The 144,179-nt window shown below is 41.4% G+C and overlaps 2 protein-coding genes, 1 long non-coding RNA gene and 1 pseudogene across 5 annotated transcripts; 2 read left to right on the top strand and 2 right to left on the bottom strand.

Annotated features, from left to right (window-relative positions):
• The first annotated feature begins 14,862 nt into the window (after positions 1 to 14,862).
• LOC110989167 (uncharacterized) lies at positions 14,863 to 18,152 on the top strand (annotated as a pseudogene). Its single transcript, XR_015424992.1, has 2 exons — positions 14,863 to 16,237; positions 16,744 to 18,152. The product of XR_015424992.1 is annotated as an uncharacterized LOC110989167 (transcript).
• A 4,776-nt stretch (positions 18,153 to 22,928) lies between these two features.
• On the top strand, positions 22,929 to 26,474 carry LOC147799333 (uncharacterized). Its single transcript, XR_015425066.1, has 2 exons — positions 22,929 to 24,056; positions 25,070 to 26,474. It is a non-coding gene; the product is annotated as an uncharacterized LOC147799333 (long non-coding RNA).
• Positions 26,475 to 49,626: 23,152 nt separating this feature from the next.
• On the bottom strand, positions 49,627 to 129,975 carry LOC110989168 (uncharacterized). Of its 2 annotated transcripts, none has more exons than XM_087135372.1 (64): positions 129,811 to 129,975; positions 119,389 to 119,673; positions 118,141 to 118,226; positions 113,124 to 113,180; positions 108,574 to 108,692; positions 107,008 to 107,080; positions 105,594 to 105,742; positions 104,172 to 104,216; positions 103,225 to 103,408; positions 102,583 to 102,689; positions 101,687 to 101,844; positions 100,656 to 100,738; positions 100,250 to 100,304; positions 99,739 to 99,896; positions 98,888 to 99,004; positions 97,791 to 97,903; positions 97,430 to 97,481; positions 96,850 to 97,025; positions 96,050 to 96,134; positions 95,415 to 95,531; positions 94,542 to 94,779; positions 92,833 to 92,987; positions 92,311 to 92,417; positions 91,481 to 91,592; positions 90,961 to 91,092; positions 90,116 to 90,268; positions 89,174 to 89,338; positions 86,996 to 87,104; positions 85,959 to 86,096; positions 85,428 to 85,557; positions 83,699 to 84,842; positions 82,656 to 82,831; positions 82,330 to 82,437; positions 81,196 to 81,476; positions 80,682 to 80,871; positions 78,724 to 78,847; positions 78,177 to 78,380; positions 77,324 to 77,492; positions 76,602 to 76,754; positions 75,643 to 75,747; positions 75,112 to 75,204; positions 73,830 to 74,006; positions 72,746 to 73,513; positions 71,816 to 72,112; positions 71,065 to 71,137; positions 70,664 to 70,837; positions 69,406 to 69,604; positions 68,849 to 68,928; positions 68,232 to 68,500; positions 67,310 to 67,371; positions 66,270 to 66,448; positions 64,945 to 65,125; positions 64,221 to 64,394; positions 62,712 to 63,028; positions 62,055 to 62,142; positions 61,504 to 61,582; positions 60,493 to 60,629; positions 59,709 to 59,866; positions 58,390 to 58,620; positions 58,092 to 58,155; positions 57,223 to 57,412; positions 56,258 to 56,386; positions 55,296 to 55,445; positions 49,627 to 54,114 (listed from the first exon to the last, which is right to left on the bottom strand). In XM_087135372.1, exons 2-64 carry the CDS (start codon positions 119,495 to 119,497, stop codon positions 53,822 to 53,824), a joined length of 10,698 nt encoding a protein of 3,565 aa, XP_086991498.1. In that variant the 5' UTR covers positions 119,498 to 119,673; positions 129,811 to 129,975; the 3' UTR covers positions 49,627 to 53,821. The 2 variants fall into 2 exon arrangements, with proteins under 2 accessions (XP_086991498.1, XP_086991499.1); XM_087135373.1 differs by having other exon boundaries at positions 84,743 to 84,842; positions 129,811 to 129,974.
• Positions 129,976 to 131,444: 1,469 nt separating this feature from the next.
• On the bottom strand, positions 131,445 to 142,757 carry kin (Kin17 DNA and RNA binding protein). The gene is made up of 10 exons (XM_022253369.2): positions 142,529 to 142,757; positions 141,305 to 141,399; positions 140,447 to 140,613; positions 139,491 to 139,675; positions 138,496 to 138,659; positions 138,005 to 138,116; positions 136,810 to 136,935; positions 135,822 to 135,921; positions 134,557 to 134,657; positions 131,445 to 133,039 (listed from the first exon to the last, which is right to left on the bottom strand). The coding sequence occupies exons 1-10, from the start codon at positions 142,640 to 142,642 to the stop codon at positions 132,965 to 132,967; spliced, it is 1,239 nt and encodes a 412-aa protein (XP_022109061.2). The 5' UTR covers positions 142,643 to 142,757; the 3' UTR covers positions 131,445 to 132,964.
• Between the last annotated feature and the right edge of the window lie 1,422 nt (positions 142,758 to 144,179).

Raw genomic sequence — 144,179 nt, 5'->3', positions numbered from 1 at the left:
AATCTACATGCACATGGTATACGCCTTTAAGATCCTTTCAATGTTTACGTTGTTGCATAGCAACTGAGAGGGTCCCCTCACCCTTCACGTTGACGTGGCCTCGCGCCTCTATTGGAATTAGCTCCATTTAATTTCTATCATGACAACATAAGATTTAGCCGGAATACCTTCCACCGACTTCATTATCTGTTTAAAAACGCTTGGATTCATTTTTATTGTAATTACGGGCATTGTCAACATTTTTACTATTTATACCGCGCTTGGATATGCCGGTCTGCCCAGTGTGCGTTACCGACCCTTCGACCACGTCTAGTCCTTTTTTCTTTCCGTGGCCATCTCGGTGGAGACAGCGCAACATTTCGGGACCATTTCGGACAGTTTTCAGCCTGTTCCCTTGGAGTTGCTGGGCCCTGCAGACCACTGTAGGTCTCGCAACCCGTGGTGTCTGGGGTTTTCTTTCCATTGACGAATAAATTGGAGGTGATTATTTGACGACCTGTGTTACAAGCTGATCCAATCCATCCCTTACCGGGAGACCAGTCTCCCCCCTCCGGATCGTCAGGGTCCGCCCCCAGCGGGCGCGCAAGCGCTGCCGCTACACTATTATTATTATTATTAATATGCTATGGGAGAATTCCTCGTACAGAATATGTAGCCAGCACGTGCTTTCATATTTATTCTCAAGTTATAAAGTTTGAGGAATTCAATCAGTAACACATTGTAGCTTCAACCAGGATTTATGAGGCGAATTTTTGATAATACAAAATAAAGTAGTAGTATTTGTGCATCAGAAGTACACGAGCAGTAATCCACTCGTAAGCGGGAACCACAGAGGTCAGAGGTCCTTATCTTTTGATATATTAATATGTAAAGCAAAGAATGTATGCATATGTTTACGTGCCGATTTCAGCATAAATTTACAATAAGTTATTGTCGTCCGAGAACAATTATAGGGATTGCTCTCCCTAATTTGCGGTCTCCGACAGTTACAACAGATAAACACAATTAACGAGTAACACAATTAACACGAGTATAGTGCGAATAAAAATGGCATTTATTCGTACTGAAGGGATAGCTCTTGACGATTTTGGGATATCTGAAAATTGCAGTAAAAACACCTTGAAATGATTTCGAGAAATCTCGAAGTCCATTTCAAACTGTTTCGAAATTGTTTTCAAGATATATGTCTCAAATCATTTCGAGATATCTTGAAATCAGTTTCAAGATATCTAAATTAATAGCGTTCCCCAGATATTTGAAAATCGATTTCCAGATATTTCAAAATCATTTCTACATCATTTCACGTATCACTGAATCATTTTAAGATATCTAGAATATAATTTCGAGGATTTAGAGGTATCTTCAAATAATCAAGAGCTACCGCTTCGAAAAGATCCCCTCTCCCCCATTCAATGTTGCAGTCATTTATTGGACCATGATTAAGCCCAGCTTACCCAATCGAGAAACAACATTGACAAGGGGCGAAGGGGTGGCATGTTCCAACGAGATTTTTTCAGGATTGTCTGTAAAAAGTCTGCGTAATCCTAATGGGGAGCGCATACATCCCGCTCAATGCTGCTCGCGATAACAACCGCAACGGTACACCACCTCAACTGAAAAAGGAGAGTCACTCAAATCCTTTTTCTTTTAATTTTCATGGCTCACCGTTGCAATGTTTCATCTGAAACCCAACCAGAAAGTGAAAAGAGCTCAGACAGAATTGTGTACTCCTTATGTAAGAATATAGCCCTTCAGAGCGAATAAAAAACTTCATTTGAGAGAGATTTTCGCTGAAATTGTGTGGTAGACCGTTCACTATGCGCCCAATTTATCCCATTTTCAATGGCCGATTTAACTCTTGTTGCTGATACCTGCGAGCAGCAATCCCATCCTCGCAAATTTACTATGAACCCTTCCACTGAAACAAATCCCATACCGATGGGTGATCTTAACCCATAGCTGTGGCATCACTAAATGTTCAATAACTATGTATTTACATGTTCATGTACTTTCTTATGGGGGGGTGACATGGCATACTACCACACCTTGCCTATAATAGTCATTATTTATTCCATTCCATAACCATCTAATGCTTACAGCATCACACGGCGGCGCCCAAAACAGCAACGCGGCAACCCCCCCCCCGCCCTCCCGGGTAACACAGACCCACACTCATGACACCAACTTTGCACTACGAAACTCAGATATATAGGCTTTTCAGCATGAAAAGAGGTAGGAAAAAACGGGATTTGATATCATTTGGTCGTATTATTTTGTAATTAAGAAATTAGCAAAAAGCGACTAAGGCGTAGAGGCTATTGGGTTGACCCAGTGTTTGGCGAATCGTTTGTAGTTACGTAACCCTCCATGAACAAATCGGAAAGTATTGGTGCATGATAGCTGGCTTTTGGGAGGCTCAATGTCCGAATGATCTGAACATCACTACAAAGTCCAAGAGCGTTCTTTTTAATCTGACTACATCTTTACCCTTTGGATGATTAGACCCTCTGTGACAAAATGTCAAACTTGTTTATGACACGTATATCTGCAATTAAGATGATGTAATTGCGTGCTTGCTGTCGTTCGATGCAAAGATGTACGACAGGAATGGCAGTTGTATGAAGTAACCGTATGAACTTCTTTCAAAGTACGGACGAAACAAATATCAGTTTTACCCGAGAGCGTCAATTATTTCATCTGGCCCTTCCATGGTTTTTACTGACACAAAACAAATTATGAACGATTCAAATTTGATCAATATCTTAAAAGTACAGCGTGTCAAGCGCAATTACTCTCAAACACATTTAAACACAATAATTGACTTCATATAACAGTCAAAAAGGGTATTGATTTGCCTCTGTCTGCTTTGTTTTTCATTTTCACGAGTATATCCACCTTCATTGTTATCAATGACCTGAATGTCACGCCATGGTGTGAAAAGAACTATAGTGGATTACTGCAATCTTTTGCACTAAACGTATACCACAAAGCCGGTTTTAACATTACAGTATAGTCCTTAACAACTAGTCTTTCAGTACAGCTGTTTTCCTCTTTATCTGCCTAAGATTTATCCTCTTGAGAAAGTCTGTCAAATTTTGCCGCATTTAGGCATCACTCAGTTCAAGGCTTTACTTCCATGCCTTTATTTAGTTTATCTTTAAGGTCTTCCAAATATCCTGGTGAGTATCATCATCTTCCAAATGCAGGTAACTTGACAAAAAATCCTTGTACTTGTTGAACAAAGTTTACTTGACTGCCCACAGGGTCTTCCTGTTGGCCTTTTCCTTGGCTTGATCTTCATCCATACCATTGTTGATGTACTTTTCAAATTTTTTGCACTGCAAATTTCCTTGGTGGCCTCTGCTGATTGGCTTATCCCATCTAAATAGGCGACATTGTCTTCCAACTCTGAACTAGACTTTTCTTAATCCAACAATTTGTCATCGTCTTCATTATCATCTGCTAGGAAGCCATCGTTTTCACCCTGCGTAAACTCAGTTCCACAAATAGATTCCTCTGTACCATGTGCATTTTCTACACGTCTCCGTAGGTTATATTACTGTCCAAAGCTTTTATCACACCCGTGACAAGCATTGGGGTTGACTGGAGAAATAACATTCACGTTGACCCTTCCGGTTCTTTGACTCTGCTCACTTAACTTGATGAGTTCAGTTTTTATGTGTTTTTCTCAGAAAGTGTTAACTCAAAATTGGCTCACTGAAAATAAACAAGGTTCAGTGGTTAGCTTATTGCCACGCACTTACACAACAATAATCGCCAAACAAGAGGAAATCTAGGACTGTAAAATGTTTAAAAAATCCCACGGTTGTTTATGCACAGATCGAAGCATAAATGAGGTTTTCTCCTGCTGACAACATCAAAGTTTAGCTCATAAATACAGATTTTGACATGAATTAATAAGAAATATTTAATGTCTAATTAAAATAACTGCAAATTGCAAGGCTCTTTCAATTTAATGGCGACCTTTGCACCTTTAAATTCTTACCTTTCCGGTTTTCAAAATGGTCACTGACATCTTTCACTCTGTATCTAAATAAACCATTTTAGTGTGTATATATCACTTTATGTAAACCGTATGTTTGGCTAATTCGGGCAAAGGTCCTTTTCTTAGTTTTGTGGTACTTGCTGTTACGGGATAAGCTTATTACATGACAAAGAATGATGATAGCCAGAGCCACCAAGAAGCGGTTATAGCCATTGTCGTAACTCCCGGGAGATTTTTCTCTCAGTTTCTTGACAGGAAGAGATGGACCATATGATCATTGGGCACTCAGTGTTAGTTCCGAGCCAAAACAAACAAACAAAAAAGCTACATATTGTCACCCTCTGCATGCAACCATCAAGAGACAGAGGTACAGTGGTGAAAAGACAACTCGATAACACACTGCTGTGTGATTCACCATTTTTGTGGAGATGTTATAAACGGACAGTTGCAGAATAAGATCACACCGTGCTTTTCAGATGCTTTTCAAAATTTTGGGTGTCTGTCAGTTGCTTTCAGTTCAATCTCGATTTAAGAAGCTCGCTGACTAAAACCTTCAGTTCATATACTTCTTGTTTTAGGCTCATCATGAAATACGTTTCAAAAATAGAAAAAAGTGGGGAATAGATTTGGACATACAACTGCAAATGTCAAGGTAGATACGTGACGACAATACCAGGGAATATAATAGCATTAGAAAAAAATGCACAGATCTTTCGAAACCCAATTCTTGGGCGGGGGTGTCTGTCCTGTGTGTCCCCCCTCCCACCAGCCATCCCCCATCCCCCAGCTCGCCTTCACAAATTTACGCCTGGATGTATAGCAGAGATGTTTTGTGCTCCATCACTGCCATCAAATAATCCACTCACAACCATCGAGAGAGCTTAATTAACAATTGATAGGAAAACACGCATATCCATGGGAACCAACTGCAATAATATAGTAGACTGGAGTAGGTGTCTTCTGTGTGAAGTTTGAGCTCTGCATGATGTTTGAAGAAAGGGCGAGCCCAATATAATCTGCGGCAGATCTCAGGCGTGACCGGATATTAAAGGTGTCCACAATGTGAATTTCACTTGGGAACTTTTTACTTTGCAACTATTTGACATCTCTTCTTGGTTACTCTGCTTGAACAGTGCGTATTTTTCAACTTTTAAAGTTATCGAAGCTTTACCTGTTAGGGGAGCAGCAGCGCAGCTATGCTACGGTCCTGTGCACGAAGGGGCTTTTCTACCAAACTTCTGACATAGCTTTGACACTGGGCTGACAACACACTTTAGTTCAATAATATACAAATTTGAGTTTACACGAAAACAAACTGGGCGCCTAACTGCTCTTAAAATCAACACGGATGAAAATTGATATCTTGGTTAAGCGGGACTGTAAGTATCATTTACAAGGACTGTAAAACATGCAGTGCACCAGCTCTATGGAGGTGTCAGATCTCAGATTTCCCTTTTATTTCATCACACAGCAAAATAAAACTTGGAACAAACAAAATGTATTCCAAAGCCTTGAGAGTGGTTCCAATCCATCATTCCCTACCACCGAGTCCTAACGCAAAATGAATCCAGCAATCATGACGTGCTGTGAAACATTATTTCACTCTAGCCCATCGCATTATTAGAGTGGCCGCTGTTGACCTACAGAATTGGACGTCCATTGTGTACATTTCATGTGGCTTATGAACAAGTCGACACTGTCGTGTGGAGTTACGCTCCAGTAAATGTAGAGCAAAAACACCCCCTCATCGGTGGAAAAGAACCATGCTGGTCGGGAGGGTTCGTCTTGTTGGTAGCGACGCCCACGCAACGCACGCATCTCGTAGTTGTTCGTGAACCAGTGAAGTGAAGGTCCCACTGAAGGAGCCTCCGTAGCTAGGAAAGTCGCGCCCTCTCTTGGTCCAGCTCGGAAACGCAAGCATTTGCCGCCGTGAAAAACTGACCATTATTTCCATGGTCTTCTGTTATACATATAGTATAGTAAAACAAGGGTAAACTACAGAAGTACATGCATGGAGCATGGCGACAGGCAAGCCACAACATACACGGCATCGCGATGACTGTGTTTCACCAACGTGTTGTGTTGTGTTTCGTGTATAACCGCCTGTGGTGCCCAGCTGTAAGCACATTATGCGTGTAACAATACTTGACATTGTGTACAACCCCCGTCTTGATTATATGGAGCATACACCTTTTGACGAATTAAAGTCATCCAAATCTAATTTCCCGACCTCTGTCTTTGTCAGCTTTCAACTGAAATTGCATTTCTAGGTTGCTCTTGACGACATTAGGTCGGGGTACAGAGAGATGGATGGCATGAACAGTCGTCCTCTGCGTTTGTAGACCTGGATGTTGGAATTACCTGTCCTCTCCAAAGTAGATGCTTCACAACTGAATCGAATAGGAAGGCACTGTGAGAAGTAAAAAACGGCGTTAATCATTTTCGGCTCATGAGACGTTTAATCGCTTTCCGTTTCCTTCTGTGTGAATGTATAACTCGCCCCTCGATATGCAGACGTCATGCAGTAGTGAATGATATCGCCTTTGGTAATTGTCCGTACGCGTTCATGGCTTTAACGTTCAAGAAGTTATTTGATATTTAAATTGCATCGTACGAGAAGGCTGTTCGTATTTTTTTAAATAAATATATTTGCCCACTTATAGGATGTGCTAACTATTCACCCTTAGTTGGGGGAAACGTTTGGCATTTCTTTGCCGAATAGGTCTTGGTGGGTGCCTTAATACATGCTGGAGACTTTTGGCCGATTCGGAGGCCGAGGCTTCGGGGCTTCTCTCGTTTCCTCCCTTGCATGGTCGCTCGACCCTTTTAAGGTTATGTGGATGGGCAGGGAGGAGCCGTGGTTAGCAAATTTCAGTAGTCGGTGCTTGGTCAACACGACATAACTGTTGTGTGTTTCTCTTCAGGATTCCCGTTTTTATTCATCCGACTGCAGAATTTATATACATATATGTTGTCGCAAAGACGCATTTTCCTTTGTGTGTGTGTGCGTCTTCAGAAGTTTTTCTATATAGAGAAAGGGATTTCTTCCACAAAAAACAAACTAGTATTTGTTTCTTTATTTTGTCAGTTATGATAACAGTTGTGACAATTTGTAATGGGCATTTGAAAAATTCGTATTTTCTGTTACATTTCAAAAGTGAAAACTTAATGTCTAAGACTAAGATTGTTCAATTAAACGTAAATTGTCGATATCGAGAGCATACCCTCGTGCTATGAAAACGTGTAAAATACCATCATACTTCGTTCAAACGAAAAATAACATAATATTTCTTGTTTATTTTTGCCAACCACAGTGATATAAGAGCCATGTTTTTAGCGCAAATCCCCAGTCAAACAAAAAGAGTATTTGTCAACCTGCACACAAGTGACCACTTTGCCGAGAAGAAGTATGAAACAAGAATCCCCATTTCCACTTCATGTTTAATGTGTATTGCTATCACCGAAAAGAGTAATAAGGTCGTGTCCTCGTCGGGAGCGGGTGTCAACCTCTGACCAGGATGCAACGGTGGCTAGAAGCAGTCGCTTTGTCCAAGGACGGATTTTCGTGACCTGTCACTTTTTCGAACGTGAGTTGAAGACATTTTTTTCACCGGATGATCCGTGGAGCGAGTGCATCGATTTTACGGACACGGAGGCACTGATATTTACTATAGCCATGTGTAAGATTATGAGCTTACACACACGGTCTTAGTGAGGGCCTCGTCCACCACTGAGTTTCAACGAACGGCCCTCCAGGGTAAACCTTTAGTATATTGCAGATGTTCATGTTTGATTTACACGCAACAGCAGGAAGGTAACGCTTCCTGTTGTAATCCTTGTCAAGTTTAACTTGAAAAGGGTGCCAAACTGAAAGTATCTTAGAAGTAAATTTGGTTTTATTCGAATTTTGCAGAGCTGCAATTTTCAAGCAGAGCTGCAATGCTTTTTTTCTGAGACATACCTTGTCTGTAATTTTAAACTCTTCTTGAATAATTATGTGAAAGCTATTTGACATCTCCGTTAGGTTTAAATACATTGCACTTGTTTATATTGACCATGCTTTTCTCGACAACCGAGGGCGCTGTTGCTCTGATATCGCCTTGTCAAGACATGGCTCAGTGCTTAGATTTTTCTGTTCAAATTGTGAAACCAGAATTTAATCACTGAAAACATCCAAGAAAGGGATGATTCCTTGCTTATTGCCATATACGCACACAGCAGTGAATCACTGAAGAATAGAAAAATTACCTTTTAACTTTTTTTGAGAGGTGGCCAGCTTGAATGAAAAGCAGGGTGATCGCTGTAATTATTTTTCCAAACGTAAGACGTGAAGGAATGAAGATGATGAAAATAACACTCTTGTGCTTCGACAGGCAGCTCTAAATCATATAAAGATATAAAAGTGATTTATTTTAGTAATGTAAAATAAATGACTAAATAGTGTGACACTCTCTCTTTCTAAAGATAGTGTTTTAATATATAAAAATTGATTTAGCTAATATAATCTAAAAACGACCAGCTCTTAAATAAAGTAAGTCATGACATATCCAGCTGGGGGCAGAGGGCGGAGAGACAGTGACAATTCATTATTATATTTCGCAGGAAGTAAAAGCCGTCATACATTTGAAACGACTAGGGGGAGTACTACCGTTCTGAAGGGCGGGGGCAGGGGTTCCTCAAGGTTGGAAACAAAGTTAGACAGTCATTATTCGAAAAAAAATTCCTATTTGGCCCCCAAGCCTAAATATGCTACTGAATAAAGCCCGTGATAGCAAAAAGTCCATATCAGCCGAGTAACGGCTAGGGCGCATCTCAGAACGTTCTGGTTGTGGCCCAGAGAGCTGCACAGGCCAAAAAATAAACTGCCACAGTCGAAAGTGATAAATACCAGAACTTCAAAAAATCCTGAAAAAATATTGACGAGGTTCTCAGGTGTTCGAGACACATATTAAATGAAAGCCCATTATTATGTTTATTTTTTTTTTCAAAATTTCAAGTCACTGACAGATGACTTTTGAAGACATTTTTTCCCCACGCAAGGTCACCCCTTCGTGAAGTCGTGAAGCCTTTTGGCATTTTGAAAAACCGATGTCTACACTTCTCGAAAAATAGACCGTTTTCAGGTACCGTTTTGCCCGCCTAAACGTATCTTTTCTCTTTTAAGTTTATGTGCCACAAAATGTTCCATTTCGTAGAGAATTTGAGAGCATACAAATTTTGAGTAACTTTGAGTGATCTCACATTGAAGATTTTTCTTCTTTGTTGACCATTAGCAAACACAGCAGCGGGAAGAGTTGAGAAACGTTTTATTTTCTATTATTTTAGATGTATATCTAAACCATATTTTGACCAAGTTGGCGACTGTCTGTCCTGTACTATCCGCTCCGAGTGGAACAAAAGAGGCCGTGTTTTTGGTGCTCACCGCATAGGCGCCCGGCCCCATGAGGTGCGAAAGTATAATCATGCGCGTTTGACGCGGAGTACACGTAACTGATTTATTCCGGTGTGTATAGTCTTTGCGTACACGCACAACGCATGCAAGAACCCGCTTGTAATCCCCTGTCTTTCTTTTTGCCGATTGAGGGTGCACTTCAGCTCGGGGCGGATGACGCGTAAATGACTCTTTTCCTCAAAGTAGCTGACACATGTTTTTCTAATACCTAGACATTTGCAGTGATTGCAGTTGCATTTTTTATTTCCTGTAGAGCAGAACAGGATCTTTCTTTTGATATATAATTTGATGATAAATGATAAAACTTTACTGAAGCGCACAAACGTGGCTGTTGTTATACGCTAAAATGCGTGAAAGTAACTCAACAGAAATACCAGTACCCTTTTCGATAATAAATCGAGTTACTTCACCACAGGAGGTGATATCGTGCAAAGTGGGGATCATATAGCCAAGATTTGTGAAAGTGCTCACCCCCCACCTTGTCGAATTTTCAAGATTTTGCATGGTGTTCGCGTGAACTAACACTATGAATGAAATTTTTTTTCTCTCTGACATTGCCGGCTGGTTAAGCTGGCGGTTATCTGATCGGTAGATGGTGGGTTCGAATCCCAGTGGCGTCTCTTTATTTTGCCAACGCTTACTCTTAGTCAGTAGCTATAAGAAACTACAATTCACCCTGCCAAATACCAACAGTACCTTAGCCGACTGGTTAAGTAGGCGGTTACCTGATCGTTAGGCGGTGGGTTCGAATCCCAGGGGTGGCTTTTTTTATTTTCCCAACGCTTGCTGTCAGTCAGTAGCTATAAAAGACTTTAAGTCAACCCTGTCAAATACCAACAGTACCTTAGCCTACCGGGTATTCTGCTGGGACTGTCCGCGAAGTCCAGGTGAGCGCCTTAGTACAGGTTCGAGACGTATGGCCGACTCGGCGGCCAGGGCTTAGGGGCCTGTCTCGTTCCTCCCTTGCATGGTCGCTCGAACCCTTTTGGGGGTTAAATGGATGGGCAGGGAGGAAGTGCGGTGGGCCAGGAACCCAAGACCCAGAAGAGTCCTATATGGAAGCCGGTAACTGCGATTCCTTGCGAGTTTCAGGAGTCCGTGCGCCTGAATGCTTGGTCAACACCGCATAACTTTTGGATTTTTCCCTCACCACGTCTTTTTTACTCATTTTGCTGGGTGCAGAACTCACAAGGCAATTTTTTTTAAGATTGAATACATAGAGCTAAAGGGTCATGGCTGATTTTGTTTCAATAATCTTAATGTTCAAGCTTGCGACAATAACACCGATTCCAACCGTGTTTGGTTCAATTTCTTCCGAGTGATCTCCATGTGTAAGAACTAGCAGGCATATTTAATCTATATTTCATGATAATTGATAGATGAAAAGCTACAGATCCACGGGGGGGGCACCGACGGGCGGCATTCGCCTACTTTGTTTTTGATGTAAGAACATTCTCGTTTGTAATCACATATTTCGCCCGCTTTCAACTGCAGAGTAAATGTAACTTTTTTAAAATACATTTTCGCAAAAGATATGTCCTACTTGTTTGTTGAATTAGTCTTCTGGGGGTCACCCCAGCCTTTCCAAAAAATGCTTTGCAACTGCTGCTCTTTCTTGTTAATGCTGTGATCCATCACTGGCCAGACAGGTCTGCCAAAAAAAATACAAGCTTGAAAATGATGAAAGCAAACTCAAAACAAAAGAAACATTCCACGAAATTCAAGCCTTAAGCGCATCCACATTCCATCGGCTGAACGCAAAGCACTGAGGTCTCTTAAAAACGATGATACCATCGTTATTAAGAGCGGACAACGGTGGTGCTATGGTGGTTTGGCGTAAGGACTTGCATGTCGTTGAAGCGGGGTGTCAACTGTCTGACGTTTAATACGTCCTACGCTAAGGTTGACCGCGACCTTACACAAAAGCACCAAGATATTGTTGCTAGCACTGTCAGAAGTTTTATTGACTCTGGTGACCTCCCTCATAACACAACCAGACTAGTTGTTCCCAACCCACGCACGGCAGTCTTCTACTTGCTACCCAAAATTCACAAATCCGGAAATCCAGGTCGCCCCTGTTGTGTCTGCTTTTAGTTGTCCCACTGAATTGATATCCAACTTCCTTGACACCATTCTAGCACCCATTGCCAAAACTCTCTATATCAAGGATTCAAACCACGCTCTACGCCTGTTCGATGAATTTGAGTTTCCAGGTTCATCCAACTTTCTCTTCAACATGGAAGTGAAATTTACACATCCATTCCCCGCGCGGGTGGTTTGGCTGCGCTCAAACATTATCTAGATCTTCGCCAGACTCAGGATCCTCTCACCAGCACTCTGCTCCGTCTGGCTGGATTGGTGCTCACGTTGAACAACTTTGCATTCAACGGTAAGCACTACATTCAGACCAGTGGCGTGGCTATGGGCACGCAGACGGGACCAAGTGATGCATATCTGTTTGTTGGTCACATCGAAGAGCAGACGCTGCCTTCAATGCCGTATCTTCAATCCCGCGCGAAACAGCTCTGAAACCCACCGGGGCCAAGCAAAGTGATCACGTCCCACTAGTACTCACATACCACCCTCGAAAAATCCCGGTAATGTTCCTCTCAAACATTTTCGTACACTCGGGGATGATGCAGCCACAGCTTCCATTTTCATTGAACCCCCGATCTGCGCGTTTAGGCGCGAGCGTTCTGTCGGGGACATGGTTGTGCGATCCCGGTTATAAGATTCTGTCTTGCCGTCACAAGCAGGCAGCAATTCCCCTTGTCAGCTCCCCAGATGTAACACCTGCCCTCATATAGTTAACAGCCCGTCGCTCGCCGGCCCCCGCGGTACCTACAGAGTACGCAGGGATCAAACCTGCATTACCAGTAATGTGATTTATTGTATCACCTGCCGTCGCTGAGGCAAACTGCACATCGGAGACACCAAACGTCGCTTTGGTGAGCGCTTCGAGGGAACACTTGCGCAGTGTGCGCCAACAAAAGCCTGATCTCACCGCCTCGCAGCACTTTTGCCGCATACTCTCTGTGACGTAAGCGTTATCCAATGTGCAGCTTCAGAAACTGGAGGAACACGTCATCTTCGACTTTGGAACGCTACATCAAGGTGGATGAACGTGGATTTTTCTGTGTTCATTCAGAACTGAATCTGGTTGCCCTGACGAAGGTGTCCCACTGTTTAATACCAAACTCCCGGCAATAAGATAAATTAAGAGCACCGACTGTATATATTTTAGTCAATATTTTGTATGATATTCGTGTTTGACCAGATATCAACCTCAATACCCTGAACTGCCCACGAGGACTGCACAATCATGCAATACGAGGAACCGTGTTGTTTGATTTGACCCTGAAGGTATTTGCAGAAAGAGTGTGAATTTCTGAGTGCCATGATTAACTTCCTTGTCTTTGTTGAGAGCCCAACACCGCCACAGCACTCTTCAAAAATTTCTTCGAAATCAAAATGGACAAACTATAAACGGAAGTTACGAAATATGCGAACTTAAAAACTACAAAATTGGATGCAGTGAATTCTTCATTTTCACCCAGATGTGCAACAAAAACAAACCTTTTAATCTGAATCATTTAGAATCGATGCAAAAAGAGTTTTGCTGCACATATGAACTGCACGTTGGCCAATAAGCAAACGGTGCGTTTACTTATTCACAACCACATTACCCGATGCGTAACAAAAAGACCGTCCCTGCGTACTTAACGCGCAACTTATCAAGAATGTAGTGCTTAATGTGCGCCACGCGCATTGACGCGGGTCCGTTTAAAATTATCGTCACAGAGTGAATACGTTCGCTGTGCGTTCGACACAAGTAAACATACGATTGCTGTACATTGTATTCCACTTCTTAAACGGTGTGAAATTTTCATTCCGCGAGTCTAGCGTCTGGGATGTACAAAAGCTAGGCCTACTAAAGGAGGCGGTCGTTGCTCGTTATTCTCAAACTATTTTGAATACACCTTAAAACCCACCTGGGCTTATTCCAAAGGCCGGCAAGTTACTGCAGCTTAACGAAATCGACGACGGCTGCATGTAAATCGGTGGCAGACTGGGGTGAAAGAAACGAATCTGTTGGCGCCCGTGACTGCTGCTGGAAGTATGGCTACGGTAAAAGGTAGGGAGCGACATGGAATGTTGTTTAATACAACGTAGGCCTATATCAGCCGAGCGTAGATGTTTTGCTACTTCGAAATAAGCCCTCTCTGTTTTAAGTACGATAGATCCCATTTCCATGGTTCCACTTACAAGAAAAAAGGCCCGTTTGTAACAAATTGGTACAGAGCATACAAAATGGATATCCCAGGCCACCCAGGGGATACGTGGAAACGAAAAAAATGTTTACAATACTGTGTCCACCTCATACCCGGGTTATTTGCAGAATTAGAGGCCATAATCAGGATCGATTGTAGAACTATTTCTATAAATCAAAATTTTGGACTTTGTGGCCACCAACATTCGGAATTCTGGTCAAAAAACCTAGAGCTTGTTGGGCCTATATTCCATGGAGGCGGGCGGCTATACTCGGAACTGAACCCGAGGATTGACTACTATTTGGAGGGTGTTTAGGGCAGGGGAGGGATTTGAACAAATTGAGGTGGCTGACACTTGCGAGATTGAAAAGAAAATGGTCCTATGTGTCCAAATTTGAATTTATAGTGACAAACACGAAAACAACTGAAGAGGAATGGGGATCATATGACTGAAATAGAAAATCAAGAGTCATGATGGCCGCGGAAATGCGAAAATCGGGGTGTATGTGTGCAGGGGGCATTGCTCGACACATAACGCGGGGGGGTGCTGTGCTTAATACAGATTTACATCTTATGCATTCTCATTACCCCCAAACTAACCAAGGTTGGACGTTGTCTTCATTTACACTGCGACTGACATCCAGGGTAAAAAAGTCCCTCTGCCATAGCGAATTTTTCAATTTTTTTCTCACATTTTTACACAGGCAGCTCAAATGTCGTTCTGACAAGTCAGGACATGTTTAGCGTAATGGAATCCCAACAGGCTGGTCACATTTTTATGTACTATTCCATAGGGGGCGCTGCACAAAATAATTACCATATTACCTTAGTTAAACTCCCTGAAAAAACATAATTGTATGCATCACACCTATCCCCTTTTTAAAGATGACATCAGGAATAATAGTAGTACCGTATTAAGCTGTACTTTTTGCATCATTATTGTCGATAATCACGTTGCCTCTGCCTATTTTGGATGTACAACGTGTACTGATGGTCGAGTCTTTTCTACTGCCGACTCTTTGCCAGTGATGATTTTCTCTCTTTACTGCTTTCGATTTTGTTTCAGAAGCTAACTTACGGCAAATTCATATCACGAAATGTGACTCCAATTCACAGACAAACACTCATAATGGGTACAGATCATTTCATTTCTGTCAACTGCCTCTACACAAAGCCAGCAGTTCGACCGGCCCTTAGCGACGAGTGTGTCGGGTGAAGGTATCTGTCTCAAACGGCAGCGTCAACTGATGGAAGAGCAGACGTCTTTAAACACAGAAAACTGACGACCAAACGATTGAGGACAGAGAACGAGATGAGTGTGTCCGGGAATCCACAGGAATCCTTCGTTACCCTCTCAGTCAGAGTGGCGGACGGCGGTGTGTTGTCCATCGCGGAGCAACGTCAGGAAAGTGCAACCCAAATCGGCAGGGTCAAAAGTTGTGAAGTCCAGCCGTTAGACATAAGGGGAAGCCACCAGGCTAATCAACGAGCAAGCCGCGGTTTAGGAAGTTCGTGTTGTCGTAGGCCCACCAAGGTCTCGGAGGAAATGACTCCCTCAGGAGCCGGGCACCAGGCATACCGCACCGTGCATTTCGTGCTCGGTGTTGCCAGCGTGTTAAAGGCCAGCCAGCACGCTGACGGGTCGAGTCAGGTGGAGCTCCGACCGCTTGCGTTGGCGGCTGACCCGAGGCTCCCCCCGCTTTACGGGTGTATCGACGGCAGGGGAGAGCTGCAGCTCTCCATGGGGGGACTACAACCAGAACGTGCTGGGAAGAATGGCCAGTTTGGTGTCGGCGATGGGGTTAGAGGAAAAGCCCTGCGAGATCTCTCAATCTCCAGCGAAGAAAGTCGTAGTGCTAAACGGAAAGACATGGCCGACATTTCCAGTAGCTGTAACGATTCTCAACGGCGAAGTTCGAACACACAGACCTTCTTTCCTAGAATCCCAATTGACAGCCCCAGTAGCACCTACTTCCGTGAGATTGAAAGCACAGTCCTCGGGACTAGGTCCATGTGCTCCCCACCGTTCAAAACCGCCTGTACAAATGCTACCTCTCAATCACAACCCTGTAATCATCAAGCCTATTACACCCACCATGGGTGTTCTGACCACGAGAGAACCAAAGCCAGCACATGCGGGAGTCGCTTCCACTTCCAGGTACAGATGTGTGCCCGCAACAAGCAGGACCGCTGTCCTGGTGGCAGAAAATGAAAACAACAGTGCGTCTGTAGGTCAGGTCTCAAACGCTCTGAATGAAAACTGCACTGGTATCCCAGAGTTGAAGAGAGCCGATCACTACGGGTCGATGGAGTCCGTATGCAGCATCGACACACCAAGAGGACGGCTTTACATTGCAGAGCAGGAGGACAACCCACCGCCGCTTTCACCCCAAGTTCATGGTCATAGGGGTCCAGATATAGATGGAATGGCGGGACCGATTTCCACACAGGCTCTACCTAAGTCCCTCTGTGAATGCCACTTGGAAACGGCCAAAAGGAAGTCTGGAGGTAAAACTGACCAGATGGATTTCACTATTTTGTTGATTTATTTTTCAAGATGTATTTTGAGTTTAGGAGATGTCACTTTATTTTGCCCTGCACTGATTGTACTTATACATAAGTACTCTAGTCTAATTTCTATTCGAGGGCTTGTGAGAAATACCCATAAGCCTACTCGGGTTACAGATACACGTCGATGCAGAGCAAAACATCCGTAATTTTTTTGTTTCTTTTTTAATGAGACAAAAGCCGGCGACGGCATCGAAATATATAATAACTAGTGTTCTAATTGAAGACTGTGAAATTTAAAACTTTCACAAAACGGGAAAAAAATGAATTCGATGAGTTGAAAACGTGGTACAAATGGCAGTCTTTAGAAATGGGTTGATTAAGGAGAAAATGCTGGCCGTAATAGACAGACCCCGTAGGTTGTCACACTCAACGGCATCTTGTAATTCCGCATTGTTAAACACATTATGTTTATCTCTTCAACGCACTGTTTCTCACCCAAATAGAGTTTGATGGTGCCAAGTCTGACAGTTGCCAAGAATCTCGAAAGGCTGACCTGCTGCAGGATGCCGCGTTCCTCAACGACGCACCTGTATTAGATGACACCAGCGAGACTGCTGCGGCACCTGATGGCCTGGACACCCAAGGAGATGCTACCTCGTCACTGGACACTGAACCAGACGCGCAAGCGGAAGGTGTCGCAAGCTTCTTGAGCTACCTGCAGGAGATGAATAAGCTGATGGAATCAGCGCTAGCTGGTGCTCCTGTCGAGACTTCAACTGATCAAAAGTAATCGACGGACGGCAGACATATAAACAAAAGTACAACATTGCACTGGCTTTGAAGCTGTTTGTTAATTTGATAAGTGCTTTATGTGTTGCATGTACATGTACTTGCGTGAATTCAGATTCATTTGTAAGCTTCAGCTATAAATTCCTTACCACTTACATCTATATGAATGATCAAAAATCCTTTTCTGATCTTACAAATACTAAAGGTATTTAACAACACAGGGTTTAATGATAATAACTATTTATTCATTTTTAAAGCGCAAATTTCATGCAGTAATGTTCAAATGCACTGTACAATAACGATATATTAAACGGGTGCCAGCCAATGGCACACAAGAACGCCTCAGGCAGCCGATAAAAGACCCACATTTGCCCACATCTGTGGAGAAGAGAGAGTAAGAAGCAGTTACAGTTTTAGAGGTGGGAGGAAAACTCCAGGGAAGAAATTTCTTGGTCAAACCCACGGAATCAAGTAGGGACTGAAGAAAAAAATCAGTCCACATGTGGACCCAGCCGGGAATCGAACCTGGTCTGCAGTGACAAACCTGACTCCACTTCAGCAAGAGTTTCACATAGACTAGAAGTTTTCTATTTGTTTTCCTATATCACGTAGTAATGAATGTTTTTCCGGAGGCAGGATTTTTTGGGTTGGGGAAGTACTAATCGATTGCAGACTGATAAAACCATAAACGGTGGAAGGGATCAGTTCGCAGGTATCTTCCAGCAATAGTTGATTTTTATCTCGTTTGTATTTTTACGCTTTCGTTTCGTTCTTTTTCATTTGCCGGGGAGGAAGCAGTTCATTGCCCTCCCGCGACACCCATGCCAGCACGCTGTTTGTGTCAAAATATGTAGTTCCACCTGGAGTATACTGCTAAAGTTCTTTTGGTATTAAAGTTAGTCAGTAGATGCACATTGGATGGAGTGGAAGATTGTATCAGTTGTTTTCAAAGACAGGAATGCGGTGGATTTTGTTGACTAAATAAACTTTCAGCATGTTGACATAATTTGCATTTGTACTTTTAATTAAAACATTCTTGTCAAATAAAATCCTTTAAGCAAGGGGAATCAGTTTCAATTGTAAACAATAAAAAGTAACACGATACCAATGATTTTTCAAAGCATTTTTACGGTCTGCGTTTTAGTGCATGGCGTTGGGTACTCACTTTACGTCTTTTATTGCAGGTTTCATTGATAAACTTTTTCTTTGAATTTAATCGCAAAAAATGACACCGAGTCACGTACCTTTCGAATCACTTAGAGTCATTCCTCCTTCACTCATTAACAGCACTTACCGATTTACTCGTTAAGATTTACTGTCTCGGCATGCGCGATTCGCTCTGCAGTCTGTAAAGCCACCAAGGCATGATCGATCTTGTGCGATCAAATCTGGACCCCGCTTCTTCGCAAACCCCTCTATAATTTGAGTACTTCCCCCTCTACGGTCCTCCTCGTCATTTAGGAATATCGAATTCCCCTTCTACAGAACTACAGAACAACTTGCTTAATACGATTCCTTTTTCGCGTTTTGAATTTACATTAGACTCTCAGCTCTTATAATATTCTGCAATTAAAAAAACAAAATTAAGGAGTTGACGAGATTATCTCAAACAATATACATTAAATGGCTAATCTTCTGATATCTATATCTATCAAACATCAGAAATACACAGTGGTATCATAGTGACTGCAATATCAAAGGGATGTTCGCTGAAATTAACAGCAACGAATTAGGGGGTCATCTGTAGTGATCAGGTTTTCCCCCCCCTCCAAATCTACGATCATTTTTAAACAGTTCAATATAGTAATGTTTTGTTGACTCTCTATGCAAGAACAAACGGGGTGTCATCACCTCAAATTGCTGAAAAACCACCGCCGTCCTGATATATAGCTCTGTGTTCCGTCTATGCCGCTGATTATTCGAACATATAAATCAGCCCTTTAGAAGGGGGTACAGTTCTCAAAACTCTTAATACATTTTATGGCAGGAGGTGAGGAGAAACAGTGCACCCCGTGGGGGGAGGCTTGGACTATATTTACCCCCTTCGTGAGAGCTCAGGATGCTCCAGCATGTTGCATGTTTTCAGAAACATGGCAAGTTTGGAGGGGGAACGCCGAAGCCTTCCGCCCTTGGATGCGCCTCCGATATAGGCAAGTGCATTAATTAACAGAGAACATGGGTCCTGTTAAAGATAGTAGACATTTAACCTAATCGAGCGAACCGCACAGTTTAATCAACGCTACATTGTAATATCGAAAACACTGACATAATTCACAATCACTATTAAAGCCAGTTCATATAGGCGAATGTGAATGATGAACGATTTCCGCCAAAAAATTCGCTCGTGTTGAAATTTGGTGCATTTATATTTGATAGTTTTTTGTCCAATCGATGTCTTATCTGACAAGGTCCTACTACAAACAGGACAAAATCAGCTAATCATTTTCTTACGGGTTAGCACTTGAAAATTCAAGGACGCTTGGCCTATTAACAAACTTCATCCGTGCAAAGACGGTGCAGAATTGGGGCAGCAGCAAACACAAACGCGAAATAACCGTGACCTCAGATCAAAATATTTGCGCTGCGCGACAATTTGCAAGAGTTGAACACATTTCAACTTTCGTGAATTTCGCTCTAAATGTTTCGTGACTTCAAATTCGATTGTTGGGTTTTTAGATCGGCCTCAACATTAAGGCAGGCTCGTGGTTATGGACGCGGTTCATGCCACTGACATGATGGCATCGGGAAGCAAGAACTCGAGTGCAATTGGTATTGCGCATAATAAGTAAAACCAAACAGGCGGAAGGGTCCTCAGCTGACAGTGATCCCCGTGTGGTTCATTAGCAAACAGCAAAGGCACGCTCTCAGCACAGTCTATTACCCAGGCGGTTAGCACGGCTATCTTCAACTTGGTGGTGGAGCACATGCTACGATGCTTCACCGCTCCAGCGATATGAAAACGAGGTTGTACGCGGATGTCACGTACACACACCCAAGCACAAAATCTGAAAACACAAAGCTGCAGAGAAATCGATCACACACGCTGCCCTCGCCGGACACCAAAATGCCCTGACTCCTGATAATGACACGGTGCAGGAAAATTATGACTCAAGCCACAGCGTCAATGACGGACTGGTGCAGGATGAGGCGATTGGTGAAGGAGCTGAACACTCGTCGTCTGAGCAGCATAACGGTAATCACCATGCCGTTACCAAACACAGCCAGGCAAGCGATGGTTGCTTCCAGTAAGCGGCTAACGGGATCGGTTGACCAGTTATCGCTTGTGCTATTCCCAGAGCCAACGCCTAACAAACCTTGTTGCCAGTCGCTTGTCGTCTTTATAGCATACATTGCGGATGATTTCATCTGTTACTTTGTCAACTCTTCTAGCTTGTGCTGAGTACTCAGAGGTACATGCAGTCCTCTTCAGTCTTCTAGCTACATGCTGTTATTAACATGCACCTTTGCAAAGTTTGTCCGCTGATATCAAACGGATGTTGAACTTTGGCGTATGCTTCGCTTATAATGGCCTCAAATGTCACTAAATTTCCACACTGCTCATTCACACGAATTTTCAATCAACCCTTTATGAAAGGTCTGCTTCAGTTACAGTCGCAAGCTGTATTTTGTTAGTTTGTCTGTTTGTTTTGATTTGTTCAAAATAAAGTCGGTCTCTCCATAACTTCACACTCGGGCGCTGACAGCGGTAGCGGACACTGATAGCGGCACACTTTAGTCAACCGTGCCGTCTGTCCGTTCCCAAATTTATTAGTTGTTACTCATTAACTCCCTGCCGACTCCAGCAGTTTATCAGCGACGTTATCTAAAGCGTCCTTTCGATTTCGCCGGCACTGCAAATTATTCTGCCGTCGAAATGAACGAATAAAGCTAAAGATAGCCTGACTGCTTGTCTTCATAGAACGTGCTGATTGCTCGCGCGCTGGCAGTCGCTTATACCGCTAATGAAACAGTCAATCCTATACCTGTGAAAATTTAAGGTAGCCGAACCGTCGAACGGCACGTGGCCTTTTTCAGAAGCCAACGCCTTTAAGGAACAGAGGTGGGGTGTTTATCATGTGGATATTTTGTATTTTTCAAAACATCGTCTGTCAAGTATATGCACTAAAATAAATTACTGAACAATCTGGGTGGGAAATGTTGGGACCTCCCGCGTGGTAAATGCTAATGTACGAAGGGAAACAATAATGAAGTGTTTGTCAACTATGACGCGGATAAGGCACATGGATACGGCGAGGGTAATGGAAAAGTTGCTGTCAATAATTTTCCCACGAATGTTCTTTAATTATTCCTTGTTTGTTTTGCAAAACACCCCTCTAGTCCTCTTCTCGTACGCATTACTAAAATCGATAAAGTCGGCCCACTGTTTAAGCACGTTATTAATTTAAGTTTATTTCCTTATAAATTACAAAACCCTTAGAATGTTTTGGTCTGTTTTTATTTTGGCTTTTGCCGAGAGACTACCTATAAAGCATAATTCCATAACTGTTCATCTGCGTACGAGACCACGGCATTGCGCTGTTCTTCGTACGCATTTTAGTTTTTGGGAAGTGATTGGTCAATTTTTGCATGACATTTCCCTTTTAGGTCGGGTAATATTTCAGTTTTCTATAAATTAAAAAGTTTATAGCGAGCATTTGACAAAAGCCTTTATATTTACAACTTGAGTTTTTATGTATTAACTGAAGGACACAAATTACAAATTCTAAAATTTGTGCACGTTATTTTTCCTATCCAAGGGTTCCAGACGCGCGCAATCAGGGGTAAACTTTTAGGCTCTATTCCGACTCTTATGAAGTGTGGACTCATTAGACACATTGCGCATGCCCATATAATGTTAAGTAGGCCAGGGACCGTGACCTGTGAGCGTTAGACTCTATAATTATCAAATAGGAGTCAAAATGTCATAAGAAAGGGGTAGTGTTCAAAAACAAGTTAGTTCCTTTAGCATCTTTTGAAAACCATCTTGACTCCCGACCAAAAGCAAATGTTTATTTGTCTCATAGATACAAACTAATGTAATGAAAGGAAAGATCATGTTACATTTAACGCAAGGCTGGGAGACATTAACTAATCTCGGTAGCCCGACAGTCGCCTGTGAGAGGCATATTTCACAAGTACATGCTCACATGTACAGGAGTCCCGCCCGTAGTTTCAGACAAAACAAACGAAGAGGGTTGAGAATTGTTGGACAAAATATCGAAGCCGTTCATTAATTGAAAATCCAGGGCAGTCGATACTTATTTGCAAAACATGATCCACTATGAAATCGAACGCACTTTGGAATCTTTTAAAATCAAATAGCATGCGTTTGCGAGGGATGTGGGCAATCAGCTTTTTTCGTAAAGGGAAGAGTTAAGTTATTACTAACCTTGACTAAAGGATCAAAGGACTATCCAGAAGTAATCAGTTCCGGTGAATATAATATCGTTGATTTTGCCGGCTGTTTGGAAGTAGTTCTCTGTGGACAATGTAGATGAGTTTGTATAAATGATGCCTACAGTAGATTCCCTGGTCTATGATGAAAGAAAGCTCATGGAAATCTAATTTCTTCCACCCTTAATCTAAACTGTCGTCTGTCTGAGTGACAGAGGAAGATAATTTCCGGTTGGGTCGCTAACAGCTCTTGTAATGTGAATAAGTCATCAACCACCTAGCACTGCCCAGCAAGACGAATAGAGATGTTGACGGGGTCACCACAGATCTGGAGAGCCTTGCCAAAGGCCAATCCATCCCTACTTTGTCCCTCTCCTCTTGAAGGCTCTCTGAGTAAAAACATAGAGGGGAGAATGGCCCTTCAGGAGCCTACTGTACGTAATGTTCACAGTAAGCGTTAACCCTAAGAGAGCCAGGAATTTTGGGACCATCTCACAGCGGGGGGGGGGTTGCCGGACAGTGCCGTCTGTGTCCCTATTTCGATCGTTTCGAAACTTGGTATGACGTGAAAGCACTCATTAAAAGAAAATCCAGCCCCAAAACTCATTATTTTGTGGTTCATGGCCTTACGTATGTCGGCCCGTGGGGCACGCACTGAGCAGGTCTGTGCGAAAAGTTGACAGCTTGGCTTTCTGTAAGTACTCCTGCAGGCTCGACTAGAGAATAAGTACATTTTGAAGACATCGGAAAAAACGTTCAGGTGGCGGATGCTGCATTACTTTAGCATATTGGAATCGATTTATTAATTTTACTTCCCCCGTTAGTAATTCATACACCTAGTATATACAATTCCTTGCTGTTTTCATGAAGGGATTTGCTTCTGGATTTTGAAAAAGAAGCGTTTTCGAGATAATCGCAGGCAAAAGACGTTTCTCCTATTTTAAAACCACAAACGTCACCACTTCAAAATAGCTTTGTGCGGTAAGGAAACCTTTATATGATTTTGTGGCAAGTAAACATTACGTGAACTCAGTAATTAGAATAATCACGGTTGTAAAATTAGTCCAAATTAATCTCTAAGAGGCCGTCCCTACGTGGAAAAGAAACTTTCTCTTCAGTTGACCTAGATTAATGTCATGCAAAGGCGTGTCCAGCTTTTGGTGTGGGGGGGGTGTGGATTCGGTCTCATTAAACATGATGTTGGGGGAGAAAAAAATCAAATGGTGTTGTTATATGGTTTTGTTGCTCTGATATGTGATACCGATTACTTTCTTTCCTACTCACCTACGAATTATTATTTGTAAAACGAATCTGTCGGGGGTGGCAAGTTGCCATTATTATTCATATGGGGGTGTTCTACTTATAGTGGCTTCTACGGGGTAATCTAGGGACCAGAATTAGAAGCCACTATTGCGATAGCACACACCCACAACCGACCATACGCCCACGTGCATTTAACATAGCCACATACTTTTTTCCACAAATATATACAGGATTTTAAGTCACATGATATTTGACGGCCAGCGTTCAATTTACACAGATGTGTGAAGAAACGTGTGCACCTACGAAGTATCTGAACACTCTGCCAATAGAAATACACAGATTCAAGACTGAACGCGCCTCCTAAGACATGGTACGCTTCCTTTATTATTGCCTTTTCCCGTCATGTTACATCACGTGAAAACCTTATAGGGTGGTGAGATGTGGCTAAATGCGCGCGTGCGTCAATTGAAGCATGGGCCGCTGGCGTATTCTCCCTGAGACCTATGGAATGTAGTTTGTACGTCTGAGCACGTGTAGTGATGTCACGAGATTATACCCTGAATTACGTGCAGAGCATACAGTTGACGTGGAAAATTAAAAATCTGCCAGGCTAAGCTTCAGTAACTGGAATAATGCTAGTGTGTGTCTTATGAGGGGGTGATGTGGACTGCTAGATGACCTTTCGGTCCGTTAATCATTGATCTCATAATGAAATGATCTCAATCTTGAAATCTTACCGCAGACTACCCCTTCTCACAAATATCAAGCACAGAAAAGCCCAAATATATTTTGTATGATTATGAGAATACCTGACCACTCTCAAACATTTCAATTAATATTAAATGTCGTAAATGTTCTTTCAAGTTTCTAGACATGTCTCAGCTGTGAATAATGGTCAAAATGCCTACTGTCCCAATTCGACGATAGAGAATTACTCATGAATGAAGAACAGATACACCCTAATAGTTTGTGTGCACTCAATGTGTATATTTCTCTTGACTTGCTTCGCCGTATCCCTAATGACAGTAAATGTCCATGCTTTAATTCACACCCACAATACGGGCAATTCACAACAGCGTGCCTCCAAGAATTTGCAAACGCGTTGTCCAATCAGAATGCGCAAAATCTGTCGACCCAGTGAGCATTTGGAAAGGGTCGACAGATTTCACACGTTGTGATTGGCCAACGTGTTGCAAACTCTGGAGGTGCACTATTGTGAATCGCCCGTATACTCCTCGTAACAAAGTATACAGTTATTTACTCTCCTATTTAATACCTTGTGTATAACGATAACCGATTTTAGAAGTTTCTTTAACTGAACCTTTTGGGTGTGATTTTAACGTAGATTCACCCCGATTCAATTAATACGAATTGTCTTTGAAGAAACAGTCTACTTCTACTAGCTCAACTGATATTTTGCACCAGATACTACCGAGAAACAGCGGCATCCCATACTGAGTATCGCAAACCACTTGATGAACCACTGATGAACGCAATGGTAGGCATCCAATGGTCATTTTTGTAACTGGTAATTGATTGGAAAGATAATGTGACTGGGAATCTTATCTCCTTAGCTCAATCCCAACCTTAATTTTTTTTACACAGTTTATGAAACGCTTCAGGCAATTGTTTTATCCGAAAAGAAAAACCGCAGCTGGTCTCATATTTAATAAATTGTACAACGACCGAATTTAACAAGAATAATCATAAATCTACAGTTTTCTGTAAAAAAAACAAATTCTCTAAACAGTGTTGCAAAAGCTCTGTATATAAACACACGTTGATGAAACAAATATTTTGTTGAAATAAATTAGCGTATCATACCTGGATTCTAAATTAAACATTCACAAAAATTGTACCCCCTGAATTTAATTTTCAGGAGAAAAAAACAAGATAACTGCTCAAGAGACTGATTAATCCACCAGGTCTTTTCTCAAAAGAAATATTCCTCTCATTAATTTGTGTCTCGATGTATCCAATCAGAGCGGGTCAAATGTGTCGTGAATTTCCAGATGATTCCTTGTGTCGCATACCAAAGTTATCTCAATTGAGAAAAGTTGAAAAGTTGTCTGACCAATAAAGAGAAAATTGCTAGAAGTGTACCTCCCTATTTGAGATGCGGAGACCCCTTACAATACACAACTCAGTAATTACAGGCCAATCGAAATAATGTCTTGTATCTTACTCTTCATAGTGAGACAAAAACTAGTCAGTACAACCCCAAATCAAGTATAAAGGCTTGCGGTAGCACTAAGGAAATCTCTCTCTGTATGTGTGTTACAGCAAACCTTTTTATTTAACTAACGGCTAGGCCGAAAAGACCCAAAAATCCAATTCTTAGGTATTCAGCTTGACACTAAATTGAGTCGGCACCATTGCATCGATTGCAATGCATATGAGGTATCAGAAAGGCCGATTTCCTTTGAGGTTCTGAAAATATCATCGATCGATTGATCTTCAGGTTACGCGTTTCGGCAAAATCGAGTTAAAGTAATTCATTTGCAAATAAATGTTCAGATAAGCAATAAGCGTAACCAATCTGATGACTGCTAAAGTAATTAAGTATATCGGAAAGCGTATCCCATTTCTTATACATAAGTGCCAAACTTTTAAAGTATTTTATAACCTATTTAAATTTTCATTCGTATATTTATACACCTGTATAATATGTGGAATTTTGAACAGCTCAATGGACATTCACGTTCAGTTCTGAAATGGATTAACACCCCATCCTTTTTAACATGCTGAAGTTGAATAAAATCTCGAAGCATAAACTTGAAAAGGAAAATTTTTGCTTTAATGTACGCATTATTTAACGACTGTCTTCGTAACCATATGGAGTCGCAGCGCTACGTGGTGTTATGCATAGGTGCAAAAGCACCGACTGAAATATACCCAGCAAAATAATGGGACAGAGGGGTACCCCCGTACATGTCCCATCCCATACACTATTAAACTATCAACGTTTTAGGCTTTTTTTTTTTTTTAAGCGTGCGACTAAGATGTCTTCAATACCGTCATCTAAAATGTTTGTAGCTGGGGCAATCAGGACTGGGTTGACGAGTGTTTCAGGGAACGAGCTGAGCTATACGTTATTCACTTCTTTAACCTTTGAACAATAATTCGAGGGGTGTCCAGAGTACGCCTTGTGCTTGCCCTGGTCATTGAATTTGGAGCTTTGATCACTTTCATCTTTAGAGCCTACCATGATACTGCAATGTTCGTCTTGTTACCTTCTTGGTAATAAGTAATACAAGTAATACAATTTTACACATTGACAAAAGGGAACAGACGGTTTTGTCTTCCAGCCTCAGTTTGGTTAGGTTGCTTTGAATAACAGAAAAGCAAGATGGCTGCCCAATGATAGAGGCCTATGATGGTTAGCACTTCGGATTACAACGCGCTACGTGCACAGCAGTATGCATTTGCACACAATAACGTTGGTCATGCGTGAAGCTCGTTGGTCGTTAAGGTATAGCTCCTTTGGCCGTGAAAAGCAAGACAGGGAATGTCATGTCAGAGGCTCTCAAACACTCAAGATACAGAATTTGTAAATGCGGTGTTATGAAGTCAGCTAGGCAAGCTTAATTATTTTGCTGGACGACGTACATCAGGCGGCGTGTGGCAAATTGCCATAAAACTCTCCGATACAAAGACAAGGTTATACATGAATGTCACGCTAACGCACCAAAGCACAAAATCTTAATACGCAATGCGACAGAGCAAATGGTCATGTATGCTATCCAGTGGATGGAAACTAAAATGTGCGAATTCTGGATAACGACACACTGAATGAAGAACATTATAAGAGCTAAAACGTCAATGACGAACTGGTGCAAGATGAGGCAAAAAGATGTTATCTGAGCAGCATAACCCTGATCATCATGCCAGGTAGGTGTTGGGCGTGAAACTTCTATAGTATGCGACTAACTTGTTCTCGAAACCAGCCCTCATTAGTGTTGGCTTACAGTTGAAATGTGTTGTTGCCCGCCGAAAAGAAAATACATGTACCCAGGGTTATAATCATTTTTGGCGGGTATTTGTCCCTTGTATTGCAGTTTTGTTGACGAGTCTGGATGCATGTTGCTGTATTTATTGCAACCGCTGTCAAATCGTTATTACCAACCCATCCTTCAAGCACGCTCATCGTCCTCTTATTTTTACTGTGTCTCACAAAATAACTAAACCAGTGATTGGCATTTTTGATAACACAGACAACCAATTTTCCCCTAGATTATACCGCCGGTCTTATTTGTCACTCAGGAAGTCATCCAACCTTGTGTACTGATGGCGGAACTCTAACGTCAACGGGCCGTTTTGCCTTGTTCTGCAGACAGATATTGCCAAAGTGATTAAAAAAAATAAATGACTGCATGTCCTCCATTTAAATTGCTTTAGAAGAGTAAATGTGAGTCACGGAAGTGAGGGGAAATATATATGAGTACGTGTGTCACCAACACGCCATTGATTGCAGTGTTTGGTCATGCTTGGTAATGCTAGTCTGGGTTCTGCGTTGAGGGTCGACTCGGGCATTAGAGTACAAACGCTCGTCCGCCTTTATTTTTTTTCAACACTGTCTTTCCTTTTCCGACAATTGTTGGGAGACCAAAAAGGGGGAAATGTGCAAGTCAGCCAAGCCAATCAATGGGACCTTAATTAACTGGTCTGGCATGGGGCCAATGGACATATCTTTAACAGGTTACTGACGTTCCAATTAGAGAACAAAACTACGATACAGATTTTTCATTTAATTTAACCGTATAGGGCCTACTCATATTAGCTTCAGAGTTACCTAACTCCAAGCAAGTACAAATTGAAATTCAGAATGAGTTTGTTGTTTATGGCAAAAATTCCAATTTAAAAAATATGTATTCCAACCTAAAAACAACCAATTTATCTTAGAACTGCAATTTCCAAGCCTTTAGACCAACAACATCTCGGGAATTGTTGGAGTTGTTGAATTTGAATCAAAATGCATATCTTCATCATTTTATTTTGTATGTTGACAATATAATAGAACTAAATGTATGCAAGGTACGGATTCTTTTTTTTCCATTGTCCAACATCGATATGCAAGTGAAAAGGTCCTAATAGCAGTCAGTGATGAAAGATGAAACAGAGATTTTTTCCTGAGACTTGCTGCAATTGTTAAGAATGATATCATCCCCAAAGAGAAACGCGTCGATTACAAAATTACATAAGTCAAGCGACTCAAGATCACGCTTTTGTGGGGGTCTCTGTCTACAACTTTGACGGTTGGACATCTCTTATCTGGCAAGGCTCCCAACCTCCGCTACTCGTAAAACAGAAGTATTTGTCCTTTCAGAAAAATATTACAAACAAGAAAAAGACGGCCATTATTGCTGAATATGACCACAAACACAGGGGCCTGGCCAAAGCAATCATGCGCGTTTTCATACAATACTTTGAAATCCAACACTTTCACTTAAGTTGTTATGGAAAAGAAAAGGAAGGAACTTACCAACTTACTTCGCGACTAATAAGTTTCAAAATGTCTTATCGATTCTAAATGAACACCAACCAAGACATCGATCCACTCCACGTGTCAACCGACCGACCAACCCTTTGCACCCATGGCTCAAAACCTGGCCATCAAATGGCATTCCCTTGCATTTGTAACCTCTTAACGTACATTAGTTTTGTGTGGAATATTACGACCGAAGTGAAAGCGCCGTAAATGTTTGGAACGCTGTTAAAAAGCAAAATGATGAAATGTTTGTCCGATGAAAACAGATAACGGGGGGGGTGTTTCAAGCAACGATTGAGGAAACGCAACTCGGGAAAAAGTCTGATGTAGCTACACTTGAATGAATTTACCATATCTCCAAAATGACGAACAAATTTGAGCTACAGATCACAATTGGGATAATATCTGACTGGAACCACTAAAGTCTCATTATTATTTGTTTGGACCCTAGGGGAAATGAAATGTTCAAAATGATTCAACCCGCTCTTTTGTATCTACTTTTTAATCGGAATGATGTCCCTGTTGCCAACTCGGCGTTTTTGTAGCTTATGAGAATGGGCTTTATCATCGATCCCCTCCTCTGGATAGTGCTCGCACTTGAAGCGATAAATGAGAGGATTGACAAATATGTTCCAGGACATGAAGCTTGTAACTTCAAAATATTAGCGGGCATTTCAATCGTTGGAACGGTTTTAGTAAATGCATAAAACATCAACTTGTGTCCATAATACCACAAACATAACGCCACTTTGCATGGTTGTAACGAAGACGTATTCTTTTTTTGTTTTTTTCTTTACTGATGACACTCTGAGGACCATGTGGCTAAATGTGTACACCAAAATAAAAACTAGTGACAAGTACCCAGTAATAATTACTACGTCTTCAAAAGCTTCCCTCTCTCATGTCTATGAGCTGAAAATAAAAAGAAACGAGAAAGGTAAGCTATGCGCTTGTCAAATTCCTCGGGCGGTCCCCTGACAAAGTTCAGTTTAGTCCACGACAAAAGTGTTGCGATGCTTCACTGCGTGGCACGCTGCCATAAACCACTCCAAAGAGATGCAAACGAGGTTGAAACTGGCCAAATATCATGTGTGCTACTTCCAGCTGCAATCAACATTTTCCAGCACAGCACTGAAATGCGCCATTGGCGTTCGAGTGTCGCTGTTTTCCACCTGGATGGGAGAGAATTAAGGGGTGTGTCCATCTATGGGTTACATTCTTCTTGGTCTGCGTCCGCTCACGAATTCATCTAAGAACCCAAGAATGTTACCATTGGTAGTTTTCTTTAAAGAACAAAAAAGAAAGAAAAATTGTACGTCACGACTCCACAGGAGTCGTCACGTACAACGTACAGAAAGAGGAACATCAAAAGTTCATGTGTGCTCGTCCACTGGAGCAGAAACTGGAATTGAAATGGCACCCCTTTCTCCCACCCGGTTTCTTTGACATGTCTTGCATGCAAGTTTCGACAATTCAAAGCGAAAATGTTCGTACTTGAAGCAGTAGATAAAGGGATTGACAAACATATTGCAGGCCAACAGGCCAGTCAACGGATTGTACAACCAACTATTCCAGTCGCCAGAAAGCTGTTGATAAATGAACAAGACCTCAACCGGTGTCCAGCACACTGCAAACATAGTGCCTATCAGCATGGTTGTAACGAGGACGTTCTTTTTGGCTTTGCTCATAACATTCCCAGGACCATTGGCTGGATTTCCAAGCTTCCTGTTGAGCACAAAGAGTATCTTACTGTATGTGAAGATCAAAGTGGCCATGGGCACCAAATATTCTATAGCTACTACCAATAAAATTCTTAAAGCCTTTAATGCAGGACTTATTTCCACAAATCTACAACGTCCCCGATGTGCTTCAACGACTATGAGGAAATGACAGCCGTACACAAATCCGATTCCCCAGGCAGTTCCCATGACAAATTTCAGCTTCCTCACTGACCAAGTGTTTCGATGTTTCACGGGTTGGCAGGTCGCCATAAATCGCTCCAACGATATGGTGATGAGGTTGTAAGTCGAGGTTGTATTCATCCACCACAACATGGAATCCGCATATAAGATGCGACATACAAGTTGGTCGTTAATGTTCCCATCGAGTGATACAGAAATATGCTGTCTTTTGATAACGACATGGTTTAAGAAAAACACAAATCCAGCGATGGAGTCAATGACGGACTGGTGCAGGATAAGACGATTCGTAAAAGAGCCGAACACTCGTCTCCTGAGCAGCATAACGGCGATCACCATGCCGTTACCAAGCACAGCCAGGCAGGCGATGACAGTGTAGACTGCGTCCGATAAAAGACTATAAGATATCTGCGTCCGGCCGAAATGAGAGCTATTACCGACATCCGCCATGATTTCTTGCCGACTGACTGAGGACGTTATCGCATGTGCAGAGGCTGCCAGAGCTGTAGGTAGTGCTCGCTGACAGGCTAGTAATCCGCGCCTAGAGTTGGTCCTTGAAGACTGCACTTAACAAAATGCTGCCGTATTCATCTATTCAGCTAGAAACTCGATATGAACCATTCCATTCTGATTGACAACACAATCTGCAATGCAATCTCGTGCCACTTCAACGCAAAACTTTCATTCTTAAAGAAACAATGGGACTCTGGAATATTTTGAACATTTAGAGTGCTCAGTGTCGCCGCCACTTAAGCTTTATATATAATCAAATTTACCGTTCACTCATTTTCACATGCCTCAATAGGAAGTGAAGGCTTTCAGTGTGTGAAATTGAGGTGTTGAAATCCTAAAGGCTTTGATATTATTGTAGTAAAAGTTTGGAAATCATGTTTGCCCTCAACCAAACCTAATATTTTGCAAAGAAGCAATTTGGGTATTAACTCGGCATAAAGGCCGATGTAACTACAATGGCAGTTTCTGCCAAGGACGAAGATTTGAGTGTACACAAGGTGGTGAAAATGAAAGAATCACTAGTGGAAACATGTACATGAATAAATGGACTGAACGAGGACTGAAAAATTTTACTCTGAGGTGAAAAAAAAAGGTTTTCACACCTGCTAACCGTTTTGTGTTGAGGCCGTTAATAGGAAAGTTGACGTGTTTGGCTGAGCTGTCTCGGAAAATGGGCGTTCTGCGAGAATAGTAAGTCTTCTCACAAGATTGATGTCATAATGATTACAAAACGTAACCGGAAAAAGCCTATACTGGCTCAGCGGGGAGATCTGTATTGTGACGATATCTCACAAAATTACAGTACCTGTACAGAACAGTTAAAGAACATGCTTGAAACGCAAGTAGAGCATGATGGGTCTAAGACCTTTAAATGCTTGAAAGACTAAATATGTGCAAAGAAGTGAGTAAAAACCATTTCGATTAACGGCATATCTCCATAGGCTAATTTTACTGCTTTAACTAGAAGGGTCACGGGGAATGCCCCGCCCTGGCATGGAATCCGAGGGGGGTCAACCCTTCCACTGACACAAAACATAAAAACAAAATCAAACAACGTTACTGCAATAATGAAAAAATCATATCCTGATACGTGTAGAAAGGTAAGCACATCAACAGCAATGAATTGCGTCAATTGGCTTTCAGCGGCAGTCCTCTAGAAAAAAAGGCTACCTGGGTACCTCCTCAATTAATCCACCCTGCATTTTACCCCCACTGGATTGTTTGGACGGTTTTTTTTTAATTAGCGCTGCTATAAAAATCGAACATGCTGGTAAGAAAACGGTAATCCCTGTGATAGAATCGACGAACAACTCAGCTTTAAAATTTTAGCCTGTCAGCAAACAGAAATTCGGTCGCCATAAACTGCTCCATCGAAATACTGCAATCATTTCTTTAAGAAAGCGAACAATGTATTCCAAGTTGTATCCAAAACACGATCAAGAGACCCATTCAAGGAGGTGATATTGATGTTGGTATATTCTTAAATACTTTTATCTTCAATCATGACATGACAATCTACAGTAATTGACGCAATGTATGTTTAATACTACCTCCCTTTTGATGATTCGTTATTACACAATTCGTCTCGAGCAGAAGCACCCCCTTTGTCGGTTGAAAAGAAGCATGTTTGTCAGGAGTTTTCATTTTGTTTGTAGCAATGCGACCATGCATTTCCTAGTCGTTTGTGAACCAGCAAAGTTCGTTTCCGACCAAAGGGGGCCTCCGTTGCTAAGAAATTAGCGCCCTCTCTTGGTCCATCTTGAGGCCCATAGGCTTTAAGATTTATAGATCATTGGCGTTGTGAACACTAATAGTCATCTGGGTGCATTTCTGTGGCGTGCTCTGGTGTGGAAACGGCCTCCCCGTTAACAACGTGCTTTCTCCGGAATCGAGTCTGGATGATATTTGCCAATTGGGATCGAAAACTTTCGTACTTGAAGCAGTAAATCACGGGGTTAACGGACATGTTGCAGGCTATCAGGATAAAGACGGTTGCATACAGCCAGCCTCCCCAGTCGCCCGAAGCGTGTGCATACACAAGCCAGACCTCCGATGGTGTCCAGCACACCACAAACATGACACTTATTAGCATGGTTGTAACGAGGACGTTCTTCTTGGCTTTACTCATGGCACCATTCCGAAGACCTTGCCCTTGATTAGCAATCTTCCTAGTTAACATGATGAGTATTTGGCTGTATGTATACATAAGAATGGTGATGGGTACCAAATATTCGATCACAACCACTACCAAAATCTCCAGCATTTTCAAGCCGGTTTCCATTTCCGTAGGTCGACAACCCCCTTGGTGTGATTCAAACACAAACATTATATGTGAACTGTACATGACGCCGATACCCCAGGCACTTGCCATAGCCAGCTTGAGTTTGGCTGCAGACCAAGTATTCCGATGTTTCACGGGGTGACATGTCGCCATGAAGCGCTCTAAGGATATGATGACCAAGTTGTACGTAGACGTCACGCTTACGCACCATAGGAAAACTTCTGAGTTGATGACACGACAGATAAACTGGTCGTAAACATTACCTTCGAAGGATACTGATTTGTAACTGCTCTGTAGAACCACGCGGCTGAAGAGAAACACAACTCCAGCTATTGAGTCAATGACGGACTGGTGCAAGATGAGGCGATTTGTGAAGGAGCTGAACACTCGTCGTCGGAGCAGCATGACGGTAATCACCATGCCGTTACCAAGCACAGCCAGGCAGGCGATCACGGTGTTCACTGCGTCTAACAGACGGCTTTTGGGGATTTTGACCCATTCGTTGGTCGTGGCGTTTCCCATATCAATGGCGATCCGCACCCTCGATGTTATTCCTCAAAAACAATAAACATGATGTTCTTCCAGCAGCCCACCACAGGCAAATGATGCTGTAGAGGTACAAGCATGTCGCGACCAACTTCAAATGACTAATAGCGAGCACAGACTGCGACAGCTTCTGGGATAAACATTAAACCTATACCTCATTAATAAAGACACATGCCATGGCCAACAAATTCACTCAGATTCACGACGAAAAACAAATGCAATGCATGCGACAAGTGAGAAGTTTATGAGCAGGTTTAAGCTATTTGAAGAATTACAACAATTTGGGCTTTTTTTTTTCTTGTCGGTGGCAGTTGTTCCAAATTCATGCCCAATCTGTTTTTACTGGGCATTGAAACATGAAGTCCTGTGATTCGAGTTTTGCCTCAGTTTTTTTTTCTATTATTGTCCTAAGTGGAGAACCAGTGGCGGAAATATGTCGGGAAGGGACTGGTGGTGATGACTTAATACCTGGGCACCACTACACCAGTGGCGTATCCAGCAGAGGAGGGGGCAGGGGGCGACTTTCCCCCATGCCCCGACGGATTTTCTTTAACAAAAACATACTTCATAGGTGAGTAAGAAATAAAGTACAACATGTAATCGATATATTTGTCCATCAAATATTAGCACCAAATCCCTAAGAAAACAACACTAGCAAAAGCAAGGATGTCGGGACGGTGAGTAAGGCTTTTGCATTTTTCCCTCCCTAACGTCATGTTGACTAACCTAAAGCCGCATTCGCTTTTGATTTTGCCCCCCCCCCTCACCAAAATCTGGATACACCGCTGCACTACACCAGGGGACGCTGTTCATAATGCAGATGCAGAGCTTTTTGTAGGTCTATGCAACTCTATGCCAATGAGCATACTCCCTTTAAAGTTCAGTCACATTGCTGTCATGTGAAAAGGTTATTATATAAATAATGACTGACATGGCAGCTTCTCTTCGCGTTTATATAAAAAAAATAGTCTTTGGGGAGTTTAGTTCCACCGCAAGAATGCTCAGAGTAAAAAAAGAAAAATACGGCGGGGGGGCGGCAAACAAATCTAACGATTTGATGATGTCATAACACGGCTCTTGTTCCGCCAGAGGTTGTAACACAAGAACCGAGAAAAACGGGTAAAGTAAGTTGAATATCATTCTCGGCAAATGACCGCAGCCATCTGCCTGAAAATACTCTGGTTCAAATTAGGACGGTTCAACTTTATCATGCGATCCAGTGTTAATCAAGATTGTCGATGTACGAGCAAATCGAAGTCGCTCTCACTGTCCACCTCTTTTAATTCACAGTTAAGTGCGAGCAAGCCAGACCTCACGCATGCAGGTGCCCTCGCCCCGAAACAACGAAACAGTCATTTAATTGCAGAGGACTTCAACTCGTTCTTTTGACGCCAGTAGCAATCTTTATTTAGTTTTTACACGGAAGATTGTATAAAGCATTAAAGATTCTCCAAGCTTGTCTAGACGAATGCGGGCGCTGTTGTGTGTTGTAAACCAGGGAAAATAAAATGTAGTTTGCAGGTTCAGGTTTCCATAATCACATTTTGAACAACATTGCATTTGCCGTTGGAAAACATTTCTGAGAAAAGGCTGTTCACTTGCTATTGCCATAGGCTTATACCTACAAATTGCAAAGGAAATGAAAATACACGACAGCAAAATGTACAGAAAACTCCAACTTTTCGGGGGGGGGGGCAAACATCAATGCCACATCGACGTTCAGTGCCTCGGATGATATCACGGTTTTGCTGATGAATATGCAAATTTGCATTAATTAACGGGATCATTCTGTTGATTCTTTGGGCGACAACCGCGACAACTGGTGACAACCGGGGCATCACCACCTGCACCGTCACCCAATCGGCTTCGTCGACATTTTTTTTAAGATGAGGCTTCTCAGATCGAAAATGTTCATACTTGAAGCAGTAAATGATCGGATTGACAAAAATATTACAGGCCGATAGGCTAGTAAACAGGCAGTACAACCAGACCTTCCGATCTCCTGAGATTCGTTCATAAATGAATAACACTTCTGTCGGTGTCCTGCTCGCCGCAAAAATCAAACCTATGAGCAAGGTAGTAACGAACACGCTCTTTTTGGCTCTGCTCTTGACATTCCGAGCCCCGTTCAGTGCATTGTCAAGTTTCTGTGTTAGCTTGATGAGAATCTTACCGTATGCGAAGATCAACATTGTAGCAGGCACGAGGCGTTCAACACCAAATACCAGTAGAGTTCCAAGAGCTTTAACAACGCGCCCCTTTTCTATTTCCCGACACTGTCCCTGCTATGGTTCAACGACAAATGGAATAGAGCGATTTCGCATTAACGCCGTCTGCGCATATCTGCATCGAAACCGAGGCTCTCTTTGTTGAACTTTGTCACGCGTGCCCGTGGAGTTCACACAGTACATGGAGTATCCGGCTCGTAAGTGTGACGCCACTTCAGTTTAAACCAAGCCCACAGCATAAGATACACGGCCATCTCAGGTACATTAGTTCGCGATCAATTGTCGTTATTTTTTCTTTTGATTTTACGTGTCGAGTCATCCTGAAAGACTCGTCCACAAAAATTTGCAGCCTGAAAAGTCTGAATTTAACATACCTTTATGTATTTTGAGTCTTAACTCCTTACTTTCAATCGTCTGATCGTATTAGGAATTGAAGCTGACACATACAGCCTCGTTTTCAAACGCGGAAGTGCGCAGATCAACACTAAAAGCGTCGTACTGGGATCCCTCTATATGACAGCTGTACAAGAACCCAATCCCCCCAGGCAGCTTCCATGCCAAACTTAAGCTTGGTTGTTGACAAAGAGTTGCGATGTTTCACAGGATGGCAGGTCGCCATGAATCGCTCCAACGATATGAAAACGAGGTTGTCTGTGGACGCTTCGCTTATCCACCAAAATAGCAAATCCCCGTATACAATGCGACAAAGCAGTTGATATTGGATATTTCCTTCGACTGATACTGAAATGTTTCGGTTGTTAACAACGACGCGAAAGACGAAAGTCACCACTCCAGGGAAAAAGCCAACGAAGGACTGGTGCAGGACGAGGTGATTGGTCTACACTGAGTGGAACACTCGTCGTCTGAGCAGAATAACGGTAACCACCATGCCATTACCAAACACAGCTAAGCAGGAAATTATTGTAAGCAATGCGTCCATTACAGGGAAGCGCTGCCCGTGTAGCTCGTTGTCAAAGCCCATGGTTTACAAAACCTACTGCTGCTCACCCAAAGACATTACGTGAAACACTTTGGATGATGTGGCTGGACACGTTTCATATCTTGCTGCTACTTGTCGCTGGTGGTGGTCAGTTTGAAATGGAGATCGCCACAGAATTGTTGCAATTTGTGCAATGGCAGTGTGTGTCTGGTGTTTCACGTTCGATATACGTCTGAGTTGCACAACGTGATCCCCATGCTGTTAGCAAAAAGACCAAGATATACGATCGTTCAAATGAGGTTGAGTTGATCTATATAGCTAGCAACCAACTGGAAAGGTTATTGAGACTAGTAGCTGCACCCTGCTAGATCTCTTGGCTCTAGATCAATTGCATAAATAGCCAGACATCCGATTTTGCAATCTCAATGTTTACGCATGCAAACAATTTTTCGTCCGAAGACAAGTTCCTCGTTTGGTCTGCCATGCAAACCTAATTCATACCCACGGCCAGCTGGCTTTCTTCTTCCAGCCCCAAGGGAACAGTTAACATCCACAAAGGATTGTTAAAGACTGTACTCGTGGGTAGGCTCCCAGCATTAGTTTGCTACCTACGAGTTCGCGATAACTATGGCAGGTATAAGCAAGTTTCATCCTTCTTTATACTCTCATGACTCTGGCCATTGGGATCACCAGGCACAGGACTTCGTTTCTGTTGTGCTTCTTACCGTCCACATGACTTGATGAATATTGCCCACGGCACCTTGTAAAACGTCCATCCAACATCAGATCATTAAAACTGGTGCCCATTTCACTATCAAAGCTCATCGTAATATATGACATTTGAAGAAATAATGCATTTCAACATCTTGTAAACAATGTGAACATAACCTTTCCTTCAATCAACGACTTATGAGATGAACAGCTTAATAGAGATAGATGAAACATAAAGTTAAATAGTTAAATTAACAAGTATCGTAGGTTCAAACTAATAAGTACTTTTTTGGTATATGGTACTTTCTGAAGTCACTATACAGACCGTTTGGTGCAGATCTGTCAAAGTATGCGATAAAGTCCTCGGATTTTTTCTTCCCAAAATACGAATGTGAACATTCCGGTCAACCGAATCGAAACAAGTCCGTGAAGTGACGATTCATGATGAATTCTTAACGGAAAAGTAGTGCTTCACAGAATACATTGTTCAGAAGTGGAATTCTGGGGTTTATGGGACAAATAAAGCCACTACTTAAGAGAACGACCATTGTAATCAACAAAAAATGGAAACCCACCTAATACTACCGTACTAACACTACATCATTCAGAGTGCGTCTTTTGACATCTGAAATAATTTTAACCAGTTTAGCTGAACAGTTTCAGTAGAACTAAAATCTCCTTTATGTTTTATTTCATAAGATATTTGTTCCACTTAATATCCCAAAATTTTCACAACAGTTTTTGGAGCTAAATCACAGCCATAACCAATGCTTTTACAACATGCTCAATTAGTAAGATTTTGTAGCGGATTTAAGTGAAAAAAGTCTGCCAAACAAACCGATATATGACTGTGTGTCAACAAATATTTATACGTTCATCATTAATATTAAATGATAATACGTCTACCCTGATTTTTTCCGAAACGAATCACCACTAATTTTTTATCATTGTTTTTCTCAACATTGTCAGTTAATATCCTTTTATTGCAGTAGACTTCGGGTATTTTTTGAAGTTACTGAATACAGCCATAATGTATCAGATAGAATAATCATGTCATATGCACCAAGATCTCACATCACGAGAACCTACTTAAACACCATGAAAAGGAGCCCTACTCAGTTCGCTTTCGATCAGATTTTAAAACATGGAAAATAGAAGTGGACAGTTAAACGTAACACTGTTGAACACCAGGATTACAATGAAGAGTAGGAGTCATTCCATACCACGTTTGAGTTTTACACGAATCTAAATGGACCTGTACATACTACGCAAATCACGAATGGCATTTGAACTAATACCAAATTTCGCTAACTCAAACCAAAGAAAACATTGATCAACACAATCAAAATCTTTCTTAGAGAACGCAGAACGCAGCTGTTCATTGCGGTCACTTTCGATAATTTTGACAGTTTGGGGAAAAACACTGACCAGAAGGAAGGAGGGGGGGTATCATATCTCCCATCTGTTTTCAAGCAGGGATCAAAACTCCGCGTTTATGGTACAGCAACAAATGTTGCTCGGTGGAGTAAATAATTACGATCGAACGTTTTGAATGTTGATCAAAATATCAAATACCTCCACTCGAGGAATTTTGTTTCTGATACATTGTCCAAGTTTTGCTATTATCAGATAAAAAATTAAGCAACAGAACCCGGTTAGGTAATTCCTCTTTAACTGAAAGGCGTCCTCTTGTGTGGAATGATTATCGATCGACCCGCAGGATGTTACATTTTGCAACAAGTTCTAGGGGGAAATGTAAAACTGTTAAAAATGCAAACTTTAATTCATACCAATTCTTCAATTTCATATGAAAATTGGAATTAACATCGGTCTCTTGGTCAGCGGGTCTTCTTTGTATTTTTCACAAAATAGATCAAAGAGCGACCCTTACAAATACGACTGAACTGGAAATAGAGTTTTATGCAGGAAACAGAAAAATGTAGCAAGCTATTCATGCTGGTCTCTTTTGACAGTTTTGACAGTTTGGAAAAATTTTAACCAGTAGAAGGATGGGGGCTATTACATCTCCCATCTCTTTTCCAGCGGCGCTCGACACTCCTTGGTATTGGAGTAAAAAATAACGATCGATCGTTTTGTTCTGAACGGTGGTCAAAATATAAAATACCTCCAACCGAGGGAATTTTTTCCCGAAACATGAGCCACGTTTTGCCATTATTAGATGATAAATGTCACACCAATGTGAGCCTAAAATGTCATTTCTATACATTTTAACACTCTTTCTTTACACTCATGTGGAAAACACGACACAAAGAGACGATGTTGTAACTATCACTGTTCGACTTGCTGTTAAATCAACATATGACCAGTACCAAACGCAGTATTTGTGTGATGTACAAACGCAAATGGCCAACATTTTGTGCCAGAAATTAGGGGATGGGGGATAGGGATTTGTGGGGAGGATGGATAGCTTGCCCGGCCAAGGAAATTTAACGGGGGGTGGACCCCACTATGACTTATATGGGGGCGATATAGATGTACATCTGTAATATAAGATTCTTCTTTAATGTAATACATATCACTGAATGGCATATTTATGTATTTTACTTTCCTGATTTGAGTGATATTGAATACATTTTAGTCGTTGGGATGTGCGAAAAATTCTCCAAAATTCGCTTTAATTTGTTGCTCTCCGCAAGAACGTGTGGGTGGGGATGATGCAAACCCCACATCCCCCTCACAAAGGGAGGGGGTGTGTACACCTCCATCCCCCGAGACTTATGGTCATGGCAAATGCTCCAATAAAGATGATCCATTCCAAATACCCAAGCTCGATGCCATTTAATGGTAAATATCTTAATATTGAAAATCTAACTCAGGAAACGGACTTCTGATACAAATACACTTGACGTTCGACAATTGACGTTAACTTAAAAATAAAATGGCATACAGTCCTTAGCAATGTCAACAGCAGATTCAAATGTGACCAATGATTACTCGAGTATTAAAACTACTATTTTTCTCGTCTAATTACTCAGGGCATAATGGACGTGACGGAACCTGTTCAATTGTGTGTGCTTCCGAAGTAACAGCTGGAATGGAAGTGACTACACCGTCACCAACTCGGTGTCTTCTGCATCTCATGAGAAGAAACTTCTTTAGCTCCCTTCGAAAATGCTCATACTTGAAGCAGTAAATAATAGGATTAACGAACAGGTTGCAGGTCGACAAGCTGGTAAATCCCAGGTATAACCAGTCATTACAGTCGCTGGAGAGTTTCTGATAAATATATAAGACCTCTATCGGTGCCCAGCACACCGCAAACATAATGCCTATTATCATGCTTGTAACGAGGACGTTCTTTTTAGCTTTACTAATGGCTCTCCGAGGACCACTGACTGGATGGGCTATTTTCTTGGCAAGTACAGAGAATATATGGCTATATGTGTACAACAAAATGGAAACTGGTACCAAGTATTCGATAACGATGACCAGTGCACAGTCTAGAGCTATCAAAACGGGTCCCATTTCTACATGCTGACAATATCCGTGACGTACTTCAAAGACAAACGAGAAATGTATGCTGTACGCTAGTCCGATTCCCCAGGCGGTCCCCACTGCAAACTTCAGTTTCGTCCACGATAAAGCGTTGCGATGCTTCACTGGGTGGCACGTTGCCATAAACCGCTCCAACGAGATGCAAACGAGGTTGTAGGTCGATGCAACATTCATCCACCAAAGAATAATGTCTGTGTAAAGAAAGCGGCAAAGAAGTTGATCGATTGTGTTGTCCTCCAGGGACGGTGAAATGTTTTGAGTCCTGATAACAACATGGTGCAAGAAAAGCATTACTCCGGCAATGCAGTCAATGACGGACTGGTGCAAGATGAGGCGATTAGTGAAGGAGCTGAATACTCGTCGTCTGAGCAGCATAACGGTAATCACCATGCCGTTACCAAGCACAGCCAGGCAGGCGATGATAGTGTTGACTGCGTCAAGTAAGGGAACATAGTTATAGGGAATCGGTATCCATTCGTAGTCCGTGCCGTCTCCGTCATCCGTCCAGTATTCTTGAAGACTGACTGAAGACAAGTTTCCCTCCATTTCACTATCCATTTTCCGACACATACAGGTTTCCAGCAGTACAGGCTCGTAGTCCGAATCTGCAGTTGTTTTCCTCAGTGCCACAGCAAGATGCCTTGAATAATAATATATAGGTACCGTGATATAGGTACAAACTCAGAGGTTGATTCGATAACCGTCCAATCAGCATTCAAGTCTGAATGCACGTGAATTCATTACCAAGTAACCTCGAATCGTTCCACCCCGAGCTGTAATTCTGTGAGCAAAAGGCTGGCACTGTTTGATTTCGTCAAAGGTTTTCACAAAAAATACCAACTGTCCATCTTGATTTCATATTTTTCTATGGAACTGCGTTGTCCCGATGAACAATGTAAAAATTTGAGGTTGATTGATAATAGCATGTATTGCTCCTCGAGCCATTATCTTCAATAGAGGTTCAGGCATACTGTGAGTGTTTAATTTGATTTGTAAGCAAATGAAAATTTGCAATTCCCCCGGTAAGGTATATTCCGTTTTCTCATCTGTTTCTCCCGGTAAGGTATATTCCGTTTTCTCATCTGTTTCTCATCTGTTTCTCCGTTTTGATTAAAAAAAATGTTTCAAACAGTCGTTCCGAATTAGACTGCAGGAAAGACTCATACATCCCAACTTCCCAAGACGTACCAAGAGATTGGCTAAGTGGAAATTTGGACGCCTTCAACTTGAGCTAGATCCTAATGCCTTGCAACTCAATCTCACAAATAAGTTGATACGGCGCCATTATGGTGACGCCATTTCGATTTGTGCGGCACACTGTACTGAGGCGGTTATTGAATTTTTGTCTAAGGACTCGAATACCTTAGTTCAATGGGAGTTTTAAAATGTCACTTATACGAATTCCTTATTGTAAAGATCGGAAATTCTCGTATGAAGCAGGTCTTATGTGATCGGATCAACGGACAACTTGCACTTCTTTCCTGAATTTGTATTTGCAGCAGACAGAAACTCATTTGTCGTAAACCTTTCCAGCCAAAATGACAACAATTTCGAAAGTCAGCAAAACATGTACTGAAAGATATGGGTAAATACGATCCTAACACCCATTTTGTAGTGTTGAATGTGATGTTGGCATTTTTAGCATTTTTATCGTTAATTATGACACACTCGTTTATACATAGTTAATGTTAAAATGAACAAACAGAGCAAAATAAAGCGACACGTATATGCTGCTACCTGAACTTAATTTATTCACAATTTAAGCGGTCCAACTGATCTAAAGAACGATACGTACATGGGTGATTTTATCTGATGATAGAACACGGCTTGGAAAACGTTTAAAAACGATCATATTAATACCTCCCCCGAATCACAGCAACATAATATCTGTGTTTGTACTCGGGTAGTTACTTTTAATCAAATAAATTTAGCTGAACCAATTTCCCATGCAACTAATTAAAAGCGTTTTCAGGAAGTTGCAAATCTATTTTCAGGACCGAAATAAGAACAGTGGTCCGCTCGATTCAGCACGCGCAGTGTACATTCGTCTCAGTCCACCATCTTCCTAAACCTCTGAATGGTTTTAAATGTTGTTTTCGTGTTTCAAATGGCAATGACCTCGACGTCACCAATACGGATTCTTCTCAACCGTGTCCGGATAAGGTTGGCTAACTGGGATCGAAAACTCTCGTACTTGAAGCAGTAAATCACGGGGTTAACAGACATGTTGCAGGCTATCAGGATCCAGACGGTTGCGTACAACCAGCCTCCCCAGTCGCCTGAGACGTGCGCATAAACGATCCATACCTCCGCCGGTGTCCAGCATACCACAAACATGACGCTTATCAGCATGATTGTGACGAGGACGTTCCTTTTCGCTTTATTCATGGCATCATTCCGAAGAGGCTGATTTGAAACCTTCCTGGTTAGCATAATGAGTACTCGGCTGTAAGTGTATATCAAAATGGTGATGGGTACCAAATATTCAATCGCAAACACAACCAAAACTTCAAAAACCTTTAAGCCGGTCTTTATTTCTACCGGTCGACAACCCCCCTGGTGTGCCTCTAACAAAAAGATGGCATGCGAACTGTACATTACGCCGATACCCCAGGCACTTGCCATAGCCAGCTTGAGTTTGGCTGCAGACCAAGTATTCCGATGTTTCACCGGGTGACATGTCGCCATGAAGCGCTCCAAGGATATGATGACCAAGTTGTACGTAGACGTCACGCTTACGCACCATAGGAAAAAATTCGAGTAAATGACGCGACAGATAAATTGATCATAAACATTTCCTTCGAAGGATACCGATTTGTAACTGCTCTGTAGAACCACGCGGCTGAAGAGAAACATAACTCCAGCGATTGAGTCAATAACGGATTGATGTAAGATGAGGCGATTTGTGAAAGAGCTAAACACTCGCCTTCTGAGCAGCATAACGGTAATCACCATGCCGTTACCGAGTATAGCCAGGCAGGCGATGATAGCGTTGATTGCGTCCAGCACACGGCTTTGAGGGATGACCCATTTGTCGCTCGTGGCGTTTCCGATATCCATGACTGCCGGGCTTATTTACCCTGGAGGTTGTTTTTATCAAGACAAATAATTACTTACAAATGCGGAGAACTTGCCAGTTTTTGCAATCTTTGTCAGTTTGAAATCGTCCGTTTTATGGTATTCCTGCAGCCAGTCACCGGCAAAAATTCACAATGCCTTTAGGCCTACTTTCAAGCATATCCCAACTAACATTAAAGTCGTGCACGGTCTATTCCATGCATCAGCTTTAATATCAAACTATAATTTGATAAATCCAAAACTATAATTCAATAAAACAAGGACAGCAACGACGGTAGACCATAATACTTTAATAAATTCACATAGAAAGGCGCAACATCGATTTACAAGCGGGTGGCGGTACTTTCGAGACCTACTTTAAATAATTCTCTCGTGAATACCCTACATTTACTCGTCGGTCATCACGCGTAGGCTTATTTTCGTTATTGTTAAGCGGTCATTGTTACGTGTCTGGTGACTGATTGAAACTGATTGCTGAAGTTGTATATGGGGCCTGTGAATATAGTTTCGCCCCGTTAGGGTTACCCAAAGGGTATTGTGTATATGTACTCGGTGAGTTAGCTTAAAGTTTTGCATCAAATTGTAGCTGTTATAATATTTCTTGAGACCCATTTTTCCTGCACCTTTGTACGCTTCTCTTAAACAGTCCTATTTGGTTAAGTGCACGCTTAAATTTGGCCATGCTTTCTTGGACAACTGAGGGCGTTGTTGCAATGATGTCATCCACGGAAGATATAATTTAGAGCATATGTTTTTCTGTCAAAATTGTGAACCCAGAATTTACTTTCTGAGAAAGGGATTGAGGTTTGCGTACTGCTATGTACGTACGTGAGCAATAATAAATCAGCATTAGAGAAAATAATGAGCTTAGCAAAATCCACAAAAAGTGCAGGATTTTATGTGTACAAACCAATGCAACATTTAAGCTTTCTTCCTGGGATGACATCATAGTTTTGCTCATGAAAACAAAAATTTTCATTAGCATAAAAACCAAAGAGGCAGTAAAATACCCTTTAAAATAGTGAAACAAAAGTTACAAACAAGGTTAACTGAGACACACAGGTGCATTTTGAAGGTTTGTTTTAAAACCAATTGTTGGCAGCTACCCTTTAAGGACCGATCTCCCAGGCAATTACAGCAAAATTGCAAAATAAAAAGAGCATCTAAGGATGATGACACAATGTATCGACTTTAAAATAGTCTGGATTGATCTGTTTTCCTACTTGGAGAAATGTCACGAAATAATGAATCTGTGACAGGCCAGTAGAAAAAATACAGTTATGGTAGTGGCACCGTGTAAATGGATTTTGGCAATCTATGGCAAGTTAGCATAAGCTGCACTCGTAAAAAAGAAAATAAAATTAGAGTACCGAAGCGTGGTTACCTAACACCCCACACTGTACTGCAACATCGAGCAAAGTCCCTCCAAAACATAGCCCTCCACCATAGTCAAACTGCGAAAACATAGGTTGTTTAACATTACAAACATGGAAAAGCCGTCGGGAACGAACAACCCACAATTTTGATTGATTCATTAATTAATCGATTAACTGTTTGCCTAACTGACCATTACATTTTTTTTCCGAAGTTCGTTTGCTCGAGACATAGATTCTCGAGATCTTTCTTCATGAGATATTCGTTCTTATATGACAGAGGGGTATATTTAAAACCACTTAAATTTGAATTTTAAATATATTTTCAGGTTTGAATTTATTTCCCAAAACGAAACCCTTCAAAATAATATAACTTATATAAACAAATTTTAAAAATCTCCTAAAAACAAACTTGGAAAATATGTCTCGTAAAAACGATTTCTTTCTAAATTACAAACACTGTTTCCCAATATAGATATTATAAAAACGAACTGGATGGTAGATACCTCCAACCAACGTACTTTAGAAAAAAAATCTCGTAAAACAAACTTGCAGAAAAAAACATTTCATAAAAATGAACTTCCATCAAACATATTTCATAAAAAAAAACGAACATGGAAAGAAACGTACTCCACTTTTTGAAAAATACATAGTTGATGGCACTAAAGGGCTTTTGCAGTTTTGTTACAACAGTTGATATGTTTCAAAAGAATACACCACTTGATTAAGTTCAGTCATCATAGAAATTCAGACATTCCTCACTATGCTTCGTTTGTTAACATGAGTGAATTCCAATGCTCGACTTCGAATTTGATTGCGCCATGATTGCATCAATTATAGGAAGACAAAGGTTAATTCATGAATTGCAAATATATTCTCCAATGCCCATAAATGAAATAGAATGGCCAAAACAAACCTGAGAGGCAAAGCCAATGTTTTGCGTGCGATGTGCACAAAAATTAATTGACTGTGATAAAGGAAAACAAGAAACCCCATTACGAGCAAGTAGAATTGAACAACCCGTGCGAGTGCGTGTTGACAACAATGAACGTTATTTTGCTGGAAATAGGCCTTGAAAACTTACAAGAAAGAAGAAATGAAAGTTGCGGTCGATTTTCCAAGGTGTGATGAGAAGGGCCAAAGGGGACCAATTCAACTTATCAAATGAGTCCCCATCCACGTGGTGCAATGTATGTAGTTGCCAGTAATTACTGCTTAGGATTTGTAGCTTCCAATCGTGGGGACTTGGGTTCGAATCCTATAGCAGGTGGTTACGTGTTGTGACCTCGGGCAAGTCCCTTTATCTTAACCGGCGCCCACAGATAGGAAACCTCTCATCAAGTAGAAGGAAACGAAAGGGGATTAAAGGTCTCATCGAGTATCGAACTGGATAAGTTCCAAGTTATTTACGCGGTTCCTTCGTCGAATTCGTCGCATGAAGAGAAGCTTCAATTGTGCTCGAAAAAAAGTCATACTTAATGCAGTAAATCAGCGGGTTGAGAAATGCGCTGCTGTATACAGCGACCCTGTCCACACACTCTCGCCGAATATCAAGTCATTAAAGTGGGCTATTACGTTTGGTATCCAGCACACCGCCAACGCAATACATATCAAGAACGTTGTAATGAGAACGTTCTTCTTGGCTTTAGGCCCTAGTGATATTATTTCGTGAACCCCTTTCCAGAATTGCAGTTCTCTAGTGTAATTTGATCAGTATCCTTGTAGGTATAGACGATGACGATGATTCGATTGCAATCGGACATAGGCCTTTAGTGATGGCAAGATATAGACTAAACTCGATCCTTATCATCCTGCAATGTCCTTGGTACGCCTCTACCATAAACATCATAGGCAAGTTATCAACCACGCCCACCGTCCAGACAAATAGAGCGGAAAACTTGAATTTGGTTGTGGACCATTTGCTGCGGTGCGTCAGTGGATAGCAGGTCGCCATAAACCTCTCGATCGCTATGGGCACGGTGTAGGAAGTTGACGCCACAAGAGCGCTCCACAACAAAATATCCGTGGCAATCAGGTGACGCCTAAATTGGTCGTATAAGTTAACCTCCCTAGAAACGGCCATGCTTGGACTGCAAACAACCTTCTGAAAGAACAGCAACGCTCCAGCGAGACAATCATTGACGGACTAATGCCGGATGAGTCAATGCATGAAGGAGCCAAACTACTTTCGTCTGAGGAGTATGACGCTGAATGCCAGGCAGAAAAGGGCTGGGCAAGCAATGATAAAAAGTGTTGAATGCATCCTGCACAGGGATGCGCTGATCACCCGCCCAGCCACCATTCGTGCCGCTTGTGACACCAATATCCTTAAAAACCCTCTAGTGGTCGTCTGCAGCCATACTGCTCAAGGACTGATTCACAGGTATCTTAATTTCGGGAAAAGCACATTTTTGAGGCCGCCTCCCATTCATTGTTTTCGAATGACCCAATTAGGCTGTGCAGAGCTGGCTCACACTATTAATTAACTTGCGGTTACCATTGAAGCTGTCCACAAACAAACGGAGCACCAACTTCCTCGCTAACGTCAACCAAATCTGTGCTTGTCTTTATGCCCTTGAGGAAACTGTTTTCCTGCATCTCAAAATTAATGACTAAATAAACTGTCCCGTGACAAAGGAGTCTAGAAATACCCCAACCCACGTTCAGGGAAATAAAATTTGCTATATCCTGTATTGCTAGTTACTTTCAGTTTTCTTAAGAAAAAAATCGTTCGCTGTCGCCGGACAGATGGAGGATGCTGTACAAGGACCCTTTCCCCGCAATACAAATTGCGACGACTGTTTCAGGAGCACACTCACCATTAATCGAATACAATGTAGAAATAACAATCAGTATGTCTTTCACAGTTATCTTTCATATCAAGACCAACCGTTCTAATGCTGGCATTATGATTTTCGTGACTGCGCTTAGATCAGGTGGTGATTAATTACCCTTATTTCGAGTGCCTTTGAAACGAAGGGATGAGTGTACAGGGCTGCACTGTTAAATGGATGTCAATTTTTAGATGGATTCGAACTTCGCAGAGATCAACTCGGGAACAATTTCATGGTATAGTTTTAGTCATACAGAAGGGTATTTTAACACGGAGGGGTGTTGCCTATTTACGTTTTTTTACATGCTAGAATGAGGGATCTTTTACGTTTTACTTTGCCCTAAGTTTAAAACAAACTTAAATTAATTACTCGTTCTGTGTCCTCGTTTGCATTCGACTTCGAAACATGAACTGAATGAATTAAGCCTCATGCGTCCATGTGTGATCGCGTTTAGGCAACAATGTGACTCTTGAGTAATCTTTTTATCACTATGCATTTCTGCTTCGACAAGTCTCAACTTTCCATCCAGATTTATTTTTCACTCACCTCAGAAAATCTGTCGGAATGTGCCTACCAGTCAACGGGTAACTTTTTTTCAACTTCAAATAAAGCAAGTACAACTCAAATCGATCAATTCCTAAAAACTGAATTAGTAACTCAGCTGGCAATTAATCTAATTTCAAACGAAACTTCATAAATATTCCTTCAAGAATCTAAGCACTAAAACATTTCCTGGCTCAAAAACTTATCAAATACAGAAAAAATGAAATAATCATTACTTCCAAAATTATTTACATTTTTTATCAACAGAATAACATACATTACGCATTCACGAACGAAACCTATAGTTCAATTGACAGTCCCGATAAAAACGTATGGCAGTACCATCATTAGAATCAGAGCCGGCAAAAGGCATTGATTGTCGTGTGGCACACTGAAAATCACAAAACATAAAATATGTTTCTCTGGATTTGTGCCTGTTGCAAACTTTAATAAGCCATTTGCGAGTTAAATTTGAATAGTTTGGCATGTTGAGTTATCTGATTGCACGTAAACATACCGATTTGAATTCCCAAGTATACCCAGCAAGAAATGAGACCGAGGGGTACCCCCCAACATGTCCAATCCCTATACACATTCAAGACTATTGTTACTTAACACATCCCCCCAAGATGTCTGAAAGGAATTCCCCAGATTCCTGCGAGACAATGACCAACACAAAGCAGGGGGGGCTCTCTCCGTCTCATACCTTGCTGCATATGTTCCCAAGACTAAAGACACTGTTGCTATACCTCGTGATTTGGGGCAAGCTTTTGCACAGCGACCACCATCTCTGGAATGGACTGGTTCCTTTGTGCCCTTATTATCCATTGAGAATAGTGTATTGTTGCAATACCCCTTGTGTATTAAATTAAGCAAAACCTTGCCCCGGATCACGATGTATAGCATGTGGTTTTAGTATGGAGAATTCAAAATATGTTCACCTGAATTTAAAGAACTCAGTGTACCAGATTTTATTCAAATTTAACTCGTAAAACGCTTATTACTTCGTATGCTCAATCGTGCATTTGTGGAAGTGTGAGAAAAAGTCAGATCTGCTTGTGAAAGACGCTCGTGTGTTAGTCCACATTCTAAAACGGTGAAGAGACAAGTGATGCGGGGACAGCGGAGACAAGATAACGCCAGAAAAAAAACTATTTTTACACTAGATTAAAAAAAAAAAGTTCAATAGCCCCTAGGTACACGTGTCAACATTAAAATATACGTGCTCCCCGCACCTTCCATTCAAGATGGAAAAAGAGCAAAGACGTGAGTTCATTGACTAAATCAATCTGAAAAGGAGAAACAAAGTAAAGCATGCAATATTATGAAGCTGGCGAGAGACAAAACTAATTCACACCCAAAGAGAAGGTGAAAAATAAAACAGCATCCTTTTCTTAAATACTATGAACATATCTATATAAACGACTGGTTTTACAGGATCGACTTTAAAAGTACTATATTACGCTATTTTTGATGCCACAAGTAATGCTTCACTTCTCTTATTACAGCCAAATATTGGCAAATTAGGCGGCAAAATGCTTGCACGATGTGCCTCATGAAAACGAGAGCAAACAACATAATCAAACCTTGTACGCCCACAAAACCAACGTCATAAAACGTACACAGATGCTGTCATTTCTGTGTGTGCACGGGCTTAAAAACCTTAACAACAAAAATCTTAAAGCTATGTACAAATGGCCCATTTCTTTAAAACTATATTCATAAATGAAATCTGTCACTGAAATCACTTTTGTGGAACGCTTAGTATCAGCAGCGAACATATATTGGTCCATTTGCTTTCATTTGATCAACTGGCAAGAAATGTCGAACTTCATAAGACGGTCCAATGCTGTAATTTGGCAACCAACGGCTTAGTTTATATTTCAAGGATTCAGTAATTAATCTCCAAATCATCACCGATGTAATTAAATTTAACCCAACACCACAGAAAAATTATATTTGTTTTAAAATGAAAGAGTCATGAAAATGGCTTTTCCGTTAAAGGATTTTTTTTTTCAATTGAATGATGTCTGAGCCGAGGAAGTCAGATATCACTTAAATTTTTTTTGCACTGAAAAAAAATGAGTCAAATAAAAGAACGTCCTTTGTCACATATCATCTGGGCAAGTATAAGCAAACAATTATCCGACAGCCGGAATTAGGAGCCATTTAATACTGTGGCAGCACCACGCTCGTGAAAAGGTGGTGCACGCGCGTTACAAGCCTCTTCGACGAACAGAATGCTGTGATGTTCTACAATGCACATGTGCCTCGAGTCTAAGAGCGCGTGCGCGACAGTGATGTCACAGCAGTAATGCCGACGACTCGGGTCAGTCGGGACCTCTCCAAAACTACATTGCTGTCACGCACTGTCGGTATCAGACAGCAAACAACGTAAGGCCTTTACGGGCAACACATGTACCGCGGCTTGTGCCCCGTACACTGCTTCAGCTAATTACCATTTAATGCATTCTGAACACATTCACGCTCAGAAACTCAGTTTTCTATGAAAACCCCGGGCAGCATCTGCCTTCTGAACACCACAGAACCCGCGGAAAGTGTTACAGCTTCATTTTTTTCCCATGGGTTAAGGGTGCAAGGAAGTTTGGGAAATCAAGACGACTAAATCTTCAATAGATTAGAATGTACTGAAAGTATCCTGGAAGTAGGAGCGGGAAGGGAAATTAAAGTCCCTCCTATCTGTCCTATTATGCCCCTCCCCCCATTTTAATCTATCTCTTGCATTATTCAATTACTTTGGATACAAAGTAAGTACACATTCTCCAAGCAAACTGCACAATCGGTTATACCTCGTTACGCAAACACACACAAGTGAGACACTGATGGGTTCTGCAAGGGCAAGGACTCTTGCAACCACTGAAGTCACTACTCACTTTACACCCCAACAGTTTGTAACAACTAACGACAGTCATGACCACAAAGTCCACAATGTCATGGGCTATAAATGCTGTGACAGTAGAAATGGAGGTAGCACACATCTGCTAATACTGAACGAAACTGTGTCTAAAATTCATCTCAAACATAAACCTATATTTTCAAGAATACATCAGTTTACTATTTACAAAGGAAACACTTTTAAACCACACTTCATTATAAAGTACTTGCATTTACATTTTTGTTCAAAATCTGCTAGCTTTGCACGGACGATTTTTGATACATGTATGCATTTCAATCAGCTTTGTAAATGTATGCATTTCAATCAATTCTATAAATGTAAAAGATCTTAGTAAATCATATGATTACAATACTTTCTAAATCGCAGGAACGATACTATCAGAAATCATACCAAGATAATAAAACTCATTTCTTTTTACATCAAGGTGATCTTTTTCTATGTTCAGAAACCGGCAATGGCAAGATAAAGTGCTCACATTTGTATTTACAGTGACAATTCTGGAAGGTTAGCCCTGTAAATGTACTTGTTCCCATCTACAGCACCCTGCAACTTATTGATAGCAACCTCGACAGCAACACCAAAGACATAGGCAAGACGGCCATTGTCTTGAGGGTGCATGGTTTTCATACCATTAGGCTGCATCTGACGGGAAGCCACTGGGTAGGAACTAGGCTGCAGGGAGTTGATCGGGCATGGCCTCATAATCTCACAAGCGAGGAGAAAATGAATGGGTCATTAGGCTCAAGGCTCGGGAACACGGCAGCATAGGCTAATAAGGCAAATCATGCATCTCACCTTCAAGAATTTACCGGAAATTGGGCAGTTTTTATGAGCGGTGTAAGGTTTTACTCTCGGAGGTTTCTCTGGGGCTAAGTCTTCCTGTGGGAATGACCATATGCCCAAAAATTCTTGCCGCAAACATTTCTAAATCCTACGCATCCGATCAACAGCACCTCCTTGATACGAAATCTACCACCATGCAACACCATGTGATTTACTTGAACGATGCTGGACCCTGCATTCTTTGTAAAACCTGGCATTGCATTTTCAAGGACTTGGGTAAAAGAGCCTGAGATTTAGCATGGAAAAGATTTTTAAAAATTCCTTACTTCTTGGAATGAGGAGTACAGATTGCTATTTTGTTCTGATGAGGTATTTCTGGCATTTCTCAAGGTATGTGTAAAATTTGGGTACAGTTGCATCATCTGGTATAATACATTAAGAAATCACAGGATTTCAAATTTGTTGCTAAATCGTGATTGACGATTTTGGTCTCCCGCTTGCGGTCACTGACCCGTTTTCCTTGGTGGCTGAGAAAGGCCGCTGGTCCACGCTGATCATCTTCTGTCTGGGAGTGGTGCGTCGACGGCGGGCTGATTTGGCCCTGGGGGCAGAGCCATTCAGCTGCGAGGGGAGGAAGGCAGATGAGGAGTTGGTGGAGATGGAGGCATTGCGAGACAATGATGCGGTGGGGTTAGAGTCGGCCCGCCTGAGGGGGGTCGCCTGGTGAGGGGGTAAGCTGCTGACTGTGCAGGAAGAGACTGGGAGGGGAAGCATTCAAAAGTGATTTACATCACTGCAATGTACATAGGAAAGTCACTCGATAGGCTATGAATATGCCCATGCCGATCAAATCACAATTGGCATGTCCTCGATTTCCATCCTACAAATATCTAGAACTGATGGAGCCCTGCTACGATGCCCTACTCTGAGCAGGTTGGCCAGCCAGCTTATGTTTCTGATTCATTTGAATTGGGCTTTCACATTCCTATGTACTTGCATTGCTTTTTGACATTGCAGGTTCTTTTTTCCACGTTACTATGGCTTCTCAACTACCTGTGGGTACGGTCGTAACTTGCATGAACATTTACTTCAACAGTCATGGCATTACCCTTCCCACCATAAAAATGAATGCGAGACATGATGAAGCTTTAATTTGAATGTTGCTCACAGAGAGATATTGCAGAGTTTGGAATGCTTTAGAATTTGAAGACAGAGTGGTTTTTGTTATCGTCCACGTCTGTTGGCATACACGTATTGGTCTGCAGACTGAAGTCCAGTTTTTACTCACAGAAGTTGTTCATTTTACCTGTACGAAAAATCCTCCTGCTGGGATTAATATAGCAGGCTCTCCCAATTTCCAGGATTTATGTATTTGAAGTCCCTCCAGTTGTTGGGCAGTTAAACAGTACACCTGCCTTTAATATCACGTTTTATTCCTTTTTTTCGTTGGATGGGTTCGCTTTCAAGGTCATCGTGAAAAGAAGTGCTCCAACTTATAGTCTTGTGTAGTAAAGCACTGTCAATAAGACTGACTATTGGGACAAAAGAGACTTCACTCATAAATACAGGCGATTCATTGGCCAATCACAACGCGTGTAATGTGTCAACCCAATGCGCCTTTGGAAAGGTTCGACAGATTTAGCATGCTGTGATTGGCCAATGCGTTGCAAACTCTTGGAGGTGCACTATTGTAAAATGTCCGTATTGTTTGTGAGATCACCAACCAAATGAGTTACTTTCACACATCACTTGAATGTACTTTAGGCGTTAAAGCTGTTGTTAAGCATTATGGTAAACGTCAACTACTAAGTAAATACACTGTTTATGTCCTGGCAAACCTATTGTGAACGGAAGAAAGGCCTATTGCCCCAGGTGACCAAATTATGATGGGTTTAATGCTTCTCCTAGATAATGAGGCCTTGCGAATGCTGGTCAGTACCTGATGTTGACCGGGAAAGAAGCTTTGGTGAGTTTGATCGAGGCGAGGACACTCGGGATGGTTTGACGACTGTGTCCAGTGTTTCGTCCATCATTGTGGCAAAGGCGTTCTTGTTGCAGGCTGCAAAGCAGCCCTGCCAGGCCAAGTACCCTGCAGAAGGTAAACACAAACTCAAGTCTTTTAGTCTACGTGAACACTGAAAGAGCTGCGAGGTGGAAAACTTTGTGAAACTGGTCCCATCAGTGAAGGTCTTAAGTTGAGGAAGACTTGACGGTTAGCCCAGTGGAGAGCCATTCATTCAGAAAGACTGTGCTAGCTCATTAAAGGTACACCTCTTTTCCCAAATTGTGTAACCTCAAGAAGAACCAATGAGCTGCACATGTTGCTCTGCTCTCTGCACTAAATGTCCAGTCTACATAAGGCTTATACAGGGTCTTGGACGGTCACTGAAAGGTGGAGACTGGAATGACAGCAGGATGCTATCTGCTGATATTGTCCTGCATCTACACTTCTCAAAACAGTGAGCTGAACAATTATTCTAAAAACTGTACAAACAGTTTTGTCATAAAAACCACAATCTCTGCAGATTGCCAAGAAAATTAATACACAACTCCAAACTCTGAACCACTTGACTCTCAAAGACAATCTGTCTTCACAAGAAGCTCAAAAATTAATCTCCACTTGTTCAGGAATTCCTGCCTGGGAGTTTTTAAATGGGCATTCACTCTCCTGGGTGGGAAAGTTACACGAATACCAGACAATGATGGTTCAATCAAATTACACATAATCAGGCTTAGCTGAGCTTCACAATTGGACAACTCAGGAAGACAGATTGTTCTTAATAGATGCGCTCAATTCAAACAGGCACAAGACAAGCTTGAATTCCAGTCCAAATCTTAATTGACAGGCTGGGAGGGGGAACGAAATGAGAATCACTTTTGGGAAGGTATTTTTGCCGGTACCTTCAGGGTGGAGAATGACTAACATTGGCGTTGCTAGGATACCAAACAGCTCTGCAACACTGACAACAGAAGACGATGACACGCCAAGTGTTCCCTTCTCATTACCGGACAAGGCCTCTCCAACATGTCCTGGATATCACAAAACAAAAATGTGAAGTCATTCCATTTCTGTTTACCTTACGACTTCTTGAAATTTGAGGGCAATTCTTTCTAATCTCAAGTGACAAGGGAAAATTGTAAGCACATCACCTCCAGCTTGAATTTCTTTTCCCCTGCTAAATACTTCATTCCTCTTTTTTTGATACCAGCCGTTTTGGTAGGAAATAATGCTTGCCTTTTCACGGATGTTATGTCGAGGCAAATTAAACAATTACTGTTTTCACGGCATGCAGGGGTTTCCGAAACATGGCTTCAAAAATCATCAGATGAGGATTTCACAATGGTGCTCCAGGCAAACCAGTCGTAGCACAACAACATTTTGATTCCCTGGAGTCTGAAATCAAGGTGGCCACACTCTGGGTCTCTGAATGGCCTCCTTACACGAATGGAGTGCACATGACTTTTCAAGGGATTGCGCACAAATCTACAGCATCTTTTCACGAGAAGAATGCATGTAGCGGTGGGTGCATGACATGAAAGGCACTCCGGTATTCTCTGTTAACGTTGACCCCAACTCCCTAGGGTGTGTCCAAAATCATAATGGAATTGGAGAATTTATTCCTGTTAGGGTTAATGGCTTAATTCTATTTATTGCAAAGGATATAGTTAGCTCTAAAATAATTAACTCACAAATGTTTCTTAAATTGATGAGAAAATTCGGAATGACTGCATATTTCAAGTGCTTGATCCGCGACGCATGATAATACAGTGTCTTGCCAAGTGAGCTGATGTCCCAGTTTCTGCATTAACACATTCCGAAATGCTACATGAGATTTCTAGACTCAATGACTCCTAACGAGCCCTACCTCTGTCGGTGCTGGCTGAGCTGGCCCGACTGCCAGGCATCAGGCCTATGTCGCCGGTGCCACAGCTACAGCTGTGACGGATCAAAGCGTCGTCCTTCCAGCCTCGCCTGATGATCAGCTGCGCGAGCGTCTCCAAATGGGCGGAACTTGAGGACTCCGTGCTGCTACAGCAGCATGTCAGACATATGACCTGATGATGGGTGAACAAAACTATGTGACCAACCCATCTATTTTGATCAGTCTTTTCATCATTTTAGTTTTGGCCATGCTGTGCTGGTCATGTCTTGATATCGCTCTTCCCCTTTTAGCCACCCAAGAAATCAGTACTGACTCTCATTTACTCTCTTTTTTTTTACTTATTGGAGAATCAACAATCAACTCATTGGGAAATCAACAATCAACTCATTGGGAAATCAACAATCAACTCATTGGGAAATCAGCAATCAACTCATTGGGAAATCAACAATCAACTCTTCATGGTGACAGACAACTAAGGTGGAAAGCTTGCAGTAGCACCATGCAAGGATACGATCTCTTTTGTGAGTCTGTATGGTTCTGAAACCATATGGTTCTTTTCAGAACCATACAGACTCACAAGAGATCGTATCCTCGCATGGTGCTACCACAAGCTTTCCACCTTAACAATAAACTCATTGGGAAATCAACTCATTGGGAAATCAGCAATCAACTCATTGGGAAATCAGCAATCAACTCATCGGGAAATCAGCAATCAACTCATCGGGAAATCAACAATCAACTCATTGGGAAATCAACAATCATCTCATTGGGAAATCAGCAATCAACTCATTGGGAAATCAAGAAAGTCCTTCAAACATCAAATAAGTAAACTGAAACAAACAACAGCACACCTTTCCAACTCTGCTCCTTGCATAGTCCACAAAGTAATCCATCACTTTCTGAGAAGCGAGACACCTAGAGAAAAGTAGTATCAGCACACCTTTTAGTCAAATACTGCTTGCCTTTGTGGTAATCAACATGATAGGGACTAAAAGATTGAATAGGAAACACAGGGGGAAATAGTGCACCGATTTTTTGCAAACTAAAATCAAGGTGATATTGACCTGTTCTACTGGAGCACCTTTCAGATTTTGACACAATATATTTACGGTGCTTCTCTTGATGTGTATTCAAGCTCTGTGTACTGACCAGTGTGTCCAGAATAGGAGCATAGTCGGGCAGCGGTTGGTCAGCTTAGTGGGCACCAGCAGGTGCGGGGCCTGGTCAGAGACATCTAGCACGGTGACCGAGGCCGGCGGGATACGCCGGCTGGCAGGGTCCAGCTGCTGGTGGAGAGCAGCCAGGATGGAGGAAGGGGAGCCGGGCGAGGCCTCCAGGGCCAGGGTTTGCTGGTAGCTGCAGCAGCCTTCCTGGGGGTGCCTGCCGAGGAAGGGAAAGGCAGGACCTCAGTCCAAGGGAGGATAATGACAGGGTTCCCGACAGAAAATCTGATCTGAAAGCCAAATTCCATGACTTTTCCAGGGCTGAAATATGGCAATTACCCGAGTTTTATTGCCACTTCACACAGAAACGTTGTTTGGCATCATGCACAGGCAGACTGCCATGGCCACTATGACAGACTAGCAACGATAGCCTGTAAATTTATCATTATTCTGTTATCACATTCAAAGGAGCCCGTCCAAAATCATCCTTGCATGATCTTGACTTCCAAGACTCTTCTATGATCTTTGTCCTCTAACATCAGGATTTTGAGTCACTCTATTTTCCCCAAGTTTCTGTGACTTTCCAGTACATTTTTCTTGAAAGGATTTTCCACGACCCTTGGAAGGCTGCCCATGTAGGCTTAGCCCCAACACTTCCCTAGGATCTGCTAGTACATGTACATGCAGCAGCCTTCCTTGGAATGTATACAGGATAGAGGATGAAGGAGCTCCAACCAAGAATGCATTGCGGTGCTGACATCCGAGTGGCTTTGGTCCACAAACTCCACTGTATCTTTGTTTTTCTGGTTTATCATCTTCATGCACTTATAGAGAATACCACATATGTGAGACTGTGAAGCGATTTCTTGCACGAATTTCAACACCAATTTTGTTGCATTCAAAGTTCATTAACCCCTTGACACCGAGACTTTTTCTGAAAGCCGACTCCGAGAATTCCAGCCTTGTTTGGCCACAAAGGCCACCTGCCAAACTGCAAATTCTTACGGCGGCTCTTACCGCTTCCCGGCGTGAAGGGGTTAAATTTGGTTGTTAGACAGTAAAAACCCCACGTTAAGAGTAAAAACAAAATGCGCAAGCACACTGTGCAACTATGTTCAACCCAATCGGAGAACCAGTTAGAATGTCTGTGGAAAAGACCCTCAATTAGAACCTTCATTCTTGTAGGCAATGGTTTCTTCACCGATCTTTACTATTAAGCCGTATAACACTGTGACAATAAAACTCTTTCATCTTCGGCAACAGCTGCTGTTGGAAACACTTCCAAATCCCATTCATCTCCCTTACCTGCTGTCGTTACGATGTACTGAGTGTAAGCAGTAACACGTGAATGGAAGGAAAGGACTAGTGTCTATGACGGTAACATCCGACGGCTCGCTGTTCCCAACTGGGTGGTCCGTGGCAGCAACCATACTGATTTTATGCAGACCATCGTACGCGCTCAACTGCAAACAACAGACACAGTACAATTCTCTAGTTGAATGGGCAGACGATGAACTCATGAGTCTCATTACATACAGACATAATTCTTGAATCCCATTCCAAATTTCTCTTTCAATCGCCGCACATCTGTGAGAAGAGACCCTTGTTGCACAGCACTTCACTGTTCAAAGAATCAAATCTAATTTTAACGTGTGAGCTAAATTCCATGATCACTGACTAGTTCACAAGCAGGATTCCTGAGACACTCAGTGACTGTGGTTGGGTTATTGAAACATACTGTGACAGTGGGGAACAGTACAACGAAACAAAAGGTAAGTGCTGGACTGTTATCCACAATGAGTTGCTCATAGGGGTGAGATTGGGGAGAGATGAACAATGCCTGAAACATCTAGCACAGGCATTGTAACGATGATTAAAGGTTTAGGGCTTGAGCTAACACGGCACGAGCTCTGGCTATGATTATGCCAGTCTCACACTTTTCTCGTACAAAAATGCAGAAAAGTAGCAAAATGCTGGTGATTCAACATTTCAAAATCCATCTATTTTGGGTCAAATCCTGGAATCTAGGAAAATCTTTAGAAGTGCCACCCCTGCTGGCCGGAGTCCAGAGCCCGGACTCCCTGCTCACCTGCAGACAGATACGATCCATGTGGGAGTGCAGGAGGTGTCCGCTCTGTTTGTCGTTGACGAGAACCTTGAAGCCGGACAGATTCACGTCTTTGCTCTCTCGGACTGGGTCCCACTCCACATCCACAGCCACGGTGCCTGCAGGATTAGGCACACATCATTTTCCTTCTTAAAGGAGAAGTTTGAAAACTTGAAATACTCAGAACTCTCTGTCAAGAACACAGTAACAACATACAAACAGGAAGAACAGGCTCCTGACAGGTGTAAGCCTTGAGGTTAGCCTTTGTCATCAGACATCATCACAGCATTTCCTTACACCTACAAGGACCCTGTGAGTAAGATTCTTTTTCACATGAGATGGACTCTCACTACTTGTTGCCCACAGTACTACATGTATAGCTGACCCATCTTCCAAACGAACTTCCATAGCAACCAAGTTCTGAAAGTAAGCTACTATACGAATACTTTTCACCACTGAAACAGGGAAGTGTGCTTTTGGATGAATAGTTGGATAACTCTTAACATTTGGTAATTCTATGCATGAAGTGTTTATAAAAATGGAATGCTCATGAGTTTATCCTAGGTGACTTGTTTTATTACACTGACCTTTTAACTGTGTATGTGTACATGTATGTATGGATTTTGGACTCAAAAATGTTTGACCTACTATATGTCTCCTGTATGCATTAATTCAGCAGGTAAATACTTTTAAGAAACCAACAGTGTGTTTTCATTCGGTGTCCAAGCCTTTCACAGATCATCACTGTTCAGAGTTCAGGTTGTGCTACATTTTTGGAAGTAACTGAGAATATTCTACATTTGGAAATGCACTCTAATCCACAACTGCGTGTTAATTCTAAAAACTCACATTTTTCATGAACAGCTTCCTTTCAAATTGCTAATACTAGGTTTGTGCGCAATACGGTTTGTTCATTTTCAAAGAAGCTTCAGGAATGCAAGCGCGACAACTGTGACAACGACTGGAATGACTTCAGTGAGAGGGTTTCAATACCTGTGTAGGGGATAAGCGTTTCCAAGACTTGGAACAGCTGGTCTTCCATCTCAGCCAGAGCTGACAAAGCATCGGAAATCTGAAGAAAGAGGAGATGGAAAGACCCAGAATGCAACCTTACTTTCGCTTTTAACACGTGAAGCAAGAAAAATCCAGTTAATAATCTCGCATTACTTAGGTCAATACATTCCATGTGTCAAACAAAATAACTGACAATACATGAGCATCATGTGAGATAATGAGCCAAAAAATTCTCTCGAACCTTTGGATAACTTCAGCTCAGCTACACTAAACACGAGCAACCATTAGCAAGTAAATAAACTATATTTCCTTGGCCACGTGGACATGTAGTCACATCTTTTCAGTCTCATGTGCATCCTTTACAGAAAATTACGGAGTAAGAACTATCAGCCGATGGCCTGCACAGTTGAGTAATAAAAGGACACAGACACTTTCATTATGGGAGAAATTTGCATTGAAAGGTCGACCACTATATACCCCCATCAATGGGAAGCACTTTATGAAGCGCAGAAACTTAGCAAAGGTCTTACTTCTGCCGAGAAATCTTCATTTTCCACTGCTCCTGGTGGCTGGCCGGGGTTACTTCCCTGTTGGTAGCTGATCAATTCTTGGAGAAGCCTGGGTGTCAACAAGGACGTAGTCTTAGTTCAAACTTATCAAAAGTCATTTAAAGGCACAATTCAGAGTATTGTTTTTCAACTAGCTATGTGTACAGCAAATGGTTGATATCAAGGCACCGAATTTTATCACCATGTATCACCGTACAACTGTTTGTTTTTGTGTGTTTTCTTAGCAGTGTTGTTGGTGAACTTCTCAGGACAATCATAAGACAACACGAGACCTCCAGTCTGAATTTAAGTCACAGCCTATTTCAAAAAGGCTGCAACATACGCATTACTTTGTCACTGTTTGCACCATTACTTGAGGGTGGTTTTGTGACAGGTCACGTGAATGATCTTGCATCTGGTCTGATGACATCTTGACTACAACACCGGCAACTGGATGCGATCGATTTTAAATTGGAAATTTTTTACTGAGAAGAAAGATGAGTTAATTTACAGGTTATTAAGATGCATACTGGTACTCAGTGCATTTACTCCGTACATGTGGTACTGAGTGAACATGTAAACCAAAAAATGAGTGCAACATGTAGAAAGGAGACCTTTTAAAAACTTCCCGCAACACACCTGTGTCTCATATTGACCAGCTGACAGGCTTCCATTTCCAGGGCTCGTCGCTCTTCCAAACCTCTCACCGTTACCCTGACCTTAGGCGGTGCTGGCCGGCGGGCCACGTACTGCTTGTTAAGGGGCCGCGACCGGACCGCCTTTCCCACCCCGCTCACCTGGGTGTCCAGCAGGAAGGTGTAGGCGGCATGGGGGGAGAGGTGGGGGAATTCAGCCCAGCGCTGGTCCAGTGGGAGGGGGCCGAGGGTCTTGAGGGGCTGGCGTTGTTTGGGGGGCAGGGCCTTGTGGCCCGTGCCTGATTCCTCCATGCACATTACCTGGACAAGAGAGTGAGAGCAGAGTATTTTTTTTTTATCAGTGGTGACTGTAGTTGAACGCTCATGACGAAAAAATGTGTCGATGAATTTGATTCCAGTTCACACATGGGTCTTTCTGTGAGGTTAATAGCTGGGCTACATTTTGTGACCTATGGACACATTGAGGAGATGAGGAACAAGAAGTATTTCGGAGTAATTGAATTGCTATTATTTGCAAGCATGATGTCACCTTATCAAATTTAAATGTGTAAAAAAGGGCTCCCTTCAATCAACAGTTGCACCACAAAGTGATGAAGACAGTTTTGCTCTACAAGGAAGTGGTAGCTATGTAGTGTATAGACTAATTTGGCAACCAGAATGAGAAGCCGTTACTGCCGCGGTAGCTCTACCCTCCTGGACAGGTGGTCCATGTACATGTACATCACATGCCTCTTTGACTATTACAATGTTGAGGCCTGCCAACTGCACGCACACATCGAGTTGAAGCATGCGCGCTTGAGTTGCATGTCACTGCAGTTAGGGTGTTTACTTCCATTTTGTTTATAGACTTGCTTGACCAACATGCCGACCGGAACAAAGAAATCATTACTGCGGTGGTATGCATGGCCACATCATGATGCTTCTCTGACCATTAGACCAATCCGACTAGATGCCCTAACTGTGGTGGCACTACATTCACATGCACAGTCTTCAGCTTGACGCGTGCAGCCAATAAAACAAACATGCAAAATACCTCTGAAAGGATTCAAATAAAAATACATTCATCTAAATACCTTTATCTTAACCCTAACCCCCCCCAAGGGTTGCTGGCCCTAACTTTCCCTATTCACACAAAGTTAAACACTCATATGGGACTTTGTGCACAGAGGCTGTTGGACTTTTCTGAGGAATGCCAAACCCAATGCAAAAGCAAGCTGTTATGGGCCTACCAGACCTATCCCCACAGATTCAAACACTTTACCACTGTTTAATTCTGTGGTTGGGGAAGGTTGGGTTAAAAAGGATTAAGATAAAGGGCCTTTGGCAACAACCTCCTGGCCACTGAGACACTGTATTATAAAAAATATGGCATTATGGAAACATGTACATGTACGTTTGTTGACTGATTATAATTAATTGTACTTTATCCAACTGAAAACATATTGAGTGATAAGATAGGGAATTCTCCGTCAGCCATTTTGGAATGACTGACCTTGTAGTGTTCGACTTTGGCCCCGCCGGTGACTTTAGGCTCTGGCCATGAAACTCTGATGGCATTGAGCTTGGTCGTGGCTGCTCGGTGTAAGGCAGGAGGTAGGATCCCAGGCCAGGTCACCAAGGCTGGCTCTGAGGCTTGGCTATGGAGGTGTGGAATGGTACACAAGGCCTGGAAAGGGAATGTAAGAAAACAGAGTTATAACTACTTGAGAGTTTTCCCATAATTCCTAGACTCTTTCAGGAAATCAGTAAACAAACCAGGACGCTTGAGAGAAAGACTTTTTGGTGGTAATACATACAGGTTTGCAGGGTACACATTCTGTTCAACCCATTCTCTAAACTTGCTTTTATCTCTGCCTTGGCTTATGTGATCCAGCTGGGTCTATGTGTGTGACCTAAGTATTCAAGGTCAATGTCTCAAGGGAACATCAGCGAGTGAAATGTAAAGCAAAGATGGAAGTCTTTTCTTTTGGTCCATCAAACTTTTACAGGCCTGTGAATATGCTTCTAAGACCCAAAGTAAGGCCACAGCTGCAAACAAAGCCAGGCTTTGCAGAAGAGCTAAATACCTGGCTACCAGCATAAAGTGCTGCATGCTGTGTGACACTGTGTGATAAAGCTAGTTCTTAGATGTAAATTACTAGGCAATATTTTTTCTGCTCAGCCTCTTGTTCAAAGTTGGCCTCGGTGAGCCACACCCTGTCCAAGGCAACACGCACCTGCATGGTGAACCTGTACTCCTTGCACATCTTGCCAGCCGTGAACAGGTACGTGGATGCCCCAGCCGGTAGCCTGTCATGATCTTTGCCATTCAGTCGCAGCTGGTAACCGGCCAAGTGGGCGTTGCCAAACTGTGTGGGCTTGTCCCACTCCAAGATGCAGCCGCTGTAGGTGCAGGACCTGAACGTGTATGCAGGATGACAAAATAAAATGCCAATGTCTACCAACGAGTTAGTAGGCTTGGATGGTATTTCGGTATCACCAAATAGTGGCAGTTTTTCAATACCGAAAAATACTAACTGATGATACTAAATACCAAAATACCGGCAAGTACGTACAGAATTTCGATACCATGGTATTTTTGCTAATTTGCTTGGAAACGTGAGGAAAACCACATTGTCTTATTTCACTCTATCTTTTGTGGCACAAGTCATCCAGTGTCATGTCTGCATTGTCACGTAGACCGGGTTACATGAAACTTAAACAACCGCCAACCCACCAGCCAAAAGCCTTTGAAGTTTTCTCATCCCCTCTCTCATTGTGTTTGTGGTTTTGGTGTACATGAAGCTTTAAAGGTCTGACAGGAAGTCAGACGTAGTTGCTGGCATTCCCAGTGAATGTCGCCGCTTATCGCCCTTGCTTTTTGATGACGCACACTTTAATAATACCCTACTTCAGAGAGTTAACGCAGTATTTCCTATCAAGTCTGTGTGTGCACACAGCAACTGTGTGCCACAGCCAGGCATTGTAGCAAATTATCAATCACTGTTTGGGAGTTTCAGAACAGCATTGATTTGGACAAATCTTGAACAAATGGCCACTAGAGTCAGCATTAAATCTGACTTTGTGAAGGACTGCGATTGTGGCATCTTCACATTCTCAAAAGTCAGCATTTTAAGCTGAAAATCACACCGCATGTGGGATGAGTTGATTTTGGTTGAATGACACATCAGAATTCCCACAAAAATCTGAAAACCAAATTCCATGCCTTTTCCAGCACTTTCACGGACTAAGATATGAATTTCCATGACGTAATGCCTGCAGAGAAAATTGGTTCAATAGTATAAACGGGACAAATGCCACTGATAGGATATAGCCTGTTCATTTCTCATTATTCCAAAAATATCAACCTTGCTTGATATTGATTTCCATGGATAGCTTTTCTACGACTTACTTCCACCGACGGCAGGTTTCCTATTTTTCCCCGCTAGTCTATGACTTTTCCATAACTTTCCAGGACAACTGTTTTTATCAGGATTTTGAACGACTGTAGAAACTCTGGATAATAGCCATCTGCAACCGGTTCACAGTGACCAGCACTGACCTTATCCTGAGATGCGGAGCAGACAGAGGGGCAGTCGTCTGGATGGTGACCAGTCGCGACCTGTGCAGCACCCTGTCAGCCTTGTCCATCGCCGCCACGGCCACAAAGTGATTGGTGCCCGGCATGCATCCCCTGATGGTGTACTGGGTGGCGGTAGGTTTCAGCACAACCTCCAGCTCCTGCAGTTGCCAAAAGGACAAGACGCATTAGCCCTAAGAAGAACTTCATTCTTTATCTGCAAATTTTTATCTTTTGCAGGAAACTGAGGTTGTGCTTACGCACAAAAAGTGCATTTTTCAATACAAAAAGTTACTGAGGAAACTAAATTACATGGTTGATTTTGTGGTGAATGAAACCTACATGTATATAGTAAATTATTGCCATCTCTTATTTGGCATAAATTAGTGAGAAAGGCATATGCCACACAAAATACATAAGACCAGCAGTTGATTTCACAAAACTTGACATAACGTTGAACCACACGTAAGCCCCGCACCATCTATTTGTGCAGTAGCTGCACAATATAAAGTTTGATTTCACTTAGCTGTGCAATGTTTTAATTAGATAAATTTCTTGGACAAGGACGATCATAGCTTTTATGACGGCTGTTTTTTGCAATATTCATGCAGTCATCAAACAGTCGTCGAATTACCTCTGCCCGCCATTTTGGATTTTTTTTGTCTTTTCTTCGTTGGAACTGGACAGAAACTCTTGAAGTTCTTTCACAGCCAAGCAACTTTTTCATAATCTTTGTTTGGAATGCCAGTGGGTTCTCAGTCCCGGGCAAGAAACTTTTGAAAGTGAATAAAGCAGGCATAAAAGTACTGGAAAATACAGGTAAAATGCATGCGCATGGGATCTTTTGTAAGTTTCAGGCGTGGCATTACAGTTCCCGCATTAAAAATATTATTGTTCCAGCCCACAAATGCAGAAGGCCAAAGGTTTTTCCCAATGGCCGGAAGTTTGGTATCCCTGATTTCATTTTTAACAGCACACTCTCAATGTACTGGTTGCTGAGGAAAAAATACCACAATTCTAACCTTGGGTTTTGCCACACTGCTCCACATAACTTTGATCCGATCCACCAGCTCCTGGCTCTCCACTAGAGACAGAAGGCCAAAAAAGGAAGCAATTAGACGTCAGTCACAACAAATGACTGAACTTTAGAAATCAAAAACAAAAGCAACAAAACACAAATAAAGGTAATTGCACATGTAAGCCCCACAGAGGCTGTTTTTTAGCATTCTCCCATCATCTTGGCGGTTCTTTAGGATCTTTAGGAATCGTTAATATATTCATTATGAGTACATCTGTGAGATTTCAAGTTAATACCAGAGGGTTTTGTTCTTATGGTCAATTATCGTGCACTCCCTCATGCATCTCACCCCATTTGGCCAAGGGCTAACATAAGGTCAAAGGAGACTGATTCCACAATGTACAACAGCCCTTTCACTTTCTGTAACTTGAAAGTCAACAGAGCTATGGTAGTTTAAATCACAGTTCAAAAAATTTTGTCCCATTCAAATAACAACTGAAAGGATCACTGTTTTTTCCCACTCCATGTAAGGGGTTTGGCATGGACAAGGACAACGCCAAGTCCAGACCCTAATTTGTTGGGGGCAAACAAGGAAGCAGCGTCCCCAGTGCACTTTTGCATTTAACTGATCAGAATTAAACAGCTACTCAGAAACAATTTCATGAACAAATTCGCTCTGTCCATACAAAACAACCTCCATTTACGACACTTAATATCGTTACGCTGATTGATTAAAAGAAAAATCCTCATCAGTTTTCTTTTTGGGAGACCATGGCCTCTGTTTGCCCCCCTGGATAAGGATGTTAAATTGATTGAAATATAAAACATCCGCATGTGATCAGAGCAAGTTAAGGAAATCACAGAGGAATTACAGACAAATAATGAAATGGACAGAAAGATGGGTGAATAGACAAAAAGAGCCTTACATCCAATCAATGGCAGTCTCCACTCCAGCACGATGCTGGTCTCCGTCAGATCCAGCACACCAATGGAGATATCCTCCGGGCAGAGCAGTCCCTTGCCGCGGCCGTCCCCTTGCCCAGAATACCTGTCCCTCTGTACGGTGCCTGCTGCTGCTGGGGGCTGCGTGGGGCGGGTCTCAGGAGACCAGCAGGTGATGCGGACCTCCTCCGACAGGTCGGAATCCCGGTAGCTGGGGTGGGCACTGAGGGCTACGATGCTCATGTGGTAGGTCCTGATAAAAAACAAAACACCAACAGATCAAATTCAGTCACTGAAGTGAGAAGGACGTTCTGTGCAATGTTGAAATGTGTGCAGACAACGTACAGAGGTTGTTTCCAGCTCACGTGGATGTGAATGTCGAGTGAGTATGATGTCATGAGACATTCCAATCACTGTATGAGTATGGGCCACGATGCCACATATTCGCATCTGCAGTCACTTCCATGTCAACATGTGAATCTGCCTCGTTGGGTTAATTGGGGTAACTGAAAGCACAACTTTCTGAACTATGGTGAAATGACCATTACTAGAAACACTTTAAATTCCCAAAAAAATTGGGGGGAAAAGGGGCACAACCGACCTGTTTGGGCGGCAAGGGATGGCAGCTTTGTAGTGGGATGAACTTAACTCCTGGCCAACTTTCTTGTCATTCATGTAAACCTGACAGAAGGAGAAATAGTATTGAATTTCACACTTCATTTGATTTCATAAAAGACAATAGCAGCTTAACAAGTGAAAGGTTATAAAAAATTGATCTGTGTTACAAGAAACTTTGGTGTTTTTCATGTTAATACTGCATTATTAAAGCATTTTGTAGATTGACTGAAAAAAGTATGTATTTCTGATGGTAAACTAGTCTTGATAGCTACATGTAACTTAGCAATTTCCTAAAATGGCATTCACAATTTGCTGTGAAATTTCAATCATCTTCTGACGAGGAACATGCAGAAGTTAAAAAGACATGTTCATTGTGATGACTTTTTTGGAGTGATTTTCCACAATTTGCCACAAACAATCCTTCAAAATCCTCTATGTAATATGCATCTGTCACTTTCAGGACCACTTGAGGCATCTGTCCAATATCCGTATCAGTACTGACTTCTGTACCAACTAGTTATCCTTCAACTGCTGCCCTACCTGATACCCCCTGATGCCAACCCCTCCGTACATCCTTGGCTCGCCCCACTCCAGGATAAACTCCTCCTGCAGGACCGAGGTGCAGCATAGCCTGGGTGGGTCGGGGGGTCCCGGTATGATGCACTGTATGCTGGGCGTGGGCAGGCCTTGCCACATGTCGTCGTACTGGGTGGCGTGAATGCTCATTGTGTACACGCACCTAGGACCAACAGGAAGAGGAAGGAATGCTTGATGGAGGACGAAACTCCAACTTGAGATTCTTTGAAACAGTGCTTTATCAAGGTCCTCTATGCTGTTTCTGAGAGAATCTTTGAGAGGCAATTACTTCATGCAGGCTACAAAATTCTTAATACAAAAGTGTTTTGGTTGACTGAGATGGGTATCAACTATCCAGCATGGAAAGTAGCATAGATTTGCACTATATGACGCTTGTTAAGGCTTGGTTAGAGCAAATTTGTGACACTCTCCTGTACGTGAACCCAAACCCTTACAAATAACAGCCACTCTGCCAAAAAAGCAATCCAGTAATCTACATAGGTTTAAAGAAATACTGGCTAAATCTATGTATGCCACTTAGATGCCTGGGGGAGTGTCAGGTACTCTGCCAAAAAAAGCAATCCAGCAATCTACACAAGTTTATTAAAGAAATACTGGCTAAATCTAGGTGTGCCACTTACATGCCTGTCAGTTATATTTCCATGAACTGATAGGCATGAATTCAAGTCAAATTCAATTACTTATGCAAGTCAAGTCACAAGTCAAAGTCAGAATCAACTCACACGTCCAAATGCACATCACATCTCAAGTCAAATAACAAGTCATATCACCTGTCAAATTATGAGTCAAATCAAAAGTCAAAACAGAAGTCAGGTATAAAGACAAATCACAATTCACAAAAATGACAGATCACAAGTCAAAGTAGATATCAAATAGCTAGTCAAAATACATGTCAAATAGTCAAAAGTACAAGTGAGATTTTAAGCCTTGTCACAAGCCAAAACACAGTTCAAAGTACAAGTAAAATCACACTATTAAAGGTCAAATCACAAGTCAAATCACGAATCAGTTTACAAGTAGAAGGGAATGCAAGTGACACAGGGATGCCTTTATCACAGAACAACTGTACAGCTTGTGACTTGAATCTGACCAACTTCCATCTGCCAAATGAGTTGCAGTGATTTGACTCCAACTCCAACTAAGACAAGCAGACAAACAAGACTTTTTTCAGCAAAAGTGCAGCTAAGCTTCCTGGCATTACTTGCTGTGGTAGACAGGAATGTCGTAGTTGGTGGCAGTATGCGGGAGGGTGGCGACTCGCTCCTCTACATCAGCATCATTCAGCCAGGTGATGTCATATCCCACGATGCCTTGCTCCTCCGCCGTACCACAATCCTGCAACACCCACTCCAAATGAATATCACCCCGAAGATCACTGGAAAAGAAAGACACTGTGTTTCTGAAAGTGGACAAAGCACCAGATGTGGTCGCTTATAAACAGTTTCCTTTAACCATTGCAAAGTGTCGTCATAGGAAAATACCACTTCATCCTAGCTTTTTGGATGCTGCTGTAACTAAATAATCTGGAATTTTTTTCAGTGCTACTTGAATCACCATGAGTGAGTTAAAATTTCTTTGTAAAAATATTTTGATTTCACTTACTTGTTTTCATCAGAGTCATCATTCTGTCTTTCAGACGAAGGATGAAATTCGGCGCTGAGTTTCACAACATTCCCTATAAAATAGAGAGATTTCATAGCAAGTTTGATGACATTTTGAAAAATCTGAAAAATGCTCAGTATAATTTATCTTGTTTCTCAACATTTGCTCAATGTACGTAATTGTTAAAGGTTAACAGAAATGTAAAACGTTTAGTTCACGTGAAGTATTTCAAAATAACAATAAATACGTAACCATATCAAAAACATCATCAATTCAATGTTTACCCCTTTAATCGTGACCCCAAATGAATAAAAAGATCCTGTGTTTCCCTGCCCACAAAAAATCCCCTTTTGGCCATTCGCACTCCAAAGCTGATTTGATGACATAATCAGCAGATCACCTACACTGTACATGTACATTGCATGATTGCACACAGTACATGCAGTATCGTACGCTTGCAATAGATCATGTCACACTGTCTCGGTTCAAGGTAGAAATTAAAAGACAGAGTCCTACCGTGTATTTCTTGAAGTGAGACAGTGTTTGCCTGTGGGCCAAGCTACATTGAACACAATCAGGGGTAAATATTGAATTATGATGTGTTGGAAAAGGTTACATGTACGTATTTATTGTTATTTTTAAATACTTCACGTGAATTAAATGTTTTCAATTTCTGTTATTAACCTTTAATGTTTCCACATTCTTACGTTTCCTTTGTCAAGATTCCTTAAAAAAACCTATTACAGCATACCTGACTGTTGTTTTGGCAGAGTGACGGTCAGCGGCTCAGAGGTGGCCCGGTCGCACAGACCCTCCAACTCAGCCGAGTCTAGCCAGCTATGGCCCCTTCCCCCGATGCTCAGCTTCTTGCTGACATTCTTATCCGTGGTTGTGATGGCTGTCAGGCCAATCTCGTATGTCTTGCCCGGGGAGCAGTCGATGGTATACTGCTGGGTGGTGGGCTTCAGGCGGGCATAGGTAGTGCCGTTGATGCTGAGCAAGTAGCCTAGGAGGGTGCGATGGATACAGCCGGAGCAAGAATCGTTCTCTACGAATCCATGAAAGATTACAGGTTTACTGACAAATACAAAGCTGCGAAGCCACATTTTGTGAAGTGTGGTTATACAAGAAATTGCGCCAAAAGTCTTGGGGTGCCTCTGTCAGTCTATCCGCACAGAGGCACAGAAATACACACCAGCACATCACACCGCATTCAACATTCTTGCAGAGGCCACAAAACATGTTTTTTTCCACAAAGTATGTATGTTTTAATACAGTTGCATACAAATAAATGAATGCCTGAATCGTTAAATAAAAGTGCAAGCACATGTAACATAGAGACTGGCAAGGTAGACCCATCGATGCACTGATTTGCCAGAGTGCACTTTCATCACACAACACTTGGGAAAAAGTGTAAGCTCAACTCCATTAATGTTTGTGAGTGGCATATGCTGGCCTATAGAGTGCAGCATATTCTAAGTTTTGCCCTACAAGGAAACCTGTGACAGCACTGCTGTTTGAATAAACTCAGAGATTCCTTTCCTTAATGTGTTGACTATGCGGACATCGATAAGCTCTAAAAGTAAGGGTTTCCAAATTTTTTTTCCTCCAACAAATTCTTGACGAAGCCTCCCTAACAATGTTTTAGTCTTAATTAGTGTTGGATGGCTGACTTCTATACCTTGGTTTGTAAGTACGGTCACCAACGGTGGCTTCTCCCAATACACATCAACCCATGACAGGCCAAATCCTGTGACCAGCACATACGGAGCAATGCAGGGGGCTGGTATTCTGATGACATATGGTTCTGAGGCAAGTCTGATGAGGTTCTCTTTTGCCTGCAGGCTTTGCTTTCTCCCTTTCTTCTTTGAGCCCTTGAGGTTCTGCTTTCCAGAGTCCAGCTCTGTGATGACTGCTACGACTGTGAAGCAGTACCTCACTCCTTTGTTTAAGCCTGGTATCTCGCACGATGTTGTGCCCTCACCATTTGGAATCTCAATGACTTGGTGAGGGTCGCTGCTTGAGGTCAAAGCCGTGGTGCTCTTCACTTCCGCCCACTGCACCTCGTACTTCTTCAACGTTCTCTGTTCATGCGCTGATGCCCTCCAGTTGAGGGTGACCGTATCCGAGCAATCAAAGGTGCAGCTTAAGTCGCTTGGTGGCGACACCCCGGTCGTGGTGGTGTCCACGCTGACACAAGGTAGCCATATTGAATCCTTGGGCACGAGACTCCAGTCTTCTGGAAGACCCCGCAGTTTTGTTCGTGGACTTTCACTTGGCGAGTTGTCCTTATCAAAAAATTCGTCCGTGATGGTGACGAGGTGCAGCGAGTAGGTTGAGGATTCCTGCAGGTTTTTGATGATTGCCGAGGTAGCATCTGGTAGCAGATCAGCGTGTTGTACAGTTTGTACAGAGTTGTTGCTCTGCATAGTGACGTAAACTCGTAATCCTGTGCAACACGATAATAATACACATTTGATGTTCACATGTATTTAACCTCTCAAGATGACGAGTTAACTTGAGTCCAAATCTTTTCAAATTTTAAGAGACTAGGTGAGGACATTCAAGAATGCTGTTGTTCCACCAAGGAGGTAGAGGCCAGCCCTTATTGCATTTACATGGGGCTGGATGTCCCTTGGAAGTTTGAGAACAGAGAATAGGCTATTTGGTGCAGCGGCTGATCTTGGAGGATTCAAGCAATGTCCCAGCAAGGGAAACACAGTTAATATAACCAGCGGAGGGCATGGAATGACTGGGAAACTCACCAATGACTTCGGCCCCCTTCTCTGTGGGTGGCTCCCATTTCAGCTGCACGGTGTTGGAGCCTACAGAGGCTACAGTCAGCTGGCTGGGCGGCTCAGGGGGACTGGCTGTGGTGACTGTGATGGACTCTGTCTGGCTCAATACGGGGACCTCATAGCTGGCCGAGTCGGGTCTGCCTTCTGGGATTAAAATAATTCACCAAATGTACTGATGCCATATATATGTACTTGCTGTAATGTGGTATACCATTTTCAATCACCAACCAAACAAGGAAGAAATCATATGATCAACTAAAGCTTACTTAGGGACCAAAGTTAAAGGCTGTTATTGAAGTGACACCATGCGTCTGTCTAATTTACATACACATGTACATGTACGGATGTACATTGTAAAACTACTCCTTTCATGGACTGAGCAATGAAATCCATGCAGGCCTTAAACTGTCATATTTCCCCAAACATGTGCAACAGACACAAGACGTTACCTCCACAATATGTAACCCGCTCTGCAAAAAAAGGGTAATAAGTCGCACAATGAGAAATCACGCAATTGCCTGTTCTATTTGGAGAGGGTGTGATTTTGTGATTTTTCCTTTAATAACTTCCATAATATTCATATCTTCATAATTTGTGACTACAAACATGGATACTGACAAAAAGAGATGACAACTTCATCATTCAGTAGGAAATCCCATATAGCCTTGTGTTTCCAAGTGCTACACTTTATGAGCTTTTTCTTGAAAAGTGCTTTTATTGAATCCGAAAATGTGGATATACAAATGTCTATATCTCCAGAACGCAGTGCACTACAGGGATCATTTATATATTAAATTGTAACCTTTGATGTACAGATTCCAGCCATATTAAAAACTCAATACCTAAATCTGGCGACTTATTACCCATTTTTCTAGAGCCAGTCACGTATTCTGAATATGGTTGCAGCTTAGTCCATAGGATAAGCGGTCATTTCCCTTTTGGAAATCTGACCAAGTGTCATAATGAAAGTAAGGTGTAATTGACAAAAAATTGACAGATGAAATGGGTTAAAAATATCAGTGAAATTAGACAAATTTTTGGTTGCAGGTTTTTTTTTTTACAAGGCATGAGTGTGTCTACTGATGAAATATTTTAATGCATGTGCAAGAAATACCATTAATGTGCACGACATAAATACCACATCACCGTTAGTCTTAAATTGCGATGAAACTGACAAGCCTCTCAACGCCGCAGAGTTTGCTGGTGCAAATATCTCAGTGTAATTGTTTGTACGTGACTGTGTACTCACTGCCTCTGTGCGGCTGTGTGCGCTTTCCTCGAGCCTGAACGGTTATGCAGTACTTGGTGCCCAGGTCCAGACCATCGATCAGCAAGTGATCATCTATATGCAGAAGACAACATTCAGCTCCACTTGTTACTGATACCCCTTTCGAGGTTTAAAATACCCCTTTGGCCGCTGATGGTGGTAGTGATCCCGATTTTTTCACACCCCTTGTCATTTTTGACACCAAATGCCCCACTTGAAGTCCAATTTGACAATGGGAACTGCTCACCTTTACACGCTATCATTCTCACCTTGTAACATTTTTTGCCATTTGTAATTTGTACAAAAAGAAAGATTTTCTGGAATACTAGACTTTAGGCTATTGAAAAATATGTTCAATCTACATTGCGAATGTGCATTTTTCTAATTTTTTCTTTCTTTTTTTTACTTGCCAAGTGATGAAAAAGATCTGTGCTTGAAATGCAAAGCTCTGCAACTCTGCATGGGTTTAGTGATTTGTGTTCAGGTTAAGAGATTAGAGCGTAAGGTGCTCACCAGAGGTCACTTTGCTCTGAGGAGGCTCTCCTGATTTCTTGGACAGCTCCCACCATGTGACAGTGTAGCTTTCAGGTGCTGCACAATGCCTCCGCTGCTTCTTCCCTGGATGTGAAGACAGTGAAAGCTCCATAAAAGCAATCTGAAAAGCTAAGGCTACATAATCTTCGGTTTAGCGGTACGTCTGGGTTTTCACCAGTTGCAAACGGAGGTTATTCACTTGACGGGCAACGGCAGCTCAGGAAGCATTCCATCTACACGGATGTGCATGTATTTTCAAAGCTGTGTATTTCCATTGCTAATTTGAATACGCAAGAATGCCAGAAAGACTTTAGAGGCGTATGCATTTCTATGTACACTGATGTAACTCGGACACTGACCGTTATGTGACCGAAAAACCTCAACAAGCTGCAGCTCCTGAAACCTGTTTGGAGAATGGCCTTCACTCAGTACAATGCTTAGAGCTGTATGGGGCCGGAAAGTGGTTTCAGATGGAGGTATGAGTGATGCATTCACTTTAACACAGCACCATGTCATCCCATGACATACCAAGTGAGGACAACCGCGCAAAGGCTGGTTCACACTTCAGGCGAATGCAGAAGTGAAGCGAAGTTGATGCTATGAAACACAATAATGGACTTCTTGAAATGCATTCCACTTTTGTAAATTTGCTACGAGAGATATATGGAATGACGACATACAATTGTTCATGTTCGCACAAAGTCCAAACCATCCTTAAAGGCTGTCGTCTGGTTCTATATCTGTGAAACACTCGGACTCTGAGTTCAAACCAGTCACGTGAGGGAAAGACTGCATGCATATGACTTGACTAGGGCTAACAATTATGCATGTGCCTATGGGAAAAAAACTTAGACTCTAACTTTCCGCTTTCACAGACAAGTGCATTGTTGTAAGCCTGGGCTAAGTTATTCCAACAAAGTGGTAGATACCCTACTGACCTTTATCCCAAACCACCATGAACGAGTGGCTGGTGACCAGCTCGCACCAGATCCTGGACGGGGCCGGCACCAGACCATCGTAATCCACTTGCAATACGTGGCTTTGTAGTATCAAGTTGGGGGGACACCTCTTCAGGGCTTCTTCAATTTCATCTGCAAGAACAGACAAACTGGGTTACGAGCCCTGAGCTGGACCAAGAGAGGGCGCAACTGTCCCAGTAACGGAGGCTCCTTTGGTGGGAACTGCACTTCACTAGTTCACAAATGACTATGAAATGCATACGTTACAGTCGCACTGTTACCAACAAAATGAACACTCCTCGTCAACATGGCTCATTTCAACCACCCAGTGGGCGCTTCAGCTCAAGGTAGCTAGGCTAGTGCACATAACATTCCCAATAAGCATGCATCTGTCATTTGGGACAATTTTGCAAGAGTTTTGGAAGACAATAGCCATCATACTTGGGGTATGATGACTCAAGGCAGTTAAATTACCATGTGCCACTGAAATTGTGAAGCGGTAGATTTTTCAAGATTCAGGAATTTTCCAAAATAAACAATGCTTCAGGAGCTAGGCTTAACCCTAAAAAAACTTTCTCTGGGAGAAGGGGGAAATTGTGCCAAAGATCTCAGCTGTTGAAAGACCAATCATTGTGAAACTTAGCATGCAGTTAAAAACATCCTTAATGACGTGCATGTTAGTGTTACGATCCAAAACATACCATCTGTTATTGGCTCCTCTCCACTATCATTAGACAGAGACTGGGAGATTGCTAGGACCTGGACTGTGAGGGCGCTACCTGGCTTGAGGTTGGACAGGGTAGCGTGGGTGATGCTGGGAGGAAGGATACTGCCGCTGTGTGGGTGATCGTCCTTTAGGATAATGAATCCCTGCAACCAAATATAGAATCCTGTTCAGTAACAATTCTACGCGTAGTTTTGTAAAGAGTTGTTCTCACAGATCAAGAATCAATTCAAGCCGAGTTCCTACAATCAAATCGCCAGTGGTTTTCCTGCATGAGGCTCTTGAGATACTGTTATTGTTACTTTCTGAAATGCAAGAAGCCTCAAATGAAAACGAATTTAGTTTCAGCATTTGTACAGACACAGTATGGTTGCCGTGTTTCTGGATAGTGAAGTTCATTCCACGCAAGGAAATGTTGCCAAATGTGCCACTTTAATGGTAAACCATTCCACGACGTTGGCAACAATTGCACAAATGCAACACACACTCCAATCTTACTACTTCATCTTTTACAATCACAGACATGACAGCCAGTGATCGACAGTGTACAGTACATGCACCACTGCACGGAAAAAATCAATGTGCCCGATAGTGTTTTGGTTGTTTTAAAGTAGGGGTTTACCCCTGTGATGAACAGTACTCATTTAAGGGCCAAAAACAGTTATTAAAAATCTGCATCTCCCTGGTGCAAAGTTCACCTTTGTAAGTGCTCATTTTTACTACCTCTAGAGTGATAAAGTATCCCATACGGTTAGCGCCTGTACGTATGATGCATGTACTTATTCAATGTGATGCAACTCTATGTACGAGTCCGAACTAAACAACTTCACCTGGACTTCAGATGCCTCGTCCTCGTCGAGTACGGCCCACATTATGTCAACGCTGTCTGAGTGAATGCACTCCAACCTCAGGTCCAGAGACACGGGCAGTGCCCTGGAGCAGGCTACCGTGAGCAGGTTGGACTCTGGGCTCAGGACACCACAGGTCACCTCGGTTGGTTGGTCCCCCTTGAGAGAACTCCAGCCGGCATGGGCCTGACGGGGAAGCACAGATATACTCATAGAAAGGCTACTATGACAAGAATTGGTCAAAATTTCCTCAGTGCAACTGTGCCCCTATGTAAGCAGGTGTTTACCTTTTGATTTAAAAGAAAGCCAAGGTTTAGAAAATGGCCCTTTATTCCACACTATCAGGAAATGTTGGACATATTAGATTGGGAGTTTCAACTGTGTTGATGAAAACAGCAGTAACAACGTACAAATTGACAATTTGACGCATTAAACACACAGTTCATCCATACGTATGATCATTTAATGCTCCTGCAAAGTACAATCAATCCTGGTTGACGTTGAATGTCAGTTGGACTTTGTGACTTACTCTGACTGCCACCTTATACTGACGGCCATTTGCTTTCAGGTTGAGAAGCGTGTACTTCAGATATGCATCCTTCTTGTTTGTCTTGGGCTGGACCTCTCCGTGGAGCCTGCCATCCACATACACCCTGTGTAGAAATAGGGAACATGACCGAGTGGCAGAGAGAGAGACACACATACAAACACATGAACAAATATTCACGCAGCTATAGTGCAAAATAGTTATTTGGTCATTCTATAGATTAGGGGTCCAATTTTTTGGTGTCAATGTCGCATCTGACGTATGATTTTGTAAGTTCAGAACACATTTTCTAATTTCCAAGAGTGATGAATTAAATGCAAGTTACCTGTCAAACAAATTGTAACAGCTTGAAATCAATTTCAGTGATACTTCAATGTCAAATTACACAGGTCAGGTGTAACAGGGACACAAAAATGTCACACTGGTGGACACTGAATTTATAAAATGACCCTATTGCGGACCGCGTGAAAATCGTCACGTCATAATGAACTGTTACAAGCTTAAAAGCACAACTGAATAGGTCTCCAATGTAATTCTTTCATCCCTTGCCTTTGTTGTGGAAAGCGTTGTGTGATCTTCTGTGAAATTCACTTGCACAGTTTTTTTTTGAGATTGGCATTACTAAGATATACTACAGTCTTAGAGTATCACCACATATGGGCAAATAGTATTTCCTTTCCCTACTGATACAGCAATTTTTGTCCAAATTCAACTTTTAATAAATATCTCAAGTTAGCAACGACAAAGTTTAAATCACAAACGTGAACAAATGTGTTTTAGACCTTCTAGTTTATGTCTATAGTCAGGTTTTTTAGCCAATCAAACTTTTGTAACTGAAATTTTTTGTTAGTGTTTTTGTTCCATATGCTGCAAACATTTAAGAAAAACACCTCGTAACATGGAAACACCCATACAATCCGTTGCAGGCTGCTAGAACAAGCCTTGTGATTGGTCAGATTGCGGGAGATTTGTAATGGGCTATCCAAATATGGTAACACTCCTGGCAGTAGTAAAAGCAGTTTAGATATGATTTCTGGATATTATCATTGTGCAGACACCACATGCAGACTTACTACATGTACTTTAAGATGTTACTAAATGCTTAAGTTCATCTCAAGCTTCCTCTCTACACCAGTGCTACCTTCCACTTCCATTTCTTAACCAGATTTAAAGTTAGACAGAGTCAGTGCGGGTCTGCGAGGCAAGCCTTGCCTTTGACTATGTCCTCCTTTCAACCTTTTACAGTAAAAAAAACTTGTTTCAGTGGACATTTAACCACATGCTGCCGGGGGACCCGGTTTCCGGCACATAGGCTAACTACACGAAGCCCGGGAGCCCGAAACCGGACAAAACAGCTGGGCCTTGTAACAAAAGACTGTACTCCGCACAAAAGACTGAGCTGCTTTTTCAGTTGTCAATAGCGGAGGAAATTCGTCATTGTTTTGAAAGATTATACCACTACTTGAGGCATTCAGTGCAAGCGGATTACCACCAAAGGCGCTCCAGCACTCCAGCGATGAGCGATACAATACCGCTGCATGCTAATCTGGCCCCTATTGAAAAGACGCCAGCAGTGCGCTGTGCCGGTTTCGGGAACAAAAGAAACTTACATAACACAGCACAATCTGGGCTCTTTTTACAAGGCTGCAGACCTGGCTGAAATATTTGTCAGATTAGAGTAACCACTAGACAGTCCTTCATGTGGGTGTAAACGTCCAGTAAATGAAGTTATGATTTTTTGAAGAATTTTGAAAAAAGAAAATCTTGAAAATCCCCGGAGTATATGTCATCTAACTTCAAATTCCACCTGGCGGCAAGTGGTTAATTTCTCAGGCAACAATAATGCATTTCAAGATGCACCTTACGTCGGGGAGATGTTAGTTTCAAGTATGGGGTTTTGCTCTTACACCGACGTATATTGCAACAATGAATAAACTCGCTGGTAATGGGTTAGCTGTTTGCTCTTTTGCCGATGCCAGACGATGACAGCGGACTTGTCTTCAGTGGATGGTTCTTGCCTGATGGCCGGGGCATCGGGCACCTCTGGACAGGTCACTGTCACAAAGTTTGAGGCTTTGGTCTGGCCAGCGTTGGTGGTCACCATTGACAGGCTGAAACAGTGCTTGAAATCTGTGGCCACAAAAAAAAAATGAATAGCATTCTTTGAATGATTCCCAATTGGTTGTCAAAAACTGTCGACTGCACAAGTCAGTACAGGTAGTTTCACAAGGGAACACAAAGAAACGAAATAATGGGCCAAACCTGCAGCTTAAAACTGACAAATGCTTTGAACATGAACGGGACCAAAAACCACACTACTATTCAATGGGAGGATTTAAATACAGTAATGAAATGTAATGATTATAGCTTACCCCTTTGTTTCTTAAAAAAATTTTAAAGTCAAAGTGAATGACACAAAGTAACTACTTCATAAATCTGAAAATGTCAACTCACCAGGTTTCAAGTTCTTGATTGTCTTCTCCGTCTTGCCGTATGGTATGATCTCTGATGTGACTTTCCCGTTGCGCGTCAGCTGGTAACCCATGACATCAATGTCCTCATGGCAGTGGCCAGGAAGCCAGGACAGTGTGACCTCCTGGAGGCCCACAGCCTTGGCCCAGAGGCGTGGGGGCAGGGGCGGACCGCCCGTGGTACAGACAATCGGGTGGGAGCTCCTCTTGACATGGCTCTGGTGGGCAGAGTCCTTGTGGTGGTAGGTCGCATTTACAGTTACGCTGGTTAATCAAGACAACGAAATAAAAAAAATGAAATGCAAACACCTGAATAACTGTATCTTATCAACAATGGCACGGGTTTGCAGGATTGATATCAAGTCAATCACAAGTCAACACAAACATTGCAAGTCAAGTATACGTCATTGAGTCCTTAGTCAACTCGCAAGCTATTTAAGTGGCAGAGGTATTCCATTGTCACTGTTCACCTCTTTCGTTCTGATCTGATTTCTGAACTGACTTTACAAATTGACTTGTGAACTGACTTGTGACTGACTTGATTCCAACTCTTGTTTCTTTCAAGGAGTACGTGGATGATGATAAAAGCAAACCTGAACTTCGCCAGACAATGGAATTTTTAAAAGGAAAGGGAGGGGTTGGATCCTGTCTGAAGCCCAATGCATTTAATTCATTATTAAAATTTCAACATGTAATTGTATACATATAAATATACATCTACGCACACATTCTTGGCATGTCCATTCCTTGTGAGGTGCTCAGTATAAACTGGAAATGAAATGTTATTGAAGACACTCCAGGGTATCTTGCTTTCCCTATTTCACACCTAATTTGACTTGTCTGCATGGTCATGATGACAGACATAAGGATGGGCTTTTCAACCTCTTTTTCGGTGGAGGAGGAGAGAGGGCAGATGTTATGCCCCATCACACCTTGGACAAAAAGCAGGAGATACCCTGCACTGATGCCCCAGTAGCACATTTTGAACACAATAAAACACGTGCACTTGCAAAGAAACTGGAGTGATCTTAAGAACTGCATCCTGGGAATTACCAACCCAATGTGCCACAGGGTCGGTCAGGACTCAGAAGAGTGGGACTAGGCTGTAGGTTTTTACCTGTAGGCTGTGTTTTGCGACAGTCCCGTGACTACAAAGACTTGTCCCCTGCCTGCATTCCAGCAGTGCTGTACCTCGGCCTCCCCACTGTCTGTGGACATTTCTTGCCTGCAGGGAAGGGAAGCAGGAAATGAGAATGATGTGAGTCTAACTAATCACAAGTAGACAAAGTATCATTTTGCTCGAGTCAAAATTTGTTCAACTTCTGTACTGACACGGGGTAAATATCCGATCAGACATCATAAAATTACATTCGCGTTCATGCCAAGTACAAATAGGCCTGTGTGTGGCAAGTCCGTCCTCCTGGCTATGGCTCTTGCATTTACCTGGAGTGGCTGGTGATGCTGCCATCGAACTGTCTCCCAGCGACGCACACACTGTAGTGGTGCAGAACGTAGGGAGTGGGGTGACAGGATGCAGTCTGCCAGCGGACGTGCAGGTCTGTGTTAGTTGGCTGACTGTGGACGCTCACGACAGGCTTAGGCAGGGAAACTCTCTCGTGCTACAAAAAGAACGGGCGATCAATAGTGTTGGTGGGTCTCACATTCTAATACTACACGTAAGGAGCACGGCCTAGCAGGAAATGCTGTTCAAGTGGAAAAGGAATGATAGACTAATCCAGTTGACCCTGCCCACTGCACGTGTGGGAATTTCTCTCCATTGCCGCACAGCAGGTTGCACCCGTGCCTGTAGAACAATCTACCCCATCACATTAGAAACTTGGTGTACCATCATTTAATTCTGCGATCAGCAAACATCTCTTCCCCAGAGCACAGCTGATTATCTCTCTCTAGGTTCCTTTCTGTTGAATTAGAGAGTGCCTTGTATTCTCTTGTAATTTGGCACTACATATAATTATTACCATTTATTATCACAGCTGTTGATTGGTTGAAAGACAGGGGGATGGGGTTAAATGGATCGGTCCATTCTGGAAAGGGAGGGTAAGGGAAAAGCCGAAAGGGGTATGGTCACAATGGGATACTTGACGACACCATTAAGAGCCAGAAAATATTCCCTACACGTGTACTTGTCCGAATCTGTGGGTCCGTTTTAAATACTGAATTGACATCAAAATAACAGAAGAGGTGAAGTCCACATACATGTAAATACAATGAGGCAGCATTAACTTTTCATGCATCAGTTCAGAAAGAATATGGTATATGGAAAAAGACATAACTTCTGAGAGAGAAAAGTTAAACGAAACCATGTGGGTACAATAATGCAACATGCAAATAATGTCCACAAATGTCATTCAATGTATTGAAAGCGGAGAAAATTACATGCAGGAACTAAAAAAAATCCAAAGTGAGCAAAATACAGTGCTACAAACTCAAAACATGATTGGGTTGATGGATTTCATTGCAGTTACCTGCGCCTTGACTGGTTCCTTGCTTGGGTCACCCTCACCAAGACTACAAGCATCAACACATTCATCATGCAAAGGTTCTTTGTCTACATCGCTGGTGCCGTCACCATGCAAGGCTACAGACCCACTACCATCATGCAGGTTGTCACTGGTACTCCATGTCTGATCTTTGAAGTCTGGCTTCTTGCCTCGCTCTTGATGCTCCGATTCGGGCGCTGCCTGCTCGGCTGCAGGCTGGTGCGCACAGACGCTAGCCTGCAACACCGGTGCTTCTTCCTGATCGTGCAGTCTGGCTCGAGCTTTGTCTCTTGTCGTGCTGCCAACGGCACCATTCTCATGCACTTGTAACACATCGTGACTTGGACCACAACACGACACATTATTGGCATGCAACATGGACTGACCAGTTTCTGCTGCCCTAGTGGCATGCATGTCATCATCATCATCATTATCTCTGTCACTTTGGTAATCGTTTTGGGGTTGGGCTGGTAGGGTCTTTTTGAGGGACTGTGGTTCTACTGAGTGGAGTTCTGAATCACTACCAATATGATCTGCCATGTCCGAAACTGTATCAGCGTTAGGCAGTGGTGCTGACCCCCCGTTTTCAACTGAGGGTTCAAAAACTGCACCGGTTTCATCATCAAGTACCGCTTCATCTTGAATTCTAGCTTTGCTCTTCACGCTAACTTGCTCGTTTTCACCATGGGTTGGAAACTGGATGTCTGAAACCTGATCTGAATTTTCAACAATTTCAGGGGCCTCGGGAATGGGGACTTGATGTTTAGCCTGCTGGGGTAAAGATTGTGTTTCTAAGTTATCCTGATCTTTGCTGGTATATGTATCTGTGTGTGTGTGATTCTCATCGGTGGAAACTGGAACCCTGGATGTAGTTACTATGCCAGCAGCATCATTAGCTGCTGAATTCTTGTCCCAGGCTCCCCTCTCTGAGGTGTCAGGTTTGCCGTGATCTGTCCCACTGTTCTGTGGAGGGTGCTGGGTCCCACAGGGATTGACTTCCATGCTAGGGCCTATGCATGCATTGCTTACGCTGTCTGACTCTGGTTGGTGCGGGGGATCGCTGTCCGCCTGGGTGTCTGGCTGGGCGTTTGTCTGCACCTCTGTCCCAGTACAGTTGAATGTCTCCTCACTGCAAAAACAAATCAGTCACAGTACTTTTTAGTCCACGAGTCAAATTGGTGGCTACTCTAATCTGACAGACAACATCTATTGATGCCCGAGTATTTCAGACAGGCCTGCCACCTTGTAAAAAGAGCCAAGATTGTGTGGTGTTACTTTTGTTCCCGAAACTGGCAGTGCGCTGCTGGCGTCTTTTCAATACGGGCCAGATTAGCATGCAGCGGTATTGTATCGCTCATCATTGGAGTGCTTGGAGCACTTTCGTCTGCAGTGGTAATCCGCTCACACTGAATGCCACAAACAGTGGTATAATCTTTCAAAACAATGACGGAGTCCCTTCCCTATTGACAACTGATAATTGTTCGAATTCCCAGCAGCTCGATCTTTTGTTCCAAGTACAGTCTTTTGTTACAGAGCCCAGCTCTTTTGTACGATTTTGGGCACTTGGTTATGCATACAAACATAAGGAACCCGAAACCGGGCTTCCCGGCAGAAAGTGGTTAAAACTGATTATGCAATTTGGTACATGTAACACGTTTGCTTTTCTAAGATGTGAGAATGAAACAGATGGTGATGAAATGTCGTTGTGCCCTACCACTCCATAGATCTGTTGGGAGCAGCGTCTTTGATATCCTCGTGAGGCGTGTTCCCCCGGGTCAACGTAGACACTGACCCGTCAAAACTCTCCCGCCGCTCAATGGAAGGCAAGAGGTCAGCCTTTGCGTCTGAGCAAAGAAACAGGAATGAACGCTGGGCATTGATATCTCATCTTTGTATTATCGGAATGCATACAGACTTTCCTCCACGGCCAACTCTCATGGATCTGCTTTACTGTGAGCAAAGAATCTTTGCTAAGCAGAACAGTTGAGTCTGCGCTGTTGGTGTATTTCATAGGTTGAGCTATGAAATTAGGGTCGCTTGCATTTGTGCAAATCCAAAACGTATTGGTTTAGGTGCTTACTTGGTTAGCACAGAATTTTTAATTTAAGCAGCCTTCGTTCTTATGAGCTTAATTGCAAGATTACTGTCACAAGTTTATAACATGCTTCATCGGCACAGTTATTATGCAAGTTGGGTGACGGGTACAGAGCACTGACAACCACTGCTGGGTGGGGGTGTACATTACCTGGTGGCTTCCCTCGTCCTTCCTTGATGATGAGGAAGGGCTTCCCAGCCAGGCTGCCACCGTTGGGAAGGTGGATATTGTCTAGGCAGAGCGGCAGTGGGAGCTGCAACTCATTGGACAGGAAACCATCTGATTCGTCTGAGGGTTGGGGGGGAAAAAAAAGATGATGTAGGTAGAACACAAACTCTTTCCAAGGGCTTAAGGAGAATTGCGTAAAGTTCCATCAGTCCTTCGGCATCTCTTTTGTTCACCTCTCGAAAAAAAAATGATTTGAAGTCGAAATTTCTGCCACTGTTCGTAATTTCTGATTAAAACTTCATGCCATAGTTCAGACTGGCAGTTGAGATGTCTCAGTCAAGAGCATCTAATGCTCTCAGGAGCTGCATATGCGGATAAGGAATTGACTTCATGGCAAGTACATGTAGCTATGCTGCAAATTACTGAAGCTGGAAACACATCAATTCTAGCAAACTGCAAACCTTATGTACATTCCAAATGTTTAGCGCCAAGTTCACTGGCATTCATATCCGTTTGGGCCATGAACTGTCCAGACCTACTGATACATCTCATGATTTGTGATTCTGTGTACATGATATGCTGGCCAGTAAGGGTATGTTATGTTGGAAAAAACACAAATTGACCAAACAGAACATTTGGTATTTGTATGGATAGAGGATAATGTTTCCAGTTTATAGACTGGCACAACGTAGAGGCCACTGAAGTGTACTGATTATTACAACTGTGACTTGTGGGAACTGTTGATTATCTCGACAGCATTGCTATTTGTGTCTATAGACACAACCATTCCAAGACCATCCCAAGACAATCACAGGTACACACGACGAAAAAAAAACAAGAAAAGCCTTCATCACAATTCATTCGAATCGCTTCAATATGACTTGTGCTCGTGATTGAATTATTCGTAAAATTTTGAGGAAGTGACTGTGATCTGTCGACACATTATTTTGTTACTGAAGAAAAGATCAGCAACTCTCAGGTCTTTCAGATGTTCCTCTTTAGTTTTCCCAAACACTGACTTTGTTTCTCTCCGGGCAGCGTCACGATGAACAAAGTGAGGGGTGCCTGGTGCACTTCTCTCTGGGGAAGGGTCAGCTGGCACTTCTTGCAGTCGCCAATCGTCTTGATCTGTTGGAAACAGAAAGCCATCATGCATGCAGGACGTATTGAGCAGTCGTGAATCCTTTTAACACTTTGCGCTAGAGAAAGAGTAAGTGATCCACTGATAATATTCAGATAACTCAATCTTATGCAGACTCCATAAAGACTAATGAAAGCCATTCTTTGTTTACTGTTGATCCACTGATAATATTCAGATAACTCAATCTTATGCAGACTCCATAAAGACTAATGAAAGCCATTCTTTGTTTACTGTTGATCCACTGATAATATTCAGATAACTCAATCTTATGCAGACTCCATAAAGACTAATGAAAGCCATTCTTTGTTTACTGTTGATCCACTGATAATATTCAGATAACTCAATCTTATGCAGACTCCATAAAGACTAATGAAAGCCATTCTTTGTTTACTGTTGATCCACTGATAATATTCAGATAACTCAATCTTATGCAGACTCCATAAAGACTAATGAAAGCCATTCTTTGTTTACTGTTGATCCACTGATAATATTCAGATAACTCAATCTTATGCAGACTCCATAAAGACTAATGAAAGCCATTCTTTGTTTACTGTTGATCCACTGATAATATTCAGATAACTCAATCTTATGCAGACTCCATAAAGACTAATGAAAGCCATTCTTTGTTTACTGTTGATCCACTGATAATATTCAGATAACTCAATCTTATGCAGACTCCATAAAGACTAATGAAAGCCATTCTTTGTTTACTGTTTAGACTCTCTGATTGGCCAATTACTCCCCCTCTGACTCATGTTATAAGGCTACAACTGCATGGTTTATCTCATTCCTGAAGATGTTCTGAATAAAGAACGAAATATTAATCAAACATGGCTTTCATTAGTCTTTATGGAGTCTGTATAATATTGAGAAAGAGTAAGGTTGTAAGAAATTTCAAGGACAGTCAAAACTGAGGACTTGCCAGAACCTTTCCTGCCATTTCTATCCATACCCTAATGCCTTGTCCGATCCCACTGGTTTTGGACACAGACTTCAAGTTGGACTCGTCTGTGGAGGTTGACGAGGTTGAGTACCCCGACGCAACAGCATTAAGGGTGGGACGTTTACACGATTAAATGAAACAAGTCCCAAATCCGTTTACAGCGTTTCCCAAACGTTTAAGCAGAACTGCCCCTTTCAGAGATCTGACATGACTGACGCAGTCTGGCGAGCATTTTTATTGCAAACGATGTCTGTAAAATGTAATCTGATTTTCAGAACATTTTTCCCTTTTGGCATCCACGTTCCAGACAAAAGTGGATTCTAAAACAATAAACACAGCTTGTTTTAAATGCCCCAACATCAATCTACATTTTGACATTGGTTGGACCACGTGTATTGAACTATATAATTACACATACATGTACATGAAAACACCAAGGTAGGCGGCAGAGGTCTCTGTAAAGTGTTGGCTAAGCGTTATGCTCAAACCGTATGGGAAAGTTTTCTAAACCATTTTGAAATTAAACCAGAATTCCCACCCTTAAACCATATGCCACAATCAGTCGCTGTAACAGCTACTGCTTTGTGGCACTGCCTCAGAGCACAGAAAAGACAATGGTGCAATGAGAAATGTGCAAATCTCAAACAAGTAATTCCCTCGAGTCAGCATTATAGCAGCATATTGAAGAGTGGCTGTGGTTTCATGTGGCTTTTAAAACATTTTCGACTGAAACTAATACCACACGTGGGACCAGTTCATCGTGCATTAACCCTAACCTTCCCTAACCGCACAGAATTGAACACCAGTAAAGTGTGTGAATTTGTGGCACTGGGTACTGTACCCCTAAACTGGTTGTGCTTTAACATGGGTTCAGGCATACCCAAAATAAACAGAGTCCAACAGTTTTTGTGCACAGTTTACCACATGGTGTTGGAATTTGTGTGAATGGGTATGGTTCCTAGTAAATCACTCTGGCGAGTTAAGGTTAACAGCATCTGTAAGCGCTTAAGGGTGCTCAGGAAAGGTACTTAAATCCATACTGGTCATGGCCATGTCCTAACCAGGAAAACTAGCCAAGATGCCTGTCACTTTAATTCTTTATACCGTACCCACCTCACCAGGTGTCTCCCTGCCATCAACGTATATCAAATACTTGGCGGGTTCAGTGTACAGGTAATCCAGCGAGGTCCAGACGAGGTTGATGGTGTCCTCCTGATCCGTCACCTCGCAGGACAGGATGGGACCTCCCAGCTCATAGATGGACGGGCAGGTCACCTTCTATGGAAACAAGCAAAAAACACTTGGGTGCCAGCAATCATCATGTACATGAGCATACACTGCATTCATGTCCCATTACAAGTTACATAAATTGGAGCAAAACTGTTCAACTCAACATCACTGCCTGGCCTCCAGCTTAATAGACATGTGCAATGTGTTTCATTGGAATTGCATGATGTGCCTCTTGCCGCAAAGTCATCAACGTCAGAGCTGGAGCTGCGAATTCACGCAAGGATATGTTTCAGCTCCATCGTCAAATTGTGAATATTGAAAACAAAATGCTTGTGTTTGCAGAGATGTCCCACAACTGGAAAGGCGGTCTCCTCCCTCTTGAAAGAGACTCTCTTCAACTTTTGAAAACTTTTAAACAACTTTCAAAACTTGTATATTTCTTGCCAAAAATTGGGTACTCCTATCAAAACCTTTACTGATATTCCACTTTCTTCACCTCCTCCAAATTACAATCAAATCATTTCAATGATACAGAAGAAACAGGATCTACAGTATAAATTGCAATTACAAAAAAAACATCTACACAATACTATTAAGTACTTCTCTTAACCTCATACCATACTTCAATCAAACTTTTCTGATCTTAACTACTTCTTTGAAAAAACAAAGGCTAAACTTTGCCAACTTTACACACAAAACACACGTGCAAGTGTCATTCCTAAAACTGAGACTTCATTGTAGAGTTGAAGTCCTTGTCCAAATGAAAGAACTTTTCAATTTGTGTAGAGAGCAAGAGGACAGATCTATCAATTAGTGCTTGGGTACCAGTCTGTTTGATTCCTGTTGCAGCAGTGTGGAGTCCCTTGGCTGTGCGAGGATTGATATGATGTAGGTCTGGTTCCCCGTCAGCCCATCCACTGTGATGCTGTGGCAGGTCGGTGGCAGGTCATTGTGGTAGCAGATTCCATTCACGTACAGCTGTGTGGAGGAGAAATGCCATCTTTAGTTGGGAATTCATTCAGAGTTTTCCTAGAACTGGAAGCATTTGCTTGCTGTTTGGGAGTATCAATCACAGTAATAACACAAATGGACAACAATCCAATGTCTTGGTTGACTTCTTGCAAAAGTATTGTACAAATAATCACCCTTCATATGTGCCATACTTAATACACATTGAGACAAGTTATCAAGTACCATCACTGTTCACTGAAAAATAGAAGCCAGCTCCATTGTATTCAAATCTTAAAATGATTCCTTCATCTGATCAGAAAGCAAAATAAAGTCTACAAATTGAGGTCAACTTCACCCTATGATGCAATGCTGGTAATAAAGCTTGTCTATATTCTGAATTGCTCAAATCTGATAATCTGATTATACATTGATTGCCGATCCAGCTCACTACAAAAGAAAATGAGCTTTCCAATAAAACATATCATACAGACCATCTAGAATTTCAAATCGTGACACTGTCAACTTCACAAACTCAAGAATTAAATCTCAGAAGTTTTAAAAGAGAAACAACAAAAGATACAAACTGAGGTTATGAAAATCTACAAAATATAGCTTAGGGGGCTCTATGTACATGTACCTGAGTGTGACATCACATTCGGCGATATCTGATGGGTCTTCCCACTGCTCCCCACATAAAGTACGTGTACAGGAAAATTTACCTGGTATGACTTGAGTTGCCCTCTGTAGGGAATGCTGGGTAGGTCCCAGTAGATTTCAAGGGAGTTATCGGAGCCGCTGTGCAGCCATCCGCTGATGGACGGCACACAGTTCCACCACTGCCACTTGTTGGTCTGAATGGTGAATGAAAGGAAAAATGGGTCAGGGTGCTAGTTTTAATACATGTTAAATGCCAACAGCACCCTAACAATGGATATCTGGACCACAATCTAGGCCACTGTCACATTACTGTTATCAGTGCTGAATCCATTTATCAGTAGAGAATGAACAATTCACATATAACTGTTGGTGATATCATTGGTAACGATTATCACACGCATTGTAACAAAAGACTACATGTGACAATGAGATTCTACTGAACGGTTTGGGCCATTTGAGTGTGACTGCATTACACACCGTCCGGTGGTTGAACAATACTTTGTAAATTGAATTATTAAACATTTCAAATTACTCAATCTGATTCAAATAAAGTTTGCTAAGAACAATAAGGGACATTCTTACAGGGCCTGGGCCGCTGTTTTGCATTTCGGCTTCTAAGTCATCCGTTGCCATGGAGACAGCATCATCGTCTTCAGAACTGTGGCCGACATTGCCCTCCAGCACCCAGAAGCGTCTGCGTGACAAGAGAAAGCAACTGTCAGTTAAACCAGTCAACCAACTGCACATAGTAAATCCCACATGTTGAACAGCAAAGGGTGAATTTGGACATCACTTCCTTTAATCTACATGCACCTGGCTTGGAGCAAAATGTTTCTTTTTCAGTTTCTGTCATTTTCCTACCCTTCAACTTCACAACACAAAGTTGTGTGGGCCAATTTCTTCCCTATGGTTGTGATTTTATCCCACAGCTCCGTGTACCAAACTGTCCTACTATGAAATAAAGTTGTTGCTCTGTGTGTCTGTGTTTCATGACCCCCCCAGCTGGACCAAGAGAGGGCACAATTTTTCAAGCAATGCAGGCTCCTTTGGTAGGAGCTGCACTTCGCTGGTTCGCAGACTATGAAATGCATGCGTTATGGTCACATCACTACCAACAAAATGACCCCTCCCGACCAACATGGCTCTTTTCCACCAATGAGGGAGGGCTTCTGCTCAAGGCAGTTTGAGTTCAATCAAGTTTGAGTACAATGTACTTGCAAAAAAGCTGTCCAAATATTTGGTTAATATTCAAAAATCCTGTTTATTCAAGATATATATCTTTGGTTCTTGGAAATGAAATCTCTACTTTGGCAGTGCACCATTATTTTTTCTGGTCCTGCTGATGTGAAGACCAGACTGCCTGTCATTAATCCACTGTTTACTCTTTTTGTCAAACTTTCTTAGGTTCTTACTTGGAGGTAAAGACTTTACTAGGTAGAGCACCGTTATCAATTGCAAGGGCTCTGATGATGTGAAGACCTGGCTGTCTGAGACTGATCCCCTTCTCTGATTTGTAAACCTGCAGATGACAATGTCAAGTGCAATGAAATAAGGAATATTTCAAGAAAACTGTCACTGAACGACAGATTCTCAAAAAGTGACATTTAGTGTCAATTAACAGTTTTTTTCTTGGAATAGAGCCTAGAGTTTCTATTAATCTTCTGTGATACTAGTTAGGAATGTTGTGTTGTGTTCTCAGCTGTTTACATGCATCCAGCTGAAATAAAATGGAAAAAAAGGGTTTTTTTTAAATACAACGTAACAAAAGTGGTGTGATGTCTTCATTTCATCTGCGATGAGCTTTTCTAAAAGATATCATGTTGGCTAACCCCGAAATCCACTGCAATATTCTAGAACAAAAACAGTAACAATTTATCCTCATCGTAAATAACAACTCAGTTACTCTGAGGGAGCCTGATGCATCATGCACATACCCTGGTAGCTTGTCCATGAAGCTCAGGGATGGAGCCGTCCAGCGTGTAGAGAATGGTAGCTGTCTGCGAGGCGGACTGAAGCTCGACGTTGTGGAGGCGTTCGACAACACCGCCGTTTGAGCTCGACGTGATGATGGGCATCGCAGACAGTGATTCTGGAAAATTCAGTCATGTGGTTGCAACAAAAGTGAGGCCCGTTTACACTTCACTCAAGTGCAGTTTATGAATTTGACAACACAGATCATTCCAACAAAATCTGGAAGCATTGAAATAAGTTTAACTTTTCTGAATCCCAATGCCAGTATTTAGTCATGGCATCACCACTTCAGATTTTTGATACCTGCTTTAGCACTTAGCATGCACTGGCTTTGTCACAGATTAAAAATTATCTAGGAATCTGTCTGCTTCGCACACAGATCCAAATTTTGATCAGCAATCCGTCACCAGTTCACTGGCACGAGATCCTGCCTAATGAAAGGGGTGAACTAGTGCTGGGATCACAGATCGAGACCTAGATCCGTGTAAAACAAACAGGCCCTAGCATTGCCTGATCCCTTGTTGTGCATGTACATGTATGTCACTTCTGACCATGACTACTGACTTAAGATACTGCATATTGTAACAGAAACCTGCACTTTACTGCAAAATCACCGCAAGCTATTCTTTGTATTCAACTACAGCATAAATGGCAGAAAGGCAAAATATTACTAACATTAAGGGGTCACTGAGGACCCATTCTAACTCACAATGTAAGGCTGTTAATGTGCAGTAGACGACCAGAGAATAGTGGCAGGAGGAAAAACAATGTCCATGACAGGCCTCGACATTCGCGGTTACCAATCCTGGGACAAATTCCTCGTTCAGTTCGGGCAAGTAATAATTAAGGACAAAATGCCTGATTTTTTCTAAAAATAAAAGTGTCCATTTTTTGTGTCCAAGAATAGCGGTCAGAAAATGTACCTTTGATTTGATTTGCTTTCCTCTTCACAAAAGCTTATAAAAAGTGGTAAAAAGTATACAGTTACAATGAGGCTTTGCATTGTTATGTACATTTACATGTATTAATGCTCACTGTACACTTAGCAGGGCACCTTTCCACACAAGAGAAAATGCATACATAAATAAACTGTAAAATACACTTGTGTCTGGGTACCAAACCTCATAGCACACGCGGTGTAGTGGAGTTTTGCGGGGTGCTCAAAGACTGTTTCACATGTGGCTGTGAGTTCAACGTTAGTGAATTTTGCCTGGTACTTATGTATGTACTTTTTATATATGACCCCAGGCAGAATCGTCACGTGGTTAAGAAATAGCCATTGCCCGAACTTGTATAAATGATGCATCAGAGTCCTGCGCACTCTCTGCCCCACATGCAATAGTTGGGGGTGATAGTTGGCCGGTCTGTGATAATTGTCATTTTTAACATGTTTCTAAAAGTGTACGCAACCAATTCATTCCCTCCCCCAGCATACCCTCTGTACTCTTGTGGAAATGATGACAAAAATAGATGACCCCTAAGTAAAGCAGCACATCAGTTCCATCTCTCTTGAGTACCAATTCTCTTGAGTACCAACAATTTTTGTTACTGTGCATTTGTATGCATATACTCTATTTTGATAGTGCCCAAGGTCAAACCACAACATCTTCAAAGAGGTATCTTTCTACAAAGCTGCTGCAAAGCGCATGGGATTTCTTCTCAGTGAACTCACCGTCATCGAGAACGTGCACCACCCCTACGCAGCCCGGCGCCCCTTCCGACGTCTCAAAGAACATCCCCGGCTCCTCGAAGGTGAACAAGAAGCTGTTGTTGGGCTCGGGGTTGCCGCTGCTGAAGGCCAGGGGGCCAGCAACGGGGCTGTAGGGGCGCTCGTGGCTGGGGGGATTGACGTGAACGATGTTGTGGGTTTCAGAATGGCTGCCCTTCCAAGACCACTGTACACCCTGGCCCTATAGTAAATGCAAAATACATGTACTGAACATTTTACGAATAAATAATGCTAGTTTAGTCACCGTTGTATACATCATTGAAGGCCAGAAAGTTTGCTGCAAATATCAATCTGACATCACAAATTTGCATTTATGATCCCTTTGACACCAAGAACGGGCTGGCCTTAGACATGTTAGAGATGGAATATGGAGCAATAGAGTGGTGAGGTGGGAAAGGGGGGCAGCTTAATTACGTACACATGTTTAGGGATGGACAAGTTGGATATCTCTTGCATGTTCATCAGCAGACTTTGTGCATCTGTCTTATGAACTTGTTTTTTCACTATAAAGCCTATGTTCCTTATTTGCTTAATTCTTTACTTAGTTTTTACAGGTTTTTTTTTCTTTGATGTGGCCTGTTTGCAAAAATTTTTGTGTTTGGTCAGAGCAATTTGTCACTACACACAGAATGGGTGAGACAGTTGCCAATTGCCACCTGCGAAATTATAACGCAGTCTCCTTGAGGTGAAATCCTCACTGCACACTTCATTATGCCTCAATCCCATTCACGGACTTTACCCAGCGACTTATCGAACACTGTGAACAGCGAAGACTTCTGGAGAGATGTGGACATGATTCCTAGCTTAGCTCCTTACCCTGTTTATACTGATGGCTGCAGGCTTGAAGCCTTTACTGGACACCAGGACGGTGACTGGACCGCTGGGGTTGCTGACCACCACACTGCTCAGGACAGTCTTACTGCTGTGCTCATACTGTGGTCATGAAAAACAGAGAGTCTGCACGGTACCTGGTGTAAACCACCCTCCGCACCATTATCCAATGCATGTGTATCTCCAAATTCTAAGCCACCTAGCCTGTACAGTGAGTATTGACTTCAATGATACTGTTGATAAATGCACTAGAACATAAGGAGTCACCTATGCAGTCCTTGGCAAAAAAACAAAATCAACGATCATGCTAACCTCTTAAAGATTACTTAATAGAGGTAGTGACAGTAACCTGTTGCCTTTAACACTGGGGAGGAGGACAGATTTTATTTTAACCAATATAACTTAATATTTATCTAATATTACATGTGAGAGTTGGTAAAGCTTGAAATTACAGAAAATATACATTAAAATGGTCTTGTTATGTGATAGGTGAAGTGTTCTGAAGGCAAGTTCTCAAAATTGACTTTTAAAAGTAAAAATGATCCTTTCTCAAACTCAAGCACTTCCCAACCTGTTCAATCTGCAAAGTGGTCACTCAATTTTTCTTCACACTCACTCACCATGAACTTATCTGTTTTATTGGAGAACGCCTTGCTATAGTAATGGTAGACACCAGGGTTGGAGAACCTCAGTGCACAACAACGCCTAGAAGATGGAACCATTCACAAACATGGTAAAGTGATGACTGACTTTCAAGGTAAAAAAAAATAATGCACCAAAGATCAAATTCTCCTGTGGTTCAATCCGCTCCGAGCGGAACAAGAGAGGGTGTATTTTTTGGTACTCACCGCATAGGTGCGCCATGAGGCACGCATGTATAAGTGCGTTTGAGGCGGAGCACGCCGAGTACGCGTAACTAATGTATTTCGGCATGCATGGTCTTTGCGTACACACAGAATGCATGCAAGAACCCACTTATAACCTTTTTTCGCTGATTGGAATTGCACTTCAGCTCGGGCAGATGAAATCCATAATACAATGTTGTACAGAGCTTCACAGGTGCATGCTAAAATCAAATGAAACATGTATCAATTGAGCGTGTACTTGTCATTTCAACCAGGTGTACCGGTATGTAGCTGTATGCAAAAAAACATGGTTTCAGAGTTTTATTATTTAGTCAACTGTAAAGTCCCATGGTATTGGAAGATGACAAACTAGTTGCCTGAGGCAAAGCTTCCATATTTGATTCGTGCATGGATCCTCCCATGTGTGCCAAGTAAACAGCACAATAGCAACTGACATGTGATCATGAACGGACCAATGAGAGTTCAGCTCTTGATCATGAATATGCACCAAGCATGGTTATCAACAATATTTACTGATCACAACCCACATGGTTGAAAATATGAATTTTATGGACCTTGGTGTAACAACGTCCTGCGTGTAGGTCTGAAGTTCAAAGACCTGCTGTGTGTTGGTGAGCTGCGTCAAGCCGTGCTTGCGGAGGACCGGCCAGACCCAGGCCACACAGTCGTGCGTCTGCGCCAGCACAGGGTCCGGCTGTAGGTGGTTCTTGGAGACCAGGACTTGGTGGATCTAGATAAGCCAACACAGAGGTGGTGATGTTGAGTGTCGTAACCTGTTAGTCAATGCACCATTTGGAACTGTTTGACCTGTCATTCCTAATACTACCCAAAACCAGCTGAGCACATGGACACCGATAACGGAGACAGCTTAACACTTTTGCTTTGATTCCAGTTAACACAGTTGACCAGCCACCCCAAGCCAAATTTATGTACAACTACAAACTTTGGGTTTAGAATTTCACAGATTTTGTGCACAGAAAGCTTTACCATTTATGGACCATTTAGACCTAATGCATTCACAATGTGCTACAATCTCACCAGTAGCAGCATTTCTGCTTGCCTCATTTTGGGGACGGTGCGACCGTGAGTCCTACTATTCCACTTACATACGCTATTTCTCATTACTGGCCTTACCTGGGGTTGTGGGACAGCCACTACAGCACCATATAACTTTGGCAAGGCAACGCTGAAAGCAGAACAGACATGCCATTTATCAGTGGTCATGTTTTCTCTAGCCTTGATACTGGAAAAAAGCATCAGCAATTGAAATTATAGCAAAACAAAATTCCATCAGCAACTACTGGCATTGTTACCTCAGAAGTGTTTAGGACCGTCAAAACTTCAAGCTTGCTTGAGAAGACAGCTTACAAAGTTTACCGTAGTAAAAAAATTTGAATATAGAATTCAACTTTCAAGCAGCCAAATAAATACAAGAAAAGCATGGGTCTCTGTGTGTCCAATGTATGAAACTTTTTTCTTCATAATTGATATTCACCTCTGATAGTAAACCACAGCACCAGCATTGAACTGCCTGACAAAAGCAGCTGGGCTGTCCTGGGGCTGGCCACTGCAGAAGCCCTCTTTTGTGGGGTGGCCATGCCGGGATACCTACAGATGAAGACGTACACATAGAGAAAAGATTGCATCATAAACTGCAAAACTATGCTCCATGGGGCTTAATTCCATTGGTTAACACACAGCTTCAACATTTAAATAGTTTTAGAACAGCACAACAGTTAAAATATAGCCAACAGTCAGGACCATATCTTACTTCACAGCATGACTTAGGATTTTCAAACTAAAGAAATTCAGCAGTGACATTTTCAATAATTTTTTTTCTGACTTTTCTACACTCTACTTAGCCAAATCCCTAGCACAGAAAAAGACTTGAACGACCTTCTGTTGCTACTTGGTGAAATTTTCATTCCGTTTGTTAATAATACACTTTTAATTCTGCTTTTTCTTTTAATTGGACAAAACATTTTGTTAGGATGGGTGGTAACTAGTTCTACTATCTGACCTGGTTCAAGGTGTGAGAGTTAATATTCATTATGTGTTCTGTGTTGAGAGAAGGTTTGCGGGCACAACATATGTAATCAATCTCTTCTATAATTCTCTTCTCTAAGCCGATTATAGATGCCATAACTGCGGTGGCTCAGCACTCACACGCACATTCTTTTGCTTGACATGCGCATGCATTTGGCAAATTACGACACCCTGTTGGTCGAAGAGCCATGTAACACGCATGTACCACCTGTCCAAAAGCGGTCTGCCACCGCAGTAATGGCCTCTAATTCTGGTTGTTGAACTACTCTGTAACAGTGGTAGTTCTGATAACCATTGAGTCAGAAGAGATCAATTCCACATGGTGTACTCGCACTCCACTACGCAGTGTGTTCTATGTCACATTCCATAAAACAGCATTCTACAAACATTTGGTATAAATGTATGCTTAAAACTGTACTGAGAAGAGCACATTGGCAACAAATCATTTGGCAGTAAAGTGATTTCACAGGCTCTCTGTAAAATTGTGTTGACATTAAAGGGATCTTCCAGGAGCAACTGCTGACTGGCCGCGCCCCAGCCACCCACCTGGAAGATGTTATGCTGCTGTTTAGTGTTCTCCCATGCCCACCACACCCTGTCGCCTGGGTGCACCCTCAGCACTTTGGGTTCAAAGCCCGTGTCCTTGACTGAGATGCAATGATCCTACAAGAGTACGAAGAAATTACACCATGAATGCATAAGAACAGTTTGGTGTTGATATTTTGGGGTGTATGTCCCACATCAAGGCAATGGTGTATCTAGGTCTAGTAAAATAAAGGAACACAATTCAAAAAAACATAGGGGCCATGGCCTCGCCCCCTGCCAGCCAACACAAGCATTTGCAAAGCAACATTTTCTGTTGGGTGCAGAAGCCAAGTGCCGAAGAGTTGAGAGAGTTATTAAACAGTACCTCTAAGGAAAACATGTTTTCTCTGATTTTATCTGTTCAAATAAATATGGAAACATCCAAATCGAACGCAGTCTCATTTGTCTTCAGAGCTCAACTATAACAAGCTAAAAAAGGGCTTTTTTCTGTTCATGCCAAGATGTGAATTCTGAATGTAGATTACGTCATTCGGAAAAAACAGAGAAAACTAGGGCAACCCTCGCCCTGTGTCCGTAGTAGATAATCCCTTACGCATGCCAAACAATGGCTACATGCATTGTTTGGCATGCACAAGGGATTATCAAGGGTTCCTCTCTTTTTCTCTGAATGACGCAATCTACATTCAGAATTTGCATCTTGGCATGAACAGAAAAAAAGCTCATTTTAGCTTGTTCTGGTTGAGCCCTGAAGACAAATGACACTGTGTTGAATTTGGATGCTTCCATATTTATTTGAACAGATAAAATTAGAGAAAACATGTTTTCCTTAGAGATGCTCTTTAAGCCCTAACCTTCTGGCCTGGGTTGACTATCACCGAGCAGCAGCCTACAGTGATGGGCGTGTCTGACACCCTGTAGTGGTACACACCCGGCGTGTTCAGCTGAACAGTTGCCAGCCCTATGCGGGTGATCATCGTAGCCGCCTTTGGGGTGAGGTGTGTGCAGAGATCTAAGGAGTAGCGTAGGAATGGGCAGAATCAAAGTTGTAGGTATGTAAATCAGGGACTTTGGACTGTTGACTTGAGTTATATGCAAATAACCACATTATGGAAGGAACATGTGTACAGCAATGAAATATGAACTTCATATTATATATAATACAGGATTATGCTCATCAAACTGCAGAGAAGTTGTTTCCTTCACGCTTGCAAGTCAACCTTGCAACGAAAATCTTGAAATGCCACACTTCACCAACTGGCAAAGTTTCACAACTCAAATCAGAAGTACCGGTAATTACTGAATATTATTTTTGACCAGTATGCTTTTTTTTTACCGGTATACGATGCTCGTAAGTACACTTACTGTTGCAATCCACTTCAGCAACAGTTTTGTTGTCACTTGCCACACAGCTATCCACCTGTAAAGACAGAAATATTACCGATGGGTTAAAGTAATGAAAAGATCTGGGATCCAACCTGAATTTCTTGCTCTTGAATCCAAATGGGAATTGTTTCTGTTAGTGCGACATTTCAGTGAAGTCTGTGATGTGGTCTAATACCTGCCGGTAACAGTAAATCTATAAAATTGGTGGTGAATTATCAAAAACTGGAACCATTTCTACACAACACAAACTCCCTCTCATTTCTTGTACCCATTTTTTGATCAAATTATATGTTCAGAAAGATTTCCGCCGACTATCAAATGTTGAAAACAATTGAACGGAAACACAAGGTGAGGAGAAAAACCATAACTTAGGTCAATGCTTTACCTGCATGACAGAGAAGTTGTCTTGTACGTTGTCCACTTCCCAGTTCCACCAGATTCTGTCACCACCATCGGCCACAGTCAGATCTGAAATCAATGGCTTCCACATGTAAGCAAATACATGTAGCGGATACCACTACCAGATACTCCACAAGACAATTCGGTATTGATCATAAATGAAAACAGTGACCTATGGTTACGGCGTGTACATGCAACCTACACCAGGGATGGACTTCCTAGTATGCCAAGATATTGTACACAAAGCACGTACACTTGTCCCCTTCTTCCATGAAACGCATCCTTTAATTCACTCTATCGTGGACCCTTTGCCTATCAGTTCTCGAAAAAACAAAACTGGTCACTTTCTGAATTAGGACCAACATTTGATAACTATCTGAAGTCCCAGGGGAAGCAAGAAGGATGTCGCTGTAGGTGGAACATTCCGAATGCACAAGATGCCATAAATATTCTTTCATTCTCACTGGCATATCAATGAAATAGTTCAGAAAATCAAACAGTCAGTGAAAGACAAAATAAATTAATAATAATAATATCAAAGCATTTACGAGGCGCACAGAACCCTACAGTATCTGTAATTCATAGGCACCAACATAATCTCATTATACCTGCAACATTGGGCTCACATCTGAACACTCCTGAAACCATCTCAGCTCCCTAGGGAATATGCCAGCCCAATGCTGCCATATCAAGCACAAATGTCTAAACATAAAGATCATATCTGCCCTCACAGGTACCTAGCACTCCTCAGTGGAGAGCTACACTGTACATGTAATGTAGACTCTTTAGGCACTCCCAGCTGAACAGTTACAGCCATTGGTCATATTTAATACCCTCCTAGACTCTTCAAGATCAACGTGCAATATTTGGTAGCATAGGGAGTGACAACTATTTTGCTTTTCTCTACAGGATGACAAATGTGCGATTGGATTCCTGCAGAAGGGAGCTTTTTGGAAGATTTGGGAGGGCTTCTTGCAAGACATGTCCAGAGAGTTAGCATTAAGGATGTACATGTACCTGGGTAAAACCCTTCGGCTGTGACCTCAACGTTGTGCTCCTTCGCCCTGGGCTTGACAATCACCACCCCTAGGTACTCGCGATTGTCATCATAGTTATTGTCACAATAGTAGAACACACCAGGCTCTTGGAAGATGTGAGACAGCATGCCAGCTCGGCTGTGTTTGAATATGAAGAAAGAGAAATACAATGATGGAAAACGACCTGAGGTGTTCCAAGAGTCTGGCAACGTTTTGTAAAACCTTGCATTAAATAGCGTCTCTCTCTCAGTGAAATCCTGAGTTTCACTTCACCATTTGTAAGCACTCCGATGCTGAACTGTCTCCTTAAATTTGTGCATGGGAGAACAATTGGGGATCCTGGCGAAATCAAAATCACCACTGATTGGTTAAAAGCACCATGCACCTTCAGTTGAGTGCACACCTCTCAAGCAAACAAGTCATAATTTGTGCACGCTCAGCTGAAAAGTAGTGGCAAGCGTAAAACATCACTGCATTACTGCATGCACATGTACAGGTGAGCAATTCCTTGTATTTTGTATGATGCAGTGTCTTTGAAATTTGCTCTCCGTGTGAAATGAAAATATTGACCTTCTTGCTCAGATGCATCTCAGCATATACATGTAAATGTATCTCAAAGACAACTGCTATGTATGCATTACACCTGATGCGTCATCATCTGATCCAAGAAGTTAACATGTCACAGCGGGTTGGGTTTAGTTTACTCCTGCAGCTGTTGCAAGTAGGTAATTATTTCTTTCAAGTCAGGGCTGCATCAGAATGTGTTGTCTAAGGCTAGTTCTAGCTCTTCTCTCCAATGGAAATAGGCAGGTATGAGCCGACTGTAGACGTAACTGCAACTCTGAAAGCCTATTTGGGACGAGGCCTGGGACTCACCTGGGAGCGTCACTGCTGAATCCTCCCTTGACAGGTCTTGGGAATGGATCACTGACGGAGGGACCAGTTGGTACCTCCATCTGTTGAATTCGATGCTTCTTTTTGCACTTGGGTAAAAAAATTAAACAAAAAATACATGCTAGACTTATCACTGCAGAGGAAATTCACACTGTAAGTATGGGTTACAGTCTAATCAGCAAGAGATTCTGATCTTGGTAAGGCCTTGAACGGCGAAATAAAGTCTGTTTTCACTCAAGCATAAAGTGAGTTGCAGCAAAAAGTCTTCAGTATCCCATTGTCTTGACCGAAAACGTATTCCAAGTTCATGCCAAGCTTGGAAATTATGTATGCAAAAAGACAAGTGCTTTAAAACTGTGACTGACTGAAATCAGTTGCAAAAAGTCATTGCATGGAAGCAAGTGATTAGCCTGAGACTTATTTCCATAAAACAGTACTATAGCACTTATTTTTCAGGTGTGAAGAAACAACAGACCCTTAGCAGACTGTCTGTTCTCAGACACTGTACAAAGCCAACTGACCAGAGTGCCAAGTTAAGTTCACAAAAGAATCTAAAAAGGACAATGAGAATTCTGTTAAGTTCATAAACAAACAAATGTTCACGGTCTGAGGATGCACGCTGACCTTGAATCTGTCCCACAGCCACCATACCCGATCTCCCTGGGTTATGGTGAGCAGCCGTGGTTGGAATCTCCTGTCCGTCACCTCCACACAGTGGTGACGCTGAGTGGCCTTGACATGGACCACACAGAGCTGCATCTCCCCATCCTCGTGACCCTCTGTCTGGAAGTAGAAGAGCCCCGGATTCCTGGAATGAAATAAAAAGATTCTTTTATTTATTCATTTATATCTGTTCATCCAACAGCACATTTAGCACCAACACAACCAATCACAGGATGAAGTGACAATTAAGAGGACAATGAAGAAATGTTCAGTATTAGAGGTGGGAGGGAAAACCCGGACAGAATATTCCAGGGAAAACCTGGGGAGTCAGGCTGGAACTGAAAACCCAATCCACATGCTGACCTGGGTGGGATTCGAACCCGGGTCACAGAGGTGGAAGATGAGGAAAGAGTCATTACACCAACCTGACTCCACATTCTGGACATGCAGAGTGCACATGTACCAAGGTTTGACATGTGGTCCACGATGTACAGATGTAGATTACGACTCAGAATGATTTCGATGACCGAGTATATCCCTAAAAGAAGAGTTATTGTAGAGGGGGTGTTCCCAGCCTAAGATCTCTAGTTATCAAAAGTAACATACAGTATTTGGATCCCTTTGACAGTTCGGCTTTAACCACTTCACACTTTGGTGGTATTCAGCACAGCCCAAAACGTGAAAAAAAATTTACATGAAAAAGAAATCAGGACTTCAGACATACAAAATGTCTGCATACCTAACATGCCTCAGAAAGGGGGCAAAGTTGAAACAAAAGGGCTCAGAACTTGGTAATGCCTAAAACACCGCCCACACCAAAATACCTTGGGAGTAGTCAAAGTGCATTGCATGAAACACTGCCTGAAATGTTAAAATTGGTCTTCATGATGGAAAGTACATGTACTCACTGAAATTCATGCTTGTAGGATCCTGACTGCATGGGCACCGAGGTTCTGTTTATGAAAAAACAAAGATGTGCACAATAATTGTCCGAAGCTACAGCCATCATTTAACAGATGTTGGAACGAGTCTCCACATTTAATACAGACATACCGATATGCCAGGACAAATTATTCTAAGTTGCTATGCATTACCACATTCTACTGTTTGTGTTTTAATAAGAAATATCAAATGCGAGGACATGCTTTCCTCGCATTTGCTTTCTATCAATGGACATATCAAACATAAGGAAAGACAACACTCTCCAAGTTGCTATATGTCCACGTACGTGTACATGTCCTAACATCTGCTTTCTATGGGTATATTAAATGTAAGGACAGACAACGCCTTTCAAGTTACTGTACGTGCACATACATGTACTAACATTTGCTTCCTATAGGCAAATTAAACATACACTGTACATGTACATGTTAGGACAGACAACACTCTTCAAGTTGCTATACGTACACGTTTATGACCTAACATTTGCTTTCTATAGGAGTATTAAACATACATGTACATGTAAGGACAGACAACGCTCTTCTAGTTATACAATGTACGTACGCTTACATGTCCTAATATTTGCTTCCAACAGGCAAATTAAACATACACTGTACATGTAAGGAAAGACAACACTCTTCAAGTTACTATACGATGTATGTACACGTACACATGTCCTAACATTTGCTTTCTATAGGCATATCAAACAGACAACACTCTTCAAGTTACTCCATGTACAGTATATGTATAGGTACAATGTACATGTACGGCATGTATGGACTGTAACATTTATTATGGGAATAAATATGTGCTTGGCCAGTCTTAAACGTTAGTTTAAGCGCCAAGCACATATTTATTCCCATTCATAAATACCTTCTTAGTTAGACAGTCAAAAGAAATCAATGATGGATATATCCACTGATTTTGTTCTAGAATTTTACTTTCATTTTCACAAACACCTCTGTCCGTTTTATGGAATACTCCTTGTGCAAATTGTCCAATTGGCACCCAAATGGGGAACCGTGTGCACACAAACTCTTGACCAATCAGGATCAACTAAACTGTCTTGTATCCAGGTGCCAGCATGTGATTTATGCAGCGGGCATTATCACTTCTCAGCTGGCATTATCAAATGTTAATACATGGTCCAGTTGCACGTTGTTGAATAGGCAGACTGTCTGAGGTATTTATGATTACTACACCTCATAAATATTCATGAGCAAATCCAGTGTAAGAAAAGTTAATACTTGCTTGTACCATTGAAATTCTTCTAGAGGGTCACACTGCCCAAGTGAGTCTAAGGCTATTTCTGCAATATACAATATGTGGGTCTGAGTATGGGTCAGGTGGAAGGAACCACCGACGCCCCCTTGTGTTTAACAAGTACCCACCCTCCATTTGTCTGGAGAATCCCATAGTGTTTGGGGCAGAGCCTGACTTCCTGCATGGAGTGGGCTTGGTGGGTTGAGTTCCAGACCCATTTCACACAGTTGCCCTGCTCAACGTGCAGCACGCTCGGCACAAATCGCTCCTCTGTCAGCTGGAAAACAACACCACAAAACATCAAGAGTCTTCTACATGTACTGACTGTGAGTTTGACACCCAGATGTCTGAATAGAAACTTTGGTGAAATAAAGGTACTAGACCGGTAGTTGCTTCCTGGTTTGCATATTTGTGATAACCAATTTGAATCTTAATAGTCACCTGACACTTGTCTTGACTACATAATCTTGGCGAGTTCAATTAAGCACACCACTTTAATAAGCATTACACTCCTTGAGTGCGACAAGAATTTTACAGTCACTTGCAAAAGTGTAAGACCACCAGGACCTTTGTCGGTATTTCTGTCACTGGGCCTGCACTACACTGTTTCATTGAATGATTACATAAGATATTTTTTTTACAGTGGTGATAACATCAGAGTCATGCTACCGTATGAGTCCATTTGCATAAATTTTCTTGCAAAGGCAGCCTGTCTTGTATGACATTTTGTCTGTAAGGTAGCATGGGCAAATGTATGTAATCCGAAATAAAGGGCACACTAAATATTAAACATTTCAAATCATGGACATGTAGTCAAATACATGTACGGTAGCTGTTTAGCCAAGATACTAAGGTTACACATTGAAAATAAACATAATTTACTTGCCATGATTGATTGGTTTAAGTTTGATTTTTCAAATGCATTTTGTATGGGTGGTCCTAAACTTTTGCACATGACTGCAGGAACACCCTGTACAGAAACAGGATGTAATTGTAGCCAGTTCTGCAGAATGCACTGTTCTATCATGTCTATCTGCGGCTGCCCTGCCTGCTACCCGATGGTTAAAGCTTCATACAGGTAGTTAAAGCAGAGGAGCCTGTAAGACACATTGGTAGTACTTGTTCAGTAGTTACGAATTTTGACCACATGCATGAATAAGCTAGCAGACTATGAAGTGCCAAAGTGAATACGTCACGCCCATGTGTGTAAAATGCATTAGCTCAAGAACGAGCACGTCAACCAAGAAGCCCACTTACTCCATTTGTTTGCACTACATTTCCTGGTTCAAAGTGATGACACGCTTACGGTACAATAATCTATAACAGTAGTGATACTTTGGAATATTTCTTTTAAATGTCAGTTGGTGCATTCCTTGGAGTAAATAAGAAATGGCTCTAAAAGCTACATTTTCGAAAATAGAATGGAAATACATGTACATACATGTACATGTCCGTGAAAATACTGGATACCTGCACCAGAACCTGTTTTGAAAACTAATAAGCCTACACGCTGATCTGTTGGAACAACGCAAGGACTCTTACCTCGGCTAGTACATAGTGTCTTGATTTGACTGTCACATGAAGGACTTTGCTGCTGTTTGCCTCATAGCCGTCACTACACAATAAGACATAATGAACCACAATTATTGATGCCATGGTACATGCACGGTATGTACATAAACCTGCATGGACCTTATTTGATGAGACCGGACCCAACACAATGAGTCTTAAGGCTATTTTTTTTTTGTTCTTGTTTGGTTTGAAAACTGAGCATTGTTTTGATCAGTCAACGCCAGTTTGCCCCCAGTATATGTACATGTACAAGCACATTTAACCGAGGAAAATTGGCATTACATTACATTGTACCCCTAGCGCCCTTGGTGAAAAAATGAGGGATCCTAATGATTTATGTGCAGGGTTTGTGTTTAAGCCTTTGAACTCCAAAGCATTTCATTTTGTTGTAACTTACATGTACATGTAAGTGACCCAGCACCACCACCTGTGCCAACAATTATCAAGAACCAGTAAAGGCTATTGAAAAGAGCCGAAGTTTAAAGAGACCTTGAAGTAAACTTAACCGCTTCCAAAACAAATTATATTCCTCCTCCCTCTTCCATTGTGAACATGTAGATGAATATAACATGAATATCTAACCAGAATAGCCATCCACAAATCTAAACAAACAGCAAGTGCAACAACACATTACTCAATAATTTCAACTACTGGTAAATATTTACATGAACATGTATATATTGTACGATGTGGAAGTTCTGCACCAAAGACAAATGTGACCCACTGTGCAAAAAGGAGTCTTAAGTCGCCAGAGCCACTTTGGAGTTAAAAGTCCTTTAGAATAATTTGGCACAATGTAAATCAATAGGAACCCCACAGCATTTTTCACCATGGAGTATCCACTTCCATCAGGATGCCAAACTTGTGATACATCAAAACAAAAAGGTCAATTTGACTTTCGAATACAAATGAAAGCTCAAAAAGTGGCTCTGGCAACTTAAGACTCATTTTCACAGAGTGGGTCACAAATGTGTAACTGTTGTTACCTTTCACAATGGTGAATGTGCACAAGTGCATTGCATTGCATACATGTACATGCGCTGAATAAACATGCTGCTGGTTACCAATGCGGTAGATGTATATACCGGTACATGCGTGCGCATAAACAGCATACATGTACATGTACATGTTCCCGGTGCATGTGCATGCAGTGTTTTCCCTGCCTGTTCAAGTGTAAGGCGGCCCACCTCACTGATAATAGTGACCACCTACATGTTCACCTCTCACAAAATTTATATGGAAGGAAAATGCAAAATTAAGTTCTAGATATTTTGAAATACCAGTAATTCAGTTTAAAATCATTCAGAATGATAAGGAAGGACACAGATACAAGATTGATTTAGTTAGGCACAAAAAATTTGGCAACATTTGTTGAACACCTAACACGTATCAGTACCCCAGAGGAAACCCTGTGTGCATGTACAGTACTTTTCCATCTATACAAAGTACCGGTGACTGCTGTACATGTAAGACCTGACTATACACATACATGTACATGTATGGTCCGATCAGTACAAAAGCCTTTCTATCACTCACCTCTTAAAAGAGAATTCCCCTTGCAGATTGAACTGAATGTCAAAATTTCCATCCTGGGTTAGAGGACCACTGTTGTAACCTCCTTGTACAGAGTGCACAGCCTGGCCATCAAACACCACCTGATGAAATGGTAAGAAATGTACCGGTACGTGTCTACTTCAAAAACATTACTGCAAAACTTATATCAGCATACCATCACATTGTGCACTAGGAGACACCTCAGCTATCCATGTGCAGTAGGTATCCGAGTCACTGCTGCTCAGATTACATGTAATATCAATTTTACTAAGGAGAGTTTGTTACGGCTGATAATGTAACAATCGGCCAATAATGTTATACCAGCCGATAATGTAATAACAATCAACCGATAATGTAATAACCCAAGCAACCCATAATGTAATAGAAATCGGCCGATGATGTAATAACCCAAGCCACAAATAATGTAATAAAAATCGGCCGATGATGTAATAACCCAAGCAACCCATAATGTAATAAAAATCGGCTGATAATGTAATAACCCACCTGCCGATAATGTAATAACATGTAATAACCCAAGCAACCCATAATGTAATAAAAATTGGCCAATGATGTATTAACCCAAGCCACAAATAATGTAATAAAAATCGGCCGATGATGTGATAACCCAAGCAACCCACAATGTAATAAAAATTGGCTGATAATGTAATAACCCAAAACCGGCCGATAATGTAATAACATGGAGGCCGATAAAGTAATAACCGTAGCGGTAGATTTGCTTGTTTCCCAGTAAGGCTTTGGGGGACTTAGGTTTTCTTTGAATTTTGCCTGCAGATCCTTCTTATTTTACCTTATTGCTTTTGAAGTGACAAGTTTTCAATTTTTTTGTCATCAAATTATAACTGAACATAGACATCATCTTTTCCAAGGTGTATACACTCAGATGAATTATGGTGATCTCATTTCATACATAAATCTTGTTTTTTTAATTTAGTGTTGAGGTGATTTCAGTTAACATGCACAGTCACCCATTGGGCTTGATTGGCATTTAATGTAACAAACTTCAAAGCTCCGTGCATGTACATGTATCTCCTTAAGTACATGTCCCATGGGTTGAAATTTTGCAAATACATATAGCTAAAAAGGGAAGTGTTGAGGATGACATCATCAGTTGACAAATCATGTGATGTGAAAGGTACTTCTTTTAAAGCCCCATATACCTGTATTTTCTGAAAAGTGTCAAGTTGGGTGAAGACTTTGCAGACATCGCACAAGGGATATGTTATAGACGAAAACTGACCTCGTGTCACGATGACGTTATCAGTTAACATGTCAGGTGACATTAGAGATGTATCCTTTAAAGCCCTGTATTTTCTGAAGTACAAGTCCGACTGGCTTCAAACTTTGCAGGTAGTGAAAAACTGTTGTGTTATATACATGTATGAACACTAGCTCAATTTAATGAGCTCATCACGTCAGAATGAATATAATACTGCCTAAGAAGCAAGCCTGAGTGTCCCCCAGCAGGTCAGCATCCAAACTCTCAGTTCAGCAGTATATAATATGATTCCTAGCCTCTAACCTCGAAAAACAGATGAAAGTGAAAAATATCCTCACACATACCTGTCAAAATCTCGTTCTGGCTCAAGCTACATGTACTCCTTTTCCACCTAATTACTGGTACATTCTTAATTGTGTACACATAGCTTACCAGGGTATTTTTTAGCTGTCTGTCGTTTCTTTAATATAAGAGGGATCTGCAGAGAAAACTTGAAGAAAACCCAAGTCCCCAAAAGCCTTCTAAGAAACAACAAATCTACGGTTATTACATTATCGGCCTCCATGTTATTACATTATCGGCCGGTTTTGGGTTATTACATTATCAGCCGAATTTCATTACATTATGGGTCACTTGGGTTATTACATTATCGGTCAATTTTTATTACGTTATCAGCTGGTATTACATTATCGGCCGATTTTTATCACGTTATCGGCCGGTATTACATTATTGACCGATTGTTAAATTATTATCGGCCATAACAGGGTTCACACTTGTGAATTACATGTGTGCAGCATACATGTACATGTACGAGTAAGCTGACACGGACAAAAACTGATTGATAGCATCTTATACAGGTACATGTACTTAACATAACAAGTATTAACACTACTTTGCACATGCTATGACTTTGACAAATTTCACAGTGAGTAATGCTTGATATTACATAAATTTATGTATCCAGGGTACGGGTAGGTCCAGACCACTTCAAAGAGAACAAACTGTGTGCTGGTGTGAGTTCAACAAGTGAATGTGTTACACAGTTTATATCATTTAATCAAACCTTTAAATCAAATCAGAGGTTCATTCACGATTTCAACTGAATTCACGCTTATTGTTGAATATCCCTTGCAGCATTAAATCACAACCTCTGTACCAGTACTTGTTGGCACAAAACAAAATAATACATGTACAATGTAGTTGACTACTGTCACGTGGGGCATAAATTTTGACCACCTCACCAGCAACAGCACTGTAAGTAAATTGTACATGTACGTGTGCGGTAATTTATAAATTTATTAACATTTGCTGAATTAAATCCAAACAAAATGTGTACGTGCATGTTTGTTCACGGGCCCAACTACTTGTACCAGAAAACTTTGCATGAAGTGTCAGGGGAATCTTTTTGCCTGGACCCTCTTTTTTTTTTTTTACTTGTACAGTACTGTACATGTATCAGAAATTATCAAACTAATCACCAGCCTTTTCTCATTTCGTGTCAATGTTCCCTTTTTGCCTTGGCTATATGTATTCCCTCATTAGCCAGTGCTAGTACAGTTACTGATTGGTCCAGATTCAGTTTTGATAGCCATCAGCAGTTTAATGACACACACTGCTGGCAGTGCTTCCGGTGCATTCACATGGTGTCCGGAAAAAAAAACCACAATATTGACCACTCTCATTTTGCCTAAGACTTGTAGGGGCGGCCAAAGTTTACAAAAAGATCACCTTCTGGTGCGTTTTTTATTTTGCCTCCAGTTTGTTTCAAAATGGACACTTGTCTCATTGATTTTAGGTAGGATTATAGTTTCATTCAGTATTTACGGTTGCAGTACCAGTAACATGGGTCTATGCATACTAGAATCTCTAGAGTTTGGACACTTTTACTTTTGTACCGATGGCCAACCATAGTTTTAACAACCACTTGTAGGAGAAACGTGACTGTGACGTCAAAAGGGCAGGCCCTACAGATCTCTCTTACTGGACACCATCTTCATAGAAAATTGAAACTGCGTACATGTATAAAAGCCCAACAGGTGAGTGTGCACGCAGTGTGCAGAAAGTAAGAAAGTTTGAAACTTGGCAATGCACGTGGCAATCTGCAGGAAGTGACGTCATTTGAGAGAGACCTACATGTACATGTACATGTACATGTATGCCATTGCATGCAAGTAACATACATTAGCTGATTTGATACAACACTTTGATGAAACGGTATCAACAGTGTAGCAAATTCATTTTTAAACTCACACCAGCATTCAGTTTTTTTTTTCTTTGAAATGGTCTGGACATATCCAGGATACATTTATGTAATATCATCAGATATCAGTATAAGCAAGAAACTGAAAACTGTATACTTCATTTTGCAAAAGATACAACCATATGGGTAATTCCAGAAATTAGGGGTCCAAAAGTGTGACATTTTTGTGTTCCTGTTACCTTTGCTATTTGACATGGAAATATCACCAGAATTAATTTTGAACTATTACTATTTGTTGGTAGGTAATTTGCATTAATCCATCACTCTTGGATATTAAAATGTGTTCTGAACTTATAAATCATATGTCAGATGTGACAGGGACACAAAAAACTGGACCCCTAATTTCTGGAATTACCCATACCATAAACCAAAGATTACTTGACTACTCATGAATATATGGTAATCCTTATGAATTGCAAATGAGGATTTTTCTTGCCCTCGGTATATTTTAATATTTAAAAAGAGTATCCAATTATGTTTTCTATTTCACAGTACTCCTAAGCTGCACAGATTACAAATGATGTGCACTGGCCGGTCTCATCGAGCATTCAACATTTATGAATTGAACCTCTAGCAATGAATTAAAAGTGCTAAAAGAAATTACAAAGGAGGGAGAACCTTAAAGTGTGTGGCTGTGCTGTATGAGGTTCACGGACACACCGTGCTTGGCAGAAATGTGGTTCTGATAAGAACCGGTGAGTAGGAACTCACTGTTTTGACCAGGATCGTCCTCAGGAGAGTGAGGACTCTCCGAGGACTTCACTCCCTCACAAAAAGCACAGAATTAGAAAAGAACACAAAAAACCAAAATGTCATTAAAATTCGGACACATGCCTGCACCAGCATATCGAAATGATGACCAACACGAATGGTAAGCATTCGTGATCCAACGTTAATTGACGGCCACGTCCAGAAGGAATTTCCAAACCCCACAATAAACCACAGTAACTCTCTGCAGGCACTCTCCTGCGACACGACATCTGGGGGGGGAAATAAATTGCAAGATTGAAGAGAGGAATCCATAAGAAAGCTTACCTGGCGTACATTATGACCGTTGCTGCCCAGGGCTGCATTCCAATTGATTGAGATACTCTGAACAACCCAAAAAAAAAGGACAGATACAATTCCTATGGTCAACCATGTTTTTCATTAAAATCTTCTTTCCAACAGTATATCGTTTAACATTTGAGAGATTTTTTTACAAGCATAATGTACCATACATGTACATGTCCATGTATAACTTCATCAAATAACATGTAACTCTGCAGTTACCGAGTAGTTTTTTTCTTCTCTCTTTCTCTTTCTCTTTCTTGCTCCTTTTCGCACGACTAGAAACATGAATGTACCTCTACTGGCTTAAATTAGGATTTTCAAAGACGGTTTAAAACGTATAGATGAATCAGTAAATATACAGTACATTAAACTGTGTAAGTTATAAGAGAAAGGTTAAAAAAGAGGCAGACAGGTTAATTAGGATTTCTAACGGTTCAGTACCTGTGAGAATGGTGGTGGTAATACGTACAGTAGGTACATACATGTACACATATTGGACAACTCCAGTGGCAAATAATCAATCCCACGAGCCATGTTGCTTTGTAGGCCCATGAACAAGTAAGTACAGGAGATTGGATTTACTACATGTATGTACACGTACAATACCAACAATTGATTTTCAGTAAAACGGGTGGCACCAATCAAAAAGAAAGTCACTTTTTAGACAATTCAAAGTATTGCAAAACTGAAACAAACTGTCTACTGATTGTTTGTACTCATCTGCATGGCCAGTGCTCTCCAGTCTACATACATGTATAATTATACCAGTACATGTACCGGGGGAGAGTAGTGTTTGAGTTGCTCATATCCAGGAATGTAGTGCACATCCTCAACACTTAAATGTAATGCTTGAATTTGATTAAACTGGACCACATACATGTACATGTACGTACATGTACTATGTAGAAGAAGAATGAAACACACTTTCAGGCTTCACTACAAGTACTTTATGTGCAGGGCATGTGCATGTACTGTACATGACTACTTGTTCCATAGTTGTGGGGGTACACACACATTTCACCTGTTTTGGGGGGTCTGAAAATGTTGTGTGGACAGAGAACTGTCCGGAACCTGGTCCTACAGTATATCGGTAATGTCCCTACCAAAAGAATTGAGGGATTTCACATTAGCTCCGTCTGCGAATATACATGTATGCATTGAAACCGAGGCTCTCTGTGTTGAACTTCGTCGCGCACACCTGCGGAGTCCACACAGTACATGCAGTATCCAGTTCGTACATGTAAGTGTGACGGCTTCAAGAGCAAAGTCTTCTGAATTCTGAACAACAGGGGCATCAGCACTTTTACTCATGACAGCTTGACTTACTAGGGATTTAAACACGACCGCCAATGCCATCTACAACCCCTTTGCTACGAGAAGTGGCAAAGTGTTGCCACTCAAATGTTTGACCGTTACCAAACACAGAATCTTTGCCTTTGTCCCTTGAGTTGGAGACAATCCTGTGAGATTCACAGCTGCCATTTTGCATGCTTTGTTCACATGATTGACATGTGGTGGATACACACAGCTGTACTTCCACACACAGTGCATGAAATGTGGAGAGAAGCACAGTTACAGAAATGCATGTCACACACGTAACCATCAATGTCACACACGTAACTGATGACCAGTTACGTGTGTGACACATTAATTAAGGTCATATAGTAAGGCCTGACAAAATTAGCTTTTGACACAAAGTTTGAACATTATTGATATAGCGCTTAGTCGTAGTACAAAACTTTATCATTATTTCAGTTACGTGTGTGACACGGAAAGTCGTTAATTTCTTCATTAAATACTGACTTATTCTGACAAAAAAAATGTTTTATGTTTGATTTCAAATTAATGCATGTAAGTTAGAGGCACTCATCAAAACAGGTAAATATTTATAACAAAAGTGCATGCTAAAAAAATCTGACAGTAAATTTAGGGATAAAAATCACATTTTAAACAGAAAAATCTCTCTACATGTAAATGTGAAACTCTCGACAAATCTTATGAGTGCATGTACATTTATTACAAACCAAATTAACTAAAACAATTAACAACATGTACCGGTATCCTTTGGGCAAAAGTCTGTTCAATTTATTGAAAAGAAAGTAAGAAGACTTTCTGTCCCCAGGTTATGATACCCGGTATGTGACAAATGTTACATCTGTCCACGTAACAAACGTTACTCATTGAGAAAACGTATGCTGAAGTTTAGGCCTTTTTAACAAAAATTATTTTGAAAACTGAAAACAAACAAGTTTGGCTTGTGACCAATTCTATTTCATTCAAATTCAAACCAAAAAAATGTCAGTCCAAGTGACATACGTGATGTCTGTCCAGTGACAAACGTGAAGTCTGTCCAGTGACAAACGTGATGTCTGTCCAGTGACACACGTGATGTCTGTCCAGTGACAAACGTGATGTCTGTCAGTGACAAATGTTACATGTACTGTACCAGTACCTTGTATTCATGAAATTTATTTCAGTGTTACACCTACAGTACATGTACCGTGCATGTATACATGTTGTTTTTCTGAGATTATGAAGGTTTTTAAAAATAAACTAGATTGCATACACTGTACATGATAATCAAGCATATTTTGAATCTCATTTTCATATTTAAGAAACAAAGTACAGTACATGTACATACCGGTATGTACAGTATCTTTACCTTTCTCTGGTAACAATCAGAAACAGTGAAGACATACATACTAGTACAATAAGCAAATTTTGGCAAAATTCTACAGTTGGAAATTTGTATCGAGTGTCACACAGATGCATGTTTTACTGTGGATAGACCCATGTACCATACATGTACGTGTTGTACTGAAGGGCTGAAAACTGTTACACAAGTCGTTACACAAGTCATGTACATGTTATAATGACATCAAACAATACTAATTGATCCTTTTATTTTGCATACAATATACAGTGTACATGTACATGTACACGTGCACACTGGTAGACAAAGTCCACTCCCTTTACCCATCTCAACCACACAAAATTGGATCCTCTTTTCATAGGTCGTTAGCTTAATTTAATCACACAGTCATTTATGCTGAACACACGATGCAAAAGTGTCATCTGTCACTGTATTTCCATGGCAACCTCATCCAGCACCAGCAAAAGGCCGCCTTAGTATTAATCAAAGAAGCCAGTCATTTCCAGCGCACTGCAGCCCCCACGCCAATGAAACAGCCTCAAAGAATTATGCTGAAGTCCACCAGCCAGCATAAATTCCCATACATGTACCGGTAGATGTACATTCGTTGAAAAGGAAGTGTGATCCAAATCAGTGTTCATACATGTACATGTTTTAATGTGCAACATCCTTATTTTGAGCTTTCCTACATTAATGCGCATGTACATGTACAGGTTATTTTTATATTTTCAGTCAGAGTTTTCTGCATTTTTTAAAAATCAAACTGGGAGAAAGGAAACTCCAGAATTTTCTACCACAGTTTCATACTATGCTAAGAATGCTGAGATTGAGGTCATTAAAGAAATACATACACGTACATTGAGACAATCTCTCAATCAAGGGTTGTAGGCAGTTTTAAGCAGAAACAGTCTTTGGAAAACATGTATGGTGCCAATACACTGCATTTTCACTTGGTGAAGTGAGGGATATTCGGAGCAATTTTTAGTTACATTAATTGTACATTGCATGCATAACTTTTGAACTGCAAAGCAATCCTTGAATGGGCTAAATTACCTTAAGAATTGCTGAATAATGGCTATTATCAAAAACAACAAACTACAGTTTACAATGAAGGACTGAAAAAACTATATGCTTGGCCAGTCTTCAATGTGCATTAATTAAAGACCAGCACTGCGGCTTGGATATTATCAGCATTCACTCTCCTGAGCACATAGCCTTTTTATTCCTATTCATGAATACCTTTTTAGGCAGAGAGTCAAAAGAAGTCAACATACAATGAATTTCTAACAATTTTGTCCAAGAATTTTTCTTTCCTTTTCCCCAACACCCCTGTCCATCTTATGGTATATTCCTACAGCAAGTTGTCCAACAGATTCTCCTTATACGTGTGGCGAGCCGCGTGCACACAGACTCTTGACCAATCAGAATCGATTAAACCGTCTCACATCAGGGTGCCAGCACGTGATTAACGTAGCAGGCATTGTCACTTCTCAGCGGGCATTATCAAATAATGTACAGTTAATATACAGTCAAGTTGCAAGTTGTTGAATGGGGACACTACTTGAGGAATTTATGAATGTCGTTTACTGTATGGTGTTACACGTACACAGTATGCATTTAAGTGGTACATGTACATGTACTTGCAAAAATTCTACTGCAGTTGTTCAATATTACTCGTGGACATTTTGGCCTTCACTTTGACCATTCCAACTTTTGCATCTTGTCAGCTTTTATTAATTTCATGGATATCTGATATACATGTACACACATGAATGCATAAGCAGCTCCTGCTCTTTTCTTTTTCTTTTAGTACTTTTATTTGTTTCACCAAACAGGATTGTTTCCAGAGAGAAATCACTGTAACGATACTGTGTCTATCTACATGTGCCGCAATCAATTTCTTTTTTCTTTTTTTTGGGGGGGTCATTATGAATATACGTACCGGTAGGTACACGTGGAGGGGAAATGCAGTTAGCATGAATGACGTACATGCACACTACAAATGTGTATGTTCATGCACAATACCTGGATTTGGCATGTACATGTACATTCAAATTACTAGTAACTTACCGTACATGTAAATGTACTTGTATAAAGGAAAATGTTTTTTTTGTTATTGTTGTTTTCTGGGACAAGCATTACCCCTTCCTGGCAAAATATGCGTACATGGAAATTGATACATTTTTGTAAGTACATGTACAGTTTTCAATTATTTGTTTTGCTTTTTTCTTTTGAAGTCAATCGCTCTCTGACGAGGAAGAAAAGTGTAAGAAACATCAACTTGTTTTGTACATACACGTACGTGTATACTTTCAAGAAAAACACATACACATGTACATAGCCTACCTGTCCTTCACTGACGGTGACTTCAGCGGGAGAGAAGCCCAGTTTGGTAAGGCCTATCCGAACCGTGTCAGTTGTGCCCGTGTTTCCTAAAAGGAAGGTGACAAGTGGAAGCCTACTGTTACTGTTACATGTATGAACAAGAGTCAGAGGTACAACTCCGTACATGCGTTAGCATTCATACACTACGTCGGTGTGACGGAGTACCGGTAGTGATCCGGCCCACGGTAACAGCATTGTGGAGAGGTAAATGTACACAAACAAAATCTTTTCCACTAAACATGATACAGGTAAATGCGAATAAAATTTTAAGATCAGAGCTGAGCTCTATTTTCATCTTCCTTCCATCTGACCAAGGGTAATCTCAGAGATGAATACTATACAAAATAGTGTACACGTATCAGGGTGTTATGATATTTACAACAGTTGGGCAAACTTTGTAACACATCTTGTAAATCTTTCCATCCAAAAATAGTAGGCCTACTGTAGCCAAACTCAGAAAGTCAACACTCATTTGTTGAAACCTCAAAAGTAACATACATGTACATGTACCCGTACATGGACATGACAATCAAACATTTGGAAAGGAAAAATTCGTAAATTTCAATGAATTTTCTTTTGATTGCCACCAAAGCAATAAACACTGATAAATGGTAACCAAAAACTCAAGATTAAAATATATGCCAAACAAAAAGGAAACCAAACGTTTAAAAAAGAAAAAAAAAAGCACCTCTCTGAAAATCATTTGAATGAGGAATACGCTGTGCATCTCCCCCAAACCGATCAGCCAACCCCGGCAAGTTTGCTGGTTGAGTGGTTAAAACATCTGAATTGGTAAACAGGCAGTGATGGGTTCGAGTTCAACCCGAGTGCTGTGAATATTTTTGCAAGCTCTTGAAACCACCAAGTACACAGTGTTATAGATATACATGTACAACAGTGTAATCTGAGCAGAACCCATGATTAAAAAGTAACATCTCCCAAATGCAAAGGGCACCCTGTTACATCTGGCTTGAACCAGCCGACCCTGGCATGCTTGGTGGTCCAGTGGTTAAGACATCTGCACTAATAAGTACGAGGTCATGGGTTTGATTCCCTCCAAGTACATGTACATGTACGGTACATAAGTTTGAATGCTGAACTTTTTGGCTAGCTCTCAGAAAACACCCCTTGTACATAAGTGTAACCTTGAGCAAAACCTACATGTACATTTTGCGCCAAAAAAACACCACCTGAACTTCATATCTGTACCTTTCTTGGGAGGGTGCAACTTTGAGGCCCGGTTGCTGTCACTATTCTTCTTGGATTTGTGGGTTGGCGTGAGAGTTGCCGCAGTATCTTTGGAGGCTCCCGTCCCCATCGTGTGTTTGGATGTGTGTGAGTGCGGTAGTGTGGGCTTTCCCCTCAGCTCACACACCAGGGATGCTTGGAATCAGTGCATCTGGATGCACACTGACTGCAGGCCTAGTCAGTCTGTGGCAGGTCATCCTGACCAATCAGTTGCCCGGTAACCGGTGTGTGTGTGTGTGGATATATCTGTAATGAGGAAGATGAAACAGAGGCAATTGATGGGAAACTAACACAAGAAAAAAAACTGTGCCAGTACATAAAAATATATCAACCAAACATGAAAATCATAGAAAAAGACAATAATAACGTACTTTTGAAACAAGGAAATGGATAAAACAGGCATTTATGAAATACATGTAGAAAACAAAAGAATTTCTAACTATTTTCAGAAAAACAGAAAAAAATTATGAAAAATGCCTTTATACATGTATGGTACACTTATACCAAGTATACAAGAAATAGTAGTATGTACATATAACTCTATACCTTTAATACACTGGATAATGACCCTACCATGTATGGTATAAATGTACAAACCTATATGGATGTACATGCAGCAGATGTTTATATCTGAATCTACATGTAGTAATCATATTAAGTACTGCTCTGCCACATGTATACAGCCACAGCACAAGGTGTTTAGTTGGTATTAGAAGTTTATCATCACCAGGGTATAAGAAAAATTATTTTCCACTGACATCAATTCTTTCATTTTATTATGGTGATGTCTATTTTTACTTATTGGCTTTCTTCAGTTGGAAATGGAAAATACTTGTACATGTATGTACATGTAAAATGCACATGTAGGTACATGCACATGTAAATTAAAACATGGCTAAATTTACAACGAAATAAAGGCAAACTGTTGTCTGCTTAAATTTATCCCCTATAATGTAAACATCAGAACCGGCTTCAACTGTTACCAAAGAAAAATGGATAAAAATCAATCATGTTTTCTATTTTTTTGCAATTACTCAAAGTGATTAATCTTAAACCCAAATTACATTCATTTTTTACACAAACATTGTTTCTTTTTCCCCTAACTGGTACATTAAATGTTCAACTACCGGTAAGACCAGAGTTGTACTGTACACATGTTGTTTGTACAACCGGTGCTATTACATCTTAAAACATAGATCTCCAAGTCGAAACATTTTTCTCTTTCCATGAACATGTACATGTACGCCCCTACGGTATATCAATGCCTAGAAGCAGCTGTGTACATTACACCTGTCAAGGGGGTACAAATTGGACAGGCTGTGTCAATCACATCTGGAGCACTCAAAGAAACCCTCAGCTCATTAGTGCACACGTACATGTACATCTACTGTATGTGTAGCAATACAGGCATGAGAGTAGCTGTATTGTACGCAAACAACAATTTGCCTGGCAACCTGGTTCATATACATTGTACATACGCACTAGGAACAGCGTCAGTGTTTGATTACGTTGTTTGCGACGGGGCTGCAATTAGCAAGCTGTCAAGCACAGTCGCAAGAGCTCTGATCACTGTAATTGTCATAATTACGCTCAGTACATGCCACGGAGGAATTCCTTCCCATTGATGTGTATGTAGATAATGTACAATGTGCTAATGTGTACACTTGCAGTAAGTGTACACGGTGTATAGCAATACATTCAGTAAGTCTGCATAATGGCTGTAACCACATTTGTTGCATTTTTACGATGTACTTGTGCCATCGGGGAAACCGGCGTTAATTGGAAAGAGCTTGCTCTTGAGCACTTCCCCTTTGTCAAAATTAGATGGGCATCCATGGTTTACTTAAAAAGAGAAATTTCGGCGGGATCCAATTTGGAAATTTCAATTTGAATGGTTTCAATTTAAGTACACATCCTTTATCCCTGTGTAGAAGTGCTGGTAATTTTATTATTGGAGAACACTTGAATGAAATATTTATCAGTGGAAATACATGTAACAGGGCCACTTCATTAGGGTTTCTTTCCACTTGATGACAGCTCAGCAAAACTCAGGCCAAATTTTTCTGTCAGGAACATGACCAAATGGCAAGCCTTGTGCCCATTTTCACCCACTGGGTTTTTTAAAAACCAGTCTGACTGTGGAAGCAGACACTTCCAAACAGCTGCCCTCGACAGTCTGTGTGTTTCTGGTGGGGTGAAATTTTTCTTGTTGGCCTTACAAATGAATGTGGAGTTCAAGGAGTTTACTCTTTGTACAATGTACAGGCATGCAATTTGGACTGACAAAAAAAAATGAGGAAATCCCAATCTTTACAAGACTTTGTAGTGTTTTCCAATTTCTAATGACATGAAGTGTGAAGTGAATAACAAGGAAATCAGCTGATCCAAGGAAAACTTGCACGTCTGAATGTATCCTGCAAGTGTAACTGGTACATGTAGCTTTAACATCCATCACCCAGACCTTAGCTACTGAACTACAACTACTGTACATGTACCATGCTGAATGAACCTGCAAAAGCACAGTATTGGTTTTGTTTTTCATACTGATGACTTACACTGTATTGCAGATTGAGAATGCCCACTTTGTGAGAGGACTGAATCGGGGCCACACCTACCTGTACACGTACATTTCACTCAATATATGTACATGTGCAACAGTGGCATATCCAGATCTAGGGTGCATTAGTAGGAAGGGCAGTAGAATGAATTATTTTCTAAAAATGACTATCCAAATTTTTTGTCTGTCGAGCAATAGACCCTTCCACCAATAAATACTAATTTGCGTGCCCATGCACATACATGTAAATGGCATGAGGAGGCAAAAAGCTTGAGCGGCCCACTGAAAATGTACAGGGGCACAAATTTCAAGATCATTTTCTCTCAGCTTCTGCCCTTTTTTCTACTGTAGTCTTCAGAAAACCCTCTGAAACTAATATACTGTAGCTATCAATTTCTGGTGTGAGAGGAAATGTTGGAGAGCAAAAAAGAAAACTTGAAAAATTTTGTTCATTTGAAGAGCACGAGGGCTAAATTAAGAAATCAGTAGGGTTTTGCTCTATGTGAGCCGTAGAACAAATTGTGTGATATGTTAGGATACCATCCAGCACTCTCAGTCGATGACGTACGTAGCGAAACAAACCTAACCCTGCCTAAAGCTAGCCCACATTACACCCTGTGTTGAGCCCATAATTCTGCTACTGTACATGTAGTATGAGTGGTGCATAGTACCCTGGAAGTGTATTGAATAAGCTTTTGCGAGTTAAATTTGAATAAAATCTGGTAAACTGAGTTATCTGATTACATATAATCATAACAGTTTGAATTTCTGCGAGACTAAAGACACCATTGCTATACAGACGTGATTCGGGGCAAGCTTTTGCATCCTTGGAGTGGTCTGGTTCCTTTGTGTCCTTCTTATCCACTGCAAACAGTGTATTGAGGAAAGGTGGCTCTTATAAACAAGGAAAAGCCTGCCCCAAATTACGACATATGGCAACAGTGTCTCTAGTATATACAGAGAATTCAAATTGTTCTGTCCACGTGAATTTAAAGAATTCAGTGTACCAGATTTTATTCAAATTTAACTTGCAAAAGTCTTATTGGACATGGTCGTAGAGGAGCCCTGTCAATTTCTTTTGCCCTCATGCGCTCGGGGAGAAAGAAGCTACTGTGACAAAAAGTGCAGAAGCTGAGAGGAAAAGATAATGCAATTTGTGCCCCGGTACATTCCCAATGGGCCGCTCCAGCTTTTTGCCTCTGCATGCCGTTTGTGCGCATGTGCGCATAAATTAGAATTTATCAGGAGAAGAGTCTATCCTTATTCCTGCCTACCCTGAAGGCAATTCAAGTATGTACATGTACCATGTGTACACACATATATGATGTGCATGTGTACATGTACCGTATAGTTTGCTGGCAGTTTCATTTAAATAAAGGATTAAAAAAACCTTTTTCTCGTACATTTTTCTACCTTTTTCTGGTACATATTGCTATTCATGTACACTGTAGGTGCACCATGCTCAAACAGCGACATGTACATGTACATGTAAATGCGTCAGCTCAAACTGCCTAAGCTATAAACATACACGTACATGTACAATATGTGTATCAAAATAGTTGTTGCTAAATGCATGTGTGATACATACGTGTACGTATGTGTCGGCAAACAACACGCAACGTTTTGCCAGGCATCCCATCTTTTCCACTTGCTAAATGGTTGAAGGTACATGTGCCGTACGTACCTTCAATTGTGGAGGAAGGAATTCAAAATAGACCTCCACGTTCCAATCAACTTGGCAACAAGAACACCTGAGGCTGTGGCATCCACTTGTACATGCTAAACCTTGATGTACACGTACTGCCTTCTTCCATTCATTCCTGCTTTGGCAGTGTCCTCTGAACCCTGTTCATTATAATGTTTTTATGGTTGTAATTGTATCAGTAGGCCTGTACTGAGTACCCGAGTGCCAAACAACTAATGTCAATACCTGGTTCCTTTCTTTCCCCCGGTACCGGTGAAAAAAATGCACAAAGAGAAGTAAAACGAAAGAAAAAATTGCCGAGTTGTTTGTTCATTAAGGCACAACCCAGCAGTTCCAGATATGTCCGTTGTCATAGCCAAAAGGCACACTGTTGGTGATGCAAGGTGGCGTGATCGTGCACAGTATAATCCATAACCAATTCACAAAGATCGGTGAGTGTACTCATCTCCAAGCTTTATTAGCGATCGTGTTCCCAGGGTTCCATCCTTCGGCCACTCCTTTAATCAGCACTGTTCATCTTCCCTGCTACCTTTTTTTGTTTGCTGGAGACAGGACAATTACTGTACATATACCAGTATCTAATCCAATCCTGCTTGTGACCATCTTTTTGTCTCCTCTCTAAACAATGAGCTTATCAATCAAAGCGTCATCCCTGGTTCAAATCTAATAAACTATCTATGAAGTCCATTTAAACAAAATATATCTCATTCAGTAAATCTGGCTGCATGTTTACCTCCCTCCAACTCTGCCATCAGCATCGACAATACCCCCATTTCTACTGTCAGTTCAGTGAAATTCTCAGGTGTTATTCAACTCAGCTTGAGTGACCATATTTCATCTGTCTCCAAGATTGTTTACTGTAACACTGGTGTTTTATCCATTCGGTTGCTCTGTTCTACAAGATCACACATTATTTTTGCTTCATGGCACGCTTACATTTGTACATGTATGTACACTGTATATATTGCAGCCTTACCGTGTCTTGACTACTGTAACATTGTTTAGGCACACTCCGGTATCAACAAACTTCATTCACTGATTCACTCACTGTAATTCAAAAACGAACCATTAAGAGTACAGTATCCTTTCCTGCCCTTGGGATCATACAGCACCTCTTTTCACTTCTACATTGTATACACATTCAACTCTGTCAGATAGTAACAAACTTCACATGGGGATTTTCAAAACTTGTCCAAGCACGTCAACAATCTTCTTTCTCCATTCTCTTCTTACTTCACTGCAGTTCACTGTAATTACAGGCACGGCAATAGAGCTCGTCTCAATCTGATTTTCTCCTTTGCATGCACATCCTATTCGCTGAACACAAGATTCGATGGACCCCCGTCTTCAGAATATCGAAGGGGTTATCAAATCATGAACCATTTGAGAGACACCTTGTATGCAATTACATGAGGTTACTCCTTTTCTTTTCTCAATCTATTTTAATGTTATCTTTTTTGTTCTTTTAAACGCCTTAAGTGTTTTCATTTCAAGTCTACATCAGTACATCTCAGTCTATTCATTCATGTTTTCTGTTTGCTTGCTTTGTCTTCACCGCTCCATTCTTGTCTTTCCTGAATGGTTTATTGTTCATATTGTTTGTTTAGCTTTTCTTCTGATAATGCATTTCTGTATAAAATGCTGTATCTTCTGAATATGATGCCGTATTGCCCCCTTTCTCAATGGTGTTGTATTACTCTTGTATACAGTAAAAAGTCAAGATTGTTTATCAACCGTCTGCATAATTAGACAAATATTTACATTAAAATACAATTGTACTTGTATGGAAATAAATGTTTGAGTTAAACCAGATGAATCATGTTGTAATTTGCATTATAATTCAACTGACAGTTTTCGCTGCTTCTTAAAATCTGTGTAGGTGGGTCTGTCATACTGAAAAAATATGTGTATATGTAAAAATATATGGAGAGACAGTTTCCTTTGCCTGACAGTACATGTAGTTTTAAGTGAGAACAATTCAGATATTTGTTCCTGTATATGGACACAAAAACAACAATGTTAATTGAACTTTCAAAGAAACTTTCTTCTTTCTTAAGAAATTCTAGGAAGAACAACAAAAGTAATGTTTGTCACCTGGACAGACAAGACAGGTATGTGTATAAATAAATTTTTTCCCCTGATATCAAAAAGTAAAAACAGCAAGGGGTCTGTAGACCTCATTTAAAATTTCTAAATACATGTATACATGTGATGTACCAGGTATTCTGTGATCTAAATAACTCGGCATTGACAAATTATACATGTACAAGTACATGTACTTATGATTTCTTCTATTGTTTGTCTCATGGGCAGACATTGATTGTAATGCTTGTCACATGGACAGACATTTGTGTTTAAATCTGAAAATTAAATCAAAATATGATTGATCATTACCTGCACTGTAATAAATATTCTTTTTAGTTTACTTTATAGAAACTTATATGACCACAAAAAGACAATTCAAGTTTAGATAAAACACTGTTTGAAAAACTATTTCTCGAATACAATGTTTGTCACATGGGACAGGCATTTTTTGTGTGTTTATGCCAAACTTGTTCATTTTCAAAATCTTATTCATTAAAAAGACTATTAAACTAAAGTTTAATAATCCGTAGGTTTTTTCAGTGAGTAACGTTTGTATGGACAGGTCTTAACGTTTGTCACATGGACAGATACAGTACATGTTGGTCACATACATCATAACCTGATGAGGACAGTCTTCTCACTCCCTTTTCAACAAAATGCAACGACTCTTACTGAAGGACTTTTTATTTTATTGAATTCAATTTTGTACCCAATGCATGTACTGTACTCATAAGATTAGTCTTTTATGAGTTTTACGTAAAGCGAAAAATACTTGAGACAAACATTACAAAATAGTGGACAGATGATTTGCATATTTCCTAAAATTTATTTATTTCCTATTTATTTACTTCATTACCACTGTGACATAATGGAAAATGAACTCCAACTCCGACACGCAGCAGTCACCGACATGTGGGTACACATTCCAATGATACCCCTAAATGCACAGGCCAACTTACTCATGCACCGGTAAAGTCATCCATTTCACTCATCATTTTCAAGAGTACACAGAGTGTGCTCTTCCCCCACCCCTTCCCCCTTCTTAAAGCAAGCAAAAAGGAAAAAGCTATTGATCACCATCACTTGAAATACAATACACGAATATGTAGACATACAGGTACATATAGTATTTTCTAAAAGCGTGACTGACCTACATGTACATGTACTAGTAGGTACCGGTATCTGCCTCCCCCGCAGTGTGCAGTCTGAGACAGAAATGGATGACCCATTTTGCTGGCTGCAAAATGATGTTTTTAGGGATGAGTCACCTCTGCAAGAACATATCAAAATTGGGCTGAAAACAGAAAGGCTACTTCAATGTACTCTACATGTACCATACCAGTAGGCAGTCAAACACTGATTGTGAATGCCTATGAAGCTAAAAACTAAAACTGAAAATTGAAAAATATATCACTACAATGTATGTACCAATAGTACATATAGCTAATCATAGAATGTACATTATTGTGGGTGCATACATTGTACATGTATGCATGTGAACATGCATAGGTATCATTTAAACATGTTCCATGTGTGCCACCAATCCAAGAGATTTTGTTCATGCTCTTAAAATAATCCGATTAAGAAATTATTTTGGGGACAAAAATGGTTCAACCAAAACAAACTAACTAAAGAATTGGTCTTACAGGTAAACAAATCCTTAATCTGAATTGAATCCATATAAAATACTGACATTAAATTCTTAAAAATGATGAATTACATGTACATGAATATGCACAAACTGTACTGTTCTCATTTACCAGCATTGAACATGAGTGCCATGAAAACCTACCTTACATGTACATTGTACATGTACACAGTTACATGTACACACTGTAATCTGATTTCTAAGTTTAATTTCTGGACTATTATTATTATTATTTTATTCAGAAATCAATCAACTTAATAACAACTGTATTAATGTACATGTACGTAGAGAAAACAAGACACGCTTGATTCATTCTGGGATAACACAAGAAAGCCAATTACACCTTTTTACTTCCATTTGGATCCCTTAAGTTTGGACAAATTTACACGTAACAAACAAAACATGAAAAACCAATAAATAAGCAATCCATTTAACCATTACTAATTACAATCACATTCAAATCTCCATGCATTAAAAAAACCAGAGCAATCAAATTCATAAAAAACATTTATTGATATAACTCGACCCCTTCACATTAATTAAGAATCAGTCTTACATACATGTACATGTATTAATTAATAAAAGAAGAAGTTGAAGATGTTTGTACACATGGTTCAACTTGATGTAAGTACATTTATGTACTTTCATCAAAATTTTCATTGAATTCTTAGCACTTCTTCACCGTGTTTCACAATAGTGGAAAAAATTGGCCCTAAAATCAAATTTGCTGGCAAACGCTACCCTGTACCCAGTGAGCCATTGGGGGAATTTCAACTCTAATGACCAATCTCCCCATACAAATAAACCTTAGAATTGGGTTTCTGAAGCTACAAATGTATATAAATGTATGCACAGTATTAACAATAAGGACTGATACAGTCAGTCAGAGAGTGAGAAAAACACCATGCGCTGAAATGCTTGCTGCAAATGGTGATATTTCACGTATGTACGTGCATGTGCCACCAGTCAATTCTGAATGAAATCTTGTGATTCCAATTTTTTTATAAAATGACAGACCCTATTGCTATGACAATGCCCTGAACTGGAAAAGTCCCAGACTCCAACTACTAGCGCTACTGAGTGAATGTATGAGGAAACCATAAGCATGGCAACATACTGGCATTAGTACCGTACATTCTTAAGGTTCTACTATCACCAGTTACACTAGTGAACAGACACAGAACTCTTTCCATACACCATTGTACACCCAGTACAGTAAGTGTGGCAATTCCAGATCCCTTTTCATACAAACCATAGTATGTACATGTACAATGTCCAACCCCACTCATACCAAGAATTTCTGTGACCAAGTGGCATCATTTCCCCTTTCTACTGTAAATGCTGCAGAATAAACCTTGAAGCTACATACGAACAGTTAACGTCTATGGAAGACCAAAGATCACTGTGAGCCACGTGCGAGATGGCACTTGCTCCACAGACATCATTCACACTGCAACGGCATCCCTCATGTGTACCAAGACCCACGAGCTGTTGCTTGTCGTTCTTGCCATTTGGGAAAGGCAGCCAAGTGCCATTTCAACCAGTCAGTCCAGTCACAGGTAAGAATTAGACACACACACTGTACATGTAGGGAAAGTGGCCGCAGCCAATTTCCATATCTTGTGTAGGCCAATATATATTTCGCAGCTGTAGTCAACCATTTGGTCCCAAATCAGCATGGTTTTGGCCCATTTTTTTTCTTGGTGCATAGAACTCTTGGCGGAATAGATTTATATAAGTACACAACACAAGATCATGCCCTGTTAAACATGTTAAATGTCATGTACTGATGTAACCTCGAGCCTACGGCAAAAAAGGCTCATTTTCTGTGGAGTTTGTGGGAGCGGCCAGGGCGGATGTCAGACCCCACAGTTCTGGGGGTAAATGACCGTAGGCCTACAGTCGCCAGGTCCCTAATTTTACATGTATGTACTGTCATTTATCATGTTTATAAGGCCTGTTGTTAAAGTGTTAAATATGTCTGATATAAAAATCATGCAAGAAGGGTGCAATTATTTATGTACCGTAGGTAGGCCTAGCCCTCATGTATATGTCTGCATGTAGGGGCCTAACACCAGAATTAGTAACACTGTTACTTGTGTTACTAGTAACACTGAGAAAGAGTGAGTGAGTGACTAACACTCACTATCACTAGTGTTAGTGAGTTAATCACTAACACTAACACAGCCTTATCTGCTTGTTAAAAGTAAAGCATTAGGCCTAGGCCTTAAAATTAAATTAATTGGCATTCATGGCATAATGGGGGCTGCTACTGCTGCTAGTGCTACTTGTACTGCTGGGCTAAACAGGCATGTTAGGCCTAATCATGCATAGTGTACGTCATCTAGTATCTACGTGTATTAATAGTTATGATAATTAACTACTTACCAGCTGATGTATATCAGCTAAAATGTATCAATCTTTTCTTAGAACATGTCTTCGGGAAAGACATTTGTGCCACAATGTTTTTCGACAGATTGGGATTGAGTTTCCTGACTTCTCTCATCTTCAAAACGACGTTGTTGAGCGGTTGTTAGGGTACCCGTCGAATATAGCTGCCCTGCAGTGTGTGGTTTACGTTCGCAACCCTGTTCGCAACGTTCGCATTAGCAGCTACTGTTTTGTCTTGAATTATTGTACGGTGTCCGTCGTCTGCCAACCTTTCAGGGAGAGGGTAAAGGATGCAATACCCACAACAAAAACCTGAAACAGCTGGTTTGCTTACCTAACAGGAAATATATTTCCAGATGTAATTTCAAAATTATTAACAAGGCACATAATATTTATAGACCTTGCTGAGTCAAATTAGCAGAAGTAGAAGTGTATGCCTTGGAATAAAAATAAACTTGTTTTGGGTTAAAAAGAGGACATTGATGCAGTGGCGTATCAAGTAGGAGGAACGTTTCTTTTTTTGGGGGGGGGGGGCAGGGTTGTAGTCGAGACCACCTAAGACCTTCACAAGACCTCCCATCTGAATTCAAGCCACAAGCTATTCAAATGAAATACAAGGCCATTGTTTACCTAATACATCTTGTGCATGGTCTTTTTTTTAAGCATTCCCGGCATACGGGTGAGTAGAAAGAAAGTAATCGGTATACTTACTTTATCAAATATTACCATCAAAGCCCAAAGAAAACAACACCAGTAAATAAAAGCAAGGATGTCAGGACAGTAAGTATAAGGCTTTTGATTTGTTTCTCCCCAACATCATGTTGAATGAGCCCAAAGCCGCATTCACGTTTGAATTTACCTCCCCCCACACCTAAAGCTGGCCCGCGATTACATGTACATCGCTGATTAAAATATCCAACATTTCTGCGTAATATATACAAATATTTGAAAAAAAATGTGTGAATTCAGATGATATTCATTTTCTGGTTACATTAAATTGCCCACTGCAATATCCAAGAGCACCGTGTCTTTCACATACTGTTGGAAGAGGCACATAAGTCACAACAAAGCACTGACATGAGAGAATTTGAGGGTGCAGCAAAGTTCAGCAGGTGTAAGTGTAGAGTATCATCATCGAACAACTACCTAATTAAGGGTTTATAAGGTTATGAAATTCTAAATATCACATTGTTCAAAGTTTTAGACTGTATGCTTTGTCCATCGCCAGTCTCCTGAACTTTTCCAAAATACTTAATGAGTTCCCTTCGAGGTTAACAAACTCTCAAACGTGAATTCTTAATGGTACTGCAAACTCATGACTTAGGCATGAGTTTATTGTGTTAATCATTGCACATGTATTCCACACATGCACTTGTCCAGTGACATGACGTCCAACTTTATTGGTCAGATAAGTTCTACCCTACATGGGCTTAAAGAAAATAATATTCTATGCTCAAGGCAGCAACCGTCACCAGCATTCTCAGTTAGGAGAGTGGTTATTAAAAAATTTCAAATGCAGAAACATGAGAAGCCGGACAAAACAGAAAAGCAAAGCCACTCAACGTTTGTGGAGGGTAAAACTGCAACACAAAAAACTAGGCAGCAGTGAATAAAACTCCTCAATGCAACACTGTTTGTACAGCTGGAAGTTTAATGTACAGACCTCTTACAATCCTATCTTACATTACAATCGCAATAATTACATATTTTCATATTATGAAGCTGGGTGAAACATTGAATCCTTCCTTTGCCTGTCACCTGTCTTTTCCCAAGACAAAATATGGCTGTGACAATAAGGGTCACTGGGACAGTTCCAACTTCTCAAAATGTGCCTGTAAGTATATATACATACACATGTACACACTAAATGAATATTCAATCACGTACATATTCAGTATGTCAACCTATTTTTGGTTGTCTTTCATTTTCTGTCCACTTTTTTTTTAAACCACTTGGCCTGTCCACTGACTGGTTGCCAAACACAAAATATACATTCAAAAAGTTTTCAGGGTCAAATGTCATGTCAAACAAAAACACAAGTACTCAACTTTGAACTCCCTTTTACAAAAACATGACCACCAAGACCTTGAGTTATTTCAAAGAGTAAAAGAGTAAATGTAAAAAGTAAAAAAAAAAATCCAGGTAGAAATGACCAGGTTATGTTTCCCTTCAAAGATCTCATTTAATAAAAACATTTCAAAACTTTACCCCAAAAGCAATCTTAAATTCCATGGCTTCCAGCAGCTGATGATGCTGGGATGTGGATTGCCAAAGAACTAATTTGTAACTCTGACATTTAGAATTCATTGTTTTGAAATTTATAATCAACCACAGAAATCAGACATTTCATTGAATTAAAATGAATGACTTCATACTTAACAGAGCAATCCCTTGATGCAGAAATGTTTAGACAGTAAGATTTCAAAACACTCCTAATGAAGTTTTCCAATCTGTTCCCAATTCGTAGCGTACACAGCAAAGATTGAGAGAGAAAGTTGCAGTTTCTAAGCTGAGTTATTTCTTTTCGTTCTGGCTTCCTCAAATGGGTAGTTCCAGAAATTAAGGGTCCAAAAGTGTGAAATTTGTGTGCCCCTGTTACATCTGACCTTTGTTCTTTGACATGGGAATATCACCAGAAATCTATTTCAAACTACTGCTATTTGTTTGGCAGGTAATTTGCATTAATTCATCACTCTTAGAAATTAGAAAATGTGTTCTGAACTTAAAAAATTATGTGCTAGATGTGACGGGGCCGGGAAAAAATGGACCTCTTATTTCTGGAATTACCCTTATAGATACCACAAGTACATTTGAGTGCAATGGTAAGAATAATTTCACAAAATGAGAATGGAACACCTGACACTCTTATGAAATTATTCTTTCCATTCCAAATACTTATGCCTAGTTTCATAAAAAAATCCCCTCCTGATTTAAATATTCCGCCACCAACGGATTCGGAAGCTTCTTGTGACCTAGTCATGGAACTGACGTTTGCCAGTTGAATGGAGCTTCGGTTACTGCAGTGTGGCTGGGCCCAATGTTGGCATGAATTATTCAGTAACATGTGACCCACCACTCAGATGACTGGAACTTATTCAGGCATTGTGTAATACTAAATGTTATTTGTTTCCATGTAGGAATCACATGTCTGTCATGTGTCTTGTGGGGCAAGCTTGGACACATCCTCGTATGGAATGCCACTCACGGTCTTCCCTGCCAAAGGACCCTGTATGTACAAACAGACAGAAATAAATCCCACTCAACTATTGGTTTCTCCATGTTGTTCAAAAGCCAATTATGCAGCTGAGATACTGCTATACACATAAATTAGCAAAACCAGGGCCTGTTTTTGCAGGGTTGCTTAACCCTAACCCTGCCAAACGAAGCACGGTCCATCAGGTGAAAAAGTCTGACGCACTTTGAGGCACTTGGTAATAAACAGCAACTGCACAAACTGACCATGTTGAGACAATGGGAGCTAGTTCCATTGAACTATTCCACTGTTGGATCTTGTGGTGACCGGCAACCACAAACTCCCAGGCTGTTTGGCCTTGGAAAGAGTTGACGTGTTGGTTCTTGTTACACTGGGCAGGCAAGCCACTTTGACAAATGAATGCAGTTTGATGAGTCTGGCAGGGTTTCTAGCCAAAGTAGGCTGGGGGTTAAGACTAAGCCAAAAAGTTGTGGGCTTAACCATAGCAGAAAAACTTTACAAGCTTCCAGGCTATTTTCTTAGTAACATCGTGCTGATGCTTCCTCGTGCATGGAGATTTCTATCATATCACAAAGGTAAGCAAATTCTGCCACTGAAGTTAGCGACCTCTTTTGTGTGCTTACTTTTACTTCTTAGGGTGCCTGTGAAATGGAAAGCAGTCCCATTAGCCAAAAAATCCTCCACTTATCAACCCTATGAAACTGGACCCCGGTTACCAGCCAAACTGAAAGTGGCTTATACATGTAACTTGCTCTGTGAAAATGAGACAGAACTTGCTTGGGCACTTAATGGTCAGTAAGAGAACTTTGCACAGTGTAAATCAGTAGTAGGAACCCTGATTATTTTTCACTCAAATAGGGTCCATGGATGCCAAACTGAGTAATAAGCCACAACAAAGAGTTCAGTTTGCTCTTGCCAATACAAACTATAACTCAAAAGCACCTCAGGTGACATTTGACTCATCATAGAGTGGACCACATGCCACTAATGACTGGTTCCAAGCTTACATCTCCTCAGTAAAAATACATGATTGATCTCTTACACCTCATACCTGTTTTATGAAATTGGATGCTGGTCCATCTTCTCAATGCATAAATTGGAATACCAACAACCAAAATGTAGCCACAAAATTTGCACTTTTATTTCTTCTTTGCTGACAAGAAACAGGTACATGAGGGAAATGTTACGGGATGTGATGCCCTCGGGATGTTTGCCATAACATCATCATTCACATTTATTCCATGCCACGGTGTTGGAATACCAAGATCTTTCAAGGGGAATACAGGAACAAATGAACTCAAATATCAACTCAAAAAGGGGATCTTTTCCCTGAACATTTTTAGCAGATATGACTTCAAAGAACCAGGTCACAGGAACGTAAAATATGAGACCTTAACTTGAAGTAGTAGACATTACTAACAATGCATCTGTCTCAACTGCATATACTGTATGACCTTAATGTACATGTACTGCACATGCCACATTCCTGAATGTATTTTTCTCCTGTGTCAGATCGTTTTAGAGCTTACCGTATGAAGTTTGATCGAAACAGAGCAAGTCTCTTCTTGGAGGGCAACCAGAGAGGCCTGCTGTCCCCTGTGAGGGCCATTCACCACCAACACCATTCTCCCTGTGGGTCAAAGGTCAAAGGTACACGTAAGCAACTACTGCAGTGTCCATATTGTACTTTTTAGTGCTCTCTGCTGCAATGCGGGCCTGGAGCAGGCCTCACTTTTGAGCTCTAACCTCCCCAAAGCTATCAGAGTGCTAATGCGCCAGTTCAATATTCCAACCACGCCTGCCCAAAATGAAGGTTTGCCCGATCAGCGTGGCTCTACACAGACGTACGCGAGTGGTTTGTTCCTGAATGACCTTGGGTTTTTGTATACCCAACTGGCTCAATGAGACAAATGCCTTACGTCTTTAAAACTTAATTCTAAAATTTCCTCCGAGCAAGAAATGTTTCTTTCACAGGCATGCAACTGGGAACTCAGGAGCAAAACGGAAATACACGTAAAAGTACACAAGATTTGGAAAAGTGGCTTTTCATTCTGCAGCACCCTACAAGAGTCAAACAACTCAGCAGCTATGACACAGCTACTATGCTGAATGTACATGTAATAATAATAATAAGACAGTTTTATATAGCGCATCACACCAAGGTCTCAATGCGCTTTACAAGAAACAACAATTAAGAACAATCAATGGAACAAGTATGTTTTGAGAACGGCTTTAAATTCATTTTCGCTGTTGATAATTCTGATATGAGGAGGAAGAGAGTTCCAAAGTGATGGTGATACATGCAGGAAGGAATTATGTCCATAAGTCTTAGAGCGAGTGATCGGTGTATCGAGCAGCAATGTTGAGCTGGAACGGAGGGTGCGTTGTGGCTGGTATACTTGAATAAGTTCACGGAGGTATGCTCATGCTGAGCCATGGATGCATTTGTGAATGAGGAGTAGAATTTTGAAAGCGATTCGTTCACTGACAGGTAGCCGGTGAAGAGTGCGAAGAATAGCAGTTATATGTTGCCTAGATGATGAACGTGTAACAAGTCTGGCGGCAGAATTCTGAATGCGCTGAAGTTTCGAAGTTTGAGAATCAGGAATACGGTGTAATAGATTATTGCAGAAATCCAGGCGGTAAGAGATGAAAGCATGGACAAGCTTTTCCGTCATTTATTGGTCAAGGAATTTTTGAATTTGTCCTATCATGTGAAGAGCTAAATAAGAAGAGCGACATATGTCATTGACCTGGTTTTGCATGTAAAGTGATTAACCTGTTCCAATATTACCTGGTGAGGGGATGACCGTCTCCACGTGAAGCTGGTCCACTTTGACTTTTGCCCCACTGTCCATCATTTTCACAACGGCCGTGAACAGATCCTCAACCTTCTGCAAAGGAAAAGGCAACAGATTATTTGATTGAACCTACACTGGCACCGCCGCATGTGGCCCAGTAGGTGCACCGACTGCAGTAACTGATCCTCAGGAATTCATAACATTCACTTAGGAAGACACTACTAATATACATGTGCAAATAAAAAGTGGTGTCAACAAGCAAATAAGTCGCTGAATTATAAATTCAGTACAAAAGTACAGATGTCGGCAGATCTCACAAGTAAAATAGTTCTGAGACAGTGAAAAGATACTGAATCGCTTCATCGTTTTTACATTCTGCAGTTGTATAAAGTGAATTGGTTTTCTGATGTTTTGAAACAATGTTCACATATCAGGTCACTGGTGAAACATCCAGAACTTGATTGAGTAGCCCTTAATACGGCACACAATAGCAATTGGCAGAGATGAACCTTGAGAGAAATACCCTCCTATATGAAAAAGCTACCCTTTAACTACCCACACATCTGAAGATGGACCCAACCCAATCTAGCGTGACCTGTGCTGATGAATCCACATTGCAATTTGGGAGGGGCAAGTCATTAAAAAAAGGCAATCAAGGGCCAGTTATTCTGTTCTTTTTTTCTATAATTACTTTTGCTAAACAACTGGGTAATTGTAGACATAGAGAAACTTGTGAATGAGATTTCAGCTACCTCCGTCAGGTAGAAGTAATAATTTTGGCTTTGGCAGGATTACTTGATATCCTCAACGTCAGTTGTAATTTTAATGAAGACTTCCCTCCAACCTTAAAATGAACAATCATTCCCGTAGTCTCAACAGTGACATTTTGTGCTATCACCACCCACAGTCCACATTCCTCCATTCCCAAGTCATGCAGCCTTGGTTTATATGAAGCTGCATGGAGCTGTTTGAAGCTCTTACCCGGACCACACCTTTCTTCTTATAGAACCTCTCTCCCAGTCTTTTTGTCGTGATCTTGACTACAATGCCCTCTGTCAGCCAGTTCTCGGTGTGAGTTACTTTGGCTTTCTTCTTCTTTTCCTCCTCCTGACAGTCAACAAAGACAAACAGTGAGACAGTATGCAAATATAACATGGCTTGAGGTTTGACAGCCGAGGGGTTCTAACATCGACTGTCCAACCAAAGTAAACCATTTTATATTTGTTTTACTGTCCCTCGCACGTCTTTCATTTATTAACCTTTGAAAATAAAAACATCATCATTAATTTGTTTCCACAAAGTTTTATTTTGTTCCTAAGGTCGAAACACAAACACTTCATTTGACTGTCTTTTACATGTGCCGCCGTGCCGCCATCTTTTCATATGAGCTTTTACCCTTGCTAGGGTGGCGTCACCATGAGTGCACAGTACACCTGGGCGACAGTTCCTGGATTTTCTGCTACTGCGCATGCATTTTTAACTGTCGCCTGGCTTACCCGGGTGACAGTTAAACGCATTCATATTTACTCCTTGCATGAACGATCGTGTGTGCACTTGGCAATTAGCAAAAATAGCGGCTGGCGCTTGACCATGAATGCACCAATGAGAGTTTGGTGATCTGTCATGAATATGCATGAGGTATAGTGATCAGCAGCATGGTATGAATGTAGCTCAGATTGGAAGACTATAAAAAGCATAGTACATGTAAATACACAGATCGGGTAAAGGAATGAACGAACACAGTTGTTCTATTGTCTCTTGGCTGCTGTAATTTGATTGGTCTGGGAAAAGTCAAAGGTCTCATTTATTAAAAAAAATGGCTTAGCCCTACTTGGCCTGCGTTTAATTTGACCCTGGTGATTGGCCTTTGTGTGTAGCCCAGAAATAAAAGTCGAATTTGCATCATAATCACCAGCTTCACAACAATCCTCACTTTGAAAAGAGGCAACGGGAATGTGGAAGCTTGAGTAGAGCCGCATGCCACCGACCAATCAGCCTTTTCACTGTGTAATTCAAAGCATGCAGAGCACGCAGGGCCACAAATTGTGAATTTGCGGTTTGGCAGGTGGCCTTCGTGGCCAAGCAAGGCTGGAATTCTTGGAGTCGGCTTTCGGAAAAAAAATTCCCGTCGTCAAAGGGTTAAGAGTCTTACAGCAATCCATCCTAGGTTGCTTACCTCCATGATTTCATCCAGAGCAGATTTCCTCTTCTCCCCCTTGCCATGGCTGTTGCCGTCTTTCTTTTTGCCTGGGGCCGAGTCTTTCAAGGGGTTAGACCAACTGGGCGGCCTGCAAAAATCACAAGTGTGTAAAACTTCTGTCATAACACCAACTGCATTTATTTACTGTCCATTTCAGCACTGTAATCTCCAAATACTCTGTGACAATTCCAAGTGATTTTGAAAAGGCTTGTGTTACATTAATTAAGTTGATGAAGCAACCACAGCTAGTCAATTTTGGCAATTTACATGTCATTTAAGAGACCAAGATGAAATAAACAAAAGCGTAAATTATGGAGAAGGTTTTTTGAGTTGCAGGTTTCTCTGAAGCTTTTAAAAGAAAAGTCCAGCGAAAGGAAAAGGGGCCTCAAACATTATATCTGACCTTGTCTGTCTGTTAATTCCCTATACCGAAAAATGGAAACACAGGCGAAGAATTTTTATCTCACGTTTTGCCATCTTTCGAAATGTTTGCTTTCAGCTGACTGGAAGCTGTCATCGTGCTATTGCTCGGTTCTGTTTTGGAAGCTGCTGTGGCCATTTTGCCCAGGTTGAAACTGACCAGACTCTCGCCTTCGTCACGCTGCAGCTCTGTATATTCCTGGCCAGTGTCCTGCAACAGGAGGTCAGCAACGATTGAAGGAATGCTATGTGACAGTGGACCCTCATAGGTCTCTGTACATGTTTTTTATGGTGTAAATCCATGAAAACAACAGCATGATATTGTGTAATAGATGCCATGACAGGTTGAGAACAATAAGCAAATAAGGCCTAGTTTCCATTTCAAGGAGACGCAGACAGCATCACTGGGCAGTCCCTGATAATACACAATCATATGGGGACGTCTGATGGCAACTGACTCAAGTACAGATACAAAGTCAGCAACACTGGATCATATTGAACTTAATAGCTGACTGGTTGCACTGAGTTTGTCAGCCAATGGAAACAAGTACATGAGTTTAATGAGTGCACAACGATGTCTCACTCAAGTACCACAGACTTGTCCCATTTCCTCCCTTTAACTGAGAAATGAAATCCTAATTATCAACAAAATAGAAGACTATTACATGACATATATTGAATTGAAGTGAGCTTTAAGAAACAGTATAACCACTTAAAAAGACATTTCATGCAAACATTTTCAGAGTTACAGTCTCCCTTTTGCTCTAACTTTTTGGTTGGATGACATCAAACACCGTCTCTTTCGCTAACGCCCGTACCTTGACATCTTGCATGTTGCCGGCGATTATTACCACCAATTGTCAACTAGGCTTGCATGTGCATGCTGGTAAAACATTGTTACAGATGGACAACGGACACCGATGTCACTCACGAGCAAAACACATGGAACATGTGGAATGACATTTTGGCTCGCAAACTGAGTTTCATAAAGCCAGTGGTTTCTTTGCTTGTAAGCATCTGCATGAGGGGTCTTATCACTCACCTGCACTGTTTTGCCCTCGGCGGCTTTCTCCACCTGCCGCTGGATGTACTTCTGGGTTCGCTCCTCATCGTCCAGTTCCAGCTTCTCCTTCTTGGCCAGCCTCTCCTGCCGGGCAATGGTCTCCGGGTCGCGGTCAATGTACGCGATGAACCAGCCCTTCTCAGTCTGGTCCACTTTGCAGTAGCCTGCACGACGGACGGATGAACAAAAAAAGTAGAATGAACTTCTTGCAAAACACTAGTCAAGTCTTCGGTACGATGCCAGTGCCCCTGTACTGGCACTAAATCTGTGGGGACTTCGTGTGCTGAGTGATAGCTGTTGTGGAGACAACCTCATTACCAGATTACGGGGACAAATTTCCACAACTCGGTCCCAAATTTTCGGACAAAAGGAATCTTCCCCTTGACGTGGGGCCGGCCAGGGCACTTGTGTTCTGAGAAAGTTGAAAAAAACATTGGCCCTGATTTGTTGACGCACAGCATACAGCACTGCAACGTGTACATCCTATCTGTGTCTGTGTGCATATTACATACGTTTTCAATATTTCTGTCTATCTCTTTTCCCCCTTTTGATGCGTTTTTGTTTACTTCTAGTTGCTTGAGGTTTTTAGGACACCTTTATCTTTCCTCCCATTCTCCTCTACACTCCAGTGCACTTATGAAGCCCCAGCCACAGTGAGTTTGAAGTTTTGTACATATCTGGAAAAATTGGAATGTAGTACTTGATGAACTTTGGCAGAGGAAAATGTCCATTTTCCATACACCCGTATGTACGCGTACATGTTATATGCACACTGTGCACCATTATTATTTTTGTTTGTTGCAAGAAATTTTGGAGGATTTCACAGGACTGAGGGAGAATCCAATTTTTTCACCCCCCAAATTGGAGGATTCTGGAGGATTGAGGAGGGTCCCTAGCAAAAAGGACCTAGGGGATTAGGGGTAATTACAGCTGACCTTCTCTGCCAAGCCACTTGACAAACTCGGTCAGCGTTTCCCACTTGGTGGCGTTCATGTGGCAGTGCTGCTTGTCCTGAATGTACTCGTTGTAGACGACATTGCAGTGGACGCGTCGAGTGTTGTAGCGCCGCCGCAGCAATTCCATGAAGGTGTCAAAAAACTCCCTGTCGTCAGCGCAGGAGGAAAAAAAACATTAGTGAGGGAAAGTGTCATGTTAGAAATGTAACAAAATTATGCACAGGAAAAAGTACTGCATCCACACTACTGTTGTTTGTTGCTAAGCTGATCTTGCACGAACAAGAATGATTTCCATTACAGGTTAATGAGGTTAATGCATCATTCTCCACATTTACGGGCAAGCTGTAACCTGAGGTCACGTTGTGATGTACATGTATTACCAGGGTTTACTTGGATCAAACCCACGATCTCCTACTTATACTAGGGCAGACGTCTTAACCACTAGACCACCGAGCTTGCCAAGGTTGGCTAGTCGTTCTGAGTCAGATGTAGCAGCGGCTACAACAAACTATTTCAAGATGTAGATGTATTTTGCATCATGGAGGTGCTAATTTTTAGTAACAGGTGTTTTGCCCTTACGTACGTTAGTGTAAGGGCAAAACCCCTTCCAAAAATTAACATGACACAAAAACTACCTCTTGAAACGTGTATTCAGGTTTACAACTGAGAAAACGAAGTGTAGATTGATTATTATACAATGTAAACTTAGCTTCATATTAAGCAGATGACGATGTGGGGTTTCAAGCACTACAATACGAATAAGTGCATCTTACACTCATTAACTCTCATCGGACACATGAAATATTTAAGCCACTCTGTGCTGACAAAAGAACTCACTCTGAAAAATGGTCCAAGAATTTTTCCTCATTTTCAGCAAAGAGGAGCAGCTGTCTCTGGTGGGATTCAGACATGGTGTGACACTTGAAGCCATTCTATAAAGAGAAACAATACCAAAACCAAATTGTATGGTGTCAGTGTACCATATGCTAACATGTACATGTACATGTTGGTCAGCCTATCTAAACATTAATGTACACGTGTATACACTTCAGTATTACATGATACATTATTTTTTCTTTGAAAGGCACAGCTGAAGGGTAGGAAATATTTTACAATAAAATATAATAAATGCATTTGGAAAGAGTTCCATATATTTTTCCCTGCAGTGGTGCTAAATCAGCCATCAAAATGCAATAACAATTGGCCTGACATGTCTTCATTTAAAAATGTAAATTTAGCAGGGAAAATATACAAGCCTTTACTTAGAAAAAACTTTAAAAGTTTTCAGACCAGCCTCATAGGTTTTGTGCACAGGGTGTCAAGTAGACTTGAAATCAAGTCGTTAGTCAGTCGTGTTTGTCGTCCCGAACAACCGATATGAGCCAGCATGCTGAGTGCTGAGCCTGTTCACCGTTGTCCGTGATCCAGTGCACCGCGCTGATTTGGCCTGGATAGGACACGTGGTCGAGGGCTGTTCAGTACCAGGCTTCAAGGCATGTCAGCCAGCCCACGACCCACTGTGCCCGCCTAACAACTTGATCAACCTGATTCTGGAAGGACATTCATGTATGTAACAACTGTACTGCATATTCATATGTTTTGATAGAGAGCACCAATAGTAGCTCACACAACATAACAGACTTATCCATTTTAGATACATGTATACGGATGTCAACATTTAATTACATGAAGTGCCGGTTTCTTTCATAATCATACAGTGTATGTTCCATTAATATCCCTTTCACGTGTAATACAACACTTAAAGACAAAGTATACATAAAGTTCTATTCAAGAACAAATATAACTTTTTTGGTAAAAGAACCAATGTTTTTATGGTAAATCATGTTTTTAGATTAGTGTAAACACCCTCTTCAATGAACAAGACTGTGGTTGTTGCTACTAAACATTCAACTGACTTTTTATAACAAATCAAACTGCCCCTATCAGTAAATATTCATATAATCGGGATTCTTCCCCAATGTAGTGCTCCAGGTCGGAAATCCACCATGTCCACCTGGGCTAGCCTAGGCCCTATCATTAGCCATGTTGGTTAGAACTTACTTCGTCTCGGCATTGTTTCTGACACATCTGACAAAACCATCGCAACTTTTGCAGACCCTTGGATTTTATCCTGTTGCCAATAGCCTTTGGAGATAGGAAGTCGTGTTTGGGCATTGTTTCCACTGGTTTCTGCAAGTCTCACGTTGGTTCAACCATCTAAGCTCCCTGTACGTACCTACATGAAGGTAGCTGATGTACATGCATCATTACATGTATGTGATGTACGTAAAGCTACGTGTAGCCGAGTACAAACGCATAGCGCCACCAAGCGACCATGTTGTTTGTGTCTACAAGAATCAAATCAGTGCTCTGAAATAAACTTGTGATTGCCGAGCTTTCGGCGGTACCTTCTTCAGGGCAAGCAGATTCTGTTGTGTATCTTGGTTTGGTTTGATTGATTTATTTCCATTCATCCATTTGTCTTTAAGTTCTTGTGACATAAAATTGTATTGGTTGATGCACATGATGAACAGTGGAGGCTGGCAGAAAGCTACTCAGTGCTTGTACAAGGCGAGGCCCCGCCCTTTATATACAATTGAATACGATGAGAACGGATAAGTGAAACAAGAAAAACTTAATAGAGATTATTATTTCAAAGACGAAAAAACACATACGTATATGACAGAAAATACTCGGAAACTAAAAGAGTTAATCTTGAACATTTTATCAATCAATTGAATGAAGCATATAAACAATAATTAAGCTGGCATGGACACAACTCAATTAAGTATTAAATCATTACAAGTTTAATTTTTAGGAGGAATTCCTTAAGCTATTGTTTAAAGCAGATGAGTGACCTGATGGGGGAAGTAGGGAGATAGTAATGCACAAGATTGGTCCTTGGTGCCTTACAGTAGAGAGATATTTTGATGTCCTTATCCTATAAAAGTGCAATTTATTTGAATTTCTTGTGTAGTACCGATGGATACCTAAGTTCTTAGCAAAAAGATTACAAAGTGAAGTAGGTAATAGATTCCTCTCCTATGTAAACATAAAAACTCCAAGATGATATTTATTGCTCAGCGACGGGAAGTACATTAAATTGGCAAAAAAGGGGTGCAGCATGTGCACATTGGTTATTTAAGTTATTAATTACCCTGAGAGATTTGTTTAGGTCAGTCATACTGCATTTAACCCATGCCAGAATACCATATTGCAAGTGCGGTAAAGTTAGCGTCCTGTATAGAGCAAACAGTGAATGTTTTGGTACATCATCTGAGCTTCCAGAGTATACCAAGTACACGCCGGGGAGATCGACATATTAGAAACCTTTTGGCATTTGCTTTTCCAAGTAAGTTTGTTATCAATGATTACGCCAAATGTACTTTGTCTAACCAAGTTTACCCTGTTATTGTTGTTGTTTTTGTAAGAGATCGTATTTTCGTCTAGGTTCTTGTTGGAAAAAAAACATAAGTTTTGTTTAGGTCAGCTAATAATCTGTTACAATTGATCCATCGAGAAATAGACTGCAGCTCCTTATTTACTTCTTTCTGATCGTTACTGCTATAAAACATATTACATGTATTATCATCTGCAAATAAGATAAACTTCAAAACATTTGAACATCTGGGTAAGTCATTAACATATAAGAGAAATAAAATTGGCCCCACTTAGACCCTTGGGGAACACCGCAAGATATTGATTGTAGTGA

Source organism: Acanthaster planci, linkage group LG04, assembly GCF_054643075.1.
Source record: "Acanthaster planci isolate LZ-2023a linkage group LG04, COTS_SCS, whole genome shotgun sequence".
Taxonomy (NCBI): domain Eukaryota; kingdom Metazoa; phylum Echinodermata; class Asteroidea; order Valvatida; family Acanthasteridae; genus Acanthaster; species Acanthaster planci.
This window is presented reverse-complemented; position numbering and strand designations above follow the sequence as displayed.

What these genes read in the sequence shown, in the direction of transcription:
- LOC110989168 (XM_087135372.1), bottom strand. Translation starts at nt 119,497, where the DNA reads ATGGGGACGGGAGCCTCCAAAGATACTGCGGCAACTCTCACGCCAACC. An exon ending in AACAGGAATCAAACAGACTG is followed by an intron (nt 89,339 to 90,115) that starts GTACCCAAGCAC and finishes TTGTTTCCATAG; the next exon opens with AAGGTGACCTGCCCGTCCAT. An exon ending in GATGACTCTGATGAAAACAA is followed by an intron (nt 70,838 to 71,064) that starts GTAAGTGAAATC and finishes TTTCTTTTCCAG; the next exon opens with TGATCTTCGGGGTGATATTC.
- kin (XM_022253369.2), bottom strand. Translation starts at nt 142,642, where the DNA reads ATGCCCAAACACGACTTCCTATCTCCAAAGGCTATTGGCAACAGGATA. An exon ending in CTCTGGATGAAATCATGGAG is followed by an intron (nt 136,936 to 138,004) that starts GTAAGCAACCTA and finishes GTTGACTGTCAG; the next exon opens with GAGGAGGAAAAGAAGAAGAA. An exon ending in TTTCGATCAAACTTCATACG is followed by an intron (nt 133,040 to 134,556) that starts GTAAGCTCTAAA and finishes TTGTACATACAG; the next exon opens with GGTCCTTTGGCAGGGAAGAC.